The following is a 138904-nucleotide window of genomic DNA, read 5'->3' on the forward strand; positions in this document are numbered from 1 at the left end:
CTCTGAGGAAGCCTGCCAGTCCTTCCTTGTTCCCATACTGCTTGGCAGGTTGGAAGTTTGAGCATTGAGGTCCTGGTTTGGAGCACCCACTGCACCAAAGTTTGCTGCCTTGGTAGCTAAAGTGTTGGTTTTGCAACTGGATTTGGAGAACCTAGGCACTGTGCTTATCCTTTAAACTTAATTGGAAATTGACCAAAAATGACCTTGAGGAAGTCCCACACAGAATTTCATAAGGTCAATATGGAAAACTTTGCTTGAGTATATTTTTTGTCTTCGTCGTTAATAAGTAACTGTTGCCACAATTACAGTTTGGGTTCTTTTCAAGGAAACTGAAAGGAAAGTAATGATCTTCTACATGGATTCCATGATTGTCCACAAAGCACAATGTTCTTAGGTGATGCCATTTGTTATTAACTTGTTCTGAGTACTGTTTCCCCAAGGAGCCTGGCTCCAGGCACACATGAGGTAGAGATTCCCCTTACAGGCACTCAGTGCTGCTGCCTGCAGCAGTGAGCTGAACTAGGCACAGCCAGCTGCCCTGAGAAAAACGGGCTCTCACCTGGCTGTGGCTGCAGTCACCTGCCTGCAGGGACATCCCTGCCCCTGAAAGTGCAGCTCTTGCTCTGCCTTAGCTTAGTGCAGAGCATGTTGAGGCAGCAGCATCGAGGCTTTTTGGAGAGACAAAACTAAACTCACAAATTTCTCATTGGGTTTATCTGTTTCACATGTGAATGATGATTTGTGTTATTCTTGGTGATAGTTTACATAGATCCTAAGGAAATATTTAACATTCAGTATCTGTGATGAAAGTCTGGCCATAGTGAGACTACTAATGCTGGAACTTGGGACCATTTTGGCTTTGGGCTGGCACTGAGAATCCCAGGTGAGACAGGTCTGGTTGCTGGCAGGGTACAGGGTGCCCTTGCAACATGCTCCATGCAGTACCAGCTGGGGATTGGGCTTTGCCATAGAATCAGAGAATATGCTGAGTTGGAAGGGATTCACAAGCATATGCAAGTTCAGCTCTCTCCCCAAGAATTCCATCATCATTTTCAATCAACTTGCTTGCCTTCTCCCAACCTCCCCTATGATATTTCTTTTTCTGTTTTCCTTTCCTTTGGGAAAACAAGCAGACATCAAAAAGGCCCAACCAAACTCTTCACATCCTGCACCTGAGAAGAAGAAAAGAACGCCCATGAAGCCTGCAGACAGTGAAGGGAATCCTTGCACTGCTGTTTATGGCCGACCCTACAGGGACAGGGTGATTCATTTACTTGCTCTGAGGACGTACAAGAAGCCAGAGTTACTTGCCCGCTTGCAGAGAGATGGAGTCAGGCAAAAGGACAAGGGTACCCTTGGAAAGATCCTCCAGCAGGTCAGATTGTTCTGTTTGTTCCAGCAATTTCTTCCTTTTTAAATATTCCCTGTTTCTCATGGCTGTTGCTGAATGATGCAAACATTAATATATCACTTCAGAATATTTCCTCTTTAGCTATGAACAATGTCCAGGGAAGATAATTCAAATGGGTACAGTTTTGGATGCTCAGATTTTTTTATCAAATGGATTCACAGACTTGCTTCCCTTCCAACACAACCTTAGTTCTGCTTTTAAGGCATGAATTCCTAATTCTGGGTTACTTTGTTACTTCTACCATGTTTTTTTTAAGCTGGGGGGAGACAGACATCAGCAAAGACCATCAGATAAACATTAGTGTTTACCATGCTTTCAAAGAAAGAAAAAGGCCAAATTTTAAGAGATGGTGATGGTGTGTTGATGAGTTATTTAATGTGTTGTAAGGGTCAGATTGATGGAGATTTTTCCTGTGGGCTCTTCTATGGAACTCTGAGCAGGTGTCAGGTGATGAAATTCTAAACCACCACTTCTAATATTAGTTGTCTTGAGGTTTTCCTGCCTCCTTTTAGCTTTTTGAGTAGATTTTGTATTTGACTGGAGGAAGATAGAAACCTCATTTATTGTCAAAGGAATAGAGCAAGCCATGTGCACTGCCTTCTCAGGACAGGACTTTGCTGGAATGAACCCTGGCTCTGCCACATGAAGAGGGAGGGACGCTGGCCCTGACCACCTCTCCTTACACATTGTAGTTCTAAATGTTGTTTTCAAAGAAACACTTGGTAGATATGAATAGAGATACTCAGTTGTTTCCAATTGGTGAAACTTTGATATGTCTTATACCTCATGTGATAGAGGAATAATTGATCTCTGTACCAAAGGACATTGTTTAGTTTGAGTTGGGTGCTCACAAAGAATTCTTTAGCAACAACTGGATTTCTGTAGTTTGCATACAGCAACCATAATGAAGGTTTATTTTCTTCAATGTCTGCCTGTAGGTAGCCAACCTGAATCTAAAGGATAATTCCTTCAGTCTGAAGGAACATCTCTTTCCAACCCTTCAGACTGATTGGCCTGGCTACAGTGAAATCGATAGGGAGAATTTGAAGTTAATACTTGCTAGGTAAGTTCAGTCTTTAGAGGAAAGAAAAGAGACTTTTCAGGAAAAACACCTTGGGAAATGAAGCCTAGATTGTTAGAATATGCTGAGTAATGGAGTCCAACTCCTGGCCCTGCACAGGACACCACAAGAATCACACCCTGTGCCCAAGAGCATTGTCCAAATGCTTCTTGAAGCCCTGCTGCAGTGCCCACTGGCCGGGAGAGCTGTACCTGTGCTCCAGCACCCTCTGGAGCAAGAACATTTTCCTGATATACAGTCTATAGCTCTCTGAACTCAGCTTCATGCAGTTGCCTTGAGACTTGACACTAAAGTTCTGTATTGTCTGTCAGGAAAGAGCTATGACAGTTGATATTTAGGTCTTGTAAACTGAAATGTTTGACCATCCTCACAGAAAATCAGCTCCATCTCAGAACTCCATCAGCACCAGCCAGATGACATCTCCAGGGCCTTCTGAGAGAGATGCTCCAGCAAGACCTGCTCAGGTATTTGGTGCATTTTGAACATTCTCTATTGTGTATTAAGGTTTAGCTCTCTGCTGATGGTGTAAAAGCTGTGATGTGAATGTGCAGGACCAGGCCAAAGCAGGCTCTGCCTCAGGCACTGTGACTGCTTTGACAGGAAGGTTGTGATCAGAAGAGAGGCTCCTGCAGGGCTGGAGCAGCACTGTCCTGAGCCAACTTTCTGCTCTGCCTGGACACTTGAGCTCAGTCCCCACTCTCAACTCATTCCCTGCAGAAGGGCTCAAAGGGCTGGCTCTGCATGCATGACAAAACTGTGTCAAAAGACTCCTGGACATAAGAGGCTGCACCAGGGTGGGGCAGATGGGGCCCTCTCTCTCTCTTTTCCCTCTCTCCTGCTTTCATTCTCATTGTTTACTCCAGATCCACACTGTCCATGTGGCAGGCCCAGCACAGGATCTACAGAATTGTGATATTCCCACACTCCCTTCTCTGCCTTGATTTGTCTCCTGCTTTGCTCTGCCTGGGAACAGCATGGCTGTCCTGTTCTACTCCATCCTCAGTCCTGAAGTTTGCTGTGGGCGTGGGGAGCTTGTGGCTGTGTGCTGTGGCTTGTGAGCCAGCACCTTTGAGAAGGTCCTTGGGAGGAGCTGAGCAATGATTGAAGGGCACCGAGGAAAAAGGAAGGGCTCATAAGTCACCACTTGTGAAACTCTCTTGTACACATGTAAGAACTTGTTAGCCAGCAGCTTTTGAGTCTGAAGAGTGGAGTGGCTGCTGGAGTGAAGGCAACTGTGCCTAAAAGCACAAGACTTTGCTGACATGTGACTGATGTCTTTGTTCATCCTGAGGTGAATTCACAACCAACCATCACACCCTGTACTCCTGGGTTGTGTCAGTGAAGCACTGATTGTGTCTTTAATGGGTAAAATCCTCAAACAGTCAAGTGCCTCTTTAGTGAATCATGTAGGTGTGTGACAGCAAGAGCTGAGACTTTCCCTGGTGTGTACAAGCAGGAATTGGGAGCTAGAAAAAACCAACTGGACCTCCTCATTTTGGGGAAGCCTTTGATAGAGCTGCTGAAGGAAATGTCTTTCTCTCAAAGCCTTTTAGCTACAAAGTCTTAAAATGAGAAAATAGGAATCAGATAAAGCATGTATTTACCTGCACTACATCCTTGTTTGAATGATCTTTTTAGTTGAGAAAGATGTGTTTTCAAGCATTGTCACTTTAGAAATGCTGGGTTTTTAGAATAGGAGCAAATCCTGATCCTGATCATAGATTAATGAATGAATGATTTTGTTGTTGTTGCAGAAACGGCCTCTGGCTTCTGACTTTACCAGTCCTGTGATGAGCAAGAAGAGGCGAATTGGTCACCAGCAATTCACCAGCCCTGTCCAGCCAGCAGCTGGAGGCCTCTCTTCTTCCTGGGTGCTCCCTTCCACATCCCTTTGGACTTTGAACATGTCTCCAAGTGTCAGCTCCATTTCCCCCTGCACCCCCGAGGTGCACCAGAAAGAAAAGTTCCAGAGTTCTACTGTCCCAGAGCCTGCCATGGTGCAGAAGGAGATCCCCGATTCAAACGGGAAGAAAAATGAATTGGGAAGGCTGAAGCAGTCACATCCTTTGGATTTCGATGAAGGTATTAAGATGCTGCTTTTCCTAACTCCTCTCTGGAAAACTATGATGTAAAGATTTAATTATTAAGAGAAGCTTCTGCCCAAATTAAGCTGCAAATGAGATTCTTTTCAATTGTCCAGACGTCATTAATAGTAAATGCAAACTAGGGAGATAGAAAGGAATAAGAGAATGGATGCTTTCTTTCCCTTTAATTTCCAGTAAACTGACAGTTGAGTGAGGCAACACTTTTTCCATCAGCAGGTTTTCAAATCTGCATGTTGAAGATAGAAACCAAACACATCTTCGTTGCAGACTAGTTTCCTGAAATATGTAGATCAAATCTCAAGAATTTCATCATTGTTCATTGAACTCAGCCTTTTCCTGGAAACTCCAAAAGCTACAAAAGCTGGGCTGGGGTTTCCTGGAGTTCTAGTTTGAACTGTGCCATGAGCTCCTCTGCATCTTAGCTGCAGAATTTCTTTCTTCAAAAGCTTTACAAGTAGCTCCCTCTGAAAACAATATTGAAAAGCTAAACAGAAAGGCACCAAGATTTCTGATCACAGGGACATAGCCAGCAGGGCAGAGTTCAGTTGCTGTCTTTGTGTGTTGTCTCTTTTGGAGGTTGAAGTTGCAAATTACTAGCTGGGTTTAGCCTGGAGGCATGTTTAGAGTGTGCAGATGCCTCTTGCAAGTGGGGGTGTGCTTGTAGAGACAGGTGCTTTCAGATGGTCTTTCCACATTTCTTCTGGACATACACACAGCACCAGCAAACCTTGGGATGACTTTGGAAGGATTCCTGCTTGAATCTATAAATATGTGAGCATCATTCTTCAGGAGCCAGTTACAGAATTCTGAGCAGCTGGTGAAGGAAAAATCTGGACTGTGTTTTAAGTTGGAGCTTAGGCTGAAGCTTTTGAGTGGACTGAGCCATGAGAGCAAATGCATTTTTGGGAGTGAAATGTTCGCAGCAAAACTCTTCTTACAAGTTGTATTGAACATACATGTGACTTTCCTGCTAACAAGAGTGCAGAAACTTTGCAGGCAAACTTTGTTTCATCTAAACTTTGGGCCTTTGGAATGGGCAAGGAAGTGGTGATAAAAACATGGCATGAGAAGAAGTCCAGCTTTATTCTCTAGTTCTTGTTAGAATCTCGATGTCAGTGTCTCTCTCTCGCCCTCTGTCTGTCTCAAGCTGTTGTGTTTTGTGAAGCTGCATCTGTTGCTGCAAGACTTGAATGGCTGTGCAGATGCCACCTCATGCCTTCAAAAAAGAAAAGCTGAACTGGGCTTTATCATGTGGCAGTGCAGAACCTGTAGAATAAAGTGGTCATGCCTTGTTTCTGAGGCCCAGAACAGGCTACTGTAGAGAATGTTGTGTGTACCCCATTATTAATTTTTGTAGCTTTTTCCAAGTAATTTACTGTGAGAAGGAAGGTCTGAAGGTCATTTTCAAGGCCATCCAGTGAGTATTTTCTGGCTTTTGAAAGATCTCCTGATGACAGGTGTCAAAACTCTGCTTTTCTGCAGGAGAAAGAAAAGATACTTCCATTGTCTCCACATGCTCTGCAACAACCAACCAAGCAGACTACTTGAGGTGAGTAGAATAGCAATTAAGCCTTGCCATTCACAGTGGGGTGCCATGAGAAACTCTTTCCAGTTCTGAAAGGATGACTCTGAGAAGTTTTGCAGGAGCTCAAGGCTAATAAGAGCTGAGATGAGCCCCGAGGTGGGTTGGGCCCAGAGGGGCCCTCCCTCCCTGCAGTGCAGTTGCACAGGGGCAGCTGCAGCACTGCTGTTGCATCCCCCCCTCGTCTTTGCAGGGCAGGAGGGGACAGAGAAGTGTGTGTGTGTGTGTGTGTGTGTGTGTGTGTGTGTGTGTGTGGTATCAAAGGCTGGGAATTGGTGCCAGCTCCTGTCAGAGCAGTGATGTTGGCAAGGGCAGTCAGGCCTCCTGCAGCCCTTGGGCTCTGGGGCAGCTGTGGCCTTTGGAGCAGGCGCGGCAGGGCCCTGGCTCACATTGGATACAGCCAGGGATGCTCCGTGGCAAGGCTGAGGGCAAGTCTGGCCCTGCAGGGCAGCAGCTGAGTGAGGCCTGTGCTGGGGCTCTTGCTAGGAAATGCCACTGGGCACAAGCCACTAGTCCAGGCTATTTCTTCTCTGGCACCTCCCAGAATGTTGAAAGACATCTGTAGTTTTCTTTTCAGAGCACACCAGTACTCCAGTCAGGTACATCTGGCCTGGGATGCATCCCTGGCACAAGCTGTTGTCTGTCTTGGTACTGAATTCCAACTTGTTAAAGATTTACTGCTTGTAACAATTAATCTCAGGATGCTTTGAAGGATTCATTGCCATGTGGAGGGAGTTTTTGTCATTCAAAAGAACCAGGTGTTCAGGCCTGGAGGAGCAGAAGCATTGAAGTGTCCGTGTTGAGAAGTGGTGTCTATTATTCTCATTGACACTTCATCTTGGATTTATATCAAGAGCTTTATAGACCTCACTCATGTTGATTTGAGGGAGAAGGGAATGAAGAAAATTTTTGTCCCATCAGTGGCTTTATTCATTCATGAGTTTTGGCTTTAGGCATTGATGAGTTTTGCCCTCCTTCAGAGCTGATGTGGTTTGGGTTATTGTAGTTGTAATTTCAGATTTGTACAGAGATTTTTTGTGGCTGTATTACAAATGCCTCAGTTCAAAGCTTCGTTTTGTAACTGCTGCTCACTAGAAGAATCAAATATTATCATTAGCTGTGTATTGCTGTTAGACAGCAAGACATCAATGTAGCTCAAAAGTCCAACTTTGTGTAACCAACTCCACAAATGCAGTCCCTGCCAAATATGTATTGCAGATGGATTTTCAAAAGTAAATGTAAATTTAAAAGATTTTCCTATCTAGATGGAGAATAGAATTTAGCAATGTTTCTTCTCTTCCTGAGGCTGGGGTCTCTGTCAGTCCTTTGATATTTGAAATGAGCGCCAATATTTTCTAAACGTGCTCCACTTTCTAATGAAGAAAACCTCTACAATGTAAAGTATTAGTAATTAAGTGTCATAGAAAGGTGGCAGACTTCTGGAGTAACCTGACTACATTCTCTTAAAGCACATGAACACATCGGAATGTTCTCTTAGAGTTCATTCATAGAAAAATGATCGAATTCTTTCCATTAGCAAATACATAGCCATAGTCTCCTTGGAGCAACGCCAGCACTACAAGGATGACTTCAATGCAGAGTATGAGGAATACAGGAATTTACATTTGAAGATTGACAAGATCAACAAGAATTTCAGGCAGTTTCTTGAGCAGTGGAAGTCTCTGATTCCAGGCTCTGAAGCCTATCAGGTAAAGAAGGATAAAACTGTGAAAACTGTGCTTCATCCCAGCAGTGTTTTGAATTCCCTGGAGCTGCTCAGTGAGACAAAGGGAAACTGCAGAATTGGCATATATGCTCAGACACTGCTTGGGCTGGGTCTGATTTTTGCAAGACCCTGCCCAAAAGCCCTTGTTTGAGCTGTCTGTGAAGAAAGAGTAAGGTGAGATGTGTCCCAAGCAGAGTCTTAGAGCATGTGCTCCTTCTGTTCCCTATGAGAGGCTTAATTGCAGATCTTGGGTGATGCTGGGAGTTGGGGATTTGTTTTTGCAAACCTCCCAGAAGAGTGTTGGCTCAGAGAGAAGAAAATCTCAAGAGTCAAACAGGGGTATTTTCAGTATTTTACCTAGGTTTGCATTTTCTAGTGATAGTGAAGCATTCTTCATAGTTTTTTTTTTTTTTTTTGGAAGATGCTGCTTCATCGAATCCTAGCAGATTATCAGCAATTACAACAGGTATTTGTGACACCAGACCTGCAGGGCCATGATTACTGCTAAGTCTGGCTCAAGGCTTTTTTAAAGCCAAGGAGATCAGATTCTAAACTCTGTAGAAATGTTTGCATGCCCGAATTTTCTTTTGTTTTGTCCCTCACAGGGTAGTCCCAGCTACTCTGAAATGAAGAGCAGGTGCCAGTACCTCCACAAAAAGCTGTCACATATTCAGAGGCGAATATCTGAATTTGACAAGCAATAAGTGGAGTCCTGGCACCGCACATCTGCTTCAGCCTTATAAATCAGTGAACTCTGGATTTTTATTTCAAATAGAAGATTAGGCTTTTAGGATTACTTAAGTTAGTATTGAACAGTTAGGTTATGTTTGCACATAGCACTGAGGAGATGATTATTTCTTAAAAATATAGGATTAGTTCAAAGACCTTCATGAGTTTTAGAAGTTGAAAGAAGTAAGTTTTGAACTTTAACAATAAAGATACTTTACTATTAATAACTCTATCTGTCGTTGTTTATATAGCATTTGGAGTGGCGTTCTTCTGGTCAATTCTTTTCTTCAAGCCTTAGGTTTGTCCATAGAAATAAACTTGATCTGTAGATGGTGGAAGCCCAGTACCTCTACTATGAAGTTGTACACAATTTAAGAACGTATTGTGGCAAATTGAAAGTCTTCATGATAAGTATAGGGGTGTTTTTTGAACTTTCTTGTTTAAATAAACAATCCTCTGCCTTATGCTGTCAAAGGCGTAGAAGTTTTGACAACCCCATCCCCAAATCCACTTGTTACAGAAGTTACAGGGTTACAGAGGAATGCACAGGGTCTGCTCCAAGAAATCATCTTCAGCATCTCCCAGGACTGCTGGTAGACCTTGGTTTCACCTTGTCAGTGAGCCAAGGAGAATCCAGATCTTGGCAAGTGTTTCGTAAAACACATTTACAAGTGTTGGAGACAAGGTGCTTCAGTGGGTTTGAAAGAGAACTTGGGTGAATGTATCCATATGGAAACCTTGTTTTGTAGTTCTCTTAAAAATACTCTGTCACAACCTTCTAGAGACATGGATGTTGATTCCTGCACAGACCTATGGGGACGTTGCAGTCCAGTTTTTTTCCTAAGTTTCCTGTTGTTAATATATTCAGCTGACAGGGTAGAGGTGTGGCCAGCAATGCCATAACCTTCTTCTGGGGAAGGATAGAAAAATGGCTGAGGGAGGACAATATTTAGACTTAAGTGGGGCTGTGAATGCCCCTTTCTTCTTTGGAGAGTATTTTAGAACTTCCTCAATTGTCTCCATGCCAACATTTTCAAGCCCCTATACCTGAGACATCCTGGAGTGTTTTGTGATTAACACCTGAGCTGTTGCTGCCCTTCTGTTCTCCTTCAAGTGAAGGTGAAGAAAATGTCACCTCTTAAACCCTGAGACTTGGCTCCTTTGTAGCCTGGCACAGGGGATGCTCCTACAGCTCTGCAGTGCAGCAGCACAAGGAACTCTGCTGTGGGGACCATGGGGTGAATTCTGCTGGGCTGCCTGCCCTTGGCCTGGTGACTGCTGCAGCTTGGCAGAGAGTGCAAGAGTGTTGCTGTTGAGAGTGGGCTGAGACTGAGGATTTTCCATGGTTACCCCTTCATGACTTATCTTTCCTTTCATGGAAATTCTTCTAACTAATTCTACACAGCATGAAGAAGTCATATTTTCATGCATCAGATTCTCAGTTGAGTCTATATTCCCATCTAGTTTCTCATTTGTTGGGGCTGGCTTCCCTTGGGGAAATGTATATCAATGCACTGATCCCATCCCCTTTTATTACTGCAGGTGTGCTTGGGAGTACTTGAAATCGTCATTTCCACTTTTGTTTAAATGCCTTGTTGCTCTGCTTTCTGACATAAACACAGTCCCCAGGTTGATGAGGATGTACCTGAGCATCTAAAGTCATCAGGGATGCTCGCACCAGAAAACTGTGCAAAGATGGGAGCGCTTTTCCCCAAGATGATACACACAGACTTAAATTATCATTTCCTATCACATGATTATCTCCAGAAAGGATTGTAACTTGGGAAAATCTTCCTCAGAGCATTTCATATGGGATCATTTTTCTTTAGGAGCCACTTGAATTCTGAATCTCAGTAGTGCAAGGGCAAGCCCTTGTGGCCACATCCTAGTGGTTTCATGGCTAATTTTACTCATTTGTCTTTTTAGATTTTCTGATTTGTTCTCTCAGCTTGCTGCTGGGGTAAGACCTCCATGGGCTAAGTCAGTCCCATGTAACTGGGAGTGTTTTGCATCAATCTTGTCCAATTTCAGCTATGAAATGACAATCTCCACCTGATGACATTCTGAGCTGTGTGTATGCAGTGGCAATGTAAGCCAACAAGAACATGAAAGGATCCTGTGGCAATCCCAGAATGAAAGCAGAGAGAGATTCCCAAGATCCTCAGTGTTCCTTCCTGTTTCAGCCGACTTTTCCTTATGCCAGCTCTTCTTCCTATCATAATTCTTCAAGATTTCTTTGAAAAGATGGCTTTGAGTTGATGTGTGCAGAGCTTCCCAAATGCCTTTGAAAAACAGTCAAAGAGCAATTCACAAGTGCAGAGCTCTTTCCAAGCCAATCTTGTCATTTAAATGAGGAGCACTAGACTTTGTGAGCTGGTTATTGGAGCCTTGGTGCCAGTAACCCCTATGGAATGGAATTGGCTTTCCTTCTGACCAGAGTGCAGAAACTCCTCCAAACTTTGGGCTTCTGGATTCAGACTTGATGAGCCCAGTGATGAGCAAGTGTCCTGGGCTGACTTTATGATGCTTGTATCCCCAATTGTTTGTTCTGTTTGGGTTGGATATTGAGTTCTGCAGTTTTAAGACTGGTTCCAAGACTGGAGGGGGAGAGAAGAGGTGCAGAGTTTGTTATCAGAGACTGCACTTGCTTCCCCACATTCCTTCATACAGACTGTGCTGTCTGCAATGGACAGCAGGAGAGAGCTCTCCTTTGCTTTTATTTAGCTTTTGACTAGCTGAGGGACAGTAGTTCCATGGACTATGTTTTTTTCCTTTTTTTGGAATTCTTGGAACCTGCTCTGGAATGAAAAACCCCGAGGAGCAGTGGGAGCTGGCACCTGTGTCACACCAGGCCTGGCCTGGGCCGTGGCATTTCCCAGAGATGGAGGGACTGAGAACAGCCTGAGTGAGCCGAGCTGAACCCACGGAAGGGACTCTTCTGAATTTGTCATCTCGTCAGAGCGGTGAGAGGTTCTGATGTTTTGTATTGTTCATTTTTGTGCTGGGGAGTGCTTTGCCTGTTAAATAGAAATCTTTTTTCCCGCTTCTCTCTAAGGAAATCTTTTCCCAAAGCAGTTGGGAGAGGGACCCCTGGAGTCTGTTTCCTAGAGGGACCCCATTCAGAGGTTTCCTCCAAATTTGCCCTAAACCAGGACAGCAAGAAGCAGAGGATTGACCAGCAGCCCTGTCAAGTCCATCCAGCAGCTGCTTTCTTGCTTCTGCCTTCCAGATGCCGTTTCACTTCCATCCCGGTCTCCATTTCATCCTGCACCCGTGAGGTGCCACAAAAAGACAAATTTTGGAGTTCTGTAATCCCAGCACTTGCCATGGTGCAGTAGAGGACCCAAAAGTCCAAGAGGAAATAAAAAGGACTGGAGAGGCTGAAGCAGTGGCATCCTTTGGATGCTGATGAAGGTATTATTGTGCTGTGTTTCCTAGGTCCTGAGAGGAATGTCAGGCTTGTCTTTACAAGCAAGCTGTGGATCTGCTGGTAGATAAGACTAGCACTGAGAGATAAAAGAAACAATGGGATGGATTCCACCGATTGATGAATGGAAAAAGATATTTGCTTTTGCATACAACCTGTAGGTTTGCTGAGAAATGAAATTGGATGTTGAAAGATGAAAGAAGCAATGGGGAAAAACTATGAATTCTATAAAAATTAAAAATTAAAAGGGAGGGTTATACATTAGAGGGGAATCTCAGGGATCAGGTGTTCTGGGAAGTCTGTACCTGTCAAGTACCTCAGCCAATGGGGAAAGAGAGAGGGAAATGCGGGTCGAAAAAGAGGATAATAGGAGGCTGTGTATTCCAAAAGCTCGAGAGATCCCAGGGGAATGCCCCATGGCCTCTCCCTTTATCCGAATAATGTAAAAAGGACTCCTCTGTCTCCTTTCTGGACATAAACCTCCGGTGCTTGGAGATTAATTTTCCTGAAGGGGTCATAAAAGTTGTACACATCAGTGCAAACAGACTTCTGAACTCTCACCTTTCCTGTGGCTGTCCAATAATCTGATTTTCATCATTCTTCCAAGTGACATGGAATTGTTTGCCACTTGCTGGAAGGATGTGCTGCCAGGTCTGACACATCTCCAGAAGGTTTTGCTTCAGGCAAAGGAAAATAAAGAGTCTTTATTCTTTGGCACTGCAGCTGCACATGGAACAGCCAGCCCCAGGTGCATTCCCCATCACTGCTTTCATGATACACCTTCTCATGATGCAGCCATGCAAACTGCTGGAATAACTTAAAATAGCAGATGAGCTAAGGAACTTGGGCAAGTGCTGAGGGGCTTCTTTGTGAGCTACACACTTGAGCAATAGCAGTGCTCCAACTGAGAGTTTTGGGCAGTCTTTTTCTACTTCTGTTTGAGTCACTGTGACTAATTCTGCAGGCCTGGTTGTAAGTGACCTAATTATGGAGAGATCATGTATTTTCTGCAAACTTGCTGAAGGTAAACTGTTCCTCCAGCCTGGCTGTTAATGAAGACATTCAGAGGTATCTGCCCCAGTATCAGCACCTGGGGGTCAGAGCACTAAGGACTTGCCTCCAGCTCTACTTTGTGCCCCAGATCATTCATGGAGGCAAGGCTGACTGACCTGTACTTGCCTGTATCATCCCTCTTACTCTCTTTGAAGACATCACTCTCTTAGAGCAATTCTGACTGTTTCTTGCTACTTAATTCCAGCTTAATAATTAATAACCAGTAAGAAAAATGAAGCTCTAAATACAATCACTCAAATCTTCTTTCTGCCACCATTGTATGTCACAAGAAAGATCTTGCTTTATTTCCACTACTAGACAACTGATAAAAAAAAAATACAAAATCTCTTTTAATAGAATGTAGCTATGCCTGTTTTTCAGCAGACATGCAACTTAGATTTTCTTTCAGGATTAGAGATGAAAGGACTTGAGAGCTTCCAGAATTTGATATTTTTCCTGTTTCCAACTGTTTGGGAAACTGCTAGAACACAATAAAGATGTAGTGCTTTTGAAAATCCCATTCTGAAGTTTTGTAGGCTTCTATTACATACAAAAGTACCTACACGCATTGTAGCAAACCTGTAGCACAGATTCCTCACTTTCAAAATAACGAAATGCCAGAATTAATTTGAACTTTTTTTTTTTAATGTAGCGTTTCTGATTCTCACATTTATATATATATATATATTTTTATTTTTTTTTTTGTATCATGGACACATATTTGATCCCAAAATAATTAGTGTTCAGAACTGCCAATGAACAATTAATCAATATTCTTTTTCATCTCTTGTATTTAATAATAAACTCAGACTCCACTGATCTTTCAGGAATCCAGAACAATACTTGTATGCCAAATTTGCAGGGAAGATTGAACTATCAAGCCCTGTGAATTTTCTTTTCTGTCCTTTTCCTTTCCCCTTTTCCCTCATCTCTTGCCTGACCTCAGAGCCCTTTCCCCTCCTCTCAGGTGCTGTTTGTTGCAGTGAAGCTCTCACCTGCGGGTTCCCCAGCGTGTGGCAGCACAAGTATTGAAAGAGCAAACCCAACCCTGGCTAAGAGCACAGACACTCCCTCGAGCAGCTGGGCTTTCAGCTGCCAGGGCAGCATGCACAGAGGGAAGGGGGTGCAAGAGAGGCCTGAGGACACTGCCAGAGCAGCACTTGGGCAATCCAGGGCGAGAGTGGCTTCAGCTGCTGTTGAATCCCACTGTAGGTGACACAGGAGGCTGCTCTGCCATAGATCAGGGCCGTGCCACCAATCCATACAGAAAGGCAGTGGAAGCAGGCTCTTCTGCAGGGGATAGGAGGCTCCATCCACACCTAAACTTTGTCAGTCTTGCTGAAATCTCTCTCTGTCCTTCTGTCTTAACATCGACAGCAGTTTGGATAACAGAATGGAGAGGACATGAGACAATTTATTATAACCTGTAAACAAATTTCCATGGGTTTTTATTAGACTTTTTCTTTCAGTTAGTTGTAGTGTTTTATTTTGGTTTGGGGTTTTTTGCATGTATGTGAGGCTGAAATGTGTCCTAAATTTCTTGTGCATTCAGGAGGCTGTACAGTGCCCTCCATGGGGATTTGCTTGGCTAGACACAAGCTCAGAGATGTGGCAACTCCGGCTGAGCAGAAAGGAAGCACAGGATGAGTCTGCAAGGTGCTCTGTAACAATAGGCACTTTTAGCTGTTATCCAGTGTGTAAGAACTACACACCCTCTGCTTCAGATTCTCCTCATAATGCACACTGTTCTTGTTTTGTATGATGCAGCTCTCTTCAATTCTGTTACACTATATCTGCTCAAGAACTCACATGATGCTTGCTAAAAAATTCTGCTGCAGCTAAAGTCACAGGATATGCTATATCCTGAGCAATAGCAGTAGATAAATAGACATACACAGACTTCAGGAGCAGAAGCAGCATTAAATCTGTGACAATATGTAGGTGTGAAAATACAGAAATCCATGAATACTTGCAGAGCCCACACATCTCCACTGGGTTCTGCAGAATGGCATCAAATAATGCACAGGTATGGAGATGATGAACTGGTGCTGTGCTTATTTGTCAGTGGGCAGAGCTGTGGGAGGCAGAAATTAAAGGTGATTTTGGAATATGAAGAAGAAAGGAAAAACAACTTCCAGCTGAAGACAGAATGGCACTGCTCTGCTGACCCAAGCAGAACAGGGAACAAGCTGCAGATTACTAGGAAAAAAGAGTTTTGTAGGAGGAAATCATTCTATCTAGGCATTAGTGTTCTTTCCACAGGACTCAGAGTTTAAAGCATGAATATACATTAGATTTAAATATCCCTGCAAAGTGTTAGAAAAAATCCTTTACCTATGGTTATTTCCACAAATGCACCCATGAATGAAAAAAAAAATCTGTACAACTGTATGTATCAATAAGTAGGATACTCTGTAGATTCTCACATTAACGCTTGAATAATTATCTATGATACCTCCAAACATTTAAGGACTTTTTTCTCCATTTGCTTCTTCAAAACTTAAAAAATGTAATGAAATTCTCTTTTTAAACTGCCAACTGCTGCAGACTTGCCTAAGCAAGCCGTTATTTGCTTGCTCAGCCCATATTTTCCTCAGTAGAGTTATTGATGCATTAATTGTTGAACCAAACTTGAAAGAGTTGATGGGTCACTCTGAAGATAAAAATTAATGACCAATTTCAGTGGAATTCATGTCCTCTGCCTCTTAAAGCTGAAAGACTGTATTTATTACATGTCAGAATTAAGTCTTGATAGGTAATAAATGGGAAAAGATGAAATAGACTGACTAGATCACCATCTTTCAAGGGATCATTGCATTTTAGTCTTATTTGACCATATTAGTGATCCAAGAGAGAATTGGTCAATTATAACAGAGGAAATAGGTGAAAAACATGACTAGGTGTGGTGCAGATGGAGTCAAAAATTAAGTATGTGGGTTTTGATATTGGGAAGTGCATCATTCTGGTGATGATTTTAACACAACATTACTAAATGCACGATCTTCAAACAAACACATTGGCAACAAATATCATGACATAAGAAATGTTGCTTTCCTTGTATTGAAGGACAGAAGGGGAGAAGGAAGGCATGGAGTTTTCAGGAGTATCCAAATCAAGCACTTTATTCTGGATCACTATGGAATTTCCTTTAAGCAAAAACACTAAGTGGAAGGCTCTTCATCCATTTAAATTTTTACTAACATTTAGTGAAAGATACTATTTTGGAGTGTAAAAACCTTCATGTTGAAAACAGGAGTGTGCTGAGAGATTTCTAAGTCTGGGCCAAAGACAATTCACTGTTGAAAATCCAAGTCCAAAACTTGTCAAATTAAATGACCCTGGATGAAGTAGGAAACACAAGTCCTTCCCTTGAATCTTGACTTGCTTGTTCTAGCTCATTCTTGAAAAAGGGAGGCAAAGAAGATCCCACAGAAATCAAAGGAGCAGCAGGGTATATCCATAAAAGGCAGCTGTAGATCTGAAATAACCTGGGAATTAGAGAGACATCAGTGAACCCCTTTTGAGTCAAACTGTTAGTGAAGAACGCTGTTCCAGAGAAATGACAGCTTTTCTCAAGGAAGTTGAGCAGCAGGATATTATGGCTCATGTAGCTGGCAGATATCAGGTAGACAAAGTGGGACATTTGTAGAAATTAAGCCTGTGATTCAGTGATCACAGCAGGATGAAGAACTCGCTTTATCAGACCCTGGGTCTTAGTAAGAAATGAAGAGGCCTCTGTTTATTCTGTTAGGCCAAGTTGTTCATTGTCAGGTCGTAGCAGCTGCTTAGCAAAAGGCCCTGCTTTAACTTTAGCTCGTCACATCTGGAGGCAGCCCTGGAACACCTCAGCTGGTGCCAGAGCACAGGGACACCCGGACACCCTCTTTTTAGACCTGTGTGTACCATAAACTAAAGGCATCTCCCCAAACCAAGCTCTCCAGTCCAGCACTTAGCACAGAATATGTCACTGCCAGGGAAGTCTGCATGTAAGAGTACAGAGTAAAATACAATTACGAAACTTATTGGGGATTCGATAGAATACAGGAGAAATTCAAATTTTGGTACTTACTGTCATAAATGAGAATCTATACTAGCTGTTTTCCCTAAAGTGTGGTTAAATAGTGTGCACTTTCCATAGCAGTAAAATTCTCAACTTCTTACATTCACAGCTAGCAGAGCTCTCACACAACTTGTTTTTTCTCTTTAGTCCTAAGGAAGGACTTAGTTCAAATGAACCGTGCTGCTTCCTCTGAAAGATACAAATTTGTGGAAATAATATATGCAAAGTCAGAGGTTCTTTAAGGCAGGCCACTGCTATCTAAAATAAGGATTGTTTACCTTTGACATCATGTGCACATAAAATAACTATCAAACCATTTTCTTATGTTTGGGAAAAATATTTTTTGTGCTCCCAGAAATTGCACAGTCAAATAAAGCTGAACTCAGACACAAATGTGCTCCCGCCATAAAAATGACCAAAGAAAGAATAGCTGCCAGTGATACTTTTCCTACCATCCTGTTGGCCCCAGGGATGGATAAAATCGGCATCTGACGTGCTCAGATCATTCTGGCCTGTTGATCCGAGCCTGTCCCAGAGCATCACGAACAAGGGCATGGAAGTTCAGCAGCCCATGCTCAATGCCGTGTGCTCTGCTCAGGGCTCCTGAGAGCTCCTCCAGGGATGGGATAAACCCCCAGCAGTGGGGACCAGCTCCTGCTGTGTCAGCCAGGCAGCCTCGGGTGGTGTTGGGGCAGCAGCCCATGCAGGGCTCGCTCAGCGCCAGCCCCGGGCACTGTGGGCAGTGATGAATTCTCAGCAAAGCTCTGCTGCAGGCTTTGCAGAAGTGCGGGTGATCTGTTGGATTGATCCCTGCGATCCCCAAATTCAGAGCCCGCAGGAAAGTCCGGCTGGGTGACAGTGATCTTCCCATTTGTCCCGTGACCTTTTTGGGAACGCTGCCAAGGAGCCTGATGTCTCTTCTCCCCACCTGGAGGCATCCACACGTGGCAGGGAACTGTGGGTGAACCAGGGTTAATCACAGGTCATAGACTACTGCAAACAGGGAGTCAAAACATCCATTTGCTAATTCCTCTGTGCTATTGCCCGTGCCGAATAGGAAGAGTCCAACATCTGTGAAAAGCTCCTGCACATTCCCAGCAGCCTCAGTTACTGTGTTTGTACATGCATGGCAGAAAAGTGTGCTTGTGAATTCTCAGCCAGTCTGAGAAGCATTTCAAGGGTTTCTGCAATCAATCGATATTTTTAAGGTTTAAAGAAAATAAATTAGAGTAAGAATTAGAAACAGTTACATTACGACATCTTACATGTATCCCACATGAATTTTTGCATTAGAATTGTTGAGGAGACAAACTCCTCACAAATCAGGACAGCTGTCTTTTCTCTATAGAGAAACACCTTACAAGCAATGTTACAACACAATCCATATTTCATGTTTTCTTTGCAGGTTACATGAAACACAGCCTACAAATATACATAACAGGAAATCATTGTAAGCAGAGTTCTTAAGTTACAAACTGCAGGAAAGGCCTGTTGTGCCTGTCTATGTAGCTCTCTTACCTCATGACTCATTCTGCAAGTTGCAATAAACAGCTGAATGCTCTCAAGAACTCCAAGTCGTTCCTCTTACCCTCCTGAATGGATGGGGAGAAGTAGCATTGAACAATATAAACAACTCTTCAATTCTATCAAAACTTAACCCTTAAAGTTTTCGTTTTGTGTCTTCTAGGGGAAGCAGATGTACCAAACACACAGGAGAACGTGATTTTAGACGGTTCTGTTTGGTCCGGTATGGTGAAGAACTGCTTTCCTCAGACACTGATGGATAATCCCTCTCTTAGTCTCAATGTTATAAATTTACTCATTACAATCGGGTACGTCAATCAATAAGGCAATTTATTAATTCATTGATAAGGAACGGGCAAGCAGCGCTGGGGCTGCGGGGAGTCTGCGCTCCACCAACACGTCCGTGCTACCCCTGGTCACTGCCCCTTTTATTGGCAGCTTCTGGGGCCGTGTCGTGCTCACTGGGCTGGGGTACAAGCCCGGGCAAGCCCAAACACGTTGGCTACCATTGAAGCAGCAGTAGGTGCCCACCAGGTCTGGACAAGGCTCGAACACGTTGTCAGGTCACACTCCTAGCAAGCAGGTAACAACAGTAAACAGGAAACAGCTGCTGGATGGACTTGACAGGCCTGCTGGTCAATCCTCTGCTTCTTGCTGTCCTGGTTTAGGGCAAATTTGGAGGAAACCTCTGAATGGGGTCCCTCTAGGAAACAGACTCCAGGGGTCCCTCTCCCAACTGCTTTGGGAAAAGATTTCCTTAGAGAGAAGCGGGAAAAAAGCTTTCTATTTAACAGGCAAAGCACTCCCCAGCACAAAAATGAACAATACAAAACAACAGAACCTCTCACTGCTCTGACGAGATGACAAATTCAGAAGAGTCCCTTCCGTGGGTTGCAGCTCGGCTCACTCAGGCTGTTCTCAGTCCCTCCATCCCTGGGAAATGCCACGGCCCAGGCCAGGCCTGGTGTGACACAGGTGCCAGCTCCCACTGCTCCTCGGGGTTTTTCAGTCCAGAGCAGGTTCCAAGAATTCCAAAAAAAGGAAAAAAACATAGTCCATGGAACTACTGTCCCTCAGCTAGTCAAAAGCTAAATAAAAGCAAAGGAGAGCTCTCTCGTGCTGTCCACTGCAGACAGCACAGTCTGTATGAAGGAATGTGGGGAAGCAAGTGCAGTCTCTGATAACAAACTCTGCACCTCTTCTCTCTGCCTTTAGTCTTGGAACCAGTCTTAAAGCTGCAGAACTCAACATCCAACCCAAACAGAACAAACAATTGGGGATACAAGCATCATAAAGTCAGCCCAGGACACTTGCTCATCACTGGGCTCATCAAGTCTGAATCCAGAGGCCCAAAGTTTGGAGGAGTTTCTGCACTCTTGTCAGAAGGAAAGCCAATTCCATTCTATAGGGGTTACTGGCACCAAGGCTCCAATAACCAGCTCACAAAGCCGAGTGCCCCTCATTAACCTGGCAAGATTGTGTTGGAAAGAGCTCTGCACTTGTGAATTGCTCTTTGGCTCTTTTCAAAGGCATTTGGGAAGCTCTGCACACATCAACTCAAAGCCATCTTTTCAAAGAAATGTTGAGGAATTATGATAGGAAGAAGAGCTGGCATAAAGAAAAGTCAGCTGAAACAGGAAGGAACACTGAGGATCTTGGGAATCTCTCTCTGCTTTCATTCGGGGGTTGCCACAGGATCCTTTCATGTTCTTGTTGGCTTACATTGCCACTGCATACACACAGCTCAGAATGTCATCAGGTGGAGATTGTCATTTCATAGCTGAAATTGGACAAGATTGATGCAAAACACTCCCAGTTACATGGGACCGACTTAGCCCATGGAGGTCTTACCCCAGCAGCAAGCTGAGAGAACAAATCAGAAAATCTAAAAAGACAAATCAGTAAAATTAGCCATGAAACCACTGGGATGTGGCCACAAGGACTTGCCCTTGCACTACTGAGATTCAGAATTCAAGTGGCTCCTAAAGAAAAATGATCCCATATAAAATGCTCTGAGGAAGATTTTCCCAAGTTACAATCCTTTCTGGAGATAATCATGTGATAGGAAATGATAATTTAAGTCTGTGTGTATCATCTTGGGGAAAAGCGCTCCCATCTTTGCACAGTTTTCTGGTGCGAGCATCCCTGATGACTTTAGATGCTCAGGTACATCCTCATCAACCTGGGGACTGTGTTTATGTCAGAAAGCAGAGCAACAAGGCATTTCAAGAAAAGTGGAAATGACGATTTCAAGTACTCCCAAGCACACCTGCAGTAATAAAAGGGGATGGGATCAGTGCATTGATATACATTTCCCCAAGGGAAGCCAGCCCCAACAAATGAGAAACTAGATGGGAATATAGACTCAACTGAGAATCTGATGCATGAAAATATGACTTCTTCATGCTGTGTAGAATTAGTTAGAAGAATTTCCATGAAAGGAAAGATAAGTTATGACGGGGTAACCATGAAAAATCCTCAGTCTCAGCCCACTCCCAACAGCAACACTCTTGCACTCTCTGCCAAGCTGCAGCAGTCACCAGGCCAAGGGCAGGCAGCCCAGCAGAATTCACCCCATGGTCCCCACAGCAGAGTTCCTTGTGCTGCTGCACTGCAGAGCTGTAGGAGCATCCCCTGTGCCAGGCTACAAAGGAGCCAAGTCTCAGGGTTTAAGAGGTGACATTTTCTTCACCTTCACTTGAAGGAGAACAGAAGGGCAGCAACAGCTCAGGTGTTCAATCACAAAACACTCCAGGATGTCTCAGGTATAGGGGCTTAAAAATGTTGGCATGGAGACAATTGAGGAAGTTCTAAAATACTCTCCAAAGAAGAAAGGGGCATTCACAGCCCCACTTAAGTCTATCCAAATATTGTCCTCCCTCAGCCATTTTTCTATCCTTCCCCAGAAGAAGGTTATGGCATTGCTGGCCACACCTCTACCCTGTCAGCTGAATATATTAACAACAGGAAACTTAGGAAAAAAACTGGACTGCAACGTCCCCATAGGTCTGTGCAGGAATCAACATCTGTGTCTCTCTAGAGAGACTGGTTGTGACAGAGTATTTTTGAGAGAACTACAAAACAAGGTTTCCATATGGACACATTCAAACAATTTCTCTTTTAAACCTGCTGAAGTATCTTCTCTCCAACACTTGTAAATATGTTTTACAAAACACTTGCCAAGATCTGGATATTCCTTGGCTCACTGACAAGGTGAAACCAAGGTCTACCAGCAGTCCTGGGAGATGCTGAAGATGATTTCTTGGAGCAGACCCTGTAACCTCTGTAACAAGTGGATTTGGGGATGGGGTTGTCAAAACTTCTACGCCTTTGACAGCATAAGGCAGAGGATTGTTAATTTAAACAAGAAAGTTCGAAAAACACCCCTATACTTCTCATGAAGACTTTCCATTTGCCACAATACGTTCTTAAATTGTGTACAACTTCATAGTAGAGGTACTGGGCTTCCACCATCTACAGATCAAGTTTATTTCTATGGACAAACCTAAGGCTTGAAGAAAAGAATTGACCAGAAGAACGCCACTCCAAATGCTATATAAACAACGAGAGATAGAGTTATTAATAGTAAAATATCTTTATTGTTAAAGTTCAAAACTTACTTCTTTCAACTTCTAAAACTCATGAAGGTCTTTGAACTAATCCTATATTTTTAAGAAATAATCATCTCCTCAGTGCTATGTGCAAACATAACCTAACTGTTCAATACTAACTTAAGTAATCCTAAAAGCCTAATCTTCTATTTGAAATAAAAATCCAGAGTTCACTGATTTATAAGGCTGAAGCAGATGTGTGGTGCCAGAACTCCACTTACTGCTTGTCAAATTCAGATATTCGCCTCTGAATATGTGACAGCTTTTTGTGGAGGTATTGGCACCTGCTCTTCATTTCAGAGTAGCTGGGACTACCCTGTGAGGGACAAAACAAAAGAAAATTCGGGCATGCAAATATTTCTACAGAGCTTTAAAAATGCCTTGAGCCAGACTTAGCAGTAATCTTGGCCCTGCAGGTCTGGTGTCACACATACCTGTTGTAATTGCTGATAATCTGCTAGGATTCGATGAAGCAGCATCTTCAAAAAAAAAAACAAACCCATGAAGAATGCTTCACTATCACTAGAAAATGCAAACCTAGGTAAAATACTAAAATACCCCTGTTTGACTCTTGAGATTTTCTTCTCTCTGAGCCAACACTCTTCTGGGAGGTTTGCAAAAACAAATCCCCAACTCCCAGCATCACCCAAGATCTGCAATTAAGCCTCTCATAGGGAACAGAAGGAGCACATGCTCTAAGACTCTGCTTGGGACACATCTCACCTTACTCTTTCTTCACAGACAGCTCAAACAAGGGCTTTTGGGCAGGGTCTTGCAAAAATCAGACCCAGCCCAAGCAGTGTCTGAGCATATATGCCAATTCTGCAGTTTCCCTTTGTCTCACTGAGCTCCTCCAGGGAATTCAAAGCACCGCTGGGATGAAGCACAGTTTTCACAGTTTTATCCTTCTTTACCTGATAGGCTTCAGAGCCTGGAATCAGAGACTTCCACTGCTCAAGAAACTGCCTGAAATTCTTGTTGATCTTGTCAATCTTCAAATGTAAATTCCTGTATTCCTCATACTCTGCATTGAAGTCATCCTTGTAGTGCTGGCGTTGCTCCAAGGAGACTATGGCTATGTATTTGCTAATGGAAAGAATTCGATCATTTTTCTACGAATGAACTCTAAGAGAACATTCCGATGTGTTCATGTGCTTTAAGAGAATGTAGTCAGGTTACTCCAGAAGTCTGCCACCTTTCTATGACACTTAATTACTAATACTTTACATTGTAATGCTCTTCATCAGAAAGTGGAGCACATTTAGAAAATATTGGCACTCATTTCAAATATCAAAGGACTGACAGAGACCACAGCCTCAGGAAGAGAAGAAACATTGCTAAATTCTATTCTCCATCTAGATAGGAAAATCTTTTAAATTTACATTTACTTTTGAAAATCCATCTGCAATACATATTTGCCAGGGGCTGCATTTATGGAGTTGGTTACACAAAGTTGGACTTTCGAGCTACATTGATATCTTGCTGTCTAACAGCAATACACAGCTAATGATAATATTTGATTCTTCTAGTGAGCAGCAGTTACAAAACGAAGCTTTGAACTGAGGCATTTGTAATACAGCCACAAAAAATCTCTGTACAAATCTGAAATTACAACTACAATAACCCAAACCACATCAGCTCCTAAGGAGGGCAAAACTCATTAATGCCTAAAGCCAAAACTCATTAATGCCTAAAGCCACTGATGGGACAAAAATTTTCTTCATTCCCTTCTCCCTCAAATCAACATGAGTGAGGTCTATAAAGCTCATGATACAAATCCGAGATGAAGTGGCAATGAGAATAATAGACACCACTTCTCAACACTGACACACCAATGCTTCTGCTCCTCCAGGCCTGAACACCTGGTTCTTTTGAATGACAAAAACTCTCTCCACATGGAAATGAATGCTTCAAAGCATCCTGAGATTAATTGTTACAAGCAGTAAATCTTTAACAAGTTGGAATTCAGTACCAAGACAGACAACAACTTGTGCCAGGGATGCATCCCAGGCCAGATGTACCTGACTGGTGTGCTGATGTGCTCTGAAAAGAAAACTACAGATGTCTTTCAACATTCTGGGAGGTGCCAGAGAAGAAAGAGCCTGGACTAGTGGCTTGTGCCCAGTGGCATTTCCTAGCAAGAGCCCCAGCACAGGGCTCACTCAGCTGCTGCCCTGCAGGGCCAGACTTGCCCTCAGCCTTGCCACGGAGCATCCCTGGCTGTATCCAATGTGAGCCAGGGCCCTGCCGCGCCTGCTCCAAAGGCCACAGCTGCCCCAGAGCCCAAGGGCTGCAGGAGGCCTGACTGCCCTTGCCAACATCACTGCTCTGACAGGAGCTGGCACCAATTCCCAGCCTTTGATACCACACACACACACACACACAGACACACACACACACACACACACACACGCTTCTCTGTCCCCTCCTGCCCTGCAAAGACGAGGGGGGGATGCAACAGCAGTGCTGCAGCTGCCCCTGTGCAACTGCACTGCAGGAAGGGAGGGCCCGTCTGGGCCCAACCCACCTCGGGGCTCAGCTCAGCTCTTATTAGCCTTGGAGCTCCTGCAAAACTTCTCAGAGTCATCCTTTCAGAACTGGAAAGAGTTTCTCATGGCACCCCACTGTGAATGGCAAGGCTTAATTGCTATTCTACTCACCTCAAGTAGTCTGCTTGGTTGGTTGTTGCAGAGCATGTGGAGACAATGGAAATATCTTTTCTTTCTCCTGCAGAAAAGCAGAGTTTTGACACCTTACATCAGGAGATCTTTCAAAAGCCAGAAAATACTCACTGGATGGCCTTGAAAATGACCTTCAGAGCTTCCTTCTCACAGTAAATTACTTGGAAAAAGGTAAAAAATATTAATAATGGGGTACACACAACATTCTCTACAATAGCCTTTTCTGGGCCTTAGAAAGAAGGCATGGCCACTTTATTCTACAGGTTCTGCACTGCCACATGATAAAGCCCAGTTCAGCTTTTCTTTTTTGAAGGCATGAGGTGGCATCTGCACAGCCATTCAAGTCTTGCAGCAACAGATGCAGCTTCACAAAACACAACAGCTTGAGACAGACAGAGGGCGAGAGAGAGACACTGACATCGAGATTCTAACAAGAACTAGAGAATAAAGCTGGACTTCTTCTCATGCCATGTTTTTATCACCACTTCCTTGCCCATTCCAAAGGCCCAAAGTTTAGATGAAACAAAGTTTGCCTGCAAAGTTTCTGCACTCTTGTTAGCAGGAAAGTCACATGTATGTTCAATACAACTTGTAAGAAGAGTTTTGCTGCGAACATTTCACTCCCAAAAATGCATTTGCTCTCATGGCTCAGTCCACTCAAAAGCTTCAGCCTAAGCTCCAACTTAAAACACAGTCCAGATTTTTCCTTCACCAGCTGCTCAGAATTCTGTAACTGGCTCCTGAAGAATGATGCTCACATATTTATAGATTCAAGCAGGAATCCTTCCAAAGTCATCCCAAGGTTTGCTGGTACTGTGTGTATGTCCAGAAGAAATGTGGAAAGACCATCTGAAAGCACCTGTCTCTACAAGCACACCCCCACTTGCAAGAGGCATCTGCACACTCTAAACATGCCTCCAGGCTAAACCCAGCTAGTAATTTGCAACTTCAACCTCCAAAAGAGACAACACACAAAGACAGCAACTGAACTCTGCCCTGCTGGCTATGTCCCTGTGATCAGAAATCTTGGTGCCTTTCTGTTTAGCTTTTCAATATTGTTTTCAGAGGGAGCTACTTGTAAAGCTTTTGAAGAAAGAAATTCTGCAGCTAAGATGCAGAGGAGCTCATGGCACAGTTCAAACTAGAACTCCAGGAAACCCCAGCCCAGCTTTTGTAGCTTTTGGAGTTTCCAGGAAAAGGCTGAGTTCAATGAACAATGATGAAATTCTTGAGATTTGATCTACATATTTCAGGAAACTAGTCTGCAACGAAGATGTGTTTGGTTTCTATCTTCAACATGCAGATTTGAAAACCTGCTGATGGAAAAAGTGTTGCCTCACTCAACTGTCAGTTTACTGGAAATTAAAGGGAAAGAAAGCATCCATTCTCTTATTCCTTTCTATCTCCCTAGTTTGCATTTACTATTAATGACGTCTGGACAATTGAAAAGAATCTCATTTGCAGCTTAATTTGGGCAGAAGCTTCTCTTAATAATTAAATCTTTACATCATAGTTTTCCAGAGAGGAGTTAGGAAAAGCAGCATCTTAATACCTTCATCGAAATCCAAAGGATGTGACTGCTTCAGCCTTCCCAATTCATTTTTCTTCCCGTTTGAATCGGGGATCTCCTTCTGCACCATGGCAGGCTCTGGGACAGTAGAACTCTGGAACTTTTCTTTCTGGTGCACCTCGGGGGTGCAGGGGGAAATGGAGCTGACACTTGGAGACATGTTCAAAGTCCAAAGGGATGTGGAAGGGAGCACCCAGGAAGAAGAGAGGCCTCCAGCTGCTGGCTGGACAGGGCTGGTGAATTGCTGGTGACCAATTCGCCTCTTCTTGCTCATCACAGGACTGGTAAAGTCAGAAGCCAGAGGCCGTTTCTGCAACAACAACAAAATCATTCATTCATTAATCTATGATCAGGATCAGGATTTGCTCCTATTCTAAAAACCCAGCATTTCTAAAGTGACAATGCTTGAAAACACATCTTTCTCAACTAAAAAGATCATTCAAACAAGGATGTAGTGCAGGTAAATACATGCTTTATCTGATTCCTATTTTCTCATTTTAAGACTTTGTAGCTAAAAGGCTTTGAGAGAAAGACATTTCCTTCAGCAGCTCTATCAAAGGCTTCCCCAAAATGAGGAGGTCCAGTTGGTTTTTTCTAGCTCCCAATTCCTGCTTGTACACACCAGGGAAAGTCTCAGCTCTTGCTGTCACACACCTACATGATTCACTAAAGAGGCACTTGACTGTTTGAGGATTTTACCCATTAAAGACACAATCAGTGCTTCACTGACACAACCCAGGAGTACAGGGTGTGATGGTTGGTTGTGAATTCACCTCAGGATGAACAAAGACATCAGTCACATGTCAGCAAAGTCTTGTGCTTTTAGGCACAGTTGCCTTCACTCCAGCAGCCACTCCACTCTTCAGACTCAAAAGCTGCTGGCTAACAAGTTCTTACATGTGTACAAGAGAGTTTCACAAGTGGTGACTTATGAGCCCTTCCTTTTTCCTCGGTGCCCTTCAATCATTGCTCAGCTCCTCCCAAGGACCTTCTCAAAGGTGCTGGCTCACAAGCCACAGCACACAGCCACAAGCTCCCCACGCCCACAGCAAACTTCAGGACTGAGGATGGAGTAGAACAGGACAGCCATGCTGTTCCCAGGCAGAGCAAAGCAGGAGACAAATCAAGGCAGAGAAGGGAGTGAGGGAATATCACAATTCTGTAGATCCTGTGCTGGGCCTGCCACATGGACAGTGTGGATCTGGAGTAAACAATGAGAATGAAAGCAGGAGAGAGGGAAAAGAGAGAGAGAGGGCCCCAACTGCCCCACCCTGGTGCAGCCTCTTATGTCCAGGAGTCTTTTGACACAGTTTTGTCATGCATGCAGAGCCAGCCCTTTGAGCCCTTCTGCAGGGAATGAGTTGAGAGTGGGGACTGAGCTCAAGTGTCCAGGCAGAGCAGAAAGTTGGCTCAGGACAGTGCTGCTCCAGCCCTGCAGGAGCCTCTCTTCTGATCACAACCTTCCTGTCAAAGCAGTCACAGTGCCTGAGGCAGAGCCTGCTTTGGCCTGGTCCTGCACATTCACATCACAGCTTTTACACCATCAGCAGAGAGCTAAACCTTAATACACAATAGAGAATGTTCAAAATGCACCAAATACCTGAGCAGGTCTTGCTGGAGCATCTCTCTCAGAAGGCCCTGGAGATGTCATTTGGCTGGTGCTGGGGGGATTCTGAGATGGAGCTGATTTTCTGTGAGGATGGTCAAACATTTCAGTTTACAAGACCTAAATATCAACTGTCATAGCTCTTTCCTTGCAGACAATACAGAACTTTAGTGTCAAGTCTCAAGGCAACTGCATGAAGCTGAGTTCAGAGAGCTATAGACTGGATATCAGGAAAATGTTTTTGCTCCAGAGGGTGCTGGAGCACAGGTACAGCTCTCCTGGCCAGTGGGCAATGCAGCAGGGCTTCAAGAAGCATTTGGACAATGCTCTTGGGCACAGGGTGTGATCCTTGTGGTGTCCTGTGCAGGGCCAGGAGTTGGACTCCATTACTCAGCATATTCTAACAATCTAGGCTTCATTTCCCAAGGTGTTTTTCCTGAAAAGTCTCTTTTCTTTCCTCTAAAGACTGAACTTACCTAGCAAGTATTAACTTCAAATTCTCCCTATCGATTTCACTGTAGCCAGGCCAATCAGTCTGAAGGGTTGGAAAGAGATGTTCCTTCAGACTGAAGGAATTATCCTTTAGATTCAGGTTGGCTACCTACAGGCAGACATTGAAGAAAATAAACCTTCATTATGGTTGCTGTATGCAAACTACAGAAATCCAGTTGTTGCTAAAGAATTCTTTGTGAGCACCCAACTCAAACTAAACAATGTCCTTTGGTACAGAGATCAATTATTCCTCTATCACATGAGGTATAAGACATATCAAAGTTTCACCAATTGGAAACAACTGAGTATCTCTATTCATATCTACCAAGTGTTTCTTTGAAAACAACATTTAGAACTACAATGTGTAAGGAGAGGTGGTCAGGGCCAGCGTCCCTCCCTCTTCATGTGGCAGAGCCAGGGTTCATTCCAGCAAAGTCCTGTCCTGAGAAGGCAGTGCACATGGCTTGCTCTATTCCTTTGACAATAAATGAGGTTTCTATCTTCCTCCAGTCAAATACAAAATCTACTCAAAAAGCTAAAAGGAGGCAGGAAAACCTCAAAACCAGTAATATTAAAAGTGCTGGTTTACAATTTCATTACCTGACACCTGCTCAGAGTTCCATAGAAGAGCCCACAGGAAAAGTCTCCATCAATTTGACCCTTACAACACATTAAATAACTCATCAACACACCATCACCATCTCTTAAAATTTGGCCTTTTTCTTTCTTTGAAAGCATGGTAAACACTAATGTTTATCTGATGGTCTTTGCTGATGTCTGTCTCCCCCCAGCTTAAAAAAAACATGGTAGAAGTAACAAAGTAACCCAGAATTAGGAATTCACGCCTTAAAAGCAGAACTAAGGTTGTGTTGGAAGGGAAGCAAGTCTGTGAATCCATTTGATAAAAAAATCTGAGCATCCAAAACTGTACCCATTTGAATTATCTTCCCTGGACATTGTTCATAGCTAAAGAGGAAATATTCTGAAGTGATATATTAATGTTTGCATCATTCAGCAACAGCCATGAGAAACAGGGAATATTTAAAAGGGAAAAAATTGCTGGAACAAACGGAACAATCTGACCTGCTGGAGGATCTTTCCAAGGGTACCCTTGTCCTTTTGCCTGACTCCATCTCTCTGCAAGCGGGCAAGTAACTCTGGCTTCTTGTACGTCCTCAGAGCAAGTAAATGAATCACCCTGTCCCTGTAGGGTCGGCCATAAACAGCAGTGCAAGGATTCCCTTCACTGTCTGCAGGCTTCATGGGCGTTCTTTTCTTCTTCCCAGGTGCAGGATGTGAAGAGCTTGGTTGGGCCTTTTTGATGTCTGCTTGTTTTCCCAAAGGAAAGGAAAACAGAAAAAGAAATATCATAGGGGAGGTTGGGAGAAGGCAAGCAAGTTGATTGAAAATGATGATGGAATTCTTGGGGAGAGAGCTGAACTTGCATATGCTTGTGAATCCCTTCCAACTCAGCATATTCTCTGATTCTATGGCAAAGCCCAATCCCCAGCTGGTACTGCATGGAGCATGTTGCAAGGGCACCCTGTACCCTGCCAGCAACCAGACCTGTCTCACCTGGGATTCTCAGTGCCAGCCCAAAGCCAAAATGGTCCCAAGTTCCAGCATTAGTAGTCTCACTATGGCCAGTCTTCCATCACAGATACTGAATGTTAAATATTTCCTTAGGATCTATGTAAACTATCACCAAGAATAACACAAATCATCATTCACATGTGAAACAGATAAACCCAATGAGAAATTTGTGAGTTTAGTTTTGTCTCTCCAAAAAGCCTCGATGCTGCTGCCTCAACATGCTCTGCACTAAGCTAAGGCAGAGCAAGAGCTGCACTTTCAGGGGCAGGGATGTCCCTGCAGGCAGGTGACTGCAGCCACAGCCAGGTGAGAGCCCGTTTTTCTCAGGGCAGCTGGCTGTGCCTAGTTCAGCTCACTGCTGCAGGCAGCAGCACTGAGTGCCTGTAAGGGGAATCTCCACCTCCTGTGTGCCTGGAGCCAGGCTCCTTGGGGAAACAGTACTCAGAACAAGTTAATAACAAATGGCATCACCTAAGAACATTGTGCTTTGTGGACAATCATGGAATCCATGGGGAAGATCATTACTTTCCTTTCAGTTTCTTTGAAAAGAGCCCAAACTGTAATTGTGGCAATAGTTACTTATGAATGACCATGAAAAAAATTAAATATACTCAAGCGAAGTTTTCCATATTGACCTTATGAAATTCTGTGTGGGACTTCCTCACAGTCATTATCGGTCACTTTCCAATTAAGTTTAAAGGATAAGCACAGTGCCTAGGTACTCCAAATCCAGTTGCAAAACCAACACTTTAGCTACCAAGGCAGCAAACTTTGGTGCAGTGGGTGCTCCGAACTAGGACCTCAATGCTCAAAATTCCAAGCTGGCAAGCACTACGGGTACAAGGAAGGACTGGCAGGCTTCCTCAGAGGAAAACAGGCCAATGGCTGAGTGCTGTGACAAGAGATTGCAAGGCTGACCTGAGGGCAAACCACCTACAGCTGAGATCTCTGAATACAACCCCTGTCCCAGGAATGTGATGCAAAAATGAATTACCAAGTTGAAAATCTTACAGACATTGAGCAAAATATGAAAAGCAACCATACCTCCAAGTGGGTTATGCAATTTGGCAACCTGCACACCTCCAACGTGTGAGGCCTCACTGGTATTTGGCTAAAAGAAAAAAAGAAATGTTCTGTAAAACCTTCAGCCAACACTCCATTCCTGCTGATTCACAAGGCCCTTAATTTTAAACAAGAGCTCGATTTGAAAAGTTTTGCTGTCCCATCACTAAAAACAGCTACTCTAACACAATTGTCCCTCTGACAGCAGCCAGATACAAAACTGCCCTGAGACAGCGACCGTCACTTAGCCTCCAATGCAGCCAAGTGTTCAAGGAGCAAGTCATCCTTTCCCAATTGCTGGAATTTATAGGCACGGGCTGCCCTTGAAATCAAGTGCCTGAGTACAATTGAAGTGGCCAGAGCTCAGCTGACAAACCAGGAGAGAGTGGTTCCCAAACGGATCACAAATTCGGGTCAGCATCGAACCCTGGGATTTATTTGGTACTAAGGAAACACATGCTGGAGTGAGCTCCAATAATTTCAACAGCAAATGATGAATTTTGACTTTAACAGGCACCAAAACCCTTTCTCTTTTCCTCATCTCTACATGCAATTATTTACATAGGTGTGAAATGGAAACAGTTTATCCCAGGTTACTCAGATGTAACAAAATATCCATTGGAGCTCAAAAAATTACTACAATGTCTATCAGCATAACCATGTTTTTTAACTAAAACAACCTACTGCCATCTAACTGCGTCATTCTGAAGGCAAAATTGTCTGACATTGAAGCTAAAAGCCGTTCATCTGAAATTTGCCTGAACTTTTCTTGAAAGAGGAGACTCACTTGCAAAGATTTGCGAAAGCAGTTTTCCACAGCCTTTTAGAAATCCTACAATATTTTGCTTGTGAGACTGTTCATCCTTCATCCACGTCACTGTCATTTGGACAAAGTGTTGCCTCAACACAATTCCACTAATATTTCTCTTTCAATCATCAGTCCTGGTAGAGCTTAACACAGGGACTGGACATGAAGGGGAACAGGGAGTCACCTGAACTTCACATCCTTTTATGTCAGCTTAATGAATAATTTGGCTCTAAGAGCATCCATGCATTTGATAGACGAATGGGGACAAATCACATAAAGAGCCAAACCCATCAGCTTGGATTACTTATGCAGCTTTTCATTCCTTGATTAGCCTACGTTTTCTCCTCATAATGAATTTAATTATCTTTGTCATTCATTGTTTAATTAATTGTAAGCAGTATATTAACCATGAACAGTGTATTCATCTTGAGCATGGTAATTTTCCAGATTAGAAAGTAGGTAGCTAGGTGTCTTTTGACAATGCACTGTCAGAGTTGGATTGTTAGATCACCAAAACTTTTTGTTTTGCTCAACTAATCCTGATAACCTTCAATGAACAAAGCCTGAGGGTGTAAAAGGCTGGACACCTGGAATCTAGACTTGGTAGCCCTGCAAGAACATGTTGGAATGACCAGAAGACTAAGAAGAAACTAATAAACTGTCCATTTCAGCCTCAGAGCTCAAAACAACTTCTCTGGGGAAAAGATAATAAACAGACTGAAAAATGTGGACAAATTACCATGAGAAGGGAGACGTCAATATCCAATACAAGAGAGAATACTAAATAATTAGTGAAGAGAATGATGTCTTTTAGAAGTAAGAGACAGGAATTTCTATGTTTATTAAAAATGTATCAGTAAGTGGAAAAGCTTTGAAATAGGCATGTATGTGGCTGCAGTTGTCCACTATGCACATGAGCCAAGAATAAAGTAATGCCTACTCTCAAGACTAAAAATCTACTGTTCCAGGGTTTCATTTAGCCTTACATTTTTGATAACCCTGGTATAAACATGGAACAATGAGAAATCCATGTATTTTGACCAAAAGCCATTTCCAGAGCATGAATTGACTGAATGTCACAGACCGGGGAACCTCTGCCTTCCCCTGGCAGCTCCTCAGTGTCATCCCTGGGAGTCGCTTCCCCCGGGGCGGCTGCCTCAAAGGGGCCCCTGGAGCACCAGTGGGGCCCCAGCCCTGCCCAACTGGTCCCGCAGGGTCAGCAGCACCTGACACCAACACCATGGCCAAGCCCCCAGCCAGTGTCAACCCACAGAGCCCGACACCCGCCCCTCACCTCTTGGTCCTGGCGCCTCTGGGTCACCCTGACGGGCATCGCAGCGGCCTTGGGGGCCCTGCGGGATGCAGTGCGGTTTGGGGCCCTGCGGAACACAGTGCATCGTGCCCAGCCCCGCAGCTCCGCCATCCCGCTCTGCCTCGGGTGTTCCTGCTCCACACAGACACTGATCCTGGAGCAAAACCTGGAAAACGTATAATAGTTGTTAGGAAAATGGCTTCCTTGTGGTTTGGCCTTTCTGGCTTTCAAGGCTCTTTAACAAAAACAGAGATTTTTCCATGAAACAAGCAGTAGCCAACAATCTCTAAGTGATGGCCAGGCCTTGCAAAGGCAGGTTACTTCTTGGCTGAATTGCTTTATTAATGTGTAGGGCTTGGAAGGTTTCAGTGACCTCAGACCTAGGCAAGGTTAGCAAGGCTTGGGAAGATGAAGGCACCTGGGATGATGGACACAAAGAATGCAGAGTTGATGGGCACGTGGACATTTGGCAGAACCCTAAAGGCAAGGCACAAACTAATAAAGCCAACGCAGCCACTGTGCTGAACCAGCTCTGGCTGGGTAAAAAGTCATTCCAGCAGAGGCAGGCCATGGCCACCTACTCATGTAAGAAGAAGAGAAAGACTAAGAGTCAAGCTAATTAATATGAAAAGCGAGATCCTTACCCAACAGCAGACAGAATACTAATTATGAAGAGAATAGGGTAACTGGCAGTCAATGAACACAAATAACTTTGCTGGCTAAAATGTATAAAGACTAAAACGTTCTGGGGCTTGTGGTGCTGGCTTTGTGAATTGACCACTGAGCCTCCCCTTTTCAGCACAGAACTGTAAATATTTACCTCCACTCAGTGTGCGGATCAGCCTCTGGAGCAACGAGTGCAAGATCCAACCGATGTGGAGCAGCACTCGCTAAACGCTCTGACACCTCCGCTCTCTCTGCAGCCACGGAAGGGTCTGACTGCTCCTGCCCTGTGCTGGTGACAATGGCCACGGGTCCTTGGAAACGGGGAGTTCCATGTTCCAGGCTGGGTGGGATGTCACTGAGGAGCTGGACGGGACACACCCAGGGCAGAGGGAATTCCCAATGGGCACATGTGGGAGAACCCTGCCCTGTCCCACTACTGACTCAGCTCATTTCCAAGTGCAGAAAGGGGCACTCCGGCCACCCCTGTGTCTGCAGCTGTGCAAACCAGGGTTAATTAAGTGTTTCTGCACAAAAGTGCTGTACTTGGCTGTCTCTGAGGTGAAGGTGCAGCTTAACACCTCTCACTAGGGCAGCAAGGTGCAGCCCTCCCAGCACTGCTCCATCCTGCCATGGGCTGCTGAGTCTGTGAGGCTTCCAGCAGGCACATGCTCACTCAAACATCATCTCTTTGACAAAAGCCACCCCGAACTTTCCTCATCCCAATCTCCTAAAAGGAAGCAAGCCAGCAGAATGCCCAGGCCCCCATGGGCTCTGCAGGAGGAGCTGACATGGAAGAGCCAGAGCTGACCCTGAACACAATTACAGGCTGATAGTTGTGCTGACTGCAGGTGGCCACTGAAGTTATTGACACATCTGGAAAAATATTTTATAGTCAACTTCTGATGGTTTTACTTCCATTTTCTCCATTCCCAAGAATACTCCTGATTGCAGTCAGCTGACACCAATAATACTCTTCTTCAGTCATTACAGGGAGAGAGAATAAAAGCATGTCATTGAAAATATGTTGAGTATGTCCATCCAAAGCTCATTTTTCCATGTCACAAAATCTTGTCTTTGTCTTCAAGACTATATCCATATCTACCCATGTCTGGTCTCCTGGCTGCCACGCACTCAAGAGAGTGTAGTTTGGGGAATAGAAAGGAAGGAAACAATTTGTCAAATGTTAGAGCCCAGATCTATAAGAGAACTGTGACGTTGTTTGGGAATGACTGGATGGTGTTGATTATGGATCCCCAATTATGGACTATTGGAAAAGCCTTTGAACGAACCATCAAAGGAATCCAAAGAGGTATTACACTGCACTACAGAATGTCCAACAGGCTGTTGGAGGGTGAATTTTTCCCCACTGTTATGCTAAATATTTTGGGCTATACCCAAGCTCAGATAGCTAGTAAGTTTCTCTTGCAGGAGGTGGGGAGAGGGGGAACCTTGGAAAAGGAGAGGTGGGGTAGGGGCCTGCTCTCTGGGGCTCTGGCTCTCTCGCTCGTTTGGCTCGGAGAAGGACGGTTGCTGCAAACTCTGCTCTGCCATCCTGACGCCGGGAGCTGCCTCCCTTGGCTGTGGGATCCTGCAACCTCCCTGCTCGGACGCTCTCTCTCTCCTGCATCTCCTGCCTACTTCAGCACATCCTCTTGGAGCATTGGGATCCTTGAGCATCGTCTCCCTTCCGCCCTTCCCATCTGGGACACAGACGCCATTCACCGCAGGGCCCCTCCAGACACGTGGGATCATCGCATCTCCTCCCTGCTCAGCGAGAGCTGGCAGGCAGCGCCAGAACGGAGACTGCACCGCACAGGAAAGGTGTCCACAACCGAGAGAACTGTTCACTGCGTTTGCTGCTCTGTTGCTCTTGATCTCGCAGTTATTGTTGTTGTGTTCTATTTCCCTTGTTACATATATATATATATATATATCAGTAAAAACTGTTATTCCTTCCTCCATATCTTCGTCTGAGCGAATCGTTAAAAGCCGGTATAATCACGGACAATGACCCTCTAACTAATTAAAGTTACAAAGTGCTATGTTTATCCACCAGCGGGTGGCACAGGAGTCACCTCTGAAAGGTGTGACCGCCCCAAACAAGGTCCTTTGCCATCTGTTTATTCCCCAAGATCTTACATACAACACATATGCATAACCCCAGCACCTCCCATTCCCGTGCAATATTAAAATGAGCCCATTAGTCCTTCACATGTGTGCAGGTCTTCTCTTGAATTGGGTCAGTGGTCTCGAAGGATGAAGTCAGGAGAGTCTTCATCAGGTCTCGGTCACCCCCTGGCACGATCCGAGGCCTCTTGCTTCATGATTAACGGTTTTATTGTTTTATGTTCTTCTCTACGAAAGTTCATAATAGCAGATAATTATACCAATTAGCACTAGCCTAAGCATCTAGTAATTATTAACCTACCATTTACCTACCTAACTTACATCTTGGTCATGGAAACTACTTCTACGCTTAGCAAAAATCTTAACTCTTTAAAACTATGATTCATGAGAGCCCTTTAATTTCAAAATCATAGTCGATTGAAGGGAGGGGGGGTTATATTCCCCTTTACAAAAAAAAAAAAGAGATCCCTGTCTATTTTAGGAAATATCTGTCTTTCAAACCAAGGCACAGGCTTTAAGATTTTAAAAAGACATTGATGACAACCCCTGCTCTGGATTTGCCACATTAAATTGAACCCCTTCCACTGTTCATCCATGAGTGCCTTCCCCTTGCACAGGAGCTCCATATTTAGCTCCAAGACTGGGAATGTAGGAAAGAACCCAGTGGAAAAGGGTATCTTTCTCAAAAAGCAACTAAACTATGTACTTGAGGGATGGCCAATTCACCTGAGTGCAGGAGCCAGCATGGTCCTCATTGATAGAATAGACTTGACAATGAATGGGAAAAAATATGACAGTTTATGTGCCACACATGGTTAGGTCTGGTTTAGAGCAAAATGGAGGTCACTGGTTATCCCTGAGCAGAATCCTAAAGTAACAGGTGGTACTCCTAGAAGGAAAGATTTGGTGCTAAAGAAAGTGACTGCCTTGAACTCTATGTTCCTCCTTCCTTCTACAAGAAATCAGGATCTCCAAGCAAGTATGGACATCTTTGGGAGTGTCCAGTTCCCTGCTAAAGCAGCAATAATGCACTGCAAAGCTCACCAGAACAGACAAACACCTGGCAACATCACAAACCAAGTAGCAGCCAAAACTGCTAGAGAGGTGGCAGGACAAAGCATCTTGTTGCCAGTTCTTTCCAAAGTTGTGAACCTTTCCAAATCACTAAGAGCACACCATGATGAAAACATTCAATGAGCAAAATCCTTAATGTCTGATTTAGTTGTGAAGGGTGGTGGCTAACAGCAAATCATCAAGTTAGAGCGCCTCAAGCAATGATGAGACAAGCTATAGAAGACAAACATGAAGAAACTCATTGGGGTGTTGAGGATTTGGTAGACAATTTGGAAAGGCTGCTACTTAGTCTTAGGCTGACAGGGACAAGCAAAATGGAAAATCTGCTTACAGAGCAATGCAGAATTTTACAAAAGACTGCCATTCGAGATCACAAACAAAGGAAATAATGCAGGAGATTAATGCCAAGTGGATTTTTCAGAGTTACCTCAACACAAAGTTCATATTAGGTTTCGTAGACCAATTTTCTGTGTGGCCAGAAGCTTTTCCGTTTCATATCAAGAAAGCTAAAGAAGTATCTCAAGTAATAATATAAGAAATAATACTCAGGTTAGGGATCCCGTTTGCAATGTCATCAGATAAAGATATTCACATTTCATAGCTGAAACTGTACAAAATCCATGCAAAACACTCCCAGTTACACGGGACATACTTAGCCCATGGAGTTCTTACGGCAGTGGCAAAGCTGAGACAAATTAGAGTCAAAGACAAAAGAACTGACCCAACTCCCCAGAGAGGAGCCAGCCCCAATGCAAAAGAAATGAGAGGGAAAAATAGAGTCAACTGAGAATTTGAAGTTGAGACTTGTAAAAGCATGAAAATATGACTTCTTTATGCTCTGTAGAATTAGTTAGAAGAATTGCCATGAAAGGAAAGAAAAGTCATGAAGGGGTAAGCATGAAAAATCCTCAGTTTCAGCCCACTCTCAACAGCAACACTCTTGCACGCTCTGCCAAGCAGCAGCAGTCACCAGGCCAAGGGCAGGCAGCCCAGCAGAATTCACCCCATGGTCCCCACAGCAGAGTTCCTTGTGCTGCTGCACTGCAGAGCTGTAGGAGCATCCCCTGTGCCAGGCTACAAAGGAGCCAAGTCTCAGGGTTTAAGAGGTGACATTTTCTTGAACTTCACTTGAAGGAGAACAGAAGGGCAGCAACAGCTCAGGTGTTCAATCACAAAACACTCCAGAATGTCTCAGGTATAGGGGCTTAAAAATGTTGGCATGGAGACAATTGAGGAAGTTCTAAAATACTCTCCAAAGAAGAAAGGGGCATTCACAGCCCCACTTAAGTCTAAATATTATCCTCCCTCAGCCATTTTTCTATCCTTCCCCAGAAGAAGGTTATGGCATTGCTGGCCACACCTCTACCCTGTCAGCTGAATATATTAACAACAGGAGACTTAGGAAAAGGACTGGACTGCAACGTCCCCATAGGTCCTTGCATGAATCAACATTTGTGTCTCTCTAGAGAGACTGGTTGTGACAGAGTATTTTTGAGAGAACTACAAAACAAGGTTTCCATATGGACACATTCACCCAAGTTCTCTTTCATACCCACTGAAGCACCTTCTCTCCAACACTTGTAAATGTGTTTTACAAAACACTTGCCAAGATCTGGATATTCCTTGGCTCATTGACAAGGTGAAATCAAGTTCTACAAACAGTCCTGGGAAGTGCTTCAGCTGACATCTTGGAGCAGCCCATATGCATTCCTCTGTAACCTTTCAAAACAAGGGGATTTGGGGAGGGGGTTGTCCAAATTTCTATACATTCAAACACTAAAAGCAAAGATCTTAAATTAACGAGTGTCTTGCATTGCAATGCAAGATGTAACCAAAAGTATGTATTTTATATTCATCTGTTAAAACCAGGTGGGGCAGTTGTTACCATCAGGTTGAATGTCACACACACACACTTGAGCAGAATAACAATGGAATCTTCATCCTCTTTATTCTGTGTGTTCTACAGTTTATATACTCTTAACAAAGCATGTTCTTAATTCATTGACTACATTACAATACCTTATTACATTCATTGCTGCAGAGCAATTAGTGTCAATGCATTTGGCACAAGTTTTGCACATTTTATAAGGCATGCATAAACATTTCCTTATGAACAATTTTTAACTAAAAAAAATCCTTCATGTATCTTTTGAAACCAGTTTCCATGCTAAAAGCCTTGTCTTCTTCCTTGCTACAGATAGGCTCAGAATTCATCAATTGCTGCTTCTTCTATTAACTCAGTTTGGCTTAAAGGCCAGCTGTCAAGACTCTGCAGAGATATTTTAATTGGACATAGGGAAAAGGAAAACTACTGCAAAATGCCAATAATTAAATGACCATTGCATCTGAGGCAGGTGTTGATCCAGCAGGCTCATGGCACACTGATGGTTTGTAAAGGATGCCTGTGATTCACCAGCAGAACACCATTTAACCACTTGCCAAAAAACTCTACAGATCTTGTACAGACTACAATTCTCTTGTTGATGAGCATCTCTTGAAAGACATCTCAAATTTGTTTTTCACAGGACACAGTAAACCAGCACTCTATTGTACTGGGATTTTTACGAGATTGCTCTTGCACAGACCCACATAACCTAAGGTGCTGGTTTGTGTTATTTTTTTATTGGTTTTCTTTTTAAGGTGGGAAATGAAACAGTTATGTAAATAATTCCGTGGTAGGACCTTGGCAGCTTCCTTTAGGCCAGACAAAACGCAATCAGTGGCTGATTTTTAATGTTGACACACTGTCACACCAATGGAAATGTCAGCTGCTCCTCTGTGAGCACCATGTAAGGACGAACAAAGGCCGGGAAGCTCTCTTTCCCTTGGGGCCTGAGCACAGGTCCCAGGCCGGCCGGGCGGGCTCTGCCCCTCTGCGGGCCTGGGTCGGGCCAGGCCGGGCGGGCTCTGCCGCGGGGCCGGGCCCCTTCTCGGGAAGCTCGCCGGGCCCCGTCCCGCCAGAGCCGGCTCCCCCTCCCCTCAGCACGGCCACACCGGGCCCGTGGCTCGGCTGGAATGCTGCTGCTGCTGCTGCTGCTGCTGCTGCTGCTGCTGCTGCTGCTGCTGCTGCTGCTGCTGCTGCTGAGTTTCAGCAGAAGCCGCCGGGCAGGGGCAGGGGCAGCCATCGACCCGCGGATGCTGCCGCAGTGTGCTGGCCTGGCTGCTGAGATCCTCGCCTGCCCCCAGCGCGGCCCACCAAGAATCCTCCATCGTAAACAGCTCCGGCCGGGACTGGCAGGGATCACAGGGCCCTCTGCAGGCCTCGGGAAAAAGATGAACTCTTTCAGTGCACAGATGAGACTTGCAGAGCTTCAATTCTCTCTTGATCGAGAAAAAAGTGACAGAGTGAAAATACACAGAAACAACATGAGGACACTAAGGTGAGTGAAATAGAAGTTCCAAGGTGGGAGGGATTGAAGAGATGCCTCACTCTTGGACTGAAATTCTCTTGTAAGTAATAGAGAAGATATGATTGAGATATCAGACACTTTTCCCTCTGTAACTCATGGAATGCATTTTGGTGGAATGAAGCATTCTAAGCACAGTCATGAGCAGAAGCACCCGTGCTGAAGTAAGCAGATGTTGAAGTAGCTGTGGTCCCAGGAGAACTTAAAACAGAGAGAAGAGTGTTGAAGACCCTTTGCCCTCAGGGAAGAAGAAGATCTCTCTCCCAAGAGAACATTTACTGAAACAGTTTCATCCTTACAAATAATACCCCCTGAGTCTGACATGGTGTTGGGGGTTGAATTGTTCCCTTCTCTTTCTGTGGAATTTCTCCCATTGTTATGCTAAGTAATTGTGGCTACACCTTAAAATGACAGATAATGTTCTCTCGTAGGGGGGTGGCTGGAGGGGGAGGGGGGGGAACCGGAAAAGGAAAGGTGGGATGGGGGGTCTGGAGCGGGGCTCTCTCTCTCGCTTGGCTCGTGGAGTGGGAAGACAACCTGGGCTCCGCTCTGGCATCTCCCCTGCCATCCCAGCACTGTGATCCACGCTCCCTGCCTTTCGACATCACTCTGCTGCTCTCCCAGCTCACCCTACTATCTCTGGACACTCTGCTGAGCACCACGACCGACACCGTGAGGGGGGAGTCACTTTCCCATCCCCTCTCACCCCTGGGCCGCCGCCATCACTGCAGCCCCTCTTCAACTGCGCGGGACCTGCCCTGCCCCCAGCACCGGGAACTGAGCGCAGGGAGACGGCCTGCGGCCAAAAGGGACTGGAGCTGAGCTCGACTGCTCTGTTCTGTTGTCAATTTTTATAGCTGTTGTTTTTTTTCTGCCTTGTTGGATATCAGAAAAGAATTGTTACCCTTATCCCCAAACCTCCTGCCTGAAGGCTTCTGATTTGGACCTAAAATAATTAACAGGGAGGGGGTTGCATTCCGCATCTCAGGAAAGCGGCTCTTGCCTTTCCTTAGCAGATACCTGTCTTTCAAACCAAGACACATGGCCCATAAATTCAGCTGTGGGAAGGCTGTGAAAAGATGGGAGGGACTTCATGATTGCAGATTTCCTGGACGGCTGCTATGTGTGGAAGTTGCATCCACGAGAGAACTGTTGTCTTGTGGAGAAGTGTCCATAGACTGACAAGAGAGACTCATCTCCCGAAGTGACATGAAGAAAGACTATTCTAGAGGTGACAAACTGACCAAATTGTTTCTGTACGTTGTCAGTGGGAAAGAAAAGATATGTTCAAAAGGTTTTATTCTGTTTCTTCTTATTATTACCTTTAGTTTCTGTTAATGAAGTTTTCCTTTCTACCCTTTAAAATTTGAGCCTGCTTAGCCTTCCCTCCTAACCCTATCTCACAGCAGGAAATGAGTAAATAATTCTAGTGGGTGAACTGGTGATTTGGGCAGCACTTGACCCAACACATCAGTTGGTGCATTGGCTGGGAAATTTCAAATTGGCCAACTAAAACCACTACATGAAATTGGTGCTTCTTCCAGATTTGGACTGGAACAAGAGCAACTCAATTCTGATGATGCTCACTCAGATGTGCTACAGCCTAAAATATAAAGACAAGATCACTGCAGACAAATTTTACTCAAATGATGAAATTCAAATAAAACAATAAACAAAGCAAGCCCAAATTGGAAAGAGGAATAATTAGAAGCAAGCAATCCATGGAGATCCTTGATGCACCAACTTCATGTCAACTGGTGACATGGGCTATGTCACCCCCTCTGTTGTGGATAAGCTTTCCCCTGGGTGAAGGACCCCAGAGCAGGGCTGGTCTGCACATCAGAGAATGGGCAGTCACTGAGCCTCTCACCAGAGGCTTTCCAACACACACCCAAAGCTTCTCTCTGCCCACCCGTTGGTGAGAGGCTCTGTGCCAGCCTGGCAGCTGACAGCCTTGTGGCTCTTGTCTCCTCCCCAAAGGTGCTAAGCTTGGCTTTGTGAATGTCCCCAGTTCCTGTGTTTTATCTTATCTTCATCAGGGAACAGTTCAGGGCCCCACTCCAAAGGCCTATTCAGGATATGGTGGTATTCTGTTCAGCTGTTGTATTTCAGTTCTAAACATCCTTCAAGAAAATGCTGAAGTCAAAAATTGTAATATTTCAGTCTCTGACACATGGTGTGAAAGAAATCTGCCAGATGATTTGAGGTTTGAGAAAATGTATTTATTTACAATCCTACTCTATAATCCTCTATAATCCTTGTCTACAATCCTACTCTGCAATCCTAGTCTTCAATCCTACTCTTCAATCCTACTCTTCAATCCTACTCTTCAATTCTACTCTTCAACCCTACTCTTCAATCCTACTCTTCAATTCTACTCTTCAATTCTACTCTTCAATCCTACTCTTCAATCCTACTCTTCAATTCTACTCTTCAACCCTACTCTTCAATCCTACTCTTCAATTCTACTCTTCAACCCTACTCTTCAATCCTACTCTTCAATCCTACTCTGCAATTCTACTCTGCAATCCTACTCTACAATTTTAAACTGGTGGTGGAGCACATGGTCCAGATGTAATTATGGCAGCTGTTTCTCCATCATCCTCTTCTTCATGGAAACTATCAGTGGCACCAGGCAGGAAGTAGGCTCGACTGATGCTACAAATGGATGCTGCCCACCGGAAAATAAAAACAACAAAATAAAAACATCAGCAACAAAAAACAATGAATCAAGATTTCCAAGCTCAGTGCCTCACTCAGGCTCAATCAGGATTGCTCTGGTTCACAGAAAGATGCAGAAAGAGAACCAACAGGGCCATCTGCACCTCAACCTTCATGTGCAGGACCTTGCCATCACAGGCAAACCTGGCCCAGAATCCCACTCATCTCTTTATTCTGGTGTCTTCATCTTGCTGGGGACTTTGTCCTGCCAGGGCTCTGGAAATGGTGCTTTCTATCCTTGGAGTTTCTTCCTATCAGGAAACTCCAAAGGCTCACATGGGTGCCTCTCTTTGAAAGACAGGCATCACGCTAATTTCCACAGGGAGACACAGCAGTGTCTACCTTTCCATGCCCTGCCCCTCCTGTGCTGGATGGCACCTTCCTTCCTTCCTTGCCAGCAGGGACAGCCGAGTGGCACTGGGTCCTGCAGTTCCCTCTCTGCCACACAAGCTGGCAGTAACCCTGGGGCAGGTCCTGTCTGCTTGACCATGCCAGGCAGCAGATGGGGCTGGGACAAGTCCCTCTCAGCTGTCCCTGTTTGCGTGGCAGAAACCTCTGAGAGTGGGGTGGGGGCACAAACCAGGGCCCCTCAGAGGCTCACAGTGAGCCTGCCACAGCCCCTCCTTCCCACAGCCAAATCTCTGAGTGCTCAGCCAGGACTGGCTTCCTTGGGTTCTTCTATCAACATTTCACACCTCTGGATCCAGAATTGCTCTACTACAATTCTTTTGCCATTAGATAAAACTGTCCACACCACCAAATTACAAAACAGGGCGACAGAAACCGTCAGAGAACAGAGCACCTCTCCTCTGAGGACAAACTGAGAGACCTGGAGTTATTCAGCCTGGGGAAGAATAGGCCCCAGGGAGACTTTATTGACACTTGCCAGAACTTCAGTGGGGGCTTCTGAGGGAGTGTGGGACACCTTTTTTAATATGCCCAGTTACAGTAGGATGTGGGCTAATATTTTTAACCAAAAAGGGGATTGAGTCAGAGTAGGTCTAAGGAAGAACTTGTTTACTGGGAGCATAGCGCAACATGGGCAAAAATTGCCTTGAGAGCTGGTAGTTGCCCATGCCTGGAACCATCCCAGATCAGGTGGGACAGGGCTCTGAGCAACCTGATCTCCTTCAAGATGTCCCTGCTCATTGCAGGCCACTTGGACCAGATGACCTTTGCACCTCCCTACCAGCCCAGCCCAGTCTAGGATTCCTCACCATTTTCATTTGAAAAGCACAAGATTGGAGGTGAGGAGGAGGGGCCTGACCTGATGCCTTGGCCTCCAGTGGAGGAGGAGCCCATCCCATGGACACTCTTTCACCTGCAGCCCCTTTGCATTTTACCTGCAGGAGCTCCTTGGCAGACCAGCGCCGAGCCTCGTCTGTCTGCAGGCAGCAGCTCAGGAAGTCCCGCAGCAAAGGCGAGAAGAGGTTGGGCTGCCGCAGCTTTGGTCTCCCTCCTGTGGCTATCAGGAGTTGAGGCTGGAGAAAAAGGAAACACGAGGCTCAGCCTGCTCCTTTCACATCTGTCACTGCTCTCCCAGATGCCATTGTTTAACCTGCACTCTGCACTGGCAGTTTGTGCCCTGGCAGAGAGGCTGAGATGACTTTGCTGTACCAACAAATCATCCAAACCCCAAAGCAGCCACAGCTTTTCCAACATGCAGGGGATCTCACCTTGGCAGCTGATCTCATTGACTGACCTAGTTAGTGGGAACTACATCCTCAAAAGCACATTTGGTTCCCTGAGGATTCACATGAGCTTAACAGGCATTTTGGAAGAGGGAGTTTGCTATATGAACTAACTCTACAATTTCCAAGGGTAATTACAGGAAGGGCAACTCTGCAGTGCTTGTTGGTCCCTTAAGCAGAGCTGCCATAAAAAAAAACTCATCAAGCTTGTTGTCCACTTCTTGATTAAAAAAAAGAGAAAGCTAGCAGAATTGTTTGTTTTGCTTTGGTGGTTTTCCTTTTTCCTTTTTCCTTTTTCCTTTTCCTTTTCCTTTTTCCTTTTCTTTTTCTCGTTTTCTTTATCTTTTTCTTTTTCTTTTTTCCTTTATTCTTTTTCCTCTATTTTTCTATAAAATTTAATCTAGGAAGATTCAACCTCCAATTTAAGGATATTTAAAACATATCTAAACATTTCACTGAAAAATTCACTTCCTTCAGTAACACAGCTCCAACAGTGTTCAAAAAGCAAATGAGAAATGTCAGGCATGGCTGGAGGCCCAAATGGCACGTTGCTGAAATGGTTACCTGCCACTTCCCTTCTGAGGCCACCAAAAGTACAGCAGATACTGATGAGCTGCAGGGATATTTTTAGAAAGGGACCTGGGTGGAAGTGGTGCCAGCAGATGGCAATGGGATTTTGTCCAGTGGCACACAGAACATGGGACAGGTGAGAAAGACAGTGGGATCAGTAAGTATTTGCACCTCACCCAGACAGGAGTTTGGTTCCAGTGAGGAACTTCTCCTTCCACCATTTCAATGCCCACGATTCCAAAAGACCAAATATCCACTTTGGGGCCATATGGTTGACCTGTCATGATTTCAGGTGCCATCCACCCAGAAGCACCGGCCACTGAGTTCTGTCTACTCTGCTCAGGGGTGAGCTGAGCAAAGAGGCCAAAATCAGCTGTGGAGAAAACAACACACCATGAAAGCCAGCTCTAATTAGGAAACCAAGCCAAAGAATTCCCCACTCTCACTCTAAGAATGAGCTGTTGATGAATCTCCTGGAGAACTGGCCATGCTCAGTTTCCTTGGACTTTAGCCAAGGTAGTAGGGAATTGGCCAAAAATCCCCAGGATTTTAAACGCTGCTCAGAACAGTGGCTTTTATTCCCCTGAAGGTTTACATTCTATCTCCCTCCCTCTGGAAGAGACACACACAGACCAATGCCACCCTTAACTGCTTGTGCTTCCCTATCATACCTCTGTGCATGTTGTAGCTGTGCCTTCGCTAAAAGCAGCGGCCCCTGCACTCCCACCAGCAGCATTTTTGGGGAGCTGGCAGTCACTCAAAGCAGCCCCACACCCCACATCCTTAGAACACTGCCCCTGACCAAGAATATACTGACCCAGCTTGACAGAGCCATCAGTTCTGAGAAGGATGTTGCAGCTCTTCACATTTTGATGGATCACGTCATTTACATGAAGAAAATCCAGTCCTTGCAGGCACTGGGAAGAAAAACAGAAACGGGAGGGCAAACATTAGTGATGTGAGGTCATCATACAAGAAAGGAAACAGCTCTAAATGGTTCCCTTTCCAGGAGAATGGGGACTAATGGCAGAACACAGTGCCAGTGAGAGGAAGAGCTTGCTGCTCCAACACCAGCAGAGCAGGACCTTTCTAAGGAAAGGCATGTCAGCTTTTGGAAGAGCAACAGAAACTGCTGTTGTAGACTGTGCCCTGCAAACCAGCCAGAATGACTGCTGCTGCAGTGGATGTGCTCAGAATTCAAGAGCATTTTGGGTGCACTACTATCCTCTTCAGCTGAGGACTGTGAGAAATGAGTCTCTCTTTTTTCTTTGCTGTTTGTTTCAAATCCTGCCACCAGCACCTTTGTTTTTACAGATTAGGAATGCAGTGCAGACAGGCTCGAGGTAAACATTTAGAGAGGCAGGGTGAATAACAACAAATACAAATACGAGAGACATAGAGAGAATACAAGAGCAGGAGAGAAGAGTACAGGAATAGAGGACAGTGATTTCTGGGGCACTGGCACACAGTTCACTTGAGATGCTTTTACTTCCCCATAGCATACCAGCAACACAGAAACAAAGATTGGCACATGAAATCTCTGCAGTTCTGAGCCCCAGTTTCCCAAACAATCCTGACCAAGCCCTCGGAAGCACAGGTGGGATCCCTGACCTCCCGACTGACAGCTGCCATCTCATCCTCAGACAGGTACATCTTGCTGATGGCATCTCTCAGAGTGCCTCCATCCATGTACTCCATTACCAGCCAGAATTGCTTATCCACAAGGTAGCTGAAAGAAGGAAACAAGGCTGTGGATATGAACGTGCATGGCTGTGTTGCTGTTTGGAAAAGACAAGTGTCATTGTTGTTCCCGGGTCTCTTTGTGATGAGGACACAATGAAAGGAATAGACATTCCCTCTAGGCTGTGCAGTGTTTCCAATCTGTGCAGACTCAAGGAGAATGACACATCTGCGATAAATAGATGTGTTAGGTGGCCATCAAGCAAAAAGTCTTCTTTAGTAAGAGATTAAAAAACCTGTCACGCTGTGTGTTTCTGGAAAAAAAGCACCGTGTCCCTGGCATGCACAGCAATGGAAAAGAGTGGACACAATCCAAGTGAAATCCTTGTTAGTTTACCTGCATGCAAGAAGGTACTTGAAGTAAATCAAGCCCCACAACAACATGAAGCCAGTGAATTTATTGTCTATTGACTTAGTAAGTTACGGTTGATCCAGGTTTTGAACAATTTTCACACTACACGTGCCAGGGAAGACTCATGCAGACAAGATGCCCTCTCTTCCCATCCATTGAGGATGAGCAGAACAATACTAATTTATTAATAATTAACAGCTCTATCTTCTGCCAGGGACAAATGTGGGTTTTTATCCTGCGTGTTTGCAGTATGTAAACAAACAGTCATGGGACAAAAGCACAACAACTCACCTGTCTAAATAGTTGACCAGGTTGGGATTCCTATTCTTCTTCATGACCATGAGTTCATTGGCCTTTATTTCTTTACTTGCCATTCCTTGAAGATTTATTTTCTTTATGGCCACCTAAAATGACATTGAAAATCAGTAACTTGAGAAGTTGGTGGCACAAAACCACAGAGCACATGGAGTGAGTGTTTTTGCAATGACACAGCTGAGCTGATTCAAAGTGCCTTGTGATTAGATATTGGAGTAATTAGGCACTGACATTCCAACAGCCCATTTCTCTGCTCCCTTGGGGGCCAGTTACAGGACACATGGTCACTGATGTTTTGCCTTGTCCATTTGGTAACAAAGATGTCTGACCACACAGTAACAAAGCTCTGCCCACACTCTCTGCTGCTCTGTCTGGGATTCAGAAGTCATCTGTGCCTTGGTACTCTCTGGATACATCCTGGGCTCTAAGCTGGGCTTGAGGTTTTCAGGGACACCTCACACGTGTCTCCCTACACGCAGTTCCCAAGTGCAGCACTGCAGGGGGCTAAGGAGCTACCAGTAACATTCAGATGCATTTGCTGGCAGCCAGAAATGAGAATACAGCTCTGAAGCTGTAGCCCCAAAGGGCAGGGAGATGCTCTAAGGCACCACCTTTGTTTTAGCAATTGAGAGCGAGTGAGCGCGTCCTTCTCTGAAAGGAACCGCTGCCCTCCTCGCCTTCCTTCTGGCAGCTGAGAAGGACAAAGACTGTCCCAAAGGCAATTTCCAGGCTGGCACCAGTCTGTGCTTCTTGTGCCTTTGCTGCACAGCTCTACCCAAAGCTCCAGCCAGAGCTCACACCAGAGGGGAAAGCCCTCAAGGGCTGCAGAGTCTGCAGGGGCTGTTGACATTCACCTCTCTTCCTCTGGTCTTGTCGAATGCCCTGCAAACCTCTCCAAAAGTCCTAGAAACAAAACAAAGCAAAGAAAGGAGAAGCAATTTAGAATTTGGAGTGAAAGCCAAGGAGGACATCAGTCCTGTCAGTGCCTAAAACCTGCAGGATGTGGGATGGGAATACCAGAAGACAACTGATACGTTTTCCTCTCAGGTGTGGAGGCACTGAGCCAGCTCCTGGAGTGTTGGGATTTACTGTCTCGACTCAAAAAGAGAGCTTATTATCTCATCTCGAGTTTCAATTTCTAAACTGTGCAGTTCTTATCCTGACCATGGAGTATTTCGTTCAGCAAACTCTTGGAAAGAACTGTTCCTGGGAACAGTTATCTCACAGCTTTCATAGGGGGTAGGTTGCTATTTCAGGCAAGCAAGATCCTTCTGCTTTCATTAGTGTGGCTGTAGGATTTGGAGGTATTCAAAAATGCTAAGGAAATTAGCACAGAGCTGTCCCACACTTGAGAGACAAGGAGATCTTCCAGGTCCTGTTCCTTGTTGCTGGCAAGACCTTGCCAGCATGGAGATGTCTTTGGCATTGCCTTCTGACCACGTTCACAAAGTCTGACCAGTAATGAGAGATGGGACGATTTAACTCCAGTGTCTGAATATCTTTACAGCTTGTCTGACTTCACACTTGATAGACATTCTACCAGCAAATCCGCTGCCCCATGGTTGTGTGGAAGTAACTGTGGTTGGACTCACCCGTTGCCAATATTTTCCAGTTCAGTGTATTTTGTCACAGGATTTTCCATGGTCACTATTTTCCCTGAGGGAAACAAAATGCAAGATGCTCACTTGAAAGCAGAGATCTCAACTTCCAGAAGATCAAAAAGGCAGCCCCACTGTCTGGGTGTCTGAACCCTTTGTGCTTGGCTGGGTAACAAAAACAACAACCAGACAAACAGCTCTGCAGCACAGATGGCCAGCACAGAGAGCGATTTTTCCACAGCAGTTCCTATGAGGATTCCTAAATGTCCCTGTGACACCAGGCTCAGGAGGAATATTTGGTACAGCTATGCTGACACATGCACACAACACACTGTCCCTCAAATACACAGGACGTACTCAGTAGCTGCAGGTACTTCTCCTCAGTCTCCTGTCGCTGAGCAGCAGCTGTGTCAGTGCTGGAGATGAACAGTCTGCCCAGGCTCCACTTCTCAGGCTGGGGAACAAAGGCTCCTTTAGACAACGCTGCTGCTGCAGCAGGTTCAGTCACAGAGCCTGTGTAGATCTGAGACAAGTAATGAGTTTATCTCAGAACGGTGGCTGGCAGAGATTACTTCGAGATCCCTTTTCAAATGCAAGCCCTCAGGAAGATGTTTTCAGCCACATGCATGGCTCTTAAAATGGATTATTTGCATGTCCACTTCTCCAACTGGATGGGTCAAAACCAAAGGCAGGTTTTACTCAAGTTCAAGGCCAGATTCATGTTCCATTTTCATGTTTTCTGAAGGATAACTGCCACAATGATCATTCCACTTCCTCCCTATGGATTCCTTTCCCCTCTAATGGCTGCAGACACACTTCTTCAAATGTTCTACCTCCTTCCACTCAGATCTCTTTTCCTCCACCATCTTTGAGACGTGTCCAACCTGCAGCATCTCCGGCTGGGACAGCTCCTGTGCCTCACACCGACCACGAGGCTTTTTGTTTCCAGTCCTTTGCTGGAAGTCTTTGCAGGCTGGCAGGTGAGATGTCAACACTTCCACCTCAAGTTAAACAGAACAAAGCAGTCAGAGACTACAGCTTGTCCCTGTCAGCCAAGAGTCATCAACTGTGAGGAAAGGGAGAGAACAGGGCTACAGACAGCTTGTTTCAATCCTCCATCTGGGTCACCATGTCCCACTGTAAAAATACCTCAAGAACAAGGAACACAGTAACCCTACAGCAGGATTGCACCCAGAGGCATCACCCCACCCCCTGCTACTCTACAGTGGAAAGGCAAGAAGGGCAGAAACCACCAGTTTGGTGACTGCACTGGCTATTGCTGTTTCACTCACTTGATTTTGTACAGCCTCAAGCATGGGATTATGTTTCTCTCCGATCATTTTTGTTTCTTCCTCCAGCCTCTTCACTCTTGCCTTCATCCTAGCCTCAGTTTCCTGCAGCTCTGTGTGCAGCTCATCCTTGAGGTTCCGTAAAAAACAAGAGAAATATTTCTTGAACGGAGGGTCTGCCACTCTTGCACTCACCGGCTTTTGTTGATTGTCTCTCTGCTGATGGAGATTCATCTCCTCCTGGATGCTTCTCTTGTCCTCCTTGTTCCTCCTCTTCACTGCCATGGTGGCAATCTGAGCTTCAGGCAGCTCTCCTTGTGGCTCTATCTTGATGTTCTGTACACACAAATGCAGAGCAAATCACAGGGAGCTGCCACCAGGCTCAGCTTTTTCCTCTTTCAGCCTCAAAATCAAATTCATTCCGCCATTCTTTCTACTTCCCTACCCACCACTGCTTCCATTGTAACCCTCCCATCCCTGATCTCTGCAGATTACAAGGCTCTGTGCTTCCAGTGCCTGTGGCACTCCTGGCCTCCTCAGTCCCAAGAGCTCTGTTTTATGTCCCTGTTCCTGCCCTTCACTCTGTCACCTGCTTGAGCCAGGCTTACCTGGACATTCTCCTCTAGCTCTTCCACCTGCTGCCTGGGCTGCTCTTCCTGCTCTCGGGCTGGGCACAGCTCTCCCTGAGTCTGCCCTGGCACCTCTGATAAAGCAATCTGCTCATGCTCTTGCTCCAGAAGGGCCTGCACAGAAAGCAAGAGGAGATGGGTTTCAACTTCCCATACAACATTTGTGGGCCAAGTCTCTGAGACTGATGGGCTCACACGTTCCCAAAGCACTGTGCTGCTGCTCCCCTGGCTCATTCTCTGCCCATGGGGAGGCACAGATTCCAAAGTGACACTGGCAGTACAGTCAGGGTCCATCTGGGACTGAAGCTCCAACAGCCTCTCAGGCAGCTGACAGGGAAGGTGTGGCATTTCTCAAGGCTCTGCTGAGGGCCTCCCTCCACTTCTGCTCTGTCCCCTTTGTCTTTCCATGGTGACTAACACCCAGCCCCGTCCCACAGCTCCATCCTGGCTCTGCAGGTGGTTTCCAGTGTGGGCTCACTCCTTGTGACAGACACTTCTGGAGTTCATGTTCTCTTCAGGCCTGCACCACCATTCCTGCCTTTCTGACATCTACTCTCTTGTTAGAAATCCTGCTCAATCAGGAGAGAAGGATGCATGCACAGATCCTCTGATGGAGGTCAGACAGCTTCCACAGCCACCTCAGTATATGGAGGAGGATCAAGGTGTTTATTCTTCCTCTCTTGTCAACTGAGAATTCAGACCAGCAGTAACAGAGACCTTCTTAAGGCCCCATCAACAAATGAACTTAGACACCTCTAGGGATGCCAATGAAGAAAATCATGTGTCATGTACTGCATGTATGACAAGAGTCACCAAACATCACCTGAAGCATGGAATTGTTCCATGTCACCAGGACAGGGAGAATTTAAAGAATAAACTGGGGGCTTCAGGGTAGAAGACGCTGGAGGAGGAAAACAACTCTGAGGGGAAAAAAACAACCATTTCTGGAGGGGAAACATCTCTGCCTGCTCGGGATCAGTTAACATGTCTCTGCTCTTCTCCCCCTGAAGCGATGCCTGTAGGGGAGATTTGCAACTCCAACTGCCTCTGACCAGTGCCAGGAAGAATCAATTATGGAAATATTACATAGGTAGATTGATAGCTAGACAGATAGATAGATCTCATTTATGTAATTTCTCTTACTATAATTTCTGTTATGACATACATCAACACCAATGCAACCAATGCCCCATCAGCAGCAATCCTGAACTTGCTCGCCTGTTGCATCAATAAACCAAACTCCTGGGGAATCTGGAGCATGTACGTCGTTATGGAATGAGATCAAACCCAAAGAACTGCACTGGGAACTGCACTCTTTCTGCATCTCTGTTAGGGCAAGTTCTTCTCTTTGTCACAAGCACACTGATGGTGCTAAAGTGGCTGTAATCAGAAATTAAGCCCAGCCCCTCCCAGCTCATTTGATCTCTGAGAACCAGCCAGAATTCAAGGTTTTGATTTCCTGCTAAATTCCCAAATCTAGTCCTGGTTGTATTATTGGACAATTGCTGATCCCCAAGGCTGCCAAAAGATAAGAGTGGTGGTAACATGAAAGTGATGTGCAAGATCAAACTGGCTGGCCTGGCATCAGAAAATCTCCTTGTGCTCCAACGTCCCTGCCCCAAACTACATCTTCTTGTGCAGGAAATCTTGAGCAAAAGCACCTTTGCTTGCTAGAGGAAGAAAATAAACAGGTCTTCACCTTCTAGCAGACCAACAACTCAAAAAACCCAATGATCAAATTGTCACCTACTCCAGCATCTAAAGCATCTGGATGCACTGTGGGGATCCTTGGCACAGAAACGGCCCTTGTGGGGAGCACAGTCACGTAGGCATTCATGGAAGTGTGCCTAGAAGGTCCCTCATGAGTCTCCCTTTCCCCAGGCTATAGCTCCCTCAGCACCTCCTCACTGGCCTTGTGCTCCCACCCCTCCCCAGCTCCTGTGCCCTTCTGCGCACACGCTCCAGCCCCTCAAGCTCTTTCTGCTTCACAGCTGCCCACATGTGGACACAGCACTCCAGCTGCCGCTGCAGCCCTGCCCAGCACAGGCCACAGCTCACTGCCCTGCTCCTGCTGCCCCTCTAGTGCTGACACAGGCCAGCACGGCCTTGGCCTTCTTGGCCACCTGGGCACACGCTGCCACATCTTCAGCTGCTCTTGACAGGCACTCGTGGCTCCTTTTGTCCACCTTCCACATCTGACTTCGGATGCAGCATCCGAAATTCCAAGATACCTCTCGTCTTCTTAACAACACAGGACACTAGTCCAAGTCTTTCAACTCTTCCCCCTCTGCAGGCACCACTGGCATTTTCATATGCAGTTATCAAGTTATAAGTTATGCACACAATAGAAAGTATCAACAGACACATGTAGCCTCTGGCTTTTGCCCCAGCAATGGGTCCACAACTATGCAGTTTTTGTCTTTTGCCACACGGGACATGTGCAGGCCCATAAGGATCCATGGACAACACAATCATCTCTTTGCAGCTTCTCTAAAATAAGCCGACTCTCACTGCACTCTGCTACTGACCACTCTGCCTGAAGAGGCAAAAGAACAACCTGGCAATAAAGGCACCAAATCTCTGACTGCCACCTGCCACTCCACAATGTGTCTCTCAAATACCGCCACATAAGCGCACCCAAGAAGCTCGTGGCGACAAAGCGCCCCAAAGAGCCTGTGAGGTCAGATCAAGCATTTCTGTGCCTTTTGCTCCTCGGCCACCCTGTGGAGTGGCACAGGTCTCTCCAGACCGCCGTGTCCCCTACGTATCCAACGTGGCTGAGCTCAGTGCCTTGGACATGCTCCCTCCTCTGGGGCTGGGGAGCCTTCATGCTTCATGCTGGCCCCTAGCAGAATCCCAGCAAGCTGGGGCCTAAAGACGACACAGCAAAGCCCATTCTCCAGCTCTCACGGCTTTGCAGGGCAATTCCTAACTCCTGACAGGACTGCAGCACTCAGCAACCTGAGCCACCAACAGCAGGTCCTGGCTGGACAGAAGCTTGCAGCTCTGTCTTGCACTAAAGACAGCAGCAGCCACAACTGGCACTTACCGGCTCGCAATATTCAGCTTCCGCTGTGACCACACTTGCAGGTTTGTGGTCATTTTGCTCGTCTTTGGCCTCATCTCCAGGAGCAGAGGGAGCCAGAGGAGAGTCTGCTCTTGGCTCAGGGTTCTTTGGAGAGAGAGAAGCATGAGGGACAGGCCATTACCTATCATTTATATACTTAATTCTGTGCAGCTCTACAACCTGCTCTACAAAGGCAAAATCATCAACTGTCATCGCAGTGCAATTCTAAGTCACTCTGACTAAATTCAAATGGGCTGGTTCAACAGAACTGCATATGGCTCTGAATTCAATATTCCACCCTGGTTACTATCAGCAAGCAACAGTCTCTCTGAAAACTGAGCTTTCAGTTCTTTAAAGCTGTGAAATGGAAAATTAGGAAATAGCCAGTAATGCCTTTGCTATTGCTGCTTCAGACATGGAAATGGATTTTTTTACAGCCCACCCAGCTGGCCCTCCACCCTCTACTGCCACAGGCCAAGCTCACTGCTTTCTCCTCGTTTCTTACACAACAGCAACATCAAATGTTCCTTTCTCACTCACCTCCCATTGGGCACCTCTGAATACACGTCTCAGGTGACCTGTAGTGGGCAAGGAAAATGAAGCAGATTCCTTGAGACAACTGCCTGGGCTGATCAATCCCACAAAACAAGGCAACCCTAATACAGAGCATTTTCTGTTTCACTACAGGGGACCAGGACACACAGCTCTTGTGCACTGCCAGCAAGAGAACAGGACAATATTCTTGGCTGTGACTGCGCTTTGGCCTGTTTTGCCAGCAAATTCATACAAATTGGATCACTATAATGAAAATAGTTCTTTAACACTCAATGCTCCTTTTCTGCCCGACACATAAGGCAGCCTTTTTTATCCTCTCCTTCAGGCAATGTTTTTTTAAATTGGTTCCATGCACTAATTCTCATTAACTTGCTGGAAAGACTTGCCCAGAAAAGCTTCCCCAAGATCCCTCTGAGCTGTGGAAGTTCCAGTGGCAGTGAAACAGCACAGCAGCAGCTCCAGGGTTCGGGAGCAGACATTCACTGCTTTGCAGTTTGCACTTCATTGTAAAGGGAATCACTATTTTAACACTTCAGAAAGGGTCAAGTTAGGCAGGCAAATCCTTTCACGACAAAATTTAGAATAAAGAAGCTTTCTCTGAATTCTTGGAAGAGCTGCAGAAGTTTTAGAAGGCTTTCTGAGAAGGCCTCCCAGTTTGCATTTTCAAAGTTGTCCCGCTTGATCCAGCAAAGTGAGGAAATGTCAGGCTCTGCTGCCACAGACTCTCCCGTGGAGGGAATTCAACCCCTGTAGGTACCCGTGCAAATGCTGCCCACAGACCCCTGGCTACAGAAACCCTGTTTTTAGCGGAATGTGTTGACAGGAGCTTTCCCAAAGCAGTGGCATCCCAATGCTCTTTCTGTTTCAAAATCAACTCAATTACTAAGAAAGAGCAGGAAGATATACAAAAGCCAGGTTAGGTTACACTCAAGGGAAATCTCTACTTACGTGCCAGGTGTGTCAGGTAATAGCCGGAATAACCAATGCCATAAACAGTGCAAACTGCAGCAGCGAGTTGCTCCATGACTGTAGCACTGCTGTGCAAGTTTGCAGACTGTGCTGCAATGCAAGAAAAAACAAGGCTCCTGTCACTGTGCAGCTGCCCACTGACAGACGCCTCAAGCAGGAGGATGCTCCTGCACTGAGCAAGCCCAAGAGCTGCTCTGACACTGAGGCCTTCCGTGCCCCAAGGCAACCTTCTGATGTCACCACTACAACGTGGCAACCATGCCCTGACATCACAAAGCAAACGTTCTGCATTGGGCTCTGAATTTATGCAAAGCAGCCCAACCTTCCTTACATCAAACATAAAATAGCCGGGGAAGTTCTCCTCTGTCACAAAGTAGCACAAACTCCCCTGGTGGGCCAAACCCTGTTGTTCAAGGGATCCAAGAGTAATTCCAAGAGTGTCCCAAGCACCTACAGCCTGTACCGCAACTCAGCACTCAGATGGGACCAAAGCAAAGGAAAGCAGACCAAAAAAATTTCCATAAGCATTGGACAGAACTAGGAGAGAAGGCACTGTTGGCATAAGAGCTGAAATAAATCCTAGCAAAGGATTTATTCTCCACAGATTTGCACATATATTGGACATGCATTCCAGCTACCTTCTTAACAGGACCACTCTCTTATTCTCAAGGCAAAGACAGCCACTTGCATAGAATAATCACTGAAATGGCTAATACAGGATTAAGCACTGAGAACACACTGAGAGAACACAAATTGCCTGCCAAAACCCTCCTGCTCCTTTCCAAATCAGTTGACTATTCAAGCCCAACCCTCAGGCACATCCCCATATTCCCTCTCTCCCAGCAGCTCAGAGCTGCATTGCACAGTGCTTGCTGTGCTGCAGAGAGCACAAAGCAGGCTGGCCTGGTGCCCCTGAATATTTCTGCAAAGCACTCTGCATTTCACACCTTTGCTGTGGCTCCGTGCACAAGTCCAGGATTGCAGGCGCTTCCTCGCAGGGCTGTGTGAGGCACTGTCTCCTGCAGCTGTGACCTGACAAGCTGTCCCTGCCTCCCGCTGGCCTCGGTTCCCCTGGCACAAGTGCCGTGCCTGAAGGACGCTGCCCTGTGCTGGAGCCTGCGGAGCAGCCCGGCTCCCTGCCCCTGTGCCCAGAGTGCTGCACACACTGCTGACCTTGCCCAGGAGTTACAGGGCAGCCGGCCCAAGAGGGGCAATGCTCAGCCAGGGCACCAGCCCTGGGCTGCTCTTTGCCTTTCTCTCCTGCTGGCCACACTCCAGGGGGCCAATGCCACCAGTCTGTGCCGTGCCCAGCACGGCTGCGCTTCCCCTGGGGCCCAGCCAGCTGCCAGCTTGGCTCTGAGAGCAGAGGATTCGCCCGGTGCCAGGAGGAGGCACCCAGGGCCGGGCTGCTGCCTCTTGCAGCTCCAAGGGCCTCCTTCCAGCCTGCCTCTGCCCAGGCTCAGGCTGCTCCGGGCTCTGCCAGGGCTCTGCTGGGGCTCCACCCTGGGCAAGGCTGGGCTCACTCTCCCCTCACAGTCACTGACAGCTCTGCACCACATCCTGGAGACCTTTAAGAGCAGCCTCACTGATCTTTCTGCTTTCTCAGTTGAGCCAAACTCTCCTCCAGCCAAAGAGATTGCACTTAGGAATGCAAATCCAAGTGGCAGGAATCCAAATGCTCTTGAGTCACAGCTGAAGGCTGTCACCGTTGAGATTTAAAAGATACGACACTCCATAGTTCACACAGCAACAGCCAATATTACCGAGTGCAGTTCCTTTTTAGAAGATGTTAAAAACCCTCCGTGGCTGGTCTCCTAATTGGCTGAATTTGGTTACCACCCAGCTCATTGGCCAGTAGCTCCCTGTGTCCGTGCTTGCCAGGGATTGCTGGCGTTGTTTGAATTTAAATGTCCCAGCTTTCAAATGCCTTCCTCCTAGGGATGTTGACCTCTTTTCCCTAATGGCATAGACTGGTGGAATTCTAATTAGGATATCTATGACTGTGAAGCCTCCAGGCCAGATTTTAGCCATCATAGAAGGTCTGCATCTGCATGGGATGGCTTGGCTGCCCCCTCTTCCTTTGGTTTTGCCTGCAAATGCCATTGCCTTTTCTGCCTCAAATAGAAGTGCCATGGCTGGGCAAAAACAAGCCAGTGGGCCATATTCCAAAGGCAGTGTGATCTGGAGAGGATAAACGAAGAAGAGCCTTCCCTACTCAGAAACCATGCCAAAGAAGCCAGAAGTGTGACTTAGCAGCATTAAAAAACAACTGGCAATCCAGAAGGAAATGTTGTCTTTTCTGAAAGACTCAGAAGGAGGGGAATCTTCCAAATGAGTTGCACTTTGAGAAACTTTATTTATTTATTAACCTATTCTATAATCCTACTCTATAATCCTAATCTACAATTCTACTCAACAATCCTATTCTATGCTGGATGCACAGGTAATGTTTCAATGTGATTTTTAAATTCTTGTCTCCTTCTTCTTCTTCCTCTTCATTGAAATGATGCGTGGTGCCAGGGTTGACACTGGCTTGGCTGATGTTACAAATGGATGCTGTCCACAGGGAAAAAAAAAACCAAAACAAACAATGAATCATGACTTTCAAGGCTCAATGCTTCACAGGCTCAGTCAGGATTGCTCTGGTTCACAGAAAGATGCAGAAAGAGAACCAACAGGGCCATCTGCACCTCAGCCTTCCTGTGCAAGATCTTGCCATCACAGGCAAACCTGGCCCAGAATCCCACTCATCTCTTTATTCTGGTGTCTTCATCTTGCTGGGGACTTTGCCCTGCCAGGGCTCTGGAAATGGTGTTTTCTGTCCTTGGAGTTTCTTCCTTTCAGGAAACTCCAAAGACTCACATGGGTGCCTCTCTTTGAAAGACAGGCATCATGCTAATTTCCACAGGGAGACACAGCAGTGTCTACCTTTCCATGCCCTGCCCCTCCTGTGCTGGATGGCACCTTCCTTCCTTCCTTGCCAGCAGGGACAGCCGAGTGGCACTGGGTCCTGCAGTTCCCTCTCTGCCACACAAGCTGGCAGTAACCCTGGGGCAGGTCCTGTCTGCTTGACCATGCCAGGCAGCAGATGGGGCTGGGACAAGTCCCTCTCAGCTGTCCCTGTTTGTGTGGCAGAAACCTCTGAGAGTGGGGTGGGGGCACAAACCAGGGCCCCTCAGAGGCTCACAGTGAGCCTGCCACAGCCCCTCCTTCCCACAGCCAAATCTCTGAGTGCTCAGCCAGGACTGGCTTCCTTGGGTTCTTCCATCACCATTTCACACCTCTGGATCCAGCATTGCTCTACTTCAATTCTTGTGCCATTACATAAAACTGACCACACCATCAAATTACAAGACAGGGCAAAAGAAACAGTCAGAGGAGAGAGCACTTCTCTTCTGAGGACAGACTGAGAGACCTGGAGTGATTTAACTTGGCTAAAAATAGCTCCCAGAGAGAATTTATTGACACTTGCCAAAACTTCAGTGGGACTTCTGAGGGAGTATGGGACACCTTTTTGATTATGTCCAGTTGCAGTAGCAAGTGAGCTAACATTTTTAACCAAAAAGAGGATTGAGTCAGAGTAGGTCTAAGGAAGAACTTGTTTACTGGGAGCATAGTGCAACACTGGCACAAGTTGCCTTGAGAGCTGGTAGTTGCCCATGCCTGGAACCATCCCAGATCAGGTGGGACAGGGCTCTGAGCAACCTGATCTCCTTCAAGATGTCCCTGCTCATTGCAGGCCACTTGGACCAGATGACCTATACAGCTCCCTACCAGCCCAGCCCAGTCTAGGATTCCTCACCATTTTCATTTGAAAAGCACAAGATTGGAGGTGAGGAGGAGGGGGCTGATCTGATGCCTTGGCTTCCAGTGGAGGAGGAGCCCATCCCACGGACACTCTTTCACCTGCAGCCCCTTTGCATTTTACCTGCAGGAGCTCCTTGGCAGACCAGCGCCGAGCCTCGTCTGTCTGCAGGCAGCAGCTCAGGAAGTCCCGCAGCAAAGGCGAGAAGAGGTTGGGCTGCCGCAGCTTTGGTCTCCCTCCTGTGGCTATCAGGAGTTGAGGCTGGAGAAAAAGGAAACACGAGGCTCAGCCTGCTCCTTTCACATCTGTCACTGCTCTCCCAGATGCCATTGTTTAACCTGCACTCTGCACTGGCAGTTTCTGCCCTGGCAGAGAGGCTGAGGTGACTTTGCTGTACCAAGAAATCACCCAAACCCCAAAGCAGCCACAGCTTTTCCAACATGCAGGGGATCTTGCCTTGGCAGCTGATCTCGTTGACTGATCTAGTTAGTGGAAACTACATCAGCAAAACCATGTTTGCTTCTTTGAGGATTCGCACCAGCTTGACAGGCTATTTGGAAGAGTGACTTTGCTATATTAACTAACTCTTATTTCCAAGAATTATTACATGAAAGGCATCACTGAAGTGTTTGCTGGTCCCTTATGCAAAGCTGCTATAAACCAAAACTCATCAAGCTTTTTGTCCTGTTCTTGAAAAGAATGGTAATTGGAAGAAAAGAAAGGAAATCCACCAGGTATTCCTCAGGTAAGAAAACAAACATTTGGAATTTCATATTCAACACAGACACATAAAGATGCATGCACCAGGTATTGGGATGAAAATGCCTGTTTGGGCACACAAAGAGGAAAAGCCTGCAGCTCTGTTTCTCAGCAGTCTGCAAGTTTCAGCTTCTTTATGTGGCAAAAGGAAACCTTTTCATGGGCAAATCAGAAGAAGGAGAAGTGCTATCCCTATGTTAACCCTCTGCTCATTTGGATACTCTAGTCAATGCATCAATGGTGTGCCATTGCAGAAAGTGCCAGGCAAGAATGGGAGGTTCTGGCAGGCTCTCCATGACACCAGCCCCTGGCCTGGTCTCCATAAAAATGTCCAGCACAATACTAACAGCTCGGTGCTGGTGGCACTGAAATAGATGGTGACCAAAGAGACTTTGTTATTATCCTCTTCAACCCAGAGGAAAACTTCCAAACCTAAAACAGCAAATGCACTCTCCTTGAGTAAAAATAATGATGGCAGCTTTCTTTCCCACACCACCAGAGGTGACAAAAGGGGTTTTATCCTGTCCCCCTGCAGCTGAGCCCAGCCACTGGACATGATGGGGAGCTGATGTCCTCACTGTCATTAAAACTGTGCAGCCCAGGGATGGCCCTGCTCCTGCAGTAAAGGAACACAGCACCGGCATCAACCAAACAACCAAACACCTTGGATCCCAGCCACAGGCACCTGACTGCAGCTCATCAACTTGTTAAAGTACCAAGAAACAGTCAAGGGTTTGGTGTGCAATTCTAACTGCAGCCAGAGAAAAACACATCCTGAACTTAGCCAGGCCATCCAGAGACATGACAGAACAATGTACAGGTTTTTTGAAAGCCTGAAAGTTTCAAAGACACACAGGATTTGGAAAATATGCTACAGTATGCAGGGAAATTGATGTGCTGTGGTTAAAAAAGGAAAAGGCAAGCAGAACTGCTTGGGCACTGCATTGGTGCTTTGTTATTATCTATTTTTTTCTTTTTTCTTAATTTTTATATAAAACTGAACGTCAGAAGATTCAACATCCATTTTGCTGGGTATTTATCACATATCTAACCATTTCACGAAAAACTTGGTTTCCTTCAGGAACGGAGCTCCAACAGCGTTCAAAAAGCAAATGAGAAATGTCAGGCATGGCTGGAGGTAAAAATGGCACGTTGATGAACTGGTTACCTGCCACTTCCCTTCTGAGGCCACCAAAAGTACAGCAGATACTGATGAGCTGCAGGGATATTTTTGGAAAAGGACCTTGGTTGAAGTGGTGCCAGCAGATGGCAATGGGATTTTGTCCAGTGGCTCCCAGGACATGGGACAGGTGAGAAAGACAGTGGGATCAGTAAGTATTTGCACCTTACCCACACAGGAGTTTGGCAAGGAACTTCTCGTTCCACCATTTCAATTCCCACAATTCCAAAAGACCAAATATCCACTTTGGGGCCATATGGTTGACCTGTCATGATTTCAGGTGCCATCCACCCAGAAGCGCCGGCCACTGAGCTCCATCTACTCTGCTCAGGGGTGAGCTGAGCAAAGAGGCCAAAATCAGCTGTGGAGAAAACAACACACCATGAAAGCCAGCTCTAATTAGGAAACCAAGCAAAAGAATTCCCCACTCTCACTCTAAGAATGAGCTGTTGATGAATCTCCTGGAGAACTGGCCATGCTCAGTTTCCTTAGGGCTTTAGACAAGGAGTAGGGAATTGGCCACTTCCAAAAAAACCCAGGATTTTAAACGCTGCTCAGAGCAGTGGCCTTTATTCCCCTGAAGGTTTACATTGTATCTCCCTCCCTCTGGAAGGGACACACACAGACCAATGCCACTCTTGACTGCTTGTGCTTCCCTATCATACCTCTGTGCATGTTGCAGCTGTGCCTTCAGCTCAAAGCAGGGGCCCATGCACTCCCACCAGCAGCATTTTTGGGGAGCTGGCAGTCACTCAAAGCAACCCCACACCCCACATCCCTAGAACTCTGCCCCTGACCAAGAATATACTGACCCAGCTTGACAGAGATATCAGTTCTGAGAAGGATGTTGCTGCTCTTCACATTTTGATGGATCACGTCATTTCCATGAAGAAAATCCAGTCCTTGAAGGCATTGGGAAGGAAAACAGAAACAGGAGGGCAAACATTAGTGATGTGAGGTCATCATACAAGAAAGGAAACAACTCTAAATGCTTCCCTTTCCAGGGAATGGGGACTAATGGCAGAACACAGTGCCAGTGAGAGGAAGAGCTTGCTGCTCCAACACCAGCAGAGCAGAACCTTTCTAAGGAAAGGCATGTCAGCATTTGGAAGAGCGACAGCAACTGCTGTTGTAGACTGTGCCCTGCAAACCAGCCAGAATGACTGCTGCTGCAGTGGATGTGCTCTCCATGCAGGGGACAAACGATTTTGCCACGAAAGAAAAGGTCCCTCCCCTTGGTGTGAAGTGGATTACTTTGGGTGGCAAGCTGCATGACAAAGGTTTATTGTTGGCATCAGCACAGACTTGGAAGCATCACATCAGTCACATTTCAGAAGCAAACAGCATTTTGGGTACACTACTATCCTTTTTGAGACCTGTGAGAAATGAGTCTCTCGTTTTTCTTTGCTATTCATTTCAAATCCTGCCACCAGCACCTTTGTTTTTACAGACAAGGAATGCAGTGCAGACAGGCTCGAGGTAAACATTTAGAGAGGCAGGGTGGAGAACAACAAATACAAATACAAAGAGACATAGAGAGAATACAAGAGCAGGAGAGAAGAGTACAGGAATAGAGGACAGTGATTTCTGGGGCACTGGCACACAGTTCACTTGAGATGCTTTTACTTCCCCATAGCATACCAGCAACACAGAAACAAAGCTTGGCACATGAAATCTCTGCAGCTCTGAGCCCCAGTTTCCCAAACAATCCTGCCCAAGCCCTTGGAAGCACAGGTGGAATCCCTGACCTCCCGACTGACAGCTGCCATCTCATCCTCAGACAGGTACATCTTGCTGATGGCATCTCTCAGAGTGCCTCCATCCATGTACTCCATCACCAGCCAGAATTGCTTATCCACAAGGTAGCTGAAAGAAGGAAACAAGGCCGTGGATATGAACGTGCATGGCTGTGTTGCTGTTTGGAAAAGACAAGCGTCATTGTTGTTCCCAGGTCTCTTTGTGATGAGGACACAATGAAAGGAATAGACATTCCCTCTAGGCTGTGCAGTGTTTCCAATCTGTGCAGATTCAAGGAGAATGATACATCTGTGCAAAAGAGATGTGTTAGATGGCCAGAAAATGAAAAGGGTAGTTCAGTAACAGATAAAAAACCTGTCACACTGTGTGTTTCTGGAAAAAAAGCACCTAGTGTCCCTGGCATGCACATCAATGGAAAAGAGTGGACACAATCCAAGGGAAATCCTTGGTAGTTTATCCACATGTAATGAAACACTTGAAACAAAGGAAGCCCCAAAACAACAAGAAGGAGATGAACATACAAGCTATTGATTTACTAAGATATGGTTGATCCTGGGTTTTGAACAATTTGCAAACTACACCTGCCAGGGAAGACTCATGCAGACAAGATGCACTCTCTTCCCATCCATTGATGATGAGCAGAACAATAATAATGTACTAATAATTAACAGCTCAATTTTCTGCCAGTGACGAGTGTGGCTTTTTACCTTGCGTGTTTGCAGTATGTAAACAAAAAGTCATGGCACAAAAGCACAACAACTCACCTGTCTAAGCAGGTGACCAGGTTGGGATTCCTATTCTTCTCCATGGGCATGAGTTCATTGATGATTATTTCTTTACTTGTCAGTCCTTGAAGATTTTTCTTTATGGCCACCTAAAATGACATTGAAAATCAGTAACTTCAGAAGCTGGTGGCACAAAACCACAGAGCACATGGAGTGAGTGATTTTGCAATGACACAGCTGAGCTGAGCCAAAATGCCTTGGGATTAGACATTGGAGTAATTAGCAACTGACATTCCAACAGCCCATTTCTCTGCTTCCTTGGGGGCCAGTTACAGGACACATGGCCATTGATGTTTTGCCTTGTCCACTTGATAACAAAGATGTCTTTACTGTCACCCACAAAGCTCTGCCCACACTCTCTGCTGCTCTATCTGGGATTCAGAAGTCATCTGTGCCTTGGTACTCTCTGGATACATCCTGGGCTCTAAGCAGGGCTTGGGGCTTTTAGGGACTCCTTGCACATCTCTCCCAATGTGCAGTTCCCAAGTGCAGCACTGCAGGTGGCTAAGGAACTACCAGTAACATTCTGATGTATTCGCTGACAGCCAGAAATGAGAATACAGCTCTGAAGCTGTAGCCCCAAAGAGCAGGGCGAGGCTTAGGTGTTGTTACAAGAAGCAGGAGTGCTGGTGCCTTTGTCTGGGACCCGCCCCCCTCCGCCCCTGGCAGCTGATGGAACGACTCTGACAGGCTGGGTGTCTTGGGCTGTTTTAGTTCGTGCTAGAGTAAAGAGTACCAACTAAATGAAGTTTTCTTTTTTATTCTAGAAGTGTAAAAATGTTCTAAGCTTTTCAGAATTCTAAAACTACTTGAAAAATCCTAAACTAGTGGAAAAGGGAAGAAATATTTGGGGAATTGTTTTGGTGAAATTTTTTCCTAAATCTAGCCAGTTGAAAAATAAACATAGCAGCTGCTGATCTCAGGAGCAGCTGGCCGCTGCCTGCCCAGCCCTGGCTGTGCCCAGACAAGGAGCTCTGCCAGTGCTGGTGGCACCACCCAGACACCAGAGTTGAAGCCCAAAGGTTTTTCTGGACTCAGGCTCTGCCTTGGCCAGAGGGCCCCAACTCTTGTCCTAGCTGAAGAGGAAGGAGAGTCCCTTTGGGGACAGAGGGTCCTTTTCTGCATCCTGGTGGCAGCATATGCACAGGAATTACCTGGTCATGCATTTGGGGGAGGGAAAACGGACACGTGCATGGAGATGCAAGATGACAGATCCAGTTCATCCAGACTGAAGTCGTTTGCTGAAGTCTCGTGAAGCTGCAGGGGCGCAGCTTCTCTCTCTCCTGTGGAGAGAGGAGTGTCTGAGGCCCCAGCTGCTGGTGGTGGACAGGGACCCTCCTGCACAGCTGGGCCCAGAGCTGGCAAGGCTCCCCAGCACGGCTGGAGCTGCTGGCACACCTTGGCCCAGCTGGACAGCTGCCCCTCAAGGCCCCGGCCAGCAGGGGATGGCTCTGGGCAGGGTCCCTGGCCACGAGCAGGCCCCAGAGCTCATCTGCCTTTCAAAGGCAATCTAGACCCTGCTCTTTCTCCTCCCCACCTTGCTTTGCCTCTGCCCACTGCTCCTGGGGCTACTCTTGGGCAGGGTTAATAATCGGGGATTCTTCTGTCAGGAAAGGGACATTCAGAAATTGCCTCCAGCATGCACTATGATCTTCCCACTGTGACCAGCCAGGACTTCCAGTCAATCCATATCTTGGTCTAGATGGGATCACAGACCAGAACCCATCAGAACCGTTTTCATGCTGTGCTGCATTCCCCATCTGCTTGAGGCAACTGCAGGGAGGTCCTCAGTGTGAGAAGCCACCGCCTCAGTTGTAACCCCAGGTGCCTGCTGTGGCCCAGGAACAGCCGTGGCTGTAAATGTGTCTTTGGCTGCAGCACAGGGCCAGGGCATAGCGAGGCCCTTGTTGTGCCTCCGGCACTGCTCGGCAGCGCCATCAGAGCCCGGGGCCGCGGCTCTTCCCTGCCGGGGCCCTGACCCGGCCCGGCCCGGCCGCGGGACCCGGCCCGACCAGGGCGCGGCAGCTCCAGAGGCCCCGCCCGGCCCCAAGGGATGGGCTCTGCCCGCCCGCTGGGCCCGCAGGCCGGGCCCAAGGCTTTGCAGGAGGCTTCCAGCAAACTTTGCACAACCTCGACCCAGAGTGTCCCTTTGCTGTGCTGAGAAGCCTGAAAAAACACGTCTAGTTTAACCCTGCTGCACACCTCATGAGGGATCCCTGCCCACCTTAGCAGAGAGCCCAAAATATCCTTCTGTGCCCCTCAAAAGAATCCAGCCCCTGGCCACCTCAGGAAGGACTCAGCTTCTGTCCAGGCCTTGATGGCAACCACTAAACTGCCACGTAAATCATGAGGAACTCAATCCCCCTGCCAGCCTTACAGAGGTCTCCAGTCACATGTATGCCATAGAAGGGATCAGAAATTTCCTGAGAATCTCATGAGGAACCCCAGCCACATGCACCACTGACAAAGAACCCAAACCCTGCTTGTGTTACTGGAAAATTCCACCCCCCTCCCCGTGAGCCTCGTGATGGACCCCATTCATCTGGCAGCCATACAAGGGTCCCCCATCACCTGTGTGCCATAGAAAAGCCAAGCCTGCCATTAACTCTTGCCAGCAGCATGTTCCCAGACAGAAAACCTTTCCAATGCCCTTCTGGGAATCAGGAAGACGTGTTGAGGTGCCAGCTTCATCTGTGGGAGCAATGGGGAGTGTAAGCCCTTTCTGTGCTCTACTGCTGTGCTGGCAGCTCGTGGATATGGCCAGGACGTTCCCTGTTTCCCTCAGAGCTGGGGCCTGGGACACCTCGGCACCCCTTGGCACAGGCTGAGCCACCCAACAAAGCCCAGAAGGACGGGAGGAGAGCCCGGGGGTGGCAGGAAGCTGAGAGAACGCCCTGCTCTCGAAGTGAGGGAGTTCATTTAGAAGCAAAGACAGTGACTTCAAGAGATTCCCACTGTGCTCAAAGTTTGCCTCTGAAGACAAAGAGACGAGCTTGTCAAAAATCCCTGAAAATAGCTGGGAAAAGGTTTTACATGATTTCTTTATGACTAGGTACAAGTCTCCCATGGGAAAAGAGCCTCTGCAGTATGCACTGAATATTGCAGCTTTTCTAAAAGATGTTATTTGAAACCCAGCCAGCCTTTGAGTAGGCATTTGCTGTGAAAATCCAGCTCATCTGTTGGACCCTGAATGCTGATTTTTCCCTGGTTGAGGAAATGAGTGACTGAAATTGTAACCAATTTCCTGTGTGTGCCTGGGAAACCTCAGTCACCCTATTTCAGGCATGCTCCCAAAGAAGAAAGTGTTTAAGTCTTGTTACAAGAATCAGGAGTGCTGGTGCCTTTGTCTGGGGCCTGGCATCCCCCTTCCCCCCAGGCTGCTGATGTAACAACTGTAACAGGCTGGGTGTCTTGGGGTGTCTTCGATCTTGCTTAAGAGTACCAATTAAATGCAATTTTATTTATTATTCTAGAAGTGTAAAAATGTTCTAAGCTTTTCAGAATTCTAAAACAACTTGAAAAATCCTAAATTACTAGGGAAAAGGGAAGAAATATTTGAGGATTTCATTCTATGAAAATTTTTCCTAAATCTAGCCAAAAGAAAATTAAAGATAATACCTTCTGATGTCAGAAACCTTGTGCCTGGCTGCTTTCTGCCCAGCCGTATTTGTGCCCAGACAAGGAGCTCTGCCATGAAATGACAATCTCCACCTGCTGATCTTCTGAACTGTGTGTATACAGTGGCAATGTAAGCTAACGAAGACTATAAAGGATCCTGTGGCTTTTGAACTTGCCACAAAATCCCAGATGGAAAGCAGAGAGCGATTCCCAAGATTCTCCATGTTCCTTCCTGTTTCAGCTGATTTTTCATTAAGGTCAGCTATTTTTATTATCATAATTCTTCAAGATTTCTTTGAAAAGATGGCTTTGGGTTGATGTGTGCAGAGCTTCCAAAATGCCTTTGAAAAATAGCCAAAGAACAATTCACAATTGCAGAGCTCTTGTCATTTGAATGAGGAGCACTAGACTTTGTGAGCTGGTTATTGGAGCCTTGGTGCCAGCAACCCCTATGGAATGGAATTGGCTTTCCTTCTGACCAGAGTGCAGAAACTCCTCCAAACTTTGGGCCTCTGGATTCAGACTTGATGAGCCCAGTGATGAGCAAGTGTCCTGGGCTGACTTTATGATGCTTGTATCCCCAATTGTTTGTTCTGTTTGGGTTGGATATTGAGTTCTGCAGCTTTAAGACTGGTTCCAAGACTGGAGGGGGAGAGAAGAGGTGCAGAGTTTGTTATCAGAGACTGCACTCACTCCCTCGCATTCCTACACTCAGACTGTGTTGTCTGCAGTGGAGAGCAGGAGAGAGGCGTCCTTTGCTCTTAGTTAGGTTTTGACTAGCTGAGGGAGAGTAATTCCATGGACTGTGGTTTTTCTTTTCCTTTTTCTTGGAATTTTTTGAACCTTCTCTGGACTGAAAACCCCGAGGAGCAGTGGGAGCTGGCACCTGTGTCACACCAGGCCTGGCCTGGGCCGTGGCATTTCCCAGGGATGGAGGGACTGAGAACAGCCTGAGTGAGCCGAGCTGCAACCCACGGAAGGGACTCTTCTGAATTTGTCATCTCGTCAGAGCGGTGAGATGTTCTGATGTTTTGTATTGTTCATTTTTGTGCTGGGGAGTGCTTTGCCTGTTAAATAAAAAGCTTTTTTCCTGCTTCTCTCCAAGGAAATCTTTTCCCAAAATAGTTGGCAGAGGGTCTACTGGAGTCTGTTTCCTAGAGGGACCCCATTCAGAGGTTTCCTCCCAACTTTGCCCTAAACCAGGACAGCAAGAAGCAGAGGATTGACCAGCAGCCCAGTCAAGTCCATCCAGCAGCTGCTTCCTTGGAAGACACATTTTGGAGTTCTAGAATCCCAGCACCTGCCATGGTGCAGAAGTAGACCCAAAAGTCCATGAAGATGTAAAAAGGACTGGAGAGGCTGAAGCAGTAGTTGGATGTTGATGAAGGTATTATTGAGCTGTGTTTCTTAGGTCCTGTGTGGATAACCATGGTGTAATGATGTGATTATTAAGAGAAGCTTGTGCCTGAATTAAGGTGCAAGCAGGCCCATATTCTAGAGTCAATAGTACAGACATTATTTAACAGTAAATGTGAACTTGGGAGATAGAAAGAAATAGGAGGAGATGGGCGGGTGAGGGGAAGAGCTGAAATGAGCCCCGAGGTGGGTTGGGCCCAGACGGGCCCTCCCTTCCTGCAGTGCAGTTGCACAGGGGCAGCTGCAGCACTGCTGTTGCATCCCCCCCTCGTCTTTGCAGGGCAGGAGGGGACAGAGAAGTGTGTGTGTGTGTGTGTGTGTGTGTGTGTGTGTGTGTGTGTGTGTGTGGTATCAAAGGCTGGGAATTGGTGCCAGCTCCTGTCAGAGCAGTGATGTTGGCAAGGGCAGTCAGGCCTCCTGCAGCCCTTGGGCTCTGGGGCAGCTGTGGCCTTTGGAGCAGGCGCGGCAGGGCCCTGGCTCACATTGGATACAGCCAGGGATGCTCCGTGGCAAGGCTGAGGGCAAGTCTGGCCCTGCAGGGCAGCAGCTGAGTGAGGCCTGTGCTGGGGCTCTTGCTAGGAAATGCCACTGGGCACAAGCCACTAGTCCAGGCTCTTTCTTCTCTGGCACCTCCCAGAATGTTGAAAGACATCTGTAGTTTTCTTTTCAGAGCACACCAGCACACCAGTCAGGTACATCAGGCCTGGGATGCATCCCTGGCACAAGCTGTTGTCTGTCTTGGTGCTGAATTCCAACTTGTTAAAGATTTACTGCTTGCAGGAATTATTCTCAGGATGCTTTGAAGGATTCATTGCCATGTGGAGGGAGTTTTTGTCATTCAAAAGAACCAGGTGTTCAGGCCTGGAGGAGCAGAAGCATTGGTGTGTCAGTGTTGGGAAGTGGTGTCTATTATTCTCATTGCCATTTCATCTTGGATTTGTATCAAGAGCTTTATAGACCTCACTCATGTTGATTTGAAGGAGAAGGGAATGAAGAAAATTTTTCTTCCATCAGTTCCTTTAGGCATTAATGATTTTTTCCCTTCTTAGGACCTGATCTGGTTTGGGTTTTTGTAGTTGTATTTTCAGATTTGTACAGCGAATTTTTTAATGGCTGTATTACAAGCGCCTCAGTTCAAGGCTCAGTTTTGTAACTGCTACCCACTAGAAGAATCAAATATTATCATTAACTCTGCTTGCTGTTAGACAGGAAGACATCAATGTAGCTTAAAAGTCCAACTCTGTGCAACCAACTCCATAAATCCAGTCCCTGCCAAATATGTATTGCAGATGGATTTTCAAAAGTAAATGTAAATTTTAAAGATTTTCCTATATCAAAAGAGAATAGAATTTAGCAATGTTTCTTCTCTTCCTGAGGCTGTGGTCTCTGTTGGTCCTTTGATACTTGAAATGAGTGCTAAACTTTTCTAAATGTGCTCCACTTGCTAATGAAGGAAACCTCTACAATATAAACTATTAGTAATTGAAGGTCATAGAATTGTAGAATATTTCTAGTTACCTGACTGTATTCTCATCAAGAACATGAACTTGCATGTAGAACCAGTTAGTCCCTGAGCATCTGCCTTGAAGTTTGGGGATCTGTGTTTGACATTTGTCATGTGCTTGGTGTAAAACTACACGTGTGCTTTATGGAATACGGAAACATTAAAATGTTCTCTTGGAGTTCATTCATAGAAAAATGATCTAATTCTTTTCATTAGCAAATACATAGCCATAGTCTCCTAGGAGCAATGCCAGCACTACGGGGATGACTTCAGTGCAGAGTATGAGGAATACAGGAATTTACATTTGAAGATTGGCAAGATCAACAAAGATTTCAGACAGTTTCTTGAGCAATGGAATTCTCTGATTCCAGGCTCTGAAGCCTATCAGGTAAAGAAGGTCAAAACCATGAAGGCTGTGCTTCATCCCAGCAGTGTTTTGAATTCCCTGGAGGAGCTCAGTGGGACAAAAGGAAACTGCAGAATTGGCATATATGCTCAGACACTGCTTGGGCTGGGTCTGATTTTTGCAAGACCCTGCCCAAAAGCCCTTGTTTGAGCTGTCTGTGAAGAAAGAGTAAGGTGAGATGTGTCCCAAGCAGAGTCTTAGAGCATGTGCTCCTTCTGTTCCCTATGAGAGGCTTAATTGCAGATCTTGGGTGATGCTGGGAGTGGGAGATTTCCTTTTTGCAAACCTCCCAGAAGAGTGTTGGCTCACAGAGAATAAAATCTCAAGAGTCAAACAGAGGGTATTTTTAGTGTTTTACCTAAGTTGGCATTTTTTTATGTCCAAAAAGGAGACAGAGGAGTCCTTTTTGTTTTATTTGCATAAAGGGATAGACCATAGAGCATTCCACTGGGATCTCTCAAATTTTTGGAGGACATAGCCTTCTATATTGTCCTATTTTCCTGACCGCATTTCCCTCTCTCTTTCCCCATTGGCTGAGGTACTTGAGAGGTACAGACTTCCTGGAATGCCTGATACCTAAAATTCTCTTTGAATGTATAACCCTCCCTTTTAATCTTTAATTCTTATAGAATTCATAGTTCTCCCCATTGCTTCTTTCATCTTTCAACATCCAATTTCATTTCTCAGCAAACCTATAGGTTGTTTGCAAAGGCAACTATTTTTTTCCATTCATCAATCAGTGGAATCCATCCCACTGTTTCTTTTATCTCTCAGTGCTACTCTTATCTACCAGCAGATCCACAGCTTGCTTGTAAAGACAAATCTGACATTCCTCTCAGGACCTAGGAAACACAGCACAATAATACCTTCATCAGCATCCAAAGGACGCCACTGCTTCAGCCTCTGCAGTCTTTTTTATTTCCTCTTGGACTTTTGGGTCCTCTACTGCACCATGGCAAATGCTGGGATTCTAGAACTCCAAAATTTGTCTTTTTGTGGCACCTCACGGGTGCAGGATGAAATGGAGACAGGGATGGAAGTGAAATGGCATCTGGAAGGCAGAAGCAAGGAAGCAGCTGCTGGATGGACTTGACTGGGCTGCTGGTCAATCCTCTGCTTCTTGCTGTCCTGGTTTAGGGGAAATTTGGAGGAAACCTCTGAATGGGATCCCTTTAGGAAACAGACTCCAGCAGCCCCTCTCCCAACTGCTTTGGGAAAAGATTTCCTTGGAGAGAAGCAGGAAGAAAGCTTTTTATTTAACAGGCAAAGCACTCCCCAGCACAAAAATGAACAATACAAAACATCAGAACCTCTCACCGGTCTGACGAGATGACAAATTCAGAAGAGTCCCTTCCGTGGGTTGCAGCTCGGCTGCATCTGTGGAGGAGAACTGCACCCTTCTACAGGACCACTGCTTCAACAGCACCACAGCTGTCACTCCAGGAGGATGCAGCCTCCTTTTAATGGGACTGCTACCAATACCCTGAATGAGGAGGTGTCAGGTTGTATTCTGACTCTGTCAGAATTTTGTTTTATTTGTATTATTGTATTTTTATTTGAATTTTCCTAGGAAAGATTGTTATTCCTATTCCCATATCTTTGCCTGAGAACTACTTCATTTCAAAATTACAATAATTTGGATGAAGGGCATTTACATTTTCCATTTCAAGAGAGGCTCCTGCCTTCCTCAGCAGACACCTGTTTCTCAAAACAAGACAACAAGCAAGTTGGAAAAGAAGCCTATTCTTATCATAAAGAATTTCAATTTGCTACAATATTTTCTTAGAATGTGGACAACTTCCTAGTAGCGGTACTGGGCTTCCACCCTCTACTGACTTATAAAATTAATTCAGTGGACAAACCTAAATCTTGAAGAAAAGAATTGACCACAAGAAAGCCACTCCAAATATGTTGAAAGTGACCATAAGAGAGGGAGTTAAGAATAATGCAACTTCTTTATTGTGAAAGTTCACTACTAAATTCTGTTATCTTTAACAAACTAATCCTACATTTTTAACAAGCATTGATCTGCCCAATGCTAACTTGAATGATTTTAAAACAACTAAACAACTACTCTTCTTTTTCAAATAAAAAAGCCGGAGCTCATAGATTTTATCAGGCTGAAGCAGATGACTGGTGCCAGGACTCCACTTGCTGCTTGCCAAACACAGATACTCATTGCTGAATGGGGGACAGTTTTCTGTAGAGATACTGGCACCTGCTCTTCATCTCAGACTAGCTGGGGCTACCCTATGAAAGAGAAATCAAAGAAAATTAGGGCATGCCAACATTTCTGCAGAGTTTAGAATTTCACGTCCTATGCTAAAAAATAGCCTTGAGGCAGACTCAGAAGGTTACCAAGCCTGGCAGGTCAGATTTTACTCATGTAAAACAGTAAAAATGCACTCAGTGTGAACCTAGAAATTTTTTTCTTTGTGAGCCACTGCCCTACTGGGAGCTTTGCCAACTGAGGCACTTGTAATAGAGGCCCATAAAAAACTCCAGACAAGTCTGAAACCACAACTACAAAAAACCTCCACCACATCAGCTCCTAAGGAGAGCAAAACTCATTAATGCCTAAAGCCACTGATGAGAAAAAATATCTTGATTCCCTTCTCCCTCAAATCAACATGGGTGAGGTTTACCAAGCTCATGATACAAATCCAAGATGAAGTGGCACTGAGAATAATAGACACCACTTCCCAACACTGACACACCAATGCTTCTGCTCCAAGCAGTAAATCTTAAACCAGTTGAAATTCTGTACCAAGACAGACAACAACTTGTGCCAGGGATGCATCCCAGGCCTGATGTACCTGACTGGTGTGCTGGTGTGCTCTGAAAAGAAAACTACAGATGTCTTTCAACATTCTGGGAGGTGCCAGAGAAGAAATAGCCTGGACTAGTGGCTTGTGCCCAGTGGCATTTCCTAGCAAGAGCCCCAGCACAGGCCTCACTCAGCTGCTGCCCTGCAGGGCCAGACTTGCCCTCAGCCTTGCCACGGAGCATCCCTGGCTGTATCCAATGTGAGCCAGGGCCCTGCCGCGCCTGCTCCAAAGGCCACAGCTGCCCCAGAGCCCAAGGGCTGCAGGAGGCCTGACTGCCCTTGCCAACATCACTGCTCTGACAGGAGCTGGCACCAATTCCCAGCCTTTGATACCACACACACACACACACACACACACACACACACACACACACACACACTTCTCTGTCCCCTCCTGCCCTGCAAAGACGAGGGGGGGATGCAACAGCAGTGCTGCAGCTGCCCCTGTGCAACTGCACTGCAGGAAGGGAGGGCCCCTCTGGGCCCAACCCACCTCGGGGTTCATTTCAGCTCTTCCCCTCACTCCGCCCATCTCCTCCTATTTCTTTCTATCTCCCCACTTCACATTTACTGTTAAATAACGTCTGTACTATTGACTCTAGAATATGGGCTTGCTTGCACCTTAATTTGGGCTGATGCTTCTCTTAATAATCAAATCTTTACTGCATGGTTATCCAGGGTGAAACTGGGAAAAGCAGCACATTAATACCTTCATTGAATTCCCAGCAACGCTGCTGCTTCAGCCTCCCCAGTTCTATTCACTGCTTGTTGGACCTGGGAGTCTTCTGCACACGAGGGATGGGATTCTAGAACTCTGAAATTTGTCTCCTACTTGAACCTAAAGGGTGCAGGGGGAAATGGAGCAGACACTTGGAGGCAGGGATGAAGTAGAATGGGATGACAAAGCCAGTACAGAAGAGTGGCCACCAGCTGCTGGCTGGATGTCACTGGGCTATTGGTCAATCCTCTGCTTCTTGCTCATCACAGGAGTTTTAAAGGCAGAAGCCCGAGGCCGTTTCTGCAACAATAACAAAAGAATTCATTTATCTATGATCAGGATCAGGTTTTCCTCCCATTCTAAAAGAGCAGCCCTTGTGAACTGGCCATGATTGAAAACACATCTTTCTTAAGTAAAAATAGCACTCCCTTCAGCTCTATCAAAACTTCCCCAAAAAGGGGAGGTCCAGTAAGTTTTGACTAGCTCCCAATTTCTGCTGATACACACGAGGAAAAGACTCAGCTCTTGCTGTCACACATTCACAGGTTTTACTAAAGAGACACCTGGCTGGTTTAGGATTTTAGGTAGTAAAGACAAGATCAGTGCTTCACTATAAAAACCCAGGAGCACAGGGTGTGATGGCTGCTTGTGATTTCTCCTCAGGATGGACAAAGACATCAGTCACTTGTCAAGTAGCTCTTGTGCTTTTAGGTACAGATGTCTCCAATCCAACAGCCAGCTCACTCTTTAGACTCAAAAGCTGTTGGCTAACAAGTTCTTACATTTGTACAACAGAGTTTCACAAGTGGTGACTTATGAGCCCTTCCTTTTTCCTCAGTGCCCTTCAATCATTGCTCAGCTCTTCCCAAGGACCTTCTCAAAGGTGCTGGCTCACAAGCCACAGCACACAGCCACAAGCTCCCCACGCCCACAGCAAACTTCAGGACTGAGGATGGAGTAGAACAGGACAGCCATGCTGTTCCCAGGCAGAGCAAAGCAGGAGACAAATCAAGGCAGAGAAGGGAGTGAGGGAATATCACAATTCTGTCGATCCTGTGCTGGGCCTGCCACATGGACAGTGTGGATCTGGAGTAAACAATGAGAATGAAAGCAGGAGAGAGGGAAAAGAGAGAGAGAGGGCCCCATCTGCCCCACCCTGGTGCAGCCTCTTATGTCCAGGAGTCTTTTGACACAGTTTTGTCATGCATGCAGAGCCAGCCCTTTGAGCCCTTCTGCAGGGAATGAGTTGAGAGTGGGGACTGAGCTCAAGTGTCCAGGCAGAGCAGAAAGTTGGCTCAGGACAGTGCTGCTCCAGCCCTGCAGGAGCCTCTCTTCTGATCACAACCTTCCTGTCAAAGCAGTCACAGTGCCTGAGGCAGAGCCTGCTTTGGCCTGGTCCTGCACATTCACATCACAGCTTTTACACCATCAGCAGAGGGCTGAACCTTAATACACAATAGAGAATGTTCAAAATGCACCAAATACCTGAGCAGGTCTTGCTGGAGCATCTCTCTCAGAAGGCCCTGGAGATGTCATCTGGATGGTGCTGATGGAGTTCTGAGATGGAGCTGATTTTCTGTGAGGATGGTCAAATATTTTAGGTTACAAGGCCTGAAAATGAACTGTCATAGTTCTTTGTTACAGGTAAAACAGACCTTCAGTGTCAGGACTCAAGGAAACTGCATGAAGATGTGTTGAGAAAATTTTAGGCTGGATATCAGGAAAATGCTCTTGCCCCAGAGGGGGCTGGATCACAGGTACAGCTCTCCTGGCCAGTGGGCACTGCAGCAGGGTTTCAAGAAGTGTTTGGACAACACTCTTGGGCACAGGGGGTGATTCCTGTGGTGTCCTGTGCAGGGCCAGGATTTGGACTCTATGACCCTGATGGGTTGCTGCTGACTCAGCACATCCAAACAATCCAGGCTTCATTTCCCTGCGTGCTTTTTTCCTGAAATGGCTCTTTCCTTCTTCTAAAGACTGAACTTACCTGGAAAGTATTAACTTCAAATTCTCCCTATCGATTCCACTGTAGCCAGGCCAATCAATCTGAAGGGTTGGAAAGAGATGTTCCTTCAGACTGAAGGAATTATCCTTTGGATTCAGGTTGGCTACCTACAGGCAGACATTGAAGAAAACAAATGTTTAATATGGTTTCTAGATGAAAACTACAGGAATCCACTTGGTCCTGAACAGCTCTTTGTGAGCACCAGACTGGAACTGAACAACGTCATTTGTAATAGGGTGAATTATTCCTCTATCACATGAGTTTTAAGCCATATTACATTTCTGTCCAATTGGAAACAACCTAGTAACTCTATTCGTATCTAGCAAGTGTTCCTTTGAAAACCACAATTAGTGCTTCTTTTGGTGAGGAATGCAACAGTTGGGTCTTGCACTTAAGAGATGAATATTACGTGTATATTAAGGAAAGTCTTATTGGTATATAGTTATGTGTTTGGGATTTGTTGTTTAGATGTCCTCTCTTCTCCCCATAGTCCCCTTCCCCCCGTGGAGTTGCCAAGGGACAGCCTTGGTAGTCGGGACATGTAGAGGGAGGGCCTGTACCTGTGCCCCTTGCATGGGGCATCTGGGAGGAGGGAAGGCTTGTTACTGGCACCAACACCCACTGGGCTGTCCTTTTTGTTGTTATTTAGTCCTTTTGTTGTGTTTTGTTAAGGTTTTTAAGAAACCTTGACAATTTTTAAAAGGGAGAGTCGTTTCTCACAGTGCTATAATGTGTAAGGAGAGGTGGTCAGCCCAGAGTCCCTCTTCATGTGGCAGAGCCAGGGTTCATCCCAGCAAAGACCTACCATGAGAAGGCTGTGCACATGGCTTGCTCTATTCCTTTGAAAAGCAATGAGGTTCATATCTTCCTCCAGACAAATACAATGTCTACTCAGAAAGGTGAAATGGACTAGAAAAACCTCAGGACCATGAATATCAAAAGTGCTGATTTAGACTTCATCACCTGACACCTGCTCAGAGTTCCATAGAAAAGCCCACAGGAAAAGTCTCCATCAATTTGGACCCTTCAGCACACTGAACAACTCATCAACAAACCACCACCATCTGTATCAGCTTTGACTTTTCTCCTTGAAAACATCATAAACATTGAGAATTTGGGCCTGTGCTGATGTCTGTCTCCCCCCAGCTTAAAAAATAATTATGAAAGTAACAAAGGTACCCAGAATCAGGAAATCATGTCTTAAAAGCAGAACTAAGGTTGTATTGGAAGGGAAGCAAGTGTGTTTATACCAGATCTCAGCAAGCTCAGGCTGCCCATTTTAAATTCCTAAAAATTAAACCCCCACTTGCTCTGATTTCCAGAAAAGCCTGAGCAAGGCATTGTAGGACATAGTGCTGCTCACACAGCCCTTTCAGAATGCAAACCAGTAGCTTGAAGCAGTTCACACCTCATACAGGACATTGCCTCCAAGGAAATCTCCTTCAATTTTGCAGTGGAACAGGAGAAAATTCTTTGACCCTTTGCATTCTAAGGAGCTGATCTTTGAAATTTTATAATCCACTTGAAATCTAAATGTATCACCTCAGTTAAGATGGCAGAATATGGCTCATTAAATTGTGAATTTGTGTCTTCTGGGTGAAACAGCCTGCCACTGCCCAGGGCAAGCACAATGTCAATGTGGGATCAACTGAAATTGTATCCATGTTGAATCTGACTCCCTTGACTAGGTTGCAAAAGACTTTTTTCCTAGCTAAAGAGGAAATAGTCCTACTTGATCTATTAATGCTTGCATTATTCAACTAAAGGCTATGTGGATGGGGAATATTTAAAAAGGAAGGAAGGAGCTACTGCATCTTTCAATGGGTGTGCATCTTATGAATGGCTGTGAGAAAGAAATACCAGTGGAACAGAACTCCAAGGAGTATTGGAAAAGTCTCTAATTTAAGGTGAGGAAGTAGGAAAATGATGAACTTCCAGCAGAATAGCATGCTGGAAAAATTGCTGGCTCATGCTCCACGATCTCACCTGCTGAAGGATCTTTCCAAGGGAATCCTTGTCCTTTGGCCTGACTCCATCTCTCTGCAAGCGGGCAAGTAACTCTGGCTCCTTGTAATCCCTCAGAGCAAGTAAATGAATCACCCTGTCCCTGTAGGGTCGGCCATAAACAGCAGCACAACCATTCCAGTCAATGTCTGCAAGTCTCACAGACATCATCCTCTTCTTCTCTGGCACAGAACCGGAATTGTTTCCTTGGCCTCCTCTGGCCTCTGCTTTTTCTCCTAAAGTGAGGGAGAAACAGAATAAAATAGTTCATATTAGAGATTTGGGAAGACACAGAAGTTGGTTCAAAAATATGTACCAAGACTGTTGAAACTCTATTTGTTTGTCATTTACAGATCTGCAAGAATCCAGAGAATAAAGCATTAAAAAGAAACAGTCATTCAAAGCTGCTAAAGGAGTGATACTGGATGGGAAGTTTCTTGTGAGAGATTCTTTATATGCATGGTGCTTTTATAGGATTTCCCCAGTTTATAGGCTCAAATTGAGCTATGTCAAGAATGACATGGACATTGGGATTAAGTGCATCCTCAGCAAGTTTGCCAGCACCAGAGGCCTGGGATGCCATCCAGAGGGACCTGGCCAAGCTTGGGAAGTGGGGCCCTGGGAACCTCATCACATTCAACAAGGCCAAGAGCAAAGGTCTGAATCTTTGAGTTCAGGACATCCCCTGGTGCCAAGGCAGGCTGGGGGATGGAAGTGGGGAGAACTTGGAGGTGCTGATGGATGAGAGGCTGCATAGGAGTAAGAAACCCTGGAGGTATCCAGTAAAAAATGAAATGGAAGCATGTCTAAAAGTGGCCCATCAATTTAGTACCTTTTGCTCTTTGATTGTGGGACTCCTGTTCTGCCTGGGTCCTGAGCTCTCTGCTCATCTCTTTGGCTTCGCTCATCACAAGTTTTTTATCAAAATTGGAAGGATGGGATTTTTTCAGCCTGTCTAATACTGTTTTCTCACCTTTGGACTTGATAGTCTTCCCCTGCACCCTGGCAGGCACTTGGATTCGTGATGGAGTCTGAATTTGATCTTTTAGATGCATCTCAGGGGAGGAAGTGGAAATGGAGTTGACTCTTGGAGACAGCTTCAAAGTTGGACAGGATGTGGAAGGCAGGAGGAAGGAAAAAGGAGAGTGGCCACCAGCTGCTGGCTGGACATGACTGGGCAGTTGGTCAAAGTCCTGCTTCTTGCTCATCTCAGGACTGATCAAATCAGAAGCCACAGGCCGTTTCTGCAAAGATGATCAGCATTAGTTTGGCTCCTATTCTGAAAAAGCAGCATTTCTCAACTGGCAATGGTTGGAAACACATCTTTCTTACCTAAAACTGCCTGTCAAACAAGGAGGTGCTGCAGACAAATATGTTCCCTATTTCATTCCTACTTTCTCACCTGATTATTCAGCAAGTCCTTCTCCAACCCTGTAGCTAAAAGGCTTTGGGAGAAAGACACGCCCTTCAGCAGCTCTAGCAAAGGCTTGCCCAAGATGGGCAGCTCAGGTTCGTTTTATGCAGCTGCCTGTTTCTGCTTAGACACAGCAGGAAAGCACTCAGCTCTTGCTGTCACACCCCCACTCCATGCACTAGAGCAGCCCCAAGAAGCCGCCGGTGCGGTGCTGATCACAGCGTGTGCAGGGCAGAGATGAGAACAACAGAGAGTAGCCCCAGCCTGGCTGCAGGTGTCATTGCTGCTGTTCTCCAGAGGAAACCTGCATCAGCCTGAGCCTCTTCCCTCCCGAGCACCCACTGCTGCCACCCATGCACATCAGCAGCTCAGAGCAGGAGCGCCAGGCACGGCTCTGTGCCAGCCTGCTGACAGAAATCCTGTGGGCACGGAGGCAGGTGGGAAGAGGTGGCTGGGGCCTGCAGCATTTCCTGCTCTGCCTGGAACAGAGCTAGGGAAAAACAGAGCTCTGTCCTCCCTCCTCCATTTCAAGACGACTTCTTTCAGGTCTAGAAAAGACACCTTTTATACAGTGTCTGCCAAGCGTCTTTCAAGAGGTTTGCCTTGCTCTCTTGTGTTGGTAAGAAATCAGGCCCTCTCTTGATTTTAAGCCTGACGAGTCAGAGGTATTCCCTGATGATTCAGAGTCCCCTCCTCACACATGGGATGCCCTGAATCAAAATGGGGGCCTCAATGCTGCCTAGGGCACAGCAACAAGATTCCTGCAAATACATCACTACTCTAATTTGTCCCTCTTCTGGACTTCCCTCCGATTTCTAGTCAAACAGTAGCACTGGCACATCTGGGCACGATTTAGGTACTAGAGCTGCCAGATCATCAAGAATCCTGCACAGACACAGTCAGGCACAAAAAATATGTACACATCTTGTCCTTAGCAGAGCTTCCTAGGCACCATGAGAAACAAGTCATGTGTGCAAGCTTGTTGCAGGCTTTGAAAAGCATACAGTGTATTACAAAAGTCTCTTGAAAAGTATACAGGAATGCCATTAGAAGTACATCCTTCAGGTTTTTAGGATATAAAGACAACACTACTGCTTCATTTCACAGCTTTGACACCAAAAGCAAGTAGGATAAAACTTAATACATGCTAGAGAATATAGTTTTAAAAATTGACAAAATACCTGAGCAGTTCTCAGTGGAGTATCTCTTTCAGAAGGTGCCAGAGATGATGACTGGCTGGTGCTGGTGGCATTCTGAGATGGAGCTGGTTTTCTGTAAGGAGGGTCCATCATTTCAGGTTGCAAGGCAAAAATATCACCAGTCATAGTTCTTTCCTCACAGGGAAAACAGACTTTCATTTCCCAGAGGGTTTTCTGAAATGCTTGTTGTTCTGACGGAACTTACTGGAAAAGGGTCACCTCCAACATCTGTCTATCACTGTCACTGTAGCCAGGCCAATCTTCCTGAATGTCTTTAAAGAAATGTTCCTTCAGAGTGAAAGAATTCTCACTTGCATCCAGGTTGGCTACCTATGGGCAGACATTTGCAACAGAAATGTTCATTACACCTAAATGCAGACTACAGATGCAAAACTGGTACTGCAAAGCTAAAGGAAAGCTAAAGAGAAAATCATGCACCAGTTTGCCAGGACTTCTGTTCAATGTGAAGAACAAAGCAGCTGCCATGTAAGAGGCAACAATATTAAACAAGTGTAGTCCATTTGGGCTGTAGAAATTTGCACGTAAGTAAATCCCAAGCTGCTGCAAGCATGGAGGAAATACATGCTATAAAAACCTCTCCCTGCACTAGGTATCGAGGCTTCTTGGTCTTTATGGCAGCTTTGAGAGTCAAGGTACACTATGGCAGAACTCTCAGTCTTTACCATTTGAAATACATGGAGGAAAATAGGAAAATTTCCTTTCTCTTTCCTTGTCTTTTGAGTAAGACCTGAAGAACACCATCTCCATGGGCAATCCACATTTTCCCATCCTCAGGAGGACACCTGCTGCCCTCTTGTTTCACCCAGCTACATTGCCATGGCAGAGCACAGCCTGGGCCTCTAATGGGGCATGTTTTCATCATCCCATGAAGCACCACAGGATGTTGGCATTTGTCTCCTCAAACAGAAATGCTTTTCTGTCTCAAGTACCTGCTCAGAGGAAACTACAGCTTCCTATGGAAGAATTGTAGGTGATAATCTAGCTATACTTTAAGAGCTTAAAAGTAACAAAGATACCCAGAATCAGGAATTTGCCTCTTAAAAGCAGAAGGAAGGCTGTGCATATGAGATCTCCGCAAGTTCACGCTACCAGTTTTTCATAATAGCAAAAAATCAACACTGGCTCCATATGAAGTGAAGAAAAAGGTGAATAAGGGTTTTCAGGATGTAGTACTGTTCACACAGCCCTTTCAGAACACAAACCAGTACCTTGAGGCAGCTCACACTGCAAACAAGAAACGACACCTTCAAAATCTCCTTAAACATTGACAAGAATAAAGGGGGAAAAATGTTTTCACTTTTTACCCTCTAAGGAGCTGAGAGTTGAAATTTTATAAGCATCTTGAAGCATAAATGGGCTACATGCATTGGGATGGGAGACCATGGCTCTCATGAAATTGTGAATGTCTTCAGAGTGAAAAAACCCTGCCACTGCCCTGGGCAAACACAACAACAAACATGACAGGTTCAAGGAAGGAGTTCTTAAAAGTCATTGTAGGATCAACTGAAACTGTATCCATGGTGAATTTTCCTCCCTGGACTAAGTTCCAAAACACTTTTTCCTAGCTAAAGATGAAATACTACTACTACTACTACTACTACTACTACTACTACTACTACTATGTGAATGCTTGCTTAATTCAGCCACAGCCTTTGTGGATGGGGAATAGTTAAAAAGGAAGGAAAGAGCCACTACATCCTTCAGTCAGTGTGAATCGTATGAATGTCTGTGATAAATACCAGTGGAACTCAAAGGAGAACTGGAAAAGTTACTGAATAATAAGAAGTGCCAAGGAAGGTGATGACTCAACCCAAATGGCAGCAAAGAAACCACGTGCTCAAAGCTGGGCCAACACCTCTATCAGGTAGGATTTGCATGCAACACCCTTCCCTGCAAGGAAATCTCTGCAGATTCTAGAAAAAGCTAAGCACCATTGAGAGGCCACCTACTCCATGCTAATGAAATACTGCCCTGTGCAGTTACCAAATTGTCTCCTCAGTTATTTTTCTCAGGACACTTCAAGTACTGCAACAAACTGTTTCACCCAATTGAGAGTTTCACCTCTGAAGTTACTCCATGAAGCACTTAAAGAGTGCAAAGGAAAGAGAGAGGCTGAAATAAGGCATGAGAAGCAACAACATTACAAAGGGTTTATCTTGGCCAGCTATTCTAGCAAAACAACAACAATGCTCCAAAATGTTTGAAGGGGTTTTGTTTTGTCCTCACATGGACTTGCAATTGGGGGGAAAGTGGGTAAAGCTTATGTAAAAACTTAAGCAAGGAACATTTCCTAAGCCTCTCATTAGTTTCTAATTGAAACCCTGAAGTAAGACAGCTAAGAGTTAGCACTGCCAGCAGCAGCTCAATGATCTCACCTCCTGAAGGATCTTCCCAAGGGATTCCTTGTCCTTTTCCACAATTCCCTCTCTCTGCAAGCGAGCAAGGAGCTCTGGCTTCCTGTAGCTCTTCAGAGCCAGTAAATGAATCACCCTGTCTCTGACTGGTCGTTGACAAAGAGCACTGCAACGTCTCGGGAAGAATTTTGCAGGGTTCATGGGCATGGTTCTCTTCCTCTCGGGCACAAGATCTGGAGTGCTCTGTGGGGCTTTCCTGAGCTCTGGTATTTTAACTTCAGGAAAGGTAAAACAGAAAAAGAATTGTCAACGGGTTGAGAGAAGGCAAGGAAGTTGATTCAAAAGCACAGACCAAGACCGTTGAAACTCTGTTTGTTAAGCATTTATAGATCAGTAAGAATCCAAACAGAAAAGCATTAGGAAGAAACAGTCATCAAAAAAATTGGGAATGCAGTGATACTAGAGGGGAGGTTTTGGTGAAAAGTTCTCTATATGCATGGTGCTTTGATATGATTTCCCAGTTTGTAAGCTCAAGCATTGAGCTATGTCAAGAATGATATGGACAGTGGGATTAAGTGCACCTTCAGCAAGTTTGCCAGCACCAGAAGCATGAGATGCCATCCAGAGGGACATGGAGAACCTTGGCAAGTGGGGCCCTGGGACCCTCATTAGATTTGACAAGGCCAAATGCAAAGTGCTGCATCTTTGGGGTTGGGACATGCCCTGGGCACCAAGGCAGGCTGGGGGATGAAGGTGGAGAGGACTTGGGGGTTCTGGTGGGTGAGAGGCTGGGCATGAGCTGGCAACGTGTGCTGGCAGCCCAGAAAGGCAACCGTGTCCTGGGCTGCAACAGGAGAAGTGTGGCCAGCAGGTCGAGGGAGGGGATATGACACACCAGGCACTGTTTTGAAACCAGGAACTCGTGCTTGGCAGCTGATGGAGACTTCATGAGTATTGGTGAGAAATCTGGGAGCTTTGTCTCTTCCATCACACACACAGAGACTGACCTTTCTTTACACGCTCCTTCAACCTTTCAATGTAGCTCACATTTTTCATGCCTTTCTCCACTTCCTGTTCCATGGACCATGCCTTTCTGATATTGGCCTGTAAACCTAATTGCACAAACATCACACAGTTAAATTCTTTAGATCACTGAAAGCTTGCCAGTTGTTGAGTGCAGGAACAACAAATCTTTTGAGAAGTTGAATCCAATGTCGATGCAGAAACTTCCTACAGCATTCAAGCAAACACCTCCTAAAACCATACCCCTGCATGACTTCCAGGAAATATTACCTGAATCCATAACCAAGCATTAACACAAAAATTAGGAAAGAGTTCTTCACTCAGAGGGTGATCAGGCACTGGGACAGGCCCCCCACAAGCCTCCTCATGGAACCAAGTCCACAAGAGTTGGGAAGCATTTGGGCAAGGTCCACAGGAACATGGTGGGATTCTTAGGGACAAAGCTGGACTTGCATATCCTTGTGGATGTCTTCCAACTCAGCATACTCCCTGATTCTGTGTCAGAGCCCAATCCCTAACTGGAACTGCATGGAGCATGTTGCAAGGGCACCCTGTACCCTGACAGCAACCAGACCTGTCTCACCTGAGTTTCTTAGTACCAGCCCAAAGCCAAAATGGTCCCAAGTTCCAGCATTAGTAGTCTCACTATGGCCAGTCTTCCATCACAGTTACTTAATGATAAATATTCCCTTAGGATCTAAGTAAACCACCACCAAGAATCGTACAAATCATCATTCACATGTGAAACAGATAAACCCAATGAGAAATTTGTGAGTTTAGTTTTCTCTTTCCAAAAAGCCTCGATGCTGCTGCCTCAACATGCTCTGCACTAAGCTAAGGCAGAGCAAGAGCTGCACTTTCAGGGGCAGGGATGTCCCTGCAGGCAGGTGACTGCAGCCACAGCCAGGTGAGAGCCCGTTTTTCTCAGGGCAGCTGGCTGTGCCTAATTCAGCTCACTGCTGCAGGCAGCAGCACTGAGTGCCTGTAAGGGGAATCTCCACCTCCTGTGTGCCTGGAGCCAGGCTTCTTGGGGAAACAGTACTCAGAACAAGTTAATAACAAATGGCATCACCTAAGAACATTGTGCTTTGTGGACAATCATGGAATCCATGGGGAAGATCATTACTTTCCTTTCAGTTTCCTTGAAAAGAACCCAAACTGTAATTGTGGCAATAGTTACTTATTAATGACAAATTAAGTTTAAAGGATAAGCACAGTGCCTAGGTTCTCCAAATCCAGTTGCAAAACCAACACATTAGCTACCAAGGCAGCAAACTTTGGTGCATTGGGTGCTCCAAACCAGGACCTCAATGCTCAAAATTCCAAGCTGGCAAGCACTACGGGTACAAGGAAGGACAGGCAGGTTTCCTCAGAGGAAAACAGGCCAATGGCTGAGTGCTGTGACAAGAGATTGCAAGGCTGACCTGAGGGCAAACCACCTACAGCTGAGATCTCTGAATACAACCCCTGTCGCAGGAATGTGCTGCAAAAATGAATAATCAAGTTGAAAATCTTACAGACATTGAGCAAAATATGAAAAGCAACCATACCTCCAAGTGGGTTATGCAATTTGGCAACCTGCACACCTCCAACGTGTGATGCCTCACTGGCATTTGGCTAAAAGGAGAAAAGAACTGTTTTGTAAAACCTTCAGCCAACACTCCATTCCTGCTGATTCACCAGGCCCTTAATTTTAAACAAGAGCTCGATTTGAAAAGTTTTGCTATCCCATCACTAAAAACAGCTACTCTGACACAATTCTCCCTCTGACAGCAGCCAGATACAAAACTGCCCTGAGACAGCGACCGTCACTTAGCCTCCAATGCAGCCAAGTGTTCAAGGAGCAAGTCATCCTTTCCCAATTGCTGGAATTTATAGGCACGGGCTGCCCTTGAAATCAAGTGCCTGAGTACAATTGAAGTGGCCAGAGCTCAGCTGACAAACCAGGAGAGAGTGGTTCCCAAACGGATCACAAATTCGGGTCAGCATCGAACACTGGGATTTATTTGGTACTAAGGAAGCACATGCTGGAGTGAACTCCAAGAATTTCAACAGCAAATCGTGAACATTGACTTTAACAGGCACCAAAACCCATTGTCTTTTCCTCATCTCTACATGCAATTATTTACATAGGTGTGAAATGGAAACAGTTTATCCCAGGTTACTTACATGTAACAAAACTTGGGCTGCTCGGCTGAATTCATCATTTAGTACAGAAGCCGCTTTCCATTGGAGTTCAAAATCACTGGTTATCCCTGAGCAGAATCTTCAAGTAATAGGTGGTACTCCTAGGAAAAAAACCATGGTGCTAAAGACAGCTACTGCCTTGAACTCTGTGTTCCTCCATCCTTCTACAAGAAATCAGGATCTCCAAGCAAGTATGGACGTCTTTGGGAGTGTCCAGTTCCCTGCTAAAGCAGCAATAATGCACTGCAAAGCTCACCAGAACAGACAAACACCCGGCAACATCAGAAACCAAGTAGCAGCCAAAACTGCTAGAGAGGTGGCAGGACAAAACATCTTATTAGCAGTTCTTTCCGAATTTGTGAACTTTTCCAAATCAGTCAGAACGCCATGATGAAAACAGTCAATTAGCAAAATCTGTAATGTCTGATTTAGTCATGAAAGGTGGTGGCTAACAAGAAATCAACAAGTTAGATTGCCTCAAGCAATATAGAGACTAATAATATAATATAATGTAATGTAATGTAATGTAATGTAATGTAATGTAATGTAATGTAATGTAATAAGCTATAGAAGGCAATAAGAAAGAAACCCATGGGGGTATTGAAGATTTGGTAGACAATTTGGAAAGGCAGCTACTTAGTGTTAGGCTGACGGGGACTGTGACAAATGAAATGTAAAATCTGCTTACAGAGCAATGCAGTTTTACAAAAGAATGCTATTAGAGATTGCAAAAAATAAAGGGAAATAGTGTAGGAAATAAATGTCAAAGAGATTTTTCTGAATTACCTCAACACAAAGGATATAAGTACATGTTAGGTTTAGTAGAACCACTTTCTGTGTGACCAGAGGCTTTTTCTTTTTATATCAACAACGCTAGAGAAGTATCTCAAGTAATAATACAAGAAATAATACTCAGGTTAGGGATCCCCTTTGGAATGTCATCAGATAGAGATTCTCATTTCATAGCTGAAACTGTCCAAAATCGATGCAAAACACTCGCAGTTACATGGGACCTACTTAGCCCATGGAAGTCATACTGCAGGGGCAAGGCTGAGAGAACAATTCAGAGTCAAAGAAGACAAAAGAATTGACCCAGCTCCCCAGACAGAAACCAGCCCCAATGAATGAGGAGATAGACAGGAAAATAGAGTCAATTGAGAATTTGAAGCTTAGACTTGTAAAAGCATGAAAATATGACTTCTTTATGCTGTATAGAATTAGTTAGAAGAATTGCCATGAAAGGAAAGAAAAGTCATGAAGGGATAAGAATGAAATATCCTCAGTCTCAGCCCACTCTCAACAGCAACACTCTTGCACACTCTGCCAAGCAGCAGCAGTCACCAGGCCAAGGGCAGGCAGCCCAGCAGAATTCACCCCATGGTCCCCACAGCAGAGTTCCTTGTGCTGCTGCACTGCAGAGCTGTAGGAGCATCCCCTGTGCCAGGCTACAAAGGAGCCAAGTCTCAGGGTTTAAGAGGTGACATTTTCTTGAACTTCACTTGGAGGAGAACAGAAGGGCAGCAACAGCTCAGGTATTCAATCACAGAACACCCCAAGATATCTCAGGTGTGGGGACTGAGCATCACTGGCATGGAGACAATTGAGGAAGTTCTAAAATACTCTCCAAGGGAGAAAGGGACATTCAGTGCCCCATTTGAGTGTACCCAAATATTGTCCTCCCTCAACCAATTTCATATCCTTCCCCAAAAGGTTGCTATGGCTTTGCTGGCCACATTTCTACCCTATCAGCTGAATAAATAAACAATAGGAAACTTAAGAAAGAAAAGACTGGACTTCAAAGTCCCCATAGGTGTGTTCAGGAATCAACATCTGTGTCTCTCTAGAAAGACTGGTTGTGACAGTCTATTTTTGGGACAACTACAAAACAGAGTTTCCACCCAATTTCTCTTTCAAACTCACTGAAGTACTGTCTTGGATTGCAATGGAAGGTGTAACCAAATTTTGTATTCTATCACCATCTGTTGAAATCAGGTCGGGCAGTGATCCTTGTTGCTGGAGGGGATTATTTTCTGTTAATGGACCATCTCTTGAAACCCAGTGGAACAGTGTTCTTTATCTTTTCCACCACTCATCCTTCCTCCAGGGAGGCGTCTTCTGTTAATGAGCCATTGTGTCCCACTGCATGACTGATAAAATGACATCATCCCATGGGGAGATGCTTCACCCAGGGGGAGTAGCCAAGCATTTCCTACCTAAATAAAACCTGAGGTTTAAAACATCAGAGCAGCCTTTTTCCACTGGATTCCCAGAGGAAAATCAGACCCTTCTACATCATCACTGCATCTGTGGAGGAGAACTGCACCCTTCTACAGGACCACTGCTTCAACAGAGCCACAGCTGTCACTCCAGGAGGATGCAGCCACCATTTAATGGGACTGCTACCAACACCCTGACTGACAGGCTGTCAGGTTGTATTTTGACTGTCAGTGTTTTATTTGTATTATTGTATTTTTATTTCAATGTTTCTAGGAAAGAACTGTTATTCCTATTCCCATATCTTTGCCTGAGAGCTCCTTCATTTTAAAATTACAATAATTTTGAAGGGAGGGTGTCACTGGTGGGGTTTCAGGGTCCCTTTGGGATCCCTGAGACGGCTTTCGCGCCCTCAGCGATGGAGCAAATTCCCGAGCCCTGCCCAGATAGAATTTTGGCTCACGGTGAGCTCTCAGACCAGCAGGGAAAAGAGACCAGTACATGCAGAAAGGCACAAATCCATAGTTTATTCTATGAAGGCATCCTATCTAGCATATACCAACGGCTATTGTTTTACAGGGGTTTTTATATCTTTTGAGGGTTTTACAATTTGCACCAATTACCAAGGGAATTCTACTTTCTGACCAATCCCTGAGGGATTTTACATTCAAAGCTGGCCTATGGATACTAAAAGAAAATGGACCACTGATATTGAAGATAGATAAGAGGGTCTTCCAAAGGGGGGAAGCGAAATTCCTTTTGTATTTGTCATTTCACAATCCATTTCTTATCTCTAAGCTATGATTTTCCAAGGAGCTTGTTCTGAGGATGCAGGGAAACTTTCTTCTGTGTTTTCTGCTCCCTCCACAGGAGGGTGTTTACATTTTCCATTTCAAGAGAAGCTCCTGCCTTCCTCAGCAGACACCTGTCTTTCAAAGCAAGACAACAAGCAAGGTCGGAAAACAAGGTTTTTCATATCATAAAGAATTTCCATTTGCTACAAGTGTTTTTTTAGAATGTAGACAACTTCATAGTAGAGGTACTGGACTTCTGCCGTCTACTGATAGAATTAATTCAGTGGACAAACCTAAATCGTGAAGAAAAGAATTGACCACAAGAAAGCCACTCCAAATATGACGTAAGGGACAATAAGAGAGGGAGTTAAGAATAGTGCAACTTTTTTATTATTAAAGTTCACTACTAAATTCTGTTATCTTTAACAAACTAATCCTATGTTTTTAACAAGTAGTGATCTGCTCAATGCTAACTTGAATAATCCTAAAACAACTAATCTTCCTTTTGAAATAAAAAATCTGGAGCTCATAGATTTTATCACGCTAAAGCAGATGACTGGTGCCAGGACTCCACTTGCTGCTTGCCAAAGACAGATACTCATTGCTGAATGGGGGACAGTTTTTGTAGAGATACTGGCACCTGCTCTTCATCTCAGAGTAGCTGGGGCTACCCTATGAAAGAGAAATCAAAGAAAATTAGGGCATGCCAACATTTCTGCAGAGTTTAGAATTTCACATCCTATGCTAAAAAATAGCCTTGAGGCAGACTCAGAAGGTTACCAAGCCCGGCAGGTCAGGTTTTACTCATGTAAAACAGTAAAAATACACTCAGTTTGACTCTAGAGATTATTTTCTCTGTGAGCTACTGCCCTACTGGGAGCTTTGCCAAGTGAAAGACTCGTAATACAGGCCTATAAAGAAACTCCAGACAAATCTGAAACTACAACTACAAAAAACCTACACCAAATCAGCTCCTAAGGAGAGCAAAACTCTACTGCTTAAAGCCACTGATGGGAGAAAAATCTTCTTGATTCCCTTCTCCCTCAAATCAACACAAGTGAGTTTTACCAAGCTCATGATACAAATCCAAGATGCAGTGGCAATGAGAATAATAGACACCACTTCCCAACACTGACACACCAATGCTTCTGCTCCTCCAGGCCTGAACACCTGGTTCTTTTGAATGACAGAAAGACCCTCCACATGGAAATGAATGCTTCCTGAGATTAATTGTTACAAGCAGTAAATCTTTAACCACTTGAAATTCAGTACCAAGACAGACAACAACTTGTGCCAGGGATGCATCCCAGGCCAGATGTACCTGACTGAAGTGCTGATGTGCTCTGAAAAGAAAACTACAGATGTCTTTCAGCATTCTGGGAGGTGCCAGAGAAGAAATAGCCTGGACTAGTGTCCTGGGGTACAATGCAAAAATGTGTATTCTATCACCATCTGTTAAAATGTGGGAGGGGTGGTGATCCTTATCTCTGTGGGAGATATCCTCTGCTGATGTGCCATCTGATAAGATCGGGGATGATCATCGTTATCTATTCACAACCCATCCTTCCTCCAGAAGATATATTCCGTTAATGGGCCATTAAGTCCTATTGTGTGACTGATAAGATTACATCACCCCATTGGGAGATGCCCCAACCAGGGGCAGGAGCCAAGCCTTTCCTACCTAGATAAAAAACTGGGGTTTGGGACCCGAGGGCAAACCTTTCTACTGGATCCCAGAGGAAAGTCGGACCTTTTTCCACATCATCGCTGGGTCTTCGGAGGAAAACTGCGCCTTCTACAGGAGCACTGCTTCAACAGAACCACATCTGTCATCCAGGAGGACTGCAGCCACCATTTATAGGGACTGCTACCAACACCCTGACTGACAGGGTGTCAGGTTGTATTTCTGACTGTGTTGGTGGTTGTTTCTTTTATATTATTGCATGTATTTTTTTTTTTTTCTCTTTTCTCCTATTAAATTGTATTACTGACTTGGAGTCTCACACTGGTTTTACATTCAAGCCAACACAACTAGTAGCTTGTGCCCAGTGGCATTTCCTAGCAAGAGCCCCAGCACAGGCCTCACTCAGCTGCTGCCCTGCAGGGCCAGACTTGCCCTCAGCCTTGCCACGGAGCATCCCTGGCTGTATCCAATGTGAGCCAGGGCCCTGCCGCGCCTGCTCCAAAGGCCACAGCTGCCCCAGAGCCCAAGGGCTGCAGGAGGCCTGACTGCCCTTGCCAACATCACTGCTCTGACAGGAGCTGGCACCAATTCCCAGCCTTTGATACCACACACACACACACACACACACACACACACACACACACTTCTCTGTCCCCTCCTGCCCTGCAAAGACGAGGGGGGGATGCAGCAGCAGTGCTGCAGCTGCCCCTGTGCAACTGCACTGCAGGAAGGGAGGGCCCCTCTGGGCCCAACCCACCTCGGGGCTCATCTCAGCTCTTCCCCTCACCCCGCCCATCTCGTCCTATTTCTTTCTATCTCCCCATTTCCCATTTACTGTTAAATAACGTCTGTTCTATTGACTTTGGAATATGGGCTTGCTTGCACCTTAATTCATGCACAGACTTTTCCTAATAGTCAAATCATTCCACCATGGTTATCCACACAGGACCTAGGAAACACAGCACACACAAAGTTTGGAGGAGTTTCTGCACTCTCATCCGAAGGAAAGCCAATTCCATTCCATAGGGGTTACTGGCACCAGGGCTCCAATAACCTGCACACAAAGCCGGCTGCCCCTCATTAACATTGCAAGATTGTGTTGGAAAGAGCTCTGCACTTGTGAATTGTTCTTTGGCTCTTTTCAAAGGCATTTTGGAAGCTCTGCTCACATCAACTCAAATCCATATTTTCAAAGAAATCTTGAGGAATTATGATAAGAAGAAGAGCTGGCATAAGGAAAAGTCGGCTGAAACAAGAAGGAACACTGAGGATCTTGGGAATCTCTCTCTGCTTTCATTCTGGGATTGCCACAGGATCCTTTCATGTTCTTGTTGGCTTACATTGCCACTGCATACACACAGCTCAGAATGTCATCAGGTGGAGATTGTCATTTCATAGCTGAAATTGGACAAGATCGATGCAAAACACTCCCATGGGACCGGCTTAGCCCATGGAGGTCTTACCCCAGCAGCAAGCTGAGAGAACAAATCAGAAAATCTAAAAAGACAAATGAGTAAAATTAGCCATGAAACTGCTAGGATGTGGCCACAAGGGCTTGCCCTTGCACTACTGAGATTCAGAATTCAAGTAGCTTCTAAAGAAAAATGATCCCATATGAAATGCTCTGAGGAAGACTTTCCCTAGTTACAATCCTTTCCAGAGACAATCATGTGATAGGAAATGATAATTTAAGTCTGTGTGTATCATCTTGGGGAAAAGTGCTCCCATCTTTGCACAGTTTTCTGGTGCGAGCATCCCTGATGACTTTAGATGCTCAGGTAAATCCTCATCAACCTGGGGACTGTGTTTATGTCAGAAAGCAGAGCAACAAGGCATTTCAAGAAAAGTGGAAATGACGATTTCAAGTACTCCCAAGCACACCTGCAGTAATAAAAGGGGATGGGATCAGTGCATTGATATACATTTCCCCAAGGGAAGCCAGCCCCAACAAATGAGAAACTAGATGGGAATATAGACTCAACTGAGAATCTGATGCATGAAAATATGACTTCTTCATGCTGTGTAGAACAAGTTAGAAGAATTTCCATGAAAGGAAAGATAAGTCATGACAGGGTAACCATGAAAAATCCTCAGTCTCAGCCCACTCCCAACAGCAACACTCTTGCACACTCTGCCAAGCAGCAGCAGTCACCAGGCCAAGGGCAGGCAGCCCAGCAGAATTCACCCCATGGTCCCCACAGCAGAGTTCCTTGTGCTGCTGCACTGCAGAGCTGTAGGAGCATCCCCTGTGCCAGGCTACAAAGGAGCCAAGTCTCAGGGTTTAAGAGGTGACATTTTCTTCACCTTCACTTGAAGGAGAACAGAATGGCAGCAACAGCTCAGGTGTTCAATCACAAAACACTCCAGGATGTCTCAGGTATAGGGGCTTAAAAATGTTGGCATGGAGACAATTGAGGAAGTTCTAAAACACTCTCCAAAGAAGAAAGGGGCAATCACAGCCCCACTTAAGTCTATCCAAATATTGTCCTCCCTCAGCCATTTTTCTATCCTTCCCCAGAAGAAGGTTATGGCATTGCTGGCCACACCTCTACCCTGTCAGCTGAATATATTAACAACAGGAAACTTAGGAAAAAAACTGGACTGCAACGTCCCCATAGGTCTGTGCAGGAATCAACATCCATGTCTCTCTAGAAGGTTGTGACAGAGTATTTTTAAGAGCACTACAAAACAAGGTTTCCATATGGATACATTCACCCAAGTTCTCTTTCAAACCCACTGAAGCACCTTGTCTCCAACACTTGTAAATGTGTTTTACAAAACACTTGCCAAGATCTGGATTCTCCTTGGCTCACTGACAAGGTGAAACCAAGGTCTACCAGCAGTCCTGGGAGATGCTGAAGATGATTTCTTGGAGCAGACCCTGTGCATTCCTCTGTAACCCTGTAACCTCTGTAACAAGTGGATTTGGGGATGGGGTTGTCAAAACTTCTATGCCTTTGACAGCATAAGGCAGAGGATTGTTAATTTAAACAAGAAAGTTCGAAAAACACCCCTATACTTATCATGAAGACTTTCAATTTGCCACAATACGTTCTTAAATTGTGTACAACTTCATAGTAGAGGTACTGGGCTTCCACCATCTACAGATCAAGTTTATTTCTATAACCTAAGGCTTGAAGAAAAGAATTGACCAGAAGAACGCCACTCCAAATGCTATATAAACAACGAGAGATAGAGTTATTAATAGTAAAATATCTTTATTGTTAAAGTTCAAAACTTACTTCTTTCAACTTCTAAAACTCATAAAGGTCTTTGAACTAATCCTATATTTTTAAGAAATAATCATCTCCTCAGTGCTATGTGCAAACATAACCTAACTGTTCAATACTAACTTAAGTAATCCTAAAAGCCTAATCTTCTATTTGAAATAAAAATCCAGAGTTCACTGATTTATAAGGCTGAAGCAGATGTGTGGTGCCAGGACTCCACGTATTGCTTGTCAAATTCAGATATTCGCCTCTGAATATGGGACAGCTTTTTGTGGAGGTACTGGCACCTGCTCTTCATTTCAGAGTAGCTGGGACTACCCTGTGAGGGACAAAACAAAAGAAAATTCGGGCATGCAAACATTTCTACAGAGTTTAGAATCTGATCTCCTTTGCTTTAAAAAAGCCTTGAGCCAGACTTAGCAGTAATCATGGCCCTGCAGGTCTGGTGTCACACATACCTGTTGTAATTGCTGATAATCTGCTAGGATTCGATGAAGCAGCATCTTCAAAAAAAAAAAAAAACCCATGAAGAATGCTTCACTATCACTAGAAAATGCAAACCTAGGTAAAATACTGAAAATACCCCTGTTTGACTCTTGAGATTTTCTTCTCTCTGAGCCACCACTCTTCTGGGAGGTTTGCAAAAACAAATCCCCAACTCCCAGCATCACCCAAGATCTGCAATTAAGCCTCTCATAGGGAACAGAAGGAGCACATGCTCTAAGACTCTGCTTGGGACACATCTCACCTTACTCTTTCTTCACAGACAGCTCAAACAAGGGCTTTTGGGCAGGGTCTTGCAAAAATCAGACCCAGCCCAAGCAGTGTCTGAGCATAAATGCCAATTCTGCAGTTTCCTTTTGTCCCACTGAGCAGCTCCAGGGAATTCAAAACACTGCTGTGATGAAGCACAGCCTTCATGGTTTTAACCTTCTTTACCTGATAGGCTTCAGAGCCTGGAATCAGAGACTTCCACTGCTCAAGAAACTGCCTGAAATTCTTGTTGATCTTGTCAATCTTCAAATGTAAATTCCTGTATTCCTCATACTCTGCATTGAAGTCATCCTTGTAGTGCTGGAGTTGCTCCAAGGAGACTATGGCTATGTATTTGCTAATGGAAAGAATTCGATCATTTTTCTACGAATGAACTCTAAGAGAACATTCCGATGTGTTCATGTGCTTTAAGAGAATGTAGTCAGGTTACTCCAGAAGCCTCCCACCTTTCTATGACACTTAATTACTAATACTTTACATTGTAGAGGTTTTCTTCAATAGAAAGTGGAGCACATTTAGAAAATATTGGCACTCATTTCAAATATCAAAGGACTGACAGAGACCACAGCCTCAGGAAGAGAAGAAGCATGGCTAAATTATATTCTCCATCTAGATAGGAAAATCTTTAAAATTTACATTTACTTTTGAAAATCCATCTGCAATACATATTTGCCAGGGACTGCATTTGTGGAGTTGGTTACACAAAGTTGGACTTTTGAGCTACATTGATGTCTTGCTGTCTAACAGCAATACACAGCTAATGATAATATTTGATTCTTCTAGTGAGCAGCAGTTACAAAACGAAGCTTTGAACTGAGGCATTTGTAATACAGCCACAAAAAATCTCCGTACAAATCTGAAATTCTAACTACAATAACCCAAAACACATCAGCTCTGAAGGAGGGCAAAACTCATCAATGCCTAAAGCCAAAACTCATTAATGCCTAAAGCCACTGATGGGACAAAAATTTTCTTCATTCCCTTCTCCCTCAAATCAACATGAGTGAGGTCTATAAAGCTCATGATACAAATCCGAGATGAAGTGGCAATGAGAATAATAGACACCACTTCCCAACACTGACACACCAATGCTTCTGCTCCTCCAGGCCTGAACACCTGGTTCTTTTGAATGACAAAAACTCCCTCCACATGGCAATGAATCCTTCAAAGGATCCCGAGATTAATTGTTACAAGCAGTAAATTTTCAACACGTTGAAATTCAGTACCAAGACAGACAACAGCTTGTGCCAGGGATGCATCCCAGGCCAGATGTACCTGACTGGTGTGCTGGTGTGCTCTGAAAAGAAAACTACAGATGTCTTTCAACATTCTGGGAGGTGCCAGAGAAGAAATAGCCTGGACTAGTGGCTTGTGCCCAGTGGCATTTCCTAGCAAGAGCCCCAGCACAGGCCTCACTCAGCTGCTGCCCTGCAGGGCCAGACTTGCCCTCAGCCTTGCCACGGAGCATCCCTGGCTGTATCCAATGTGAGCCAGGGCCCTGCCGCGCCTGCTCCAAAGGCCACAGCTGCCCCAGAGCCCAAGGGCTGCAGGAGGCCTGACTGCCCTTGCCAACATCACTGCTCTGACAGGAGCTGGCACCAATTCCCAGCCTTTGATACCACACACACACACACACACACACACACACACACACACACACTTCTCTGTCCCCTCCTGCCCTGCAAAGACGGGGGGGGGATGCAACAGCAGTGCTGCAGCTGCCCCTGTGCAACTGCACTGCAGGAAGGGAGGGCCCGTCTGGGCCCAACCCACCTCGGGGCTCAGCTCAGCTCTTATTAGCCTTGAGCTCCTGCAAAACTTCTCAGAGTCATCCTTTCAGAACTGGAAAGAGTTTCTCATGGCACCCCACTGTGAATGGCAAGGCTTAATTGCTATTCTACTCACCTCAAGTAGTCTGCTTGGTTGGTTGTTGCAGAGCATGTGGAGACAGTGGAAGTATCTTTTCTTTCTCCTGCAGAAAAGCAGAGTTTTGACACCTTACATCAGGAGATCTTTCAAAAGCCAGAAAATACTCACTGGATGGCCTTGAAAATGACCTTCAGAGCTTTGTTCTCACAGTAAATTACTTGGAAAAAGGTAAAAAATATTAATAATGGGGTACACACAACATTCTCTACAATAGCCTTTTCTGGGCCTCAGAAACAAGGCATGGACACTTTATTTTATAGGTTCTGCACTGCCACATGATAAAGCCCAGTTCAGCTTTTCTTTTTTGAAGGCATGAGGTGGCATCTGCACAGCCATTCAAGTCTTGCAGCAACAGATGCAGCTTCACAAAACACAACAGCTTGAGACAGACAGAGGGCGAGAGAGAGACACTGACATCGAGATTCTAACAAGAACTAGAGAAAAAAGCTGGACTTCTTCTCATGCCATGTTTTTATCACCACTTCCTTGCCCATTCCAAAGGCCCAAAGTTGAGATGAAACAAAGTTTTCATGCAAAGTTTCTGCACTCTTATTAGCAGGAAAGTCACATGTATGTTCAATACAACTTGTAAGAAGTGTTTTGCTGCAAACATTTCATTCCCTAAAATGCATTTGCTCTCATGGCTCAGTCCACTCAAAAGCTTCAGCCTAAGCTCCAACTTAAAACACAGTCCAGATTTTTCCTTCACCAGCTGCTCAGAATTCTGTAACTGGCTCCTGAAGAATGATGCTCACATATTTATAGATTCAAGCAGGAATCCTTCCAACGTCATCCCAAGGTTTGCTGGTGCTGTGTGTATGTCCAGAAGAAATGTGGAAAGACCATCTGAAAGCAGCTGTGTCTACAAGCACACCACCACTTGCAAGAGGCATCTGCACACTCTAAACATGCCTCCAGGCTAAACCCAGCTAGTAATTTGCAACTTCAACCACCAAAAGAGACAACACACAAAGAAAGCAACTGAACTCTGCCCTGCTGGCTATGTCCCTGTGATCAGAAATCTTGGTGCCTTTCTGTTTAGCTTTTCAATATTGTTTTCAGAGGGAGCTACTTGTAAAGCTTTTGAAGAAAGAAATTCTGCAGCTAAGATGCAGAGGAGCTCATGGCACAGTTCAAACTAGAACTCCAGGAAAGCCCAGCCCAGCTTTTGTAGCTTTTGGAGTTCCCATGAAAAAGCTGAGTTCAATGAACAATGATGAAATTCTTGTGATTTGATCTACATATTTCAGGAAACTAGTCTGCAACGAAGATGTGTTGGGTTTCTATCTTCAACATGCAGATATGAAAACCTGCTGATGGAAAAAGTGTTGCCTCACTCAACTGTCAGTTTACTGGAAATTAAAGGGAAAGAAAGCATCCATTCTCTTATTCCTTTCTATCTCCCTAGTTTGCATTTACTATTAATGACATCTGTACAATTAAAAAGAATCTCACTTGCAGCTTAATTTGGGCAGAAGCTTCTCTTAATAATTAAATCTTTACATCATAGTTTTCCAGAGAGGAGTTAGGAAAAGCAGCATATTCATACCTTCATCGAAATCCAAAGGATGTGACTGCTTCAGCCTTCCCAATTCATTTTTCTTCCCGTTTGAATCGGGGATCTCCTTCTGCACCATGGCAGGCTCTGGGACAGTAGAACTCTGGAACTTTTCTTTCTGGTGCACCTCGGGGGTGCAGGGGGAAATGGAGCTGACACTTGGAGACATGTTCAAAGTCCAAAGGGATGTGGAAGGGAGCACCCGGGAAGAAGAGAGGCCTCCAGCTGCTGGCTGGACATGGCTGGTGAATTGCTGGTGACCAATTCGCCTCTTCTTGCTCATCACAGGACTGGTAAAGTCAGAAGCCAGAGGCCGTTTCTGCAACAACAACAAAATCATTCATTCATTAATCTATGATCAGGATCAGGATTTGCTCCTATTCTAAAAACCCAGCATTTCTAAAGTGACAATGCTTGAAAACACATCTTTCTCAACTAAAAAGATCATTCAAACAAGGATGTAGTGCAGGTAAATACATGCTTTATCTGATTCCTATTTTCTCATCCTAAGACTTTGTAGCTAAAAGGCTTTGAGAGAAAGACATTTCTTTCAGCAGCTCTATCAAAGGCTTCCCCAAAATGAGGAGGTCCAGTTGGTTTTTTCTAGCTCCCAATTCCTGCTTGTACACACCAGGGAAAGTCTCAGCTCTTGCTGTCACACACCTACATGATTCACTAAAGAGGCACTTGGCTGGTTGAGGCTTTTACCCATTAAAGACACAATCAGTGCTTCACTGACACAACCCAGGAGTACAGGGTGTGATGGTTGGTTGTGAATTCACCTCAGGATGAACAAAGACATCAGTCACATGTCAGCAAAGTCTTGTGCTTTTAGGCACAGTTGCCTTCACTCCAGCAGCCACTCCACTCTTCAGACTCAAAAGCTGCTGGCTAACAAGTTCTTACATTTGTACAAGAGAGTTTCACAAGTGGTGACTTATGAGCCCTTCCTTTTTCCTCAGTGCCCTTCAATCATTGCTCAGCTCCTCCCAAGGACCTTCTCAAAGGTGCTGGCTCACAAGCCACAGCACACAGCCACAAGCTCCCCACGCCCACAGCAAACTTCAGGACTGAGGATGGAGTAGAACAGGACAGCCATGCTGTTCCCAGGCAGAGCAAAGCAGGAGACAAATCAAGGCAGAGAAGGGAGTGAGGGAATATCACAATTCTGTAGATCCTGTGCTGGGCCTGCCACATGGACAGTGTGGATCTGGAGTAAACAATGAGAATGAAAACAAGAGAGAGGGAAAAGAGAGAGAGAGGGCCCCATCTGCCCCACCCTGGTGCAGCCTCTTATGTCCAGGAGTCTTTTGACACAGTTTTGTCATGCATGCAGAGCCAGCCCTTTGAGCCCTTCTGCAGGGAATGAGTTGAGAGTGGGGACTGAGCTCAAGTGTCCAGGCAGAGCAGAAAGTTGGCTCAGGACAGTGCTGCTCCAGCCCTGCAGGAGCCTCTCTTCTGATCACAACCTTCCTGTCAAAGCAGTCACAGTGCCTGAGGCAGAGCCTGCTTTGGCCTGGTCCTGCACATTCACATCACAGCTTTTACACCATCAGCAGAGGGCTAAACCTTAATACACAATAGAGAATGCTAAAAATGCCCCAAATACCTGAGCAGGTCTTGCTGGAGCATCTCTCTCAGAAGGCCCTGGAGATGTCATCTGGCTGGTGCTGATGGAGTTCTGAGATGGAGCTGATTTTCTGTGAGGATGGTCAAACATTTCAGTTTACAAGACCTAAATATCAACTGTCATAGCTCTTTCCTTGCAGACAATACAGAACTTTAGTGTCAAGTCTCAAGGAAACTGCATGAAGCTGAGTTCAGAGAGCTATAGACTGGATATCAGGAAAATGTTCTTGCTCCAGAGGGTGCTGGAGCACAGGTACAGCTCTCCTGGCCAGTGGTCAATGCAGCAGGGCTTCAAGAAGCGTTTGGACAATGCTCTTGGGCACAGAGGGTGATCCTGTGGTGCCCTGTGCAGGGCCAGGAGTTGGACTCCATTACTCAGCATATTCTAACAATCTAGGCTTCATTTCCCAGGGTGTTTTTCCTGAAAAGTCTCTTTTCTTTCCTCTAAAGACTGAACTTACCTAGCAAGTATTAACTTCAAATTCTCCCTATCGATTTCACTGTAGCCAGGCCAATCAGTCTGAAGGGTTGGAAAGAGATGTTCCTTCAGACTGAAGGAATTATCCTTTAGATTCAGGTTGGCTACCTACAGGCAGACATTGAAGAAAATAAACCTTCATTATGGTTGCTATATGCAAACTACAGAAATCCAGTTGTTGCTAAAGAGCTCTTTGTGAGCACCCAACTCAAACTAAACAATGTCCTTTGGTACAGAGATCAATTATTCCTCTATCACATAAGGTATAAGGCATATCAAAGTTTCACCAATTGGAAACAACTGAGTATCTCTATTCATATCTACCAAGTGTTTCTTTGAAAACAACATTTAGAACTACAATGTGTAAGGAGAGGTGGTCAGGGCCAGCGTCCCTCCCTCTTCATGTGGCAGAGCCAGGGTTCATTCCAGCAAAGTCCTGTCCTGAGAAGGCAGTGCACATGGCTTGCTCTATTCCTTTGACAATAAATGAGGTTTGTATCTTCCTCCAGTGAAATAAAAAATCTACTCAAAAAGCTAAAAGGAGGCAGGAAAACCTCAAACCCAGTAATATTAGAAGTGGTGGTTTAGAATTTCATCACCTGACACCTGCTCAGAGTTCCATAGAAGAGCCCACAGGAAAAATCTCCATCAATTTGACCCTTACAACACATTAAATAACTCATCAACACACTGTCCTGGGGTACAATGCAAAAATGTGTATTCTATCACCATCTGTTAAAATGTGGGAGGGGTGGTGATCCTTATCTCTGTGGGAGATATCCTCTGCTGATGTGCCATCTGATAAGATCGGGGATGATCATCGTTATCTATTCACAACCCATCCTTCCTCCAGAAGATATATTCCGTTAATGGGCCATTAAGTCCTATTGTGTGACTGATAAGATTACGTCATCCCATTGGGAGATGCCCCAGTCAGGGGCAGGAGCCAAGCCTTTCCTACCTAGATAAAAAACTGGGGTTTGGGACCCGAGGGCAAACCTTTCTACTGGATCCCAGAGGAAAGTCGGACCTTTTCCACATCATCGCTGGATCTTCGGAGGAAAACTGCCCCTTCTACAGGAGCACTGCTTCAACAGAACCACATCTGTCATCCAGGAGGACTGCAGCCACCATTTAATGGGACTGCTACCAACACCCTGACTGACAGCGTGTCAGGTTGTATTTCTGACTGGGTTGGTGGTTGTTTCTTTTATATTATTGCATGTATTTTATTTTTTCTCTTTTCTCCTATTAAATTGTATTACTGACTTGGAGTCTCGCACTGGTTTTACTTTCAAACCAATACACACACCATCACCATCTCTCAAAATTTGGCCTTTTTCTTTCTTTGAAAACATGGTAAACACTAATGTTTATCTGATGGTCTTTGCTGATGTCTGTCTCCCCACAGCTTAAAAAAAACATGGTAGAAATAACGAAGAAACCCAGAATTAGGAATTCATGCCTTAAAAGCAGAACTAAGGTTGTGTTGGAAGGGAAGCAAGTCTGTGAATCCATTTGATAAAAAAATCTGAGCATCCAAAACAATATCCATTTGAATTATCTTCCCTGGACAGTGTTCATAGCTAAAGAGGAAATATTCTGAAGTGATATATTAATGTTTGCATCATTCAGCAACAGCCATGAGAAACAGGGAATATTTAAAAAGGAAAAAATTGTTGGAACAAACGGAACAATCTGACCTGCTGGAGGATCTTTCCAAGGGTCCCCTTGTCCTTTTGCCTGACTCCATCTCTCTGCAAGCGGGCAAGTAACTCTGGCTTCTTGTACGTCCTCAGAGCAAGTAAATGAATCACCCTGTCCCTGTAGGGTCGGCCATAAACAGCAGTGCAAGGATTCCCTTCACTGTCTGCAGGCTTCGTGGGCGTTCTTTTCTTCTTCTCAGGTGCAGGATGTGAAGAGTTTGGTTTGGCCTTTTTGATGTCTGCTTGTTTTCCCAAAGGAAAGGAAAACAGAAAAAGAAATATCATAGGGGAGGTTGGGAGAAGGCAAGCAAGTTGATTGAGAATGATGATGGAATTCTTGGGGAGAGAGCTGAACTTGCATATGCTTGTGAATCCCTTCCAACGCAGCATATTCTCTGATTCTATGGCAAAGCCCAATCCCCAGCTGGTACTGCATGGAGCATGTTGCAAGGGCACCCTGTACCCTGGCAGCAACCAGACCTGTCTCACCTGGGATTCTCAGTGCCAGCCCAAAGCCAAAATGGTCCCAAGTTCCAGCATTAGTAGTCTCACTATGGCCAGACTTTCATCACAGATACTGAATATTAAATATTTCCTTAGGATCTATGTAAACTATCACCAAGAATAACACAAATCATCATTCACATGTGAAACAGATAAACCCAATGAGAAATTTGTGAGTTTAGTTTTGTCTCTCCAAAAAGCCTCGATGCTGCTGCCTCAACATGCTCTGCACTAAGCTAAGGCAGAGCAAGAGCTGCACTTTCAGTGGCAGGGATGTCCCTGCAGGCAGGTGACTGCAGCCACAGCCAGGTGAGAGCCCGTTTTTCTCAGGGCAGCTGGCTGTGCCTAGTTCAGCTCACTGCTGCAGGCAGCAGCACTGAGTGCCTGGAAGGGGAATCTCCACCTCCTGTGTGCCTGGAGCCAGGCTCCTTGGGGAAACAGTACTCAGAACAAGTTAATAACAAATGGCATCACCTAAGAACATTGTGCTTTGTGGACAATCATGGAATCCATGGGGAAGATCATTACTTTCCTTTCAGTTTCTTCGAAAAGAACCCAAACTGTAATTGTAGCAACAGTTACTTATTAATGACGAAGACAAAAAATATACTCAAGCAAATTTTCCATATTGACCTTATGAAATTCTGTGGGACTTCCTCAAGGTCATTTTTGGTCACTTTCCAATTAAGTTTAAAGGATAAGCACAGTGCCTAGGTTCTCCAAATCCAGTTGCAAAACCAACACATTAGCTCCCAAGGCAGCAAACTTTGGTGCAGTGGGTGCTCCAAACCAGGACCTCAATGCTCAAACTTCCAACCTGCCAAGAAGTGTGGGAACAAGGAAGGACAGGCAGGCTTCCTCAGAAAAAACAGGCCAATGGCTGAGTGCTGTGCCAAGAGATTGCAAGGCTGACCTGAGGGCAAACCACCTACAGCTGAGATCTCTGAACACAACCCCTGTCCCAAGAATGTGCTGCAAAAATGAATTATCAAGTTGAAAATCGTACAGACATTGAGCACAATATGAAAAGCAACCATACCTCCAAGTGGGTTATGCAATTTGGCAACCTGCACACCTCCAACGTGTGACGCCTCACTGGCATTTGGCTAAAAGAAAAAAAGAAATGTTCTGTAAAACCTTCAGCCAACACTCCATTCCTGCTGATTCACCAGGCCCTTAATTTTAAACCAGACCTCAATTTGAAAAGTTTTGCTGTCCCATCACTAAAAACAGCTACTCTGACACAATTCTCCCTCTGACAGCAGCCAGATACAAAACTGCCCTGAGACAGCGACCGTCACTTAGCCTCCAATGCAGCCAAGTGTTCAAGGAGCAAGTCATCCTTTCCCAATTGCTGGAACTTATAGGCACGGGCTGCCCTTGAAATCAAGTGCCTGAGTACAATTGAAGTGGCCAGAGCTCAGCTGACAAACCAGGAGAGAGTGGTTCCCAAACGGATCACAAATTCGGGTCAGCATCGAACCCTGGGATTTATTTGGTACTAAGGAAGCACATGCTGGAGTGAGCTCCAATAATTTCAACAGCAAATGCGAACTTTGACTTTAACAGGCACCAAAACCCATTGTCTTTTCCTCAGCTCTCCATGCAATTATTTGCATATGTATGAGATGGAAACAGTTTCTCCCAGGTTACTTACATGTAACAAAACTTGGGTTGCTCGGCTAAATTCATCATTTAGTACAGAACAAGGCGCTTTCCATTGGAGCTCAAAAATTACTACATTGTCTATCAGTATAAGCATGTTTTTTAACAAAAACAACCTACTGCCATCTAACTGCTTCATTCTGAAGGCAAAATTGTCTGACATTGAAGCTAAAAGCCGTTCATCTGAAATTTGCCTGAACTTTTCTTGAAAGAGGAGACTCACTTGCAAAGATTTGCGAAAGCAGTTTTCCACAGCCTTTTAGAAATCCCACAATACTTTGCTTGTGAGACTGTTCATCCTTCATCCATGTCACTGTCATTTGGACAAAGTGTTGCCTCAACACAATTCTACTAATATTTCTCTTTCAATCATCAGTCCTGGTAGAGCTTAGGACAGAGACTGTACATGAAGGGGAACAGGGAGTCACCTGAACTTCACATCCTTTTATGTCAGCTTAATGAATAATTTGGCTCTAAGAGCATCCATGCATTTGATAGACGAATGGGGACAAATCACATAAAGAGCTAAACCCATCAGCTTGGATTACTTATGCAGCTTTTCATTCCTTGATTAGCCTACGTTATCTCCTCATAATGAATTTAATTAACTTTGTCATTCATTGTTTAATTAATTGTAAGCAGTATATTAATCATGAACAGTGTATTCATCTTGAGCATGGTAATTTTCCAGATTAGAAAGTAGGTAGCTAGGTGTCTTTTGACAATGCACTGTCAGAGTTGGATTGTTAGATCACCAAAACTTTTTGTTTTGCTCAACTAATCCTGATAACCTTCAATGAACAAAGCCTGAGGGTGTAAAAGGCTGGACACCTGGAATCTAGATTTCATAGCCCTGCAAGAACATGATGGAGTGACCAGAAGATAAAGAAGTAACTCATAAAGACATTTCGGCTTCAGAACTCAAAACAACTTCTCTGGGGAAAAGATAATAAACAGACTGAAAAATGTAGACAAATTAGCATGAGAAGGGAGACATCAATATCCAATACAAGATAGAATACTAAATAATTAGTGAAGAGAATGATGTCTTTTAGAACTAAGAGACAGGAATTTCTGTGTTTATTAAAAATGTATCAGTAAGGGGAAGAGCTTTCAAAGTGGCATGTATGTGGCTGGAGTTCTCAACTATGCACCAGAGCCAGGAACAAAGTAATGCCTATTCCTAACACTAAAAAAATATTACTGTTTGAAGGTTTCATTTATCCTTACAGTTTTGATAATCTTGATATAAACTTGGAACGATGACAAGTCCAGGCATTTTGACCAAGAGCCATTTCCAGAGCATGAATTGACTGAATGTCACAGACTGGGGAACCTCTGCCTTCCCCTGGCAGCTCCTCAGTGTCATCCCTGGGAGTCGCTTCCCCCGGGGCGGCTGCCTCAAAGGGGCCCCTGGAGCACCAGTGGGGCCCCAGCCCTGCCCAACTGGTCCCGCAGGGTCAGCAGCACCTGACACCAACACCATGGCCAAGCCCCCAGCCAGTGTCAACCCACAGAGCCCGACACCCGCCCCTCACCTCTTGGTCCTGGCGCCTCTGGGTCACCCTGACGGGCATCGCAGCGGCCTTGGGGGCCCTGCGGGATGCAGTGCGGTTTGGGGCCCTGCGGAACACAGTGCATCGTGCCCAGCCCCGCAGCTCCGCCATCCCGCTCTGCCTCGGGTGTTCCTGCTCCACACAGACACTGATCCTGGAGCAAAACCTGGAAAACGTATAATAGTTGTTAGGAAAATGGCTTCCTTGTGGTTTGGCCTTTCTGGCTTTCAAGGCTCTTTAACAAAAACAGAGATTTTTCCATGAAACAAGCAGTAGCCAACAATCTCTAAGTGATGGCCAGGCCTTGCAAAGGCAGGTTACTTCTTGGCTGAATTGCTTTATTAATGTGTAGGGCTTGGAAGGTTTCAGTGACCTCAGACCTAGGCAAGGTTAGCAAGGCTTGGGAAGATGAAGGCACCTGGGATGATGGACACAAAGAATGCAGAGTTGATGGGCACGTGGACATTTGGCAGAACCCTAAAGGCAAGGCACAAACTAATAAAGCCAACGCAGCCACTGTGCTGAACCAGCTCTGGCTGGGTAAAAAGTCATTCCAGCAGAGGCAGGCCATGGCCACCTACTCATGTAAGAAGAAGAGAAAGACTAAGAGTCAAGCTAATTAATATGAAAAGCGAGATCCTTACCCAACAGCAGACAGAATACTAATTATGAAGAGAATAGGGTAACTGGCAGTCAATGAACACAAATAACTTTGCTGGCTAAAATGTATAAAGATTAAAACGTTCTGGGGCTTGTGGTGCTGGCTTTGTGAACTGACCACTGAGCCTCCCCTTTTCAGCACAGAACTGTAAATATTTACCTCCACTCAGTGCGTGGATCAGCCTCTGGAGCAACGAGTGCAAGATCCAACCGATGTGGAGCAGCACTCGCTAAACGCTCTGACACCTCCGCTCTCTCTGCAGCCACGGAAGGGTCTGACTGCTCCTGCCCTGTGCTGGTGACAATGGCCACGGGTCCTTGGAAACGGGGAGTTCCATGTTCCAGGCTGGGTGGGATGTCACTGAGGAGCTGGACGGGACACACCCAGGGCAGAGGGAATTCCCAGTGGGCACATGTGGGAGAGCCCTGCCCTGTCCCACTACTGACTCAGCTCATTTCCAAGTGCAGAAAGGGGCACTCCAGCCACCCCTGTGTCTGCAGCTGGGCAAACCAGGGTTAATTGTTTCTGCACAAAAGTGCTGTACTTGGCTGTCTCTGAGGTGAAGGTGCAGCTTAACACCTCTCACTAGGGCAGCAAGGTGCAGCCCTCCCAGCACTGCTCCTTCCTGCCATGGGCTGCTGAGTCTGTGAGGCTTCCAGCACGTACATGCTCACTCAAACATCATCTCTTTGACAAAAGCCACCTGGACCTTTCCTCATCCCAGTCTCCTAAAAGGAAGCAAGCCAGCAGAATGCCCAGGCCCCCATGGGCTCTGCAGGAGGAGCTGACATGGAAGAGCCAGAGCTGACCCTGAACACAATTACAGGCTGATAGTTGTGCTGAGTGTAGGTGGCCACTGAAGTTATTGACATATCTGGAAAAATATTTTATAGTCAACTTCTGATGGTTTTACTTCCATTTTCTCCATTCCCAAGAATACTCCTGATTGCAGTCAGCTGACACCAATAATACTCTTCTTCAGTCATTACGGGGAGAGAGAATAAAAGCATGTCATTGAAAATAGGTTGAATATGTCCATCCAAAGCCCATTTTTCCATGTCACAAAATCTTGTCTTTGTCTTCAAGACTATATCCATATCTACCCATGTCTGGTCTCCTGGCTGCCACGCTCTCAAGAGAGTGTAGTTTGGGGAATAGAAAGGAAGGAAACAATTTGTCAAATATTAGAGCCCTGATCTATAAGAGAACTATGTCGTTGTTTGGGAATGACTGGATGGTGTTGTTTATGGATCCCCAATTATGGACAATTGGAAAAGCCTTTGAATGAACCATCAAAGGAATCCAAAGAGGTTTTACACTGCACTACAGAATGTCCAACAGGCTATTGGAGGGTGAATTTTTCCCCACTGTTATGCTAAATATTTTGGGCTATACCCAAGCTCAGATAGCTAGTAAGTTTCTCTTGCAGGAGGTGGGGAGAGGGGGAACCTCGGAAAAGGAGAGGTGGGGTAGGGGCCTGCTCTCTGGGGCTCTGTCTCTCTCGCTCGTTTGGCTCGGAGAAGGACGGTTGCTACAAACTCCGCTCTGCCATCCTGACGCCGGCAGCTGCCTCCCTTGGCTCTGGGATCCTGCAACCTCCCTGCTCGGACGCTCTCTCTCTCCTGCATCTCCTGCCTACTTCAGCACATCCTCTTGGAGCATTGGGATCCGTGAGCATCGTCTCCCTTCCGCCCTTCCCATCTGGGACACAGACGCCATTCACCGCAGGGCCCCTCCAGACACGTGGGATCATCGCATCTCCTCCCTGCTCAGCGAGAGCTGGCAGGCAGCGCCAGAACGGAGACTGCACCGCAGAGGAAAGGTGTCCACAACCGAGAGAACTGTTCACTGGGTTTGCTGCTCTGTTGCTCTTGATCTCGCAGTTATTGTTGTTGTGTTTTATTTCCCTTGTTACATATATATATACATATATATATATATGTATCAGTAAAAACTGTTATTCCTTCCTCCATATCTTCGTCTGAGCGAATCGTTAAAAGCCGGTATAAATCACGGACAATGACCCTCTAACTAATTAAAGTTACAAAGTGCTATGTTTATCCACCGGCGGGTGGCACAGGAGTCACCTCTGAAAGGCGTGACCGCCCCAAACAAGGTCCTTTGCCATCTATTTATTCCCCAAGATCTTACATACAACACATATGCATAACCCCAGCACCTCCCATTCCCGTGCAATATTAAAATGAGCCCATTAGTCCTTCACATGTGTGCAGGTCTTCTCTTGAATTGGGTCAGTGGTCTCGAAGGATGAAGTCAGGAGAGTCTTCATCAGGTCTCGGTCACCCTCTGGCACGATCCGAGGCCTCTTGCTTCGTGATTAACGGTTTTATTGTTTTATGTTCTTCTCTATGAAAGCTCATAATAGCAGATAATTATACCAATTAGCATAGCCTAAGCATCTAGTAATTATTAACCTACCATTTACCTACCTAACTTACATCTTGATCGTGGAAACTATGTCTACGCTTAGCAAAAATCTTAACTTTTTAAAACTATGATTCATGAGAGGCCTCTAATTTCAAAATCATAGTAGAGTGAAGAGAGGGGGGTTTATATTCCCCTTTACAAAAAGAAAGAGGCCTCTGTCTCTTTTAGCAAATATCTCTCTTTCAAACCAAGACACAGGCTTTTAAGATTTTAAAAAGACATTGATGACAACTACTGCTCTGGAGTTACCACATTTAACTGAACCCTTTCCACTGTTCATCCATGAGTGCCTTCCCCTTGCACAGTAGTTCCATATTTAGTTCCAAGACTGGGAATGTAGGAAAGAACACAATGGAAAAGAGTCTCTTTCTCAAAAAGCAACTAAACTATGTACTTGAGGGATGGCCAATTCACCTGAGAGCAGGAGCCAGCATGGTCCTCATTGATAGAATAGACTTGACAATGAATGGGAAAAAATATGACAGTTTCTGTGCCACACATGGTTATGTCTGGTTTAGAGCAAAATGGAGGTCACTGGTTATCCCTGAGCAGAATCCTAAAGTAACAGGTGGTACTCCTAGAAGGAAAGATTCGGTGCTAAACAAAGTGACTGCCTTGAACTCTATGTTCCTCCTTCCTTCTACAAGAAATCAGGATCTCCAAGCAAGTATGGACATCTTTGGGAGTGTCCAGTTCCCTGCTAAAGCAGCAATAATGCACTGCAAAGCTCACCAGAACAGACAAACACCTGACAACATCACAAACCAAGTAGCAGCCAAAACTGCTAGAGAGGTGGCAGGACAAAGCATCTTGTTGCCAGTTCTTTCCAAAGTTGTGAACGTTTCCAAATCACTAAGAGCACACCATGATGAAAACATTCAATTAGCAAAATCCTTAATGTCTGATTTAGTTGTCAAGGGTGGTGGCTAACAGCAAATCATCAAGTTAGAGCGCCTCAAGCAATGATGAGACAAGCTATAGAAGACAAACATGAGGAAACTCATTGGGGTGTTGAGGATTTGGTAGACAATTTGGAAAGGCTGCTACTTAGTGTTAGGCTGACAGGGACAAGCAAAATGGAAAATCTGCTTACAGAGCAATGCAGAGTTTTACAAAAGACTGCCATTCGAGATCACAAACAAAGGAAATAATGCAGGAGATTGTCCAAATTTCTACACATTCAAACACTAAAGGCCAAGATCTTAAATTAACAAGAGTCTTGCATTGCAATGCAGGATGTAGCCAAAAGTATGTATTTTATATTCATCTGTTAAAACTAGTTGGGGCAGTTCTCACCATCAGGTTGGATGTCATATACACACACACACACACACACACACACTTGAGCAGAATAACAATGGCATCTTCATCCTCTTTATTCTATGTGTTCTACAGTTTATATTCTCTTAACAAAGCATGATCTTAAGTCATTGACTACATCATAATACCTTATTATATTCATTGCTGCAAAGACATTAATGTCAATGCATTTGGCACAAGTTTTGCAAATTTTATTAGGCATGCATAAACATTTACTTATGCACATTTTCTAACTAATAAAAATCCTTCATGTATCTTTTGAAACCAGTTTCCATGCTAAAAGCCTTGTCTTCTTCCTTGCTACAGATAGGCTCGGAATTCATCAATTGCTGCTTCTTCTACTCACTCAGTTTGGCTTAAAGGCCAGCTGTCAAGCCTCTGCAGAGATATTTTAATGTGACATAGGGAAAACTACTGCAAAATGCCAACAACTCAATGAGCATTGCATCTGAGGCAGATGTTGATCCAGCAGGCTCATGGCACACTGATGGTGTGTAAAGGATGCCTGTGATCCACCAGCAGAACACCATTTAACCACTTGCCAAACAACTCTACAGATCTTGTACAGACCACAATTCTCTTGTTGATGAGCATCTCTTGAAAGACATCTCAAATTTGTTTTTCACAGGACACAGTAAACCAGCACTCTACTGTACTGGGATTTTTACGAGATTGCTCTTGCACAGACCCACATAACCTAAGGTGCTGGTTTGTGTTATTTTTTTATTGGTTTTATTTTTAGGGTAGGAAATGAAACAGTTATGTAAATCATTCCCTGGTAGGACCTTGGCAGCTTCCTTTAGGCCAGACAAAACGCAATCAGTGGCTGATTTTTAATGTTGACACACTGTCACACCAATGGAAATGTCAGCTGCTCCTCTGTGAGCACCATGTAAGGACGAACAAAGGCCGGGAAGCTCTCTTTCCCTTGGGGCCTGAGCACAGGTCCCAGGCCGGCCGGGCGGGCTCTGCCCCTCTGCGGGCCTGGGTCGGGCCAGGCCGGGCGGGCTCTGCCGCGGGGCCGGGCCCCTTCTCGGGAAGCTCGCCGGGCCCCGTCCCGCCAGAGCCGGCTCCCCCTCCCCTCAGCACGGCCACACCGGGCCCGTGGCTCGGCTGGAATGCTGCTGCTGCTGCTGCTGCTGCTGCTGCTGCTGCTGCTGCTGCTGCTGAGTTTCAGCAGAAGCCGCCGGGCAGGGGCAGGGGCAGCCATCGACCCGCGGATGCTGCCGCAGTGTGCTGGCCTGGCTGCTGAGATCCTCGCCTGCCCCCAGCGCGGCCCACCAAGAATCCTCCATCGTAAACAGCTCCGGCCGGGACTGGCAGGGATCACAGGGCCCTCTGCAGGCCTCGGGAAAAAGATGAACTCTTTCAGTGCACAGATGAGACTTGCAGAGCTTCAATTCTCTCTTGAGTGACAGAAAAGTGGCAGAGTGACGACACACAGAAAAAACATGAGGACACCAAGGTGAGTGAAGTAGAATTTCCAAGGTGGGAGGGATTGAAGAGATGCCTCACTCTTGGACTGAAATTCTCTTGTAAGTAATAGAGAAGATATGATTGAGATATCAGACACTTTTTCCTCTGTAACTCATGGAATGCATTTGTGGAGAATGAAGCGTTCTAAGCACAGTCATGAGCAGAAGCACCCGTGCTGAAGTAAGCAGATGTTGAAGTAGCTGTGGTTCCAGGAGAACTTTAAACAGAGAGAAGAGTGTTGAAGAACCTTTGCCGCCAGGGAAGAAGATCTCTCTTCCAAGAGAACATTTACTGAAACAGTTTCATCCTTACAAAAAATACCCCCTGAGTCTGACATGGCCCTCAAATTCAGCTGTGGGAAGGCTGTGAAAAGATGGGAGGGACTTCATGATTGCAGATTTCCTGGACGGCTGCTATGTGTGGAAGTTGCATCCACGAGAGAACTGTTGTCTTGTGGAGAAGTGTCCATAGACTGACAAGAGAGACTCATCTCCCGAAGTGACATGAAGAAAGACTATTCTAGAGGTGACAAACTGACCAAATTGTTTCTGTACGTTGTCAGTGGGAAACAAAAGATATGTTCAAAAGGTTTTATTCTGTTTCTTCTTATTATTACCTTTAGTTTCTGTTAATGAAGTTTTCCTTTCTACCCTTTAAAATTTGAGCTTGCTTAGCCTTCCCTCCTAACCCTATCTCACAGCAGGAAATGAGTAAATAATTCTAGTGGGTGCACTGGTGATTTGGGCAGCTCTTGACCCAACACATCAATTGGTGCATTGGCCAGGAAATTTCAAAGTGGCCAACTAAAACCACTACATGAAATTGGTGCTTCTTCCAGATTTGGACTGGAACAAGAGCAACTCAATTCTGATGATGCTCACTCAGATGTGTTACAGCCTAAAATATAAAGACAAGATCACTGCAGACAAATTTTACTCAAATGATGAAATTCAAATAAAACAATAAACAAAGCAAGCCCAAATTGGAAAGGGGAATAATTAGAAGCAAGCAATCCATGGAGAACCTTGATGCACCAACTTCATGTCAGCTGGTGACATGGGCTATGTCACCCCCTCTGTTGTGGATAAGCTTTCCCCCGGGTGAAGGACCCCAGAGCAGGGCTGGTCTGCACATCAGAGAATGGGCGGTCACTGAGCCTCTCACCAGAGGCTTTCCAACACACACCCAAAGCTTCTCTCTGCCCACCCGTTGGTGAGAGGCTCTGTGCCAGCCTGGCAGCTGACAGCCTTGTGGCTCTTGTCTCCTCCCGAAAGGTGCTAAGCTTGGCTTTGTGAATGTCCCCAGTTCCTGAGTTTTATCTTATCTTCATCAGGGAACAGTTCAGGGCCCCACTCCAAAGGCTTATTCAGGATATGGTGGTATTCTGTTCAGCTGTTGTATTTCAGTTCTAAACATCCTTCAAGAAAATGCTGAAGTCAAAAATTGTAATATTTCAGTCTCTGACACGTGGTGTGAAAGAAATCTTCCAGATGATTTGAGGTTTGAGAAAATGTATTTATTTACAATCCTACTCTATAATCCTCTATAATCCTTGTCTACAATCCTACTCTGCAATCCTACTCCTCAATCCTACTCTTTAATCCTACTCTTTAATCCTACTCTTCAATTCTACTCTTCAATCCTACTCTTCAATCCTACTCTTCAATTCTACTCTTCAATCCTACTCTTCAATTCTACTCTGCAATCCTACTCTGCAATCCTACTCTTCAATCCTACTCTTCAATTCTACTCTGCAATCCTACTCTTCAATCCTACTCTTCAATCCTACTCTGCAATCCTACTCTACAATTTTAAACTGGTGGTGGAGCACATGGTCCAGATGTAATTATGGCAGCTGTTTCTCCATCATCCTCTTCTTCATGGAAACGATCAGTGGCACCAGGCAGGAAGTAGGCTCGACTGATGCTACAAATGGATGCTGCCCAACAGAAAATAAAAACAACAAAATAAAAACATCAGCAACAAAAATCAATGAATCAAGATTTCCAAGCTCAGTGCCTCACAGGCTCAATCAGGATTGCTCTGGTTCACAGAAAGATGCAGAAAGAGAACGAACAGGGCCATCTGCACCTCAACCTTCATGTGCAGGACCTTGCCATCACAGGCAAACCTGGCCCAGAATCCCACTCATCTCTTTATTCTGGTGTCTTCATCTTGCTGGGGACTTTGCCCTGCCAGGGCTCTGGAAATGGTGTTTTCTATCCTTGGAGTTTCTTCCTATCAGGAAACTCCAAAGACTCACATGGGTGCCTCTCTTTGAAAGACAGGCATCATGCTAATTTCCACAGGGAGACACAGCAGTGTCTACCTTTCCATGCCCTGCCCCTCCTGTGCTGGATGGCACCTTCCTTCCTTCCTTGCCAGCAGGGACAGCCGAGTGGCACTGGGTCCTGCAGTTCCCTCTCTGCCACACAAGCTGGCAGTAACCCTGGGGCAGGTCCTGTCTGCTTGACCATGCCAGGCAGCAGATGGGGCTGGGACAAGTCCCTCTCAGCTGTCCCTGTTTGTGTGGCAGAAACCTCTGAGAGTGGGGTGGGGGCACACTTCTGGCAGCTGAGAAGGACAAAGACTGTCCCAAAGGCAATTTCCAGGCTGGCACCAGTCTGTGCTTCTTGTGCCTTTGCTGCACAGCTCTACCCAAAGCTCCAGCCACAGCTCACACCAGAGGGGAAAGCCCTCAAGGGCTGCAGAGTCTGCAGGGGCTGTTGACATTCACCTCTCTTCCTCTGGTCTTGTCGAATGCCCTGCAAACCTCTCCAAAAGTCCTAGAAACAAAACAAAGCAAAGAAAGGAGAAGCCATTTAGAATTTGGAGTGAAAGCCAAGGAGGACATCAGTCCTGTCAGTGCCTAAAACCTGCAGGATGTGGGATGGGAATACCAGAAGACAACTGATACGTTTTCCTCTCAGGTGTGGAAGCACTGAGCCAGCTCCTGGAGTGTTGGGATTTACTGCCTCAGCTCAAAAAGAGAGCTTATTATCTCATCTCGAGTTTCAATTTCTAAACTGTGCTGTTCTTATCCTGACCATGGAGTATTTCCTTCAGCAAACTCTTGGAAAGAACTGTTCCTGGGAACAGTTATCTCACAGCTTTCATAGGAGGTAGGTTGCTATTTCAGGCAAGCAAGATCCTTCTCCTTTCATTAGTGTGGCTCTAGGATTTGGAGGTATTCAAAAATGCTAAGGAAAGTAGCACAGAGCTGTCCCACACTTGAGAGACAAGGAGATCTTCCAGGTCCTGCTCCTTGTTGCTGGCAAGGCCTTGCCAGCATGGAGATGTCTTTGGCATTGCCTTCTGACCACGTTCACAAAGTCTGACCAGTAATGAGAGATGGGACAATCTAACCTCAGTGTCTGAATATGTTTGCAGCTTGCTTGACTTCACACTTGATAGACATTCTACCAGCAAATCACCTGGCCCATGTTTATGTAAAAGTAACTGAGGTTGGACTCACCCGCTGCCAATATTTTCCAGTTCAGTGTATTTTGTCACAGGATTTTCCATGGTCACTATTTTCCCTGAGGGAAACAAAATGCAAGATGCTCACTTGAAAGCAGAGATCCCAACTTCCAGAAGATCAAAAAGGCAGCCCCCTGTGTGGGTCTCTGAACCCTTTGTGCTTGGCTGGGTAACAAAAACAACAACCAGACAGACAGCTCTGCAGCACAGATGGCCAGCACAGAGAGCGATTTTTCCACAGCAGTTCCTATAAGGATTCCTAAATGTCCCTGTGACACCAGGCTCAGGAGGAATATTTGGTACAGCTATGCTGACACATGCACACAACACACTGTCCCTCAAATACACAGGACGTACTCAGTAGCTGCAGGTACTTCTCCTCAGTCTCCTGTTGCTGAGCAGCAGCTGTGTCAGTGCTGGAGATGAACAGTCTGCCCAGGCTCCACTTCTCAGGCTGGGGAACAAAGGCTCCTTTAGACAACGCTGCTGCTGCAGCAGGTTCAGTAACAGAGCCTGTGTAGATCTGAGACAAGTAATGAGTTTATCTCAGAACGGTGGCTGGCAGAGATAACTTCGAGATCCCTTTTCAAATGCAAGCCCTCAGGAAGATGTTTTCAGCCACATGCATGGCTCTTAAAATGGATTATTTGCATGTCCACTTCTCCAACTGAATGGGTCAAAATCAAAGGCTGGTTTTACTCAAGTTCAAGGCCAGATTCATGTTCCATTTTCATGTTTTCTGAAGGATAACTGCCACAATGATCATTCCACTTCCTCCCTATGGATTCCTTTCCCCTCTAATGGCTGCAGACACACTTCTTCAAATGTTCTACCTCCTTCCACTCAGATCTCTTTTCCTCCACCATCTTTGGGACGTGCCCAACCTGCAGCATCTCCGGCTGGGACAGCTCCTGTGCCTCACACCGACCACGAGGCTTTTTGTTTCCAGTCCTTTGCTGGAAGTCTTTGCAGGCTGGCAGGTGAGATGTCAACACTTCCACCTCAAGTCAAACAGAACAAAGCAGTCAGAGACTACAGCTTGTCCCTGTCAGCCAAGAGTCATCAACTGTGAGGAAAGGGAGAGAACAGGGCTACAGACAGCTTGTTTCAATCCTCCATCTGGGTCACCATGTCCCACTGTAAAAATACCTCAAGAACAAGGAACACAGTAACCCTACAGAAGGATTGCACCCAAAGGCATCACCCCACCCCCTGCTACTCTACAGTGGAAAGGCAAGAAGGGCAGAAACCACCAGTTTGGTGACTGCACCGGCTATTGCTGTTTCACTCACTTGATTTTGTATAGCCTCAAGCATGGGATTATGTTTCTCTCTGATCATTTTTGTTTCTTCCTCCAGCCTCTTCACTCTTGCCTTCATCCTAGCCTCAGTTTCCTGCAGCTCCGTGTGCAGCTGATCCTTGAGGTTCCGTAAAAAGCAAGAGAAATATTTCTTGAAAGGAGGATCTGCCACTCTTGCACTCACCGGGTTTTGTTGATTGTCTCTCTGCTGATGGAGATTCATCTCCTCCTGGATGCTTCTCTTGTCCTCCTTGTTCCTCCTCTTCACTGCCATGGTGGCAATCTGAGCTTCGGGCAGCTCTCCTTGTGGCTCTATCTTGATGTTCTGTACACACAAATGCAGAGCAAATCACAGGGAGCTGCCACCAGGCTCAGCTTTTTCCTCTTTCAGCCTCAAAATCAAATTCATTCCGACACTTCTTTCTGTTTTCATACCCACCTCTGCTTCCATTGTAACCCTCCCATCCCTGATCTGTGCAGATTACAAGGCTCTGTGCTTCCAGTGCCTGTGGCACTCCTGGCCTCCTCAGTCCCAAGAGCTCTGTTTTATGTCCCTGTTCCTGCCCTTCACTCTGTCACCTGCTTGAGCCAGACTTACCTGGACATTCTCCTCTAGCTCTTCCACCTGCTGCCTGAGCTGCTCTTCCTGCTCTCGGGCTGGGCACAGCTCTCCCTGAGTCTGCCATGGCACCTCTGATAAAGCAATCTGCTCATGCTCTTGCTCCAGAAGGGCCTGCACAGAAAGCAAGAGAAGGTGGGTTTCAACTTCCCATACAACATTTGTGGGCCAAGTCTCTGAGACTGATGGGCTCACACGTTCCCAAAGCACTGTGCTGCTGCTCCCCTGGCTCATTCTCTGCCCATGGGGAGGCACAGATTCCAAAGTGACACTGGCAGTACAGTCAGGGTCCATCTGGGACTGAAGCTCCAACAGCCTCTCAGGCAGCTGTCAGGGGAGGTGTGGCATTTCTCAAGGCTCTGCTGAGGGCCTCCCTCCACTTCTGCTCTGTCCCCTTTGTCTTTCCATGGTGACTGACACCCAGCCCTGTCCCACAGCTCCATCCTGGCTCTGCAGGTGGTTTCCAGTGTGGGCTCGCTCCTTGTGACAGACACTTCTGGAGTTCATGTTCTCTTCAGGCCTGCACCACCATTCCTGCCTTTCTGACATCTACTCTCTTGTTAGAAATCCTGCTCAATCAGGAGAGAAAGGACGCATGCACAGATCCTCTGATGGAGGTCAGAGAGCTTCCACAGCCACCTCAGTATATGGAGGAGGACCAAAGTATTTATTCTTCCTCTCTTGTCAACTGAGAATTCAGACCAGCAGTAACAGAGACCTCCTTAAGGCCCCATCAACAAATGAACTTAGACACCCTTAGAGATGTCAGTGAAGAAAATCATGTGTCATGTACTGCATGTATGACAAGAGTCACCAAACATCACCTGAAGCATGGAATTGTTCCATGTCACCAGGACAGGGAGAATTTAAAGAATAAACTGGGGGCTTCAGGGTAGAAGAGGCTGGAGGAGGAAAACAACTCTGAGGGGAAAAAAACAACCATTTCTGGAGGGGAAACATCTCTGCCTGCTCGGGATCAGTTGAAACAACATGTCTCTGCTCTTCTCCCCCTGAAGGGATGCCTGTAGGGGAGATTTGCAACTCCAACTGCCTCTGACCAGAGCCAGGAAGAATCAATTATGGAAATATTACATGGGTAGATTGATAGCTAGACAGATAGATAGATCTCATTTATGTAATTTCTCTTACTATAATTTCTGTTATGACACACATCAACACCAATGCAACCAATGCCCCCATCAGCAGCAATCCTGAATTTGCTCGCCTGTTGCATCAATAAACCAAACTCCTGGGGAATCTGGAGCATGTAGGTCATTATGGAATGAGATCAAACCCAAAGAACTGCACTGGGAACTGCACTCTTTCTGCATCTCTGTTAGGGCAAGTTCTTCTCTTTGTCACAAGCACACTGATGGTGCTAAAGTGGCTGTAATCAGAAATTAAGCCCAGCCCCTCCCAGCTCATTTGATCTCTGAGAACCAGCCAGAATTCAAGGTTTTGATTTCCTGCTAAATTCCCCAATCTAGTCCTGGTTGTATTATTGGACAATTGCTGATCCCCAAGGCTGCCAAAAGATAAGAGTGGTGGTAACATGAAAGTGATGTGCAAGATCAAACTGGCTGGCCTGGCATCAGAAAATCTCCTTGTGCTCCAACGTCCCTGCCCCAAACTACATCTTCTTGTGCAGGAAATCTTGAGCAAAAGCACCTTTGCTTGCTAGAGGAAGAAAATAAACAGGTCTTCACCTTCTAGCAGACCAACAACTCAAAAAACCCAATGATCAAATTGTCACCTACTCCAGCATCTAAAGCATCTGGATGCACTGAGGGGATCCTTGGCACAGAAACTGCCCGCGTGGGAAGCGCTGTCACCTAGACAGTCATGGAAGTGTGCCTAGAAGGTCCCTCATGAGTCTCCCTTTCCCCAGGCTGTAGCTCCCTCAGCACCTCCTCACTGGCCTTGTGCTCCCACCCCTCCCCAGCTCCTGTGCCCTTCTGCGCACACGCTCCAGCCCCTCAAGCTCTTTCTGCTTCACAGCTGCCCACATGTGGACACAGCACTCCAGCTGCCGCTGCAGCCCTGCCCAGCACAGGCCACAGCTCACTGCCCTGCTCCTGCTGCCCCACGATTGCTGACACAGGCCAGCACGGCCTTGGCCTTCCTGGCCACCTGGGCACACGCTGCCTCATCTTCAGCTGCTCTTGACAGGCACTCGTGGCTCCTTTTCTCCACCTTCCACATTTGACTTCAGATGCAGCATCCGGAATTCCAAGATACCTCTCGTCTTCTTAGCAACACAGGACACTAGTCCAAGTCTTTCAACTCTTCCCCCTCTGCAGGCACCAATGGCATTTTCATATGCAGTTATCAAGAATAGAATAGACCGCAAAATAGAAAGCATCAACAGACGCATGTAGCCTCTGGTTTTTACCCTAGCAATGGGTCCACAACTATGCAGTTTTTGTCTTTTGCCACACGGGACATGTGCAGGCCCATAAGGATCCATGGACAACACAATCATCTCTTTGCAGCTTCTCTAAAATAAGCCAGCTCACACAGCACTCTGCTACTGACCACTCTGCCTGAAGAGGCAAAAGAGCAACCTGGCAATAAAGGCACCAAATCTCTGACTGCCACCTGCCACTCCACAATGTGTCTCTGAAATACTGCCACATAAGCAGAGCCAAGAAGTTTGTGGCGACAAAGCGCCCCAAAGAGCCTGTGAGGTCAGATCAAGCATTTCTGTGCCTCTTGCTCCTCGGCCACCCTGTGGAGTGGCACAGGTCTCTCCAGACCGCCGTGTCCCCTACGTATCCAACGTGGCTGAGCTCAGTGCCTTGGACATGCTCCCTCCTCTGGGGCTGGGGAGCCTTCATGCTTCACGCTGGCCCCTAGCAGAATCCCAGCAAGCTGGGGCCTAAAGACGACACAGCAAAGCCCATTCTCCAGCTCTCACTGCTTTGCAGGGCAATTCCTAACTCCCCACAGGACTGCAGCACTCAGCAACCTGAGCCACCAAAGGCAGGTCCTGGCTGGACAGAAACTTGCAGCTCTGTCTTGCACTAAAGACAGCAGCAGCCACAACTGGCACTTACCGGCTCGCAATATTCAGCTTCCGCTGTGACCACACTTGCAGGTTTGTGGCCGTTTTGCTCGTCTTTGGCCTCATCTCCAGGAGCAGAGGGAGCCAGAGGAGAGTCTGCTCTTGGCTCAGGGTTCTGTGGAGAGATAGAGAAGCATGAGGGACAGGCCATTACCTATCATTTATATACTTAATTCTGTGCAGCTCTACAACCTGATCTACAAAGGCAAAATCATCAACTGTCATCGCAGTGCAATTCTAAGTCACTCTGACTAAATTCAGATGGGCTGGTTCAACAGAACTGCATATGGCTCTGAATTCAATATTCCACCCTGGTTACTATCAGCAAGCAACAGCCTCTCCGAAAACTGAGCTTTCAGTTCTTTAAAGCTGTGACATGGAAAATTAGGAAATAGCCAGTAATGCCTTTGCTATTGCTGCTTCAGACATGGAAATGGATTTTTTTACAGCCCACCCAGCTGGCCCTCCACCCTCTACTGCCACAGGCCAAGCTCACTGCTTTCTCCTCGTTTCTTACACAACAGCAACATCAAATGTTCCTTTCTCACTCACCTCCCATTGGGCACCTCTGAATACACGTCTCAGGTGACCTGTAGTGGGCAAGGAAAATGAAGCAGATTCCTTGAGACAACTGCCTGGGCTGATCAATCCCACAAAACAAGGCAACCCTAATACAGAGCATTTTCTGTTTCACTACAGGGGACCAGGAGACACAGCTCTTGTGCACTGCCAGCAAGAGAACAGGACAATATTCTTGGCTGTGACTACGCTTTGGCCTGTTTTGCCAGCAAATTCATACAAATTGGATCACTATAATGAAAACAGTTCTTTAACACTCAATGCTCCTTTTCTGCCCGACACATAAGGCAGCCTTTTTTATCCTCTCCTTCAGACAATGTTTTTTTAAATTGGTTCCATGCACTAATTCTCATTAACTTGCTGGAAAGACTTGCCCAGAAAAGCTTCCCCAAGATCCCTCTGAGCTGTGGAAGTTCCAGTGGCAGTGAAACAGCACAGCAGCAGCTCCAGGGTTCGGGAGCAGACATTCATTGCTTTGCAGTTTGCACTTCATTGTAAAGGGAATCACTATTTTAACACTTCAGAAAGGCTCAAGTTAGGCAGGCAAATCCTTTCATGACAAAATTTAGAATAAAGAAGCTTTCTCTGAATTCTTGGAAGAGCTGCAGAAATTTTAGAAGGCTTTCTGAGAAGGCCTCCCAGTTTGCATTTTCAAAGTTGTCCCGCTTGATCCAGCAAAGTGAGGAAATGTCAGACTCTGCTGCCACAGACTCTCCCGTGGAGGGAATTCAACCCCTGTAGGTTCCCGTGCAAATGCTGCCCACAGACCCCTGGCTACACAAACCCTGTTTTTAGCGGAATGTGTTGACAGGAGCTTTCCCAAAGCAGTGGCATCCCAATGCTCTTTCTGTTTCAAAATCAACTCAATTACTAAGAAAGAGCAGGAAGATATACAAAAGCCAGGTTAGGTTACACTCAAGGGAAATCTCTACTTACGTGCCAGGTGTGTCAGGTAATAGCCGGAATAACCAATGCCATAAACAGTGCAAACTGCAGCAGCGAGTTGCTCCATGACTGTAGCACTGCTGTGCAAGTTTGCAGACTGTGCTGCAATGCAAGAAAAAACAAGGCTCCTGTCACTGTGCAGCTGCCCACTGACAGACGCCTCAAGCAGGAGGATGCTCCTGCACTGAGCAAGCCCAAGAGCTGCTCTGACACTGAGGCCTTCCGTGCCCCAAGGCAACTTTCTGATGTCACCACTACAACGTGGCAACCATGCCCTGACATCACAAAGCAAACGTTCTGCATTGGGCTCTGAATTTATGCAAAGCAGCCCAACCTTCCTTACATCAAACACAAAATAGCCGGGGAAGTTCTCCTCTGTCACAAAGTAGCACAAACTCCCCTGGTGGGCCAAACCCTGTTGTTCAAGGGATCCAAGAGTAATTCCAAGAGTGTCCCAAGCACCTACAGCCTGTACCCCAACTCAGCACTCAGATGGGACCAAAGAAAAGGAAAGCAGACCAATAAAATTTCCATAAGCATTGGACAGAACTAGGAGAGAAGGCACTGTTGGCATAAGAGCTGAAATAAATCCTAGCAAAGTTCTCCACATATTTGCACATATATTGGACATGCATTCCAGCTACCTTCTTAACAGGACCACTCTCTTATTCTCAAGGTGAAGACAGCCACTTGCATACAATAATCACTGAAATGGCTAATACAGCATTAAGCACTGAGAACACACTGAGAGAACACAAATTGCCTGCCAAAACCCTCCTGCTCCTTTCCAAATCAGTTGACTATTCAAGCCCAACCCTCAGGCACATCCCCATATTCCCTCTGTCCCAGCAGCTCAGAGCTGCATTGCACAGTGCTTGCTGTGCTGCAGAGAGCACAAAGCAGGCTGGCCTGGTGCCCCTGAATATTTCTGCAAAGCACTCTGCATTTCACACCTTTGCTGTGGCTCCGTGCACAAGTCCAGGATTGCAGGCGCTTCCTCGCAGGGCTGTGTGAGGCACTGTCTCCTGCAGCTGTGACCTGACAAGCTGTCCCTGCCTCCCGCTGGCCTCGGTTCCCCTGGCACAAGTGCCGTGCCTGAAGGACGCTGCCCTGTGCTGGAGCCTGCGGAGCAGCCCGGCTCCCTGCCCCTGTGCCCAGAGTGCTGCACACACTGCTGACCTTGCCCAGGAGTTACAGGGCAGCCGGCCCAAGAGGGGCAATGCTCAGCCAGGGCACCAGCCCTGGGCTGCTCTTTGCCTTTCTCTCCTGCTGGCCACGCTCCAGGGGGCCAATGCCACCAGTCTGTGCTGTGCCCAGCACGGCTGCACTTCCCCTGGGGCCCAGCCAGCTGCCAGCTTGGCTCTGAGAGCAGAGGATTCGCCCGGTGCCAGGAGGAGGCACCCAGGGCCGGGCTGCTGCCTCTTGCAGCTCCAAGGGCCTCCTTCCAGCCTGCCTCTGCCCAGGCTCAGGCTGCTCCGGGCTCTGCCAGGGCTCTGCTGGGGCTCCACCCTGGGCAAGGCTGGGCTCGCTCTCCCCTCACAGTCACTGACAGCTCTGCACCACATCCTGGAGACCTTTCAGAGCAGCCTCACTGATCTTTCTGCTTTCTCAGTTGAGCCAAGCTCTCCTCCAGCCAAAGAGATTGCACTTAGGGATGCAAATCCAAGTGGCAGGAATCCAAATGCTCTTGAGTCACAGATGAAGGCCTGCATCCATATTGGATGTCTTGGCTGCCCCACTCATCCTTTGCTTCTGCCTCCAAATTCCATTGCCCTTCTTCCCTCAAATAGAAGTCACACAGCTGGGCAAAAACTGGCCAGTGGGCCAAATTCCAAAGGCAGGGTGGTCTGGAGAGGATGAATGAAGAAGAGCTTTCCCCACTTACAAAGCATCCCAAAGAAGCCAGAAATGTCACTTTGCACCATGAAGAAACAACTGACAATTCAGAAAGAAATGTTGAACTTTCTCACAGGCTCAGAAGGAGGGGAATCTTCCAAATGAATTGAGGTTTCAGAGATTTTATTTCTTTTCAATCCTAGTCTATATTCCTACTCTACTATCCTTTTCAGTAATTCTACTCTGAGCTCGTTGTGGACTAAATGATCTTGACGTGATTATCACAGTCTTCTCTCCTCCTTTCTCCTCTTCACTGAAATTATGAGTGGCACCAGGATGGAAGTAGGCTTAGATCATGTTACAGGTGGTCGATCACAAAACGCTCCAAGATTTCTTCAACATTTTTGGCATGGAGACAATTGAGGAAGTTCTAAGATACTCTCCAAGGAAAAACGGAGCGTTCACAGCCCCTTTGATTGTTCCTAAATATTGTCCTCCCTCAGTCAATTTCATATCCTTCCCCAGAAGATGGTTATGGCAGTGCTGGCCACACCTCTATCCTGTCAGCTGAATAAATAAACGGAAGGAAGCTGAGGAAAAGGATTAGACATCAAACTTCTGGGACCCCATAGGTCTGTGTAGGGATCACCATCTATGTCACTGTGCAAAGACTGATTGGAACAGATTATCTCTGAGAAAACTACAAAACTGCCAGACTTTCTATATGGACACATTCTCCCAGTTTTTCTGTAAAACCCATTAAAGTACCTTGTCTCCAATACTCGTAAATGTGTTTTATGAAACACTTGCAAATACTTAGATATTCCTTGGCTCTCTGACAAGGTGAAACCAAGATCTACAAGCAGTCCTAGGAAATGCTTCAGCTGACATCTTGGAGCAGCCCACATGCATTCCTCTGTAACCCTTCAAAACAAGGGCATTTGGGAGCAGGTTGTCCAAACTTCTACGCTGTTGACAGCATAAGGCAAAGAGTTTAAATTAACAAGAAAGTTCAGTAAACACCTCTATACTTATCATAAAATATTTCAATTTGCCACACTATTTTTTTAAAATGTGCACAACTTCCTCGTAGAGATATTGGGCTTGCACCCTCTTCTGATAAAGTCTATTTCAGTGGAGAAACCTAAGTCTTGAAGAAAAGAATTGATCAGAAGAAAGCCCCTCCAAATACGATATAAGCCCCGATGAGAGAAAGAGTTATCAGCAGTGAAATTTCTTTATTGTTCAAGTTCAATACTAACTTCTTTAAATTTCCAAAATTTGCTAATCTTCTTTGATCTAATCCTACATTTTTAACAAATAATCTGCTCAATTCTAATATAACCTACTGTTTAATACTAACATACATAAGCCTAGAAACCTAATCTCAAATTTGAGATAAAAATCCAAAGTTCAGAGATTTTATCAGGCTGACGCCTAAGTCTGGTGATAGGACTCTACTTTCTGCTTGTCAAATTCAGATGTCTAGCTCTGAATATGGGACAGCTTTTTGTGGAGGTACTGGCACCTGCTCTTCATTTCAGAGTAACTGGGGCTACCCTGTGAAGGAGAAAGCAAAAGAAAATTAGGGCATGCAAACATCTCTGCAGAATTTTGATATCTGGTGTCCTTCACTTTAAAAAAGCCTTGAGCCAAACTCAGCAGTAACCATGGCCCTGCAGGTCTGGTGTCACACATACTTGTAACTGCTGATAATCTGCTAGGATTTGATGAAGCAGCGTCTTCAAGAAAAAAGTAGATGAAGAATGTTTTACTGCCACCATAAAATACAAACCTAGGCAAAACACTAAAAATTACCTCAGTTTGACTCTAGAGATTTTCTTCTCTGTGAGCCACCACTCTTCTGGGAGGTTTGCAAAAACAAATCCCCAACTCCCAGCATCACCCAAGATCTGCAATTAATCCTCTCATACGGAACAGAAGGAGCACATGCTCTAAGACTCTGCTTGGGACACATCTCACCTTACTATTTGTTTATAGACACCTCAAACAGGGTGACATTTGTAATACAGCCACACAAACAAACTCTATACAAGTCTGAAACTACAACTGCAAAAAGCTAAACCACATCAGCTCCTAAAGAGGGCAAAACTCATCAATGCTCAAAGCTACCAATGGGAGAAAAAATTTCTCAATTCCCTTCTCCCTCAAATAGATACAAGTGAGGTTTACCAAGCTCTTGATACAAATCCAAGATGAAGTGGCAATGAGAATAATAGACACCACTTCCCAACACGGACACTTCAATGCTTCTGCTCCTCCAGGATGGAACATCTGATTCTTTTGGAGGACAAAAACTCCCTCCACATGGGAATAAATCCTTCAAAGCATCCTGAGATTAATTGCTGCAAGTAGTAAATCTTTAGCCAGCTGAAATTCAGTACCAAGACAGACAACAGCTTGTGCCAGGGATGCATCCCAGGCCAGACGTACCTGACTGGTGTGCTGGTGTGCTCTGAAAAGAAAACTACAGATGTCTTTCAACATTCTGGGAGGTGCCAGAGAAGAAATAGCCTGGACTAGTGGCTTGTGCCCAGTGGCATTTCCTAGCAAGAGCCCCAGCACAGGCCTCACTCAGCTGCTGCCCTGCAGGGCCAGACTTGCCCTCAGCCTTGCCACGGAGCATCCCTGGCTGTATCCAATGTGAGCCAGGGCCCTGCCGCGCCTGCTCCAAAGGCCACAGCTGCCCCAGAGCCCAAGGGCTGCAGGAGGCCTGACTGCCCTTGCCAACATCACTGCTCTGACAGGAGCTGGCACCAATTCCCAGCCTTTGATACCACACACACACACACACACAGACACACACACACACACACACACACACTTCTCTGTCCCCTCCTGCCCTGCAAAGACGAGGGGGGGATGCAACAGCAGTGCTGCAGCTGCCCCTGTGCAACTGCACTGCAGGAAGGGAGGGCCCGTCTGGGCCCAACCCACCTCGGGGCTCATTTCAGCTCTTCCCCTCACCCCGCCCATCTCCTCCTATTTCTTTCTATCTCCCCAGTTCCCATTTACTGTTTAATAACGTCTGTACTATTGACTCTAGAATATGGGCCTGCTTGCACCTTATTTCAGGCACAAGCTTCTCTTAATAATCAAATCATTACACCATGGTTATTCACACAGGACTTAGGAAGCACAGCACGATAATACCTTCATCAGCATCCAACTACTGCTTCAGCCTCTCCAGTCCTTTTTACTTCCTCTTGGACTTTTGGTTCTACTTCTGCACCATGGCAGGTGCTGGGATTCTAGAACTCCATCATTTCTCTTTTTGTGGCACCTCACAGGTGCAGGGCGAAATGGAGCTGACACTTGGAGACAGGGATGGAAGTGGAATGGCATCTGGAAGGCAGAAACAAGGAAGCAGCTGCTGGATGGACTTGACAGGGCTGCTGGTCAATCCTCTGCTTCTCGCTGTCCTGGTTGAGGGCAAATTTGGGAGGAAACCTCTGAATGGGGTCCCTTCCGTGGGTTGCAGCTCGGCTCACTCAGGCTGTTCTCAGTCCCTCCATCCCTGGGAAATGCCACGGCCCAGGCCAGGCCTGGTGTGACACAGGTGCCAGCTCCCACTGCTCCTCGGGGTTTTCAGTCCAGAGCAGGTTCCAAGAATTCCAAGAAAAAGAAAAAAACGTAGTCCATGGAACTTCTCTGCTGCAGCTAGTCAAAGGCTAAATAAAAGCAAAGGAGAGCTCTCTCCTGCTGTCCACTGCAGACAGCACAGTCTGTGTGTAGGAATGTGGGGAAGCAAGTGCTATCTCTGGTAACAAACTCTGCAGCTCTTTTCTCCACCTTTAGTCTTGGAACCAATCTTAAAGCTGCAGAACTTAATATCCAACCCAAACAGAACAAACAATTGGGGATACAAGCATCATAAAATCAAGCCAAGGCATTTGCTCATCACAGGGCTGTTAAGAATGACGTTCTATTTGTCCAATTTATCAGACAAGATTAAATTTAGCAGCATTTTTTTTAACAGTAACAATTGCATATAAATGAATACAATCCAAGTATAGTAGATACATATATTTGAGAATGTACAAAATTGCCAGTGAGTAATTTAGTATAATTGAGGTTTGCATAAAGCTTAAGCAAAACCAACTGGAGAGGGGCCCTCCCCTGTCCGGGGGTCTGAGGAGAGGCTCGCCCTCTCTCATGTACCCAACAATCAAGGCCAAAAATCCCACTTTTATACTATATGCTAATACATATTAATACAGAATTTTCTGTAAAACTCCTCCTAGTTTCTGTTCCTAAAGTCTACGTCACTATGTTGTGTTGCACATGCTCTACTAGTAGTTAGGGGGTCTCTCATCCCGTTGAGGGTCTTATTTCCGATGAAGGCTCGTCGTCTTCATCAATGACCGAGGTGTGACCCGCAGGCAGCGCAGGTGCACTACGTAACTGAGGAGATGTTTTCCATACTAAGATTTTAATTAAGTCCATGCCTGGAATCATCCCATTTTGGCCCATTTCATGGTCGAATCTTTCTATTTCTACATGCTGCTTGTCAAACCTACATCATTCTACGACTCCCTTCCAACATCTTGAGGATTGCATCTGCTTTGTCTCACTCATCTCCTTTTTGCTTTGTAACGATTATTTTCTATTGATTTGAGTATAATTTTGCTAATATATTTACAATTTAGTTAGCACGAGCCACATTTATCACAGGGCTCATTAAAGTCTGAATCCAGAGGCCCAAAGCTTGGAGGAGTTTCTGCACTCTTGTCGGAAGGAAAGCCAATTCCATTCTATAGAGGTTACTGGCACCAAGGCTCCAATCACCTGCATACAAAGCAGAGTGCTCCTCATTAAAATGACAGGATTGGATTGGAAGGAGTTCTGCACTTGTGAATTGCTCTTTGGCTCCTTTGAAAGGCATTCAGGAAGCTCTCCACGGAGAAGCTCAAAGCTATCTTTTCAAAGAAATGCTGAAGAATTATGATAATAAAAAGAGTTGCCATAAGGAAAAATCAGCTGAAAGAGGTAGGAACACGGAGGCTCTTGGGAATCTCTCTCTGCTTTCCATTTGTGGTTTTGTGGTGAGTGTAAAAACCACAGGATCCTTAATAGTCATGGTTAGCTTACATTGCCACTGTATACACACAGCTCAGAATGTCATCAGGTGGAGATTGTCATTTCATAGCTGAAATTGGACAAAATCAATGGAAAACACTCCCAGTTACATGGGACCGACTTAGCCCATGGAGGTCTTACCCCAGCAGCAAGTTGAGAGAACAAATTAGAGTCTAAAAAGACAAACCACTGGGATGTGGCCACAAGCGCTTCCTATTGCACTATTGAGGATCAGAATTCAAGTGGCTTCTAAAGAAAAAAGGAAGTCCATATGAAATGGTCTGTGGAAGACCTTCCCAAGCTACAATCCGTTCTGGAGATAATCTTGTAATAGGAAATGATAATTTAAGTCTGTGTGTATCATCTCTGGGAAAAGTTCTCTCATCTTTGGGAAAAAGTGCTCTCATCTTTGCACAGCTTTGTGGTGTGAGCATCCCTGATGACTTTGGGTGCTCAGGTACATCCTTATCAACCTGGGAACTGCGTCTATGTCAGAAAGCAGAGCAACAAGGCACTTAAAGTGAGAAGGAACAATTCAAGTACTCCTAAGCATTCCTGCAGCAACAAATGGGGATGAGATCAGTGCATTGATGCAACCATTGATACAAGTTCCCCAAGGGAAGTTCCCCAACACATGAGGAACTAGAGGGGAAAATAGACTCAGCTGAGAATTTGAGGCTTAAACTTGTTAAAGCATGAAACTATGACCTCTTTCATGTTGTGTAGAATTATTTAGAAGAAATACCATAAAATAAAGATAAGTCATGAAGGGTAAGCTGTGGAAGAACTTAGTAAATTTGAAAATCAAGCTTGTGGAAACCGTGAAGGTTACAAATTGCTGGATTTGTTACAAGAATGCTGATGGACTTGATATGCAGCAATCTGGAATATCATCAATTCAAAAAAGCAATTAAGAACGGGAGAAGACTAAAAGTCCCCACTCTTGCTGGGACTGGCTTTCCTCACAGCTACCAGTCCACTAAAGGCTTAAAGAATTATTTATATATTTATAACCTGTGTTGGAATTGCTATGGTTCCTTTTTTTGTGTGTGTGTGTAATAGTTCAAGGCATTCATTAGATGTTTTGCAAATATTTATACTAACAAACATGATTATCATAGATAAGAAAATGAGCTTTAGAAGTGAGACTTCCAAGATAAATCTTCAAAGTCTCTAAGTGGGGGATTGTTGCAAATAGCTTAGGAGGAAGCAGTTAGTGGAACAGGTCAGTGGAACACTAAGAGCTCTGAAACCACCTAGCTCCCAAATCAAGCCAGAGCAGTGCAGTTTGTTCGAGAACGTATTGTGCAGCTCAGATAACCAAGATGAAAATGACTACTGTATGGAAGACCACAATGAAAGGTCAACTAAAGTCCAAAAGCTCAGCCACCACTCAGGGTCTCTAAAGATCCCGAACTAGACCGCCAGAGACCAACTGTGCAGACTCAAGCAATTTATGCATATTTAATGATTTCTGAGAAACAGAATACGTATGCACTGCACAGCCCATTGTGACCTCATGGCTAGTGTTGGCTCTGCACTATGTGCTCCGCCCCAGCACCGGTATAAAAAAGCAGGGCAGGCACAGAGCCAGTACTCACCCGAAACCATCATGCCCTGTCACGGTCGGAGAGGACGCCGGAGCAGGAGCCGGAGCAGGAGCCGCAGGCGCTCCCGGCTCCGGGGCGTGCGGAGGAGGCGCCGGGCCATGTCCCGCCGCCGCGGGGATCGCCGGCACCGCAGCCGCCGCCGCCGCTACCGCTGAGCTGAGCCCGGGGCTCGACCCAGACAGCCAGAGCCCGGAGAGCGCCAGCTATGACACAGGCCTGGCTCTGCCAGTAAAGCCTAGCAAGCTCACACCCGAGTGTGCATGTCCCCGCCGTGCCTCTGCGCCAGCAGCTGCTGTCGCTTGGTGTCCGCCCGGTGTCTGCGTCTCTCTGCTGCCCCAGGGTTTCCCTGGCTCGGGATGTGCCCCTGTTCTCCACGCTAGACTGCTCCACTGTTGGTCGTGCCTCTTAGAAACAGGGCCCCTATTGCATGAGAGAATGCCTTGAGACCCAGGCCCCTCCAAAACTTTGTCCATGCTGCACTCGTGCCAAGAGCGACATGCGAGTCGCTTTCCTGCCAGTTCAGTATGTCCAGAATTGTACTTAAGTGCTACTTCTGTTCAAAGTTTTCAGGAGGCAAAAAGGGAGCTGGGGCGGGGGCAGAGGGGGGAACGTCAATAAGTGAGAGGTTGTCCTGAAGTTCCTTTTGCTGGGGCAGATGCCATGGGGATCTCTCACCCAGAGCAAGAGCCAGGACCCCCAGGGTAGATCCTCTGCCCTGGATCCGGCCAGGACCGGGGTAATTTTTGCAGCAGCCAGGCAGAGCACGGCCAGGACCTTGGGGTAATTAGATACCACCCCCTACGTGGCAGGGGGAAGTGGAAGGGATTTGTTTTTCCTTGGCCGGTGTGCTGTAAGATGTGGAGTGTGCCAAGAACCGTCTGGTGAACCATCATGTGTGACTTGTTCACCTCGTGCGCTCTGCTTTAGTGTTGTTATTACTGTTTCTGTTCTTATTTCACTGCTGTTTCTAGTAAATTGCTCTCATCTTCAACCCATGATCTTTATCTCTTTGTGCTCTCCTCTCCATCCTGCCACAGGGAAAGTCATGGGGAAGTCAGGGAATGGCACATGGTCTGAGGTATTTCAGTGTGAGCACTAAACTGGGGAATGCCATTCCTACACTGCAACAATGTGGGAAACTCCATTTCCTAAGTGATTACTTTCCTTCTCTAGTCCTACAGGAAAATTAGCCTGCTGAACAGCAACTGCTGTAATTGAACTGAAAGCCTGCTAGGTAACACTTGTTTTAAAGTACAGACTTTATAAAGTTACACAGAAAGCAAAACTTAAATATTGCCTAATAGTCTTTATAATAATATTTTAAAATATTTTAAAATCTGTGGTGGGAGAAATTCCTATGGTCTTTTCCCAGAGTGACAAAGAATTCTATAAAGCAAATTACAACTGAATATTTTCAGCTCATCAAGAAAGTTAAGTAGAATAGCAGAAACAGTTTCATTTGAGTTCCATTTACACTCCAAAGCAGATGGTTGACTTTAAAGCTTAAAGCTAAAGAAGGGGAAATGAGAGGATCTGTGTGTTGAAAAATAAAACCATAATAGTGTAATGAACGAGGCCAGAATTTTTAGCCAAAAGTCAGCACTCGTTTATTCAAATGAGCTGTAGAAAACGGAGGACCCGAGATAAGCTCGAGTCCCCTCGCAGCAAGCCGGAAAACAAACAAATGTGTGGAACCCCCGACACACCGAGCACTCCCTCGGAACGAACTCCTCAGGAGAGCGACCAGCAGGAGTCTGACAGCCCCTTTTGTACCCCCGCCTTGGGTCCAGGATTGGTGGGGTTTGGATCCCCGTGATAATTGGTCCGGTTTGGGGGCTTTTATTGGTCCTTATCACGGTTCATTCCTGTCCAACCATTCTCTCGGGGCCTCAAGTGACTGGACCGCTCCTTCCGCCAATCTCATCTCATGGCACTGATGTCACTGCGCTGGCCTCACTCTCGAGATGTTACCACTCCCCTCAGGAACAACCCCCACGCCATCCTGGACCCCTTTAAACTTTTAACAAACATTACTTTAACTTACTGTAACATTTCAACTAACTTGAAACACAATTAACTTCTTCAACACTTCACTTAGAAAATTAACAACCTTAACTTGTAACACACTAACTAAATTTTACCCATAACAATAGGACGGTGCAAATGCTTTCTGTTCCTCCCTCAAATGGATATTCTTATATTCAAAATATCATTGAAAGTTGAAGCAAAAATTTCAAGTGACTTGATGTGCATCACCTGTGTTAAATCATTAAAGAGATTAATACAAACACAGAAACATTGACAGCCTTGGTTGGCAGAAAAAGGAAAACTGTCACTTCAGACAACTCATCAAGAGCACTCAGTGTTAAACCCCCTGCCTGGGCTTCACAGCCACTCCCCACCTGTGCCCATCCCTGCAGGGCAGCACCAGCATCAGGAGGACCTGTGGCAAGAGGTGGTGACAGTGGCAGGTCCCTGTGCCCAGGGCAGAAGGCACAGCACCTCTGCTCCTAGCTGGAACAGGGGGCACTTGCCTGGGTGGATCTGGTGCCCCAAAAGGAGGAGGGACCCCAGCCCCAGGGCTCTCCCCAGCCCCACAAGAGGCCAATCCACCAGCAGCTCTAGCAGGGCTCCTGGAACTCTTTATTCAAGGAGAAGGAAATCAATTGTTATTTCCCTCACACAGTCCCTGCACACTGGTTTCTCTTCCTTCTAATGCCCTTCCCTTTCCCCTTGTGCCCCACTGTGGGTGACACCTCTGTGCTGGGGGGCACAGCCATGGGCCCTGGAGTGCGAGGGCCATGTCAGCAGTGGTACCTCTTCCCACAGGGAATCCTGCTCCAGCTGCACACCTGCAGCACAGCAGATGCCACAGGCAGAGCGAGCAGCACGAGCAGCTGGTCTGGCACAGGACCATGCCCTCAACCTTCCTGTCCAGCTCTCTGGATACACAGTGACTCCACAACCTGTGAGAGTCGAATTGGGGGCACTCCTCTCTGATGTTTCTGCCCAGAAAGAAGAATTAATTTCAGTCATTCAAGCTTTAGAATTGAGTAAAGGAAAATGAGTTAACATTTGAAGTGATTCAAAATACACCTTTGGAGTGGTACATGCACATGGGACTTGTGGAAAGAAAGGGACCTTTTGACATCTCAAGGCACGTTGATCAAAAACGGAAAACATATAAAAGTTGGAAACAAAAAATGGTATTTCTTTTTTTTTTCTATCCAAGACCATGTACCCACAGGGATGGAAGGCCTGTGCAAGGTCTTTTTGCACCTCTGAGATCACACGAACCATCACGACCCCCTCCTGTATTAACAGCAGATCGTGGCATTAAATTGGTGTCAAGGACAGGATTTTCTGGCGGACAGAAGGGATGCAAGGTTGTGTGCAGTCTGTAGTATGGGAAGGATATATTGCCTCAGCCACACCTAGCTGGCATCTTGAAAGGGGTGAGCCTGTCTAGAAAGCAAGGGGGGCAAATTCAGATTTCCTGCAAACTGCAGACACCTCGATGTAAAGCATCCCCACACTCGCTTGAGGGCTCTGTCATCAGAATTTCACAAAGGATCTCCTGGTGCAAAAGGTGCGACTTTGTTGTTGTTTGGTGGTTTTGTGTGAAAATTTTCTACTTGGTGTAGCGGAGAGACAACCCAATATTTTGTACCTAAGGAGTGCCTCCCAAGTAGTTTGGTCTCTTCACCCGCACAGGGAAGCCAAGGGGGGCACACGGCAAAAGCTCTGTGTGTGAAACTTAAGCCATAGACCTCCCCGTTGTGGTTTTTACTTATCTCTTCATAAAATGACTGAAAATTCCAGTGCAACAGATAAAGCTGCATTTTATGCTTTACTAGCTAAATATAGTGCCAGGCCATCCCAAGGTGGGGAGGAATGGGTGAACAAAAATTGGTTAAATCTAGAAAATGTGAAGAAGTTCAAACTGGGCAAAAATGAAACCATACTCTGCTCAGTTTTGGGAGCTTGTCTTGTAGCTGCTATAGAAACTCGCTCTAAGTGAAGAAGTGAGGAAAGCACAACCATAGATTCTTGACAAAACTTAGTCAAAATTTTGCAGAAACAATTAGATGAAGAAAGGGATGAGAACCTTTTGTTACAAGCTGCCCTAAGAGAAGAAAGGGCCAAAAATTCAAAGCATGCTGACTCACCAAAAGAAACACAGGAGAAGGAAACTGTCCATATTAATCAAATATACCCTCAAAAAGACCTGATTTTGAAGAAAAATTGTGGGGAACACTGCTGCCCCAACTTGAAACCTGTAATTAAAATAGAATAGGATTCTATCAATGATGCACCCCCCAAATAACCTTCTCCACAGATTCTGGGAGTTGAGCCAAAGCAGTACACCTGCACGAGGCTTTCTCAAGGGTATAAACACTCCTCCATTTTGGCCCCCCCAGGTTTTAGCCCAGGAATTAAACAAGATACACCAAACCTGGCAATGTAGCTGTTTATCAAGATATTGATGATATCCTGGTGGGAGGAAACGAAATAAAAGTAGTGGGAGATACCCAACAAAAAAATAATCTCCCATTTGGAAAGCCTAGATTTGCAAATTCCCTCAGACAAAATTCACAATCCTCAGGAAGTGAAGTTCCTGGGAATTTGGTGGAAAGGGGGTGTCACATGCATTCCTCCTGATACCCTAACCTCTTTAGATCAGATTTTAATGCCTGAATCTAGAAAAGATATCCAACAAGCTCCAGTATTACTAGTGTTCTGGAGAAAACACATTACAGTCACCACTGGGACCCCCCCGCCCCCTGACAGGGTGGCCCAGAGATCCTCAGTCAGGAAGTGGTATGCTCAGATAGAACATGACTGCAACATATTCTCAGTAACAAAAAGAGCTGTAAAAAATCTGGCAATACAAGAAACTGGGAGCTTGGCTAACAGCCATGACAAACCTGCCTTGGTAATTAAAATAGCCCCTCCTTTCTCCCCTGAACAATCAGCAAATTCTTGGTTCACTGATGCTTCTGCCTAACGAGAGGGAAAGGTGGGGAAATACAGGGCAGTAGCCCTCCCCACTTCTTCTGGTGAAGGAATTATTACTGAGGGAGAAGGCAGCTCTCAGGTTGGTGAGCTGGCAGTTGTTTGGAGTGTTTTCCAACTCGAGGTACAGAGTACCTCTCTTGTTTACATCTACACTGACTCCTATGCTGTGTTTAAAGGAGGTACAGAGTGGCTTCCTTTTTGGCAGCAAAATGATTGGGAAGTTAACAGAATTCCAGTCTGCACTACACGCTGGATAGTTCCATCATTTTAATCTCCTGCCTCCTGGAGGCAGACTCTGTTGTGTTTACTTTTCACAGAAGAGCACCGAGCGACATGAAGAAGTATCCCCTCAGTGTTGGATGACAAGAACAATGTCTTTCCTCCTTTCATGATAACACAAGGCAATGATGTCACAATAATGTGTAAATTAATTTTTGAATCCCTCCTTGAACCTGCATACAGTTATGGCACAGGACCTCACGGCCATGTTTTATACTGTGAAATTCAAAATCAGAATTGTTGGCTACTCTTAACTGTGGTACAATTTTCTCATAAAATCATGTGTGGTAAAAACATTCCAAAATACTGGGGGGAACTGATGTTAATGTTGTAACACCTACCACCCAACCACCAGTTATGCTGAGCCCAAAAAGTTTTGCTCCGAAATTCAGCCAGCTTGTTCACTTTTTCTGCAAAGGGGTGGACAACCTGGTTGTGAAAATGGAATCCTTCTAAGAAACAAACAACAAGAAGCATAACAGGTGTTGTGGGGACAGGACTGGGAATTTTGAATAATATCAATTCAGAAGTACTGATGAATAAATTGGCTACCACAACTGGAGATGTAGCCAAATTACAGCAGCCACTGCACTCATCCTTAACAGCTTTGGGAACCCAAGAGTGGTTGTCATCAAATGTATTACCAACTTGGGAAAAGGTAAGCAAAATAACATTTCTCTTGCTCTGTCTGTATCTAGGCTCAGTTGTGGATGCAGTCAGTTGCTGCCTCAATTATAAGAGAAGGAGAGGAAGGCACTTTTCCTACTGAAATTCAGAAAATAATCTGGGATAGTGCCACTGATTTTGAAAGAGAATTCCAGTCCTGGTGGAACTTAGTAAATTTTACCTATGACCCCAGCACAAACACAGCCACAGCCTTTGTACTGATGATATGCAATGCTTCAGTGCATTCAATATTCCCCATCATTGCCTTAGGGTTGAACCATGATGGAGCTATTCTCTGTCTTTTTGAGCATAGGGAATGGGCCCGTCAAAATGGTGAGCAATGGCAAACTGTCAATTTGGAAACTTGCGTTGTCCAGGAACAACAAGGGTTTATCTGTGAAAGTAACACAATTAGAGCTCAAGATATTTGTTTGGACACAGAACAGAATGTTGTAACTTTGAAATTCACCCAAACAAGATCCCTGAAACAGTACTGGTGTATATAGGCAATGGATGTGCATGCTTTAGAAGTACTTGTGATAGTGTTTTCATAGAACATTTGGTAGTGAACACTAAAAATCATTGAAATCTTTGTGTTTGTAACTTTACTAGAATTGCAGGATGTGAGTTTTCCTATGTAGCTCCAGTTACTTCTTACCACTTTTTGAAGTCAAATCACACATTGATCCACCATCTATTGCCCACCCCCATTGGAATAAGCCTCTCTCTGGTGAAGCAATTGCTGCTTCACCGGGATTTAATTGAAATTTTGGAAAGGATCAAGAAAAATGGACAAAAACCTTTAATAACTGTTCATCACAATGTGAAAGAAAAACATGGTGTTTTGGAAAGAGTAAAGAAAGATGCCGAACACAGGTGCTGGGATACTCTATTTGAGTGGTCACCTACTGCTACAGGTGTCCTGACCAAATTGTGTCATCCCATCATTGTTCTCTTGATTTTTGGCTTTAATTGGTTTTGTTTTATTAGCAAACCTATACATTATGAATTGGAGAATGATGAAACACTTAACAAAATTGGCATCTGTAATGGAGGTACCCAAATCGGTCACTGTTGACATCCCTAAGGTTATTGACACAAGACAAACTACACAGGTGTTCAAAAATAGGATAAACTGTGATATTGACTGAAATTGCTTATTTTAATTGTGTGGTATGTTTTGGAATTATTTAAATTTTTTTGTAATCAAAATTTGAAAATTTACTTCTTCTTTTGTAATCAAAAAACTGAAAAAAATGTTAATTTCTTTGTAATCAAAATTGAATGTATATTTTAATTGAGAATTGATTATTTGTTTTGTTTTGTTCTCTCTCTCCTTTTCCTTCCCTTTATTTTTCCTACTTTTCTATTCTGTCTGATTCTGTCTCTGTTTTCCGGGATATGCTACCAACTTGGATGGGTCCTGAAGACTTCACAACAACACTGCAAAGGAGCGCTCTTGACAACGATTGTGAGTCCTGGGGGGTTTAAGGGTCGGTCCGAAGTTTCCCTCGTTTTTGTCTCACGACCATCACAAGAAGACCCCGAGGACTCCCACCCGGGCTGACTCTGGACAATGGTTTTTTTGGCCTGGT

At 45.6% G+C, this 138904-nt stretch overlaps 2 protein-coding genes across 2 annotated transcripts; both read right to left on the reverse strand.

Moving 5' to 3' along the window:
* Window positions 1-43285: 43285 nt before the first annotated feature.
* Window positions 43286-56258, reverse strand: LOC148219580 (serine/threonine-protein kinase PAK 3-like). Its single transcript, XM_088156347.1, has 14 exons — window positions 56183-56258; window positions 54662-54750; window positions 51592-51726; window positions 50987-51319; window positions 50528-50695; window positions 50052-50217; window positions 49689-49752; window positions 48951-48999; window positions 48073-48185; window positions 47301-47418; window positions 46507-46606; window positions 45866-46062; window positions 44772-44909; window positions 43286-43378 (listed from the first exon to the last, which is right to left on the reverse strand). Exons 1-14 carry the CDS (start codon window positions 56256-56258, stop codon window positions 43286-43288), a joined length of 1839 nt encoding a protein of 612 aa, XP_088012473.1.
* A 2408-nt stretch (window positions 56259-58666) lies between these two features.
* On the reverse strand, window positions 58667-121500 carry LOC148219581 (serine/threonine-protein kinase PAK 3-like). Its single transcript, XM_088156348.1, has 14 exons — window positions 121468-121500; window positions 121268-121390; window positions 118191-118325; window positions 117585-117917; window positions 117210-117293; window positions 116650-116815; window positions 116288-116351; window positions 115550-115598; window positions 64470-64579; window positions 63698-63813; window positions 62760-62861; window positions 62118-62308; window positions 60132-60269; window positions 58667-58759 (listed from the first exon to the last, which is right to left on the reverse strand). The coding sequence occupies exons 1-14, from the start codon at window positions 121498-121500 to the stop codon at window positions 58667-58669; spliced, it is 1737 nt and encodes a 578-aa protein (XP_088012474.1).
* Window positions 121501-138904: the final 17404 nt, after the last annotated feature.

The sequence above is a fragment of the Sturnus vulgaris genome, chromosome Z, assembly GCF_052056855.1.
Source record: "Sturnus vulgaris isolate bStuVul1 chromosome Z, bStuVul1.hap1, whole genome shotgun sequence".
Classification (NCBI taxonomy): domain Eukaryota; kingdom Metazoa; phylum Chordata; class Aves; order Passeriformes; family Sturnidae; genus Sturnus; species Sturnus vulgaris.

Bases quoted from the DNA above. Each gene is read 5' to 3' on its own strand.
- LOC148219580 (XM_088156347.1), bottom strand. From the start codon at position 56,258: ATGGAGCAACTCGCTGCTGCAGTTTGCACTGTTTATGGCATTGGTTAT. The intron at 49,000-49,688 runs GTGAGTCCAACC...TTTTGTTTCTAG, and splicing joins CTGGAAAATATTGGCAACGG to GACTTTTGGAGAGGTTTGCA. The intron at 44,910-45,865 runs GTGAGGTGCAAA...CTTTTTCTCCAG, and splicing joins GGAACCAAACTCCTGTCTGG to CCTCAACTCCTGATAGCCAC.
- LOC148219581 (XM_088156348.1), bottom strand. From the start codon at position 121,500: ATGACAGTTGATGATTTTGCCTTTGTAGATCAG. The intron at 117,918-118,190 runs GTAAGTCTGGCT...TTGTGTGTACAG, and splicing joins AGCTAGAGGAGAATGTCCAG to AACATCAAGATAGAGCCACA. The intron at 64,580-115,549 runs GTGAATGTCAAC...ATGTCATTTTAG, and splicing joins ACAAGACCAGAGGAAGAGAG to GTGGCCATAAAGAAAAATCT.